The sequence below is a fragment of the Drosophila elegans genome, unplaced genomic scaffold (genome assembly GCF_018152505.1).
Source record: "Drosophila elegans isolate 14027-0461.03 unplaced genomic scaffold, ASM1815250v1 contig_349, whole genome shotgun sequence".
Classification (NCBI taxonomy): domain Eukaryota; kingdom Metazoa; phylum Arthropoda; class Insecta; order Diptera; family Drosophilidae; genus Drosophila; species Drosophila elegans.
The window spans coordinates 1,703,874-1,815,101 of record NW_024545729.1 but is presented as its reverse complement, the minus strand read 5'-3'; the positions used below and the strand labels follow the sequence as shown (position 1 = coordinate 1,815,101).

The window sequence follows — 111,228 nt, the reverse complement described above, 5'->3', positions numbered from 1 at the left end:
TACACCACAAAGGGAACATGGTTTTCTGACACCCCATCCCGAAACTCAACCTTAATAAATTTAGTAGAATTAGTAGAATTATCTTCTCTTGGGCTGTTTGACTCAACGTTTAAACAGCCAGTTTTCCGTGAAATGCTGGTATTCCTCCTTAAATGAAGTTGATATTAAAACGTTAAATTTAATATTATTTAAAAAACTTACTTCGCTTTAGCATGAGTTAATATGTGAGATTTTAAATTTGTGGATTGAGCAAACTTTTTGTTGCAGGCATCAAACGGACAAACAAATGGCCTATCTCCTGTGTGTATTCTTACATGTGTTCTGTAAATAAAATGATTAATAGCAATAAGTTTATGAGTGTATAAAATGGATTTATTTTATTTTATTTATTTCAAGCAATTCATTAACAATGACAGTAAGTAGGCAATGAAACTTTAGTTTTGGGCTCAGAAGAAGCCAAGGGATTCTTCATGCATTATTTAGTCAACGCAGAACTATTCTACGTATATGTGGCATATTGCGGGGTAATACAAAAAAATTTTAATTATATTGCACTTTGAGACATTTAAACCCAAAAGATAATCACAATACCATATTAGAAAGGCATTCAGATTGGATTGTAACAGCAGAAATTTCCGTTGTTACAGGCATAACTTTACTTCATGCGTGTACTTTTCTGTCCGTCCATTTCTACGCAAACTAATCTCCCAGTTTTAAAGCTGTCTTCCCAAACGTCTTCTTTGTATTGCAGGAACGGCCGGGATCGTACGACTGAATGTCAGACATATAGCCGTAGGAACAAACGTAAAAATAAAGAATATGAATTATACCATCATTGTTTATAAACATAAATGGGAGTTATGGGAGTCGTCCGATTTTGATGAAATTTAAACCATTACTATATGTCGATAAACTAAAAAAAAAATTAAAAAACAGCAAACTTATAATTTTTTTCATTTATTTTTCCGATTGATCCTATGGGAACGACTATATGCTATAGTCGTCCCATCCGGCTCGTTCCGACTTATGTACCACCTGCAATAGAAAGACAACTTTTGGGAAAGTTAAAAACTGAGCTTTAAGACTGAGAGACTAGATTGCGTAGAAACGGACGGACAGACGGACATGGCTAGATCGATTCACCTAGTGATGCTGATCAAGAATATTTATACTTTATAGGGTCGAAAATGTCTCCTTCTTACGACTTTTAAATAAGCACCAACTAGTTTGAAGAATATATATTCTTTATAGCAGGGGTCTCCAAACTCTGCTTATGGCTGAGCAAACACCAATACATTGGTGCGAAGAAAATCAGTATAATAAGCGATAACCTTGTTTTTGCAACCAGATTTTCTGAGCCTAAGTAAGTTTTTATCTAACTTTGATCAATCCGATCCCTACTCATGCAAAAAATTGGGTGATGCCCTTAATATTTAAATGTAAAGTTCAGACTTTATAATAAGTCAAAAAAAAAAAAAAAAACCGCTACAACAAAGATTTAAAGCTTTTTTCTACACAGGGCAATTAGGAACTATTATTATTCAGTGCAAAGATTACAACGCAATGAAGGAGACAGTTCCGACCCTAAGAAGTATTTATTATTGATCAGCAACATCCGCCCATCCATTGCAGGTAGTAGGTCTAGTAAAACGTAATCCATTATTTGAACAATAGATGACTTTAGTGATCTGTATCTCGCGATGTATAAGTCCGATTTAATTTTAGTAGGTTGCGTTAAAAAGTTGAGCATTCGTACTATAATAGCTTTTTAGAAGAGCTTTGAGAGCTCAAAAAATAAGAGACCGACAATTTTGCTTTGGCAAAAGCGAAAACGCAAGCCGGGAAGCTGAAAATGTAAATGGAGTATATGGCCCTAATACTGTAACTGCCAATCATGCACAATTCTGGTTTGGTCGATTTCGTTCTGGAAATTTTGAAGTTAAAGATGAGGCACGCTGCGGAAGGCCACTCGTCAAAAATGCATAACAAATTATGGAAATCGTTGAGTCTGACCGTCATTCTGAGTCTGACCGTCATTGCTCAAAAAACAGTTTGGAACCATTTAACAAAGGCTGGAACACAAAAAAGTTGGATGTATGGGTGCCACAAGAGCTATAAAAAAAAACCTTTTGGACCGAATTTCGATCTGCGAATCGCTGCTGAATCCCAACAAAACTGAGCGTTTTTGAAGAGGATTGTGCCTGGTGATGAAAAGTGGAAACTTACGACAACGTGAGGCGAAAACGGTCATGGTCGAAGATGGATGAGCCGGCCCAGGCGGCGGCTAAGCCAGGATTGACGGCCAGAAAGGTTTTGCTGTGTGTTTGGTGGGATTGGCAAGGAATTATCTACTATGAGCTGCTCCCCTATGGCAAACTTAATTCGATTCTGTACTGTCAACAATTGGACCGTCTGATAGAAGCAATTCCCCAGAAGCGCCCTACTTTAGCAAATAGGAAAGAAATTGTTTTCCATCAGGACAACGATAGACCACACAGCTTGGACGGGAGGTTCTTTTGCATACACCTTATAGCCAGGACATCACACCAAGTTACGTCCACCTTTTCCTATCAATGTCGACCGATTTGGAAAGCGTAAAATAAGCTACAAGGGAGAATTGTGAAAACCGACTGGCTCAGTTTTTTGGAAATAAGGACGAAGGATTTTATGAGGGGTATCATGAAATTACCATAAAAATGGCCATCGATTGTAGAATAAAATGGTGCTTATTTGAAATAAATCAGTTAATTCTAACCATAAAAAAAACTTGAAGTTCATGTACAAATAATGGATTTCTTTTACTTGACCTTATATATAAATCGTAGAGGACCATATCAAACGACAATATATATATTTTGAAATTGCTTTTCTGTTTGCAAAGGTTTAACGATATTTTTTCATAGACCTATAAAACGAAATAAAATTTTAATTTTTTTTTTTTAATCATTCTTTAAATTAAATTATTTGAGGTTTAGTAGTGATTGCATTTTTTTAATTATTTTATTATTTTTATTTCATTAAGATCAAACGACTTCATCACATAGAAAACGAAAAAAATGAACAAAAAACATTTAACTTTGCTGTTTTAAAATTCGGAAGTTTTTATACCCTTGCAGCTATTGCAAAAATTAATTAGTCCTTAAAAAATCTAAATTTCTATTTATATGCGTGTATGGTAAAAACATTGAAGCTATGATGGTTATCAATTTAATTATTCGATCGTTCGAATATGATATCGCTTTTTGATTTTAATAAAATTAAAACGTTATTTTAAAGTATTTAACCATTTCTATGTCCAACATTTTTTTGGAAAATACTAAAAAAAAAATTTTTTTGTTTCATTTTTTTAATATAACACTTTGATTGTTATATGAGCTATATGTTTAAGTCGACCGATTTTTATTAAATAAAACCGAAATTCTGATATATTAAACTATAAATATTTCTCGAAGACCCAAAAACAAAATTAAATAACAGCGCAGTTATTATTTTAATTTATTTTGCTAATTGTTCCTATGGGACCTATATGATATATATGACCTATATCCGATCCGGCTCGTTCCGCTTATATACTACTTTCAATAGGAAGACATATTTTGGGAAAGTTTCATGTAGATAGCTTTAAAACTGGGAGACTAGTTCGCGTAGAATCGACTCTCCAAGTGAGATAGATCAAGAATATATAAACTTTATAAACCCGGAAATGCCTCCTTCACTGCGTTGCAAACTTCTAACGGAAATTATGATAATATAATTATTTAATTGTTCCTATGACAGCTATATGATATGGTTTTCAGATTAAAATAAACCATTACCATATCCAAAATAAATTTAAAAAAAAATAATAAAATTTTGTTGTTAATATTCCAGTGGTATCCTTGGGAACTATATGATATGGTCTTCTGATTTAATATAATTTAAATCGTAATTTGAAAATTCATAAAAAATTCATATCACGAAAAACTAAAAAATAGTTTTAAAATGTTTGCTGAAGTCCACTTAGTAGTTCTTTTTTTAATCGGTTTATTTCGATTAGAAGCAAAACAGGAAGTGAAGCAAACTTCGAAGAGCTGAAGTTTATATACCCTTTTACTTATACCGAAAATGTAATGTACTTAGAATATATATTTAAAGGTTCATTAGAACCATTGACGTTAAACTTTATCATTTACCTTAAATTAAAATCCAGTGAAAATCGTTTCCCACATCCTTCGAACGTGCACTGAAATGGTTTTTCTCCTGTGTGAACCAACTGATGTCTTTTAAGTTTCGAGCTCTCTACGAAAGCTTTTCCACATTCTGCACAAACATGAACACGAGGACCGTGAGTGTGTAAATGTTTGCGCATTGCAGATGAATCTCTAAAATTTTTATGACAACCCTTATGTGGGCAAGCTATTTTTTTATCATTTGGATAGGCCACGGTGACTTCAGAGATATTAAAATTTAAATCCGCGCTACCAGTCGATCCTGCATTTAATAATAAAAGTTTTAATATATTTCGTATTTTACAATATTATTTAATTTTTAATTTTACAATATCTTATTGTTTTACCTGTATTGTCGTTGTATGGCAATTGTGGTGAGCAATCAGTTTGTTGCCTTTCATGTAAGCGAAGACCAAATGGCACTGAGCTAGTCGAAGTATGAAGATCGCCAGTATTGTCATTACTTAATATTCTATGATTATCAATTGTCATGGCGGCAGATTCATTTACCATATGTATACTTGTGGTATCAGAAATCATGATGGGATCATCGAAGCTCAAGTTTGATTTAGTCAAAATCTTATTGGAAAGATTATTTTCATAAGACAGAACAACTTTCTCTTTTGTTAACTGTTCTATGATTGGAACTGGGCTTATAGTTGGCTGCATTTCAAGTGCTTGTGATTCATGAGTAAATACCTCCTGTTGCAATATAGATTCAACCTGATCGAAGTCCTTGTTTTGTTGGGCCGAAACACGATCAAAATCGTCTTTACCCTTAAAAAATTCGGACTCGCCAACATTTTGGTCTGACCCCGAGTATTCATCATCGGAGATTCCGGACGCCCACATTGTCACACTAAACTCTCCTTCCATTGTTTTAATTTGAACAAGCTTTTGTTCCCACCGCCTTGATTTTCCAGTTGATGTTACTGTTGTTGTGTCTGAGGCTAGGAAAGGTGAACTGTCGGCAGTTTCCGACTCTTCAGTGGGGCTGCCATTATTAAGTAGACTATTTGACACATCCTTTGAAATTCCCTGATTTCCCACACAACCGCTGTTTTTATAACAATTTATATTCATTTGATATCCAATGTTGGCATTCTTTCTTCTAAAAATAAATAAATTTTTATTCATGTCTATAATAAAATACTTACTTACGTCTTAGAGGAAAATAAATTCTCAGATTCTTTTAATTGTAATTTTCCATGGACATTAGAATTGATTTCGTTATCACCCATTTTTGGTTCTGTCTGAATAACTGAATCACATACTTTACTTCTGTGCAAGTTCATGTGACTGCTAAGGGGTATAGCATCTGGAACAAGAACTATTTAAAAAAAGTAGTAATGAGTGCATAAATTTGTATTTCAAGAATTAAGCAAACTTCTGCAAGGCTAAGTAGGCTAGTATACATTAGGCGTTCGATTTTTATAGAGATAAAAAGGTATTTATACCTGCTACTCGTACAGTAAAAGGCAAAGACTCTATTACACTACGATGAGTAATGGTGAGAAAGAAAGAAAATGTATCTTTGCTGCTGCTTTAGTTTTCTTTTCGAGATAGTAATTCAGAACTAGGCTTTTAATTTATTTAAAATCAGAAAACGACTGTTTGGTGCAATACGTGGTTGATTTTAATTCCATTCTGAGTCATTAAATTAGTTCTACTGCAAAATTCATTTGTGAAATGAAAATACTCAGCTAATAAACTTCAAACTAAATATTCCCCCACATCACCATCTGTGGAACTGCATTGCCAACACTAGAACTTGAAAGATGGCTGCAGTACCCCCATCCACCCGCTAACATTCTTTTCGCTTTTTCTTTTACATCAGCGATTACTGCGGACCTATCTAAGGGGCAAAGGATACTGTTTTGCCGGAGTTTTAATACCCTTGAAGACTTTGCCGAAATTGCTAACTTGGAAAAGTAGCGAGAGTAACAAGAGCGTAATAATTATTTCTATGGAAGCTGTAAGATATATAGATGTCCGATCGGCAAGCGCTTATACCCTGATCAAAGAATGCTTAAATTAATAAGACTTGGAAAAATTGATGTCAATAGCTTTTCAAACTTAATCTGCGTACGACTAGCTTATAAACTGAGCTTGCAAAAGGTACTAAAACAGACAGAAAGATGGACAAACCTATATCGACTCCTCTACTGATCCTGATCAAGAATATATATACTTTATGGGATCGGAAACGTCTTCTTTACTGCGTTACAAACTCCTGAACAAAATTATAATACCCTCTCAAAGGTTATAAAAAATGATCCAGAGATAATACCGTTCAAGAAAAATTAAGCAATTAATCAAGCAATGTTAAATCGTCTCAGGGGTTTTGGAGGGAAGAGAAGGTTAGATGTAGTTGATGCGAAAGAATTAATGTGTCCTACGTTTTGGGGAATTAGTATGCGTACCAAAAGTTTCCGAAAAGACACACATTTTAAAGTTTGTTAGCGTCTTAAATTTCAGGCGATTTGATTGATGCTAGTAACTTACCATTGCTTATACTTTGCACACTTATTTTTTGAATGCCTTTTGGGTTGACTATATCATCCTCGTAGTGCTCATTTTGAAGAAGTATGCCATAACGTTCGTATGCCATATTTACAATGTTTTGATCCATTGAATGATTTAAGTTTACAGGTAGTATTAAAGCATTTCATGTGCAAGCATAAATGCACGCATGTGTTAGGTAATTTTGTTTTTTTTTTTAATTTCCCTGAGGGTTGAATTTGTTGAGGCTTACTTTTTGTTAGATCTGAAAGATGAGAATGTTGTTTTACATGTAATCAAGGCAGGGATTTTTACGATAATTACATACGCACATATGTATGTGCATATACAAAACAATTATTTTTACGTACATGTATGAAAAGCGGATTTTTACGCAAAACGAAACTCAACTTAAGAATATTTGTTATTTTCATTATAGAACAGAATAATCTTTAAAGGTAAGATACCAAACAATTGTTTAAGGAAAATGCACCATAATGCACAGATTTTAGTTTTGAATTGTATGAAGTATTTGTAATTGTCCAATAAATTTAATGTTTATCTAGTTTTTGTACTAAAAACAAAATAAAACCAAAAAAAATTTAGACAATTTTATAAAACCGATAACAGATGCCGTAAAATATCAATAATGGTATTCGGTTGTTTGGCATGGGTATTCAATTACTTCTTGGCTTATATACTAAACTTTGGTATACCGATAAAAAACGCAAGCAATATGACTAGTTCTCACACCACCTAACTCAAAGATATAGCGGAAGGTTATCTTGGGTATTCCCGAAACGTCTGAATCTCTGAATTGCACAAAATTCAGAAAGAATTATTAGAGGACGAACAGCTGACTTTCAGCAATTCAGAGGCTCAGACGTTTCGGGAATACCCAAATTGTTTTTTGCTGCATTTTCTTAAGCTAAATGCCTGTTTAGAATGGCGGCTTTTTCGCTTCAGCGACCAAATTCCGCTTTATAGCGTATTTCCACAGAGATCCATCCACCTTCCACCATTCGTTGAAGGGATGGTTCATAAGGTTTTGCCATTCCAAAAATTTCCCAGTTAGTCCGAAGTTAAAATTTGACGGACTTTGACGGACTAATTTATGCAATAGTTAGCCGATGTTTCTGCTGGGATTTTTGAAAAAAGTGGAATTCCTCTGGTTTCCACAGAGCACATCACCCTTCCGATATCAGCTGCATTTTCTTGAGCTAAATGCCTGTTTAGAATGGTGGCTTTTTTGCTTCAGCGACCAAATTCCGCCTTATAGCGTATTTCCACAGAGATCCATCCACCTTCCACCATCCGTTGAAGGGATGGTTCATAAGGTTTTGTCATTCCAAAAATTTCCCAGTTAGTCCGGAGTAAAAATTTGACGGACTTTGACGGACTAATTTATGCAATAGTTAGCCGATGTTTCTGCTGGGATTTTTGAAAAAAGTGGAATTCCTCTGGTTTCCACAGAGCACATCACCCTTCCGATATCAGCTTATCTGAACAGCTGTTGCTTTTGAAAACATAAAAAGATGACGAGCCACAGCTGTTCAGATCAGCTGAAATCGGTAGGTGGATGTGCTCTGTGGAAATCGGAGTTTCACATTTGGTGGAAATTCCAATCGTTTCCAACGGATGGACTGTGTGGAAAGAGGGCATTAGAGACGATAGGCCAACATCAGTGGTTAAATCAATAGCAGAGGAAAAGCTTTCCAATTGTGAACGTACAAATTGTATTTAGTTTTGCGTATATATTCATTTTCTTGTCGGGAAAATTTAACTTTGGGGTTCTCTTCTTCTTTTTAGGTATGTTTACATCTAGTAGGACGTTCAGCTGTTTTCGCATTAGCGGGTGCCTGTGTGAATGGGTCGCTTCAAATTTTTCGCAACAATTCTTTTAAGCGGCTGTGTGCAGACGCTTTAAAGCTGTTGTATAAAAATAATAATAAAACCTTTGATTGTATTTTTATATCAATTTGTAATTCAAAATAACAGTTTCATGTCAATAAAATTAATAGGCCGGTGAGTAGAAATTAGTATATATATGTAGATAACAGTTATAGATAGTTTTTCGCTAACAATGTTAAGTTTGTTTGGGAACAAATTTTAAAGGGCCGAAATGCGCTGAAATAGTAACAATAATTTTTTTTTTCGTTTCATTACACATTCTGCTGTAATTGCACCTTTTATATGGTAAGTGTCTTTGGATTAATGATCGAAAATTACAATAGCATTTGATTAAATTGAATTAAATATAATTCTAAGACACTTTGATGGAGCTAACTTTCCCTTTAAATCCAAAAATTTCACAGTTAGTCCGCCGGTAAAATTTGACGGACTTTGACTAATTTATGCGATAGTTAGCAACCCGCTTTCCACCCAACTGTGACTTATCAAAACAAAAGCATCGAATGTTGACCTGTAGACTTTGTTAATGTTTTGACAAGCCACAGCTGTTCAGATGGAAGTTGGATGTGCTCTGTGGAAATCGGAGTATTGCATTTGTTAAAATTCCAACCGTTTCTAACGGATGGTCTGGGCGGAAAAGGGGCATTCAACACAGTGACTTTTGACGAATGGGGGCTCTTTTGGAATAGCAGTTCGCTTGGATTAACTAGGCTATTATACCCTCTTTCCACACAGTCTATTCGTGGGAATATGTTGGCATTTTTGAGAACTGTGAAACTCCTATTCCCACAGAGTACATTCACCGCCCGCCATCCGATAACTGCTGTGACTCAACAAAACATAACACAGATTATTGAAGTCGGTTCTGCGATACTAAAATATTAAAATTTAACTACTATTTAGACTGATGTACGACGCAAAAAATTAGGTTGTAGCAGATTTGATTGGCAGTGATTTTAAAGGAGTTTAATGATGACGAAATAAAATTCTAAACATAAACAACTTAAGGCCTAGTGCCTTTTCACAAGCGGAAAAGCTATTCTTTCTAGAGTGCCCAATTTGGTAAATGTCGTCAACTCCAATAAATTAGCAAAATTGGAATCCTGATACGTTTGTCTTGCTCGCACTTTCGTAAAATCGCAAGAGCAATGAATGGGTCAACAACGAAGTGTATGACACTTTAGAAAAACAAGAATATAAAAATTTGTTGGAAAAGAAGATTGTAGCGAACTGATTTTGCTGGTTATCTGCTTGTCCCACCAAATTTATATAAACATGACAATCTATTGATCAGTGAAAAAGGCACAGGAAGATCTTTATTCGCCGATTTGACCCTGGCCTAGGTCTTGTTCTTTCGCCCTCTGCGCACGGCAATATCAAAGTCCGAAGTCTGCTGCTGTCCCGTTATTTCATTGCACACGGCCCTTCGCTGCTGCCTTATATCGCCGTCTCTCTCTGACTCTTCCTTGCTTTGTCTAGTGCTCAAAGCACCACTCAGTTTCGCCGTACTACCATTACTACGAGTGAATTCGCCGCGTAACTGGTAGTCCACTGCTTGCATACGTTTATTCTGCTTGCTTTTTAATTTGTGGGGAGTTATTCAACTGTTATACAATTTTATGAGAAACATGAAATTATGATTTACTTGCGTATATGTTTAAAATCATTGAAGCTATGATGATTAGCAGCTTAATTTTGAACTGAACAAAAAATTAAAAAACAGAAAAGTTATAATTTTATTCATTTATTTTTTCCAATGTTCCTATGGGAGCTATATGCTATAGTCGTCCGATTTTGATATAATTTAAACCGTAAATCGGAAATATTTAACCATTACTAAATGTCGAAGGACTAAACAAAAAATTTAAAAACAGCAAAGTTATAATTTTTTTCAATTATTTTTCCGATTGTTCCTATGGGAGCTATATGCTATAGTATAGGCTCGTTCCGACTTATATACTACCTGCAATAGAAAGACAACTTTTGGGAAAGTTTCATGCAGATAGCTTTAAAACTCAGAGACTAGTTTGCATATAAACGGACGGACAGACAGACGGACAGTCGGACGGACAGACGGACATGGCTAAATCGACTCTACTAGTGATGCTGATCAAGAATATATATTCTTTATATGGTCGGAGATGTCTCCTTCACTGCGTTGCAAACTTCTGACTGAAATTATAATACCCTCTGCAAGGGTATAAAAATTCAGAGAACACGTTAAAATTTATTTGCACTTGCTGTCACATTGTCTGTTTGTTTTAAATTGTGAACATATCGTGCAAAATTGTTGAATGCTTAATTTGTATTTTGCTGGCTTTTTGTGTCATAGTTTCCAAATTTTAATTACCTACCCTTTCTAGCCCCTAAGAAAGGGTAGGTAATTAAAAGTGGAATATTTGCTGGAAGTTAATATTCATATGATATCGTCCGATTTTAAAAAAACCAAATCCGTTTTTCTGAAATTGTACAAAATGGTTACATGAGCAAGTTATTAAAAACAATAAAAATATAACTTATTTTAAATTACATATTCGTTTAATCCTGGAATAAATATATATAAATTTTCTTGGATTAAATCCCACATTTGGGTTAAGATTGTAAGCTTACCAAGAAACTGGCTCTTAAATTTAATAAAACAAAGTAAAAATATTTTATAAAGTTTATTATACAAATGTGTTGGTATGTTCAAAAGTTAATATAATATCTATATTAAACTGGTTGCTCAACAATCTGTGACATCAAGCACGCCTTTAAAAGCCTGTGAAGTGATCTCGTAATCCTCAAATTCCTTCTTTTTTGGTCGGCTTGTTCGAAAATAGTTTTTTTGTACATTGATGTTATACTTATCTTTCGATAGGGTGGCATTTCTTTCCTTTAATAAAAATTATAAGGATTTTGTTATTTATAAATCGTATACATATAGTTGTAAACAAGAAATGAGTTCAAAACAAAATAAATACAAAAAATAGATAAAAAACCAAAAAAAAGGTCCTGGGGGTTGAATCATGTTTTTGGGATATACTGTCAAAGTTGATTTAATCAATTTTGACAGAAGGTAAATACCAGTTGGACCGGAAAAGTCTCATTTTTAAAGTTGCAAACTTTTGACTGAACAAATAATACCCTATGCAATATACCCTTTAAAATACAAATTAAATAATTACTTTTTCTTCAATGTCCTTAGATTCCCGGGTAACATTTTGATTGATGTATGTATAGTTACTACCGATAACAGAACTATGAGTTCTATGAAGTGCGGACTTTAGAGTTGCCGGTGGAAGTTTTAATGAATCGATCACTGGGATTCTCCACATTTTAAGATCATCATTCCATGAAGAGTTTTGCAAAATAGTATCCGGTGTCCTAGTTTAAAAATGTAATGTTATGTATTAATAGTTAACAAGTAAAATTTGCATTCATCGCATAAAAACGAAAATGCAGAGAAGGAGACTGCTTCATACACTGACGAGCTAAACTATAATAAATGGGCGCATTCCGAAGGACAACATGATCACTGATAGATTACTTACGATTGTTGTGCTGAACGCGTATGATATGATAACTACTTACGAGGCAAATGTTCATGATGGAAGAACATCACCAAAAAAGGAGTATAAAATAAGGGCGGAGTATCAAAAAAGGCACAATAAAAAGTACAAATAAGTGGCCCAACGAAACCAAGCACGAACTTGTTACGCGCTGGATATCAAGTTTGCGAGGAAAATACAAATAACATAATATAGAGACATTTATAAAAAAAACTAAAACTAAGTACAGTGCAATTATGTTAAAATTAATTGTTATGTTAAAATAATATATTGATTATTATAATTATTACAAAGAACATGAAAGGGTTCATGCAGGCAAAATTTTATGTACATCTTGGTAAGTTAAGAGGGTGGTAGTTGCGGGTTGTTCTAAAGGGTACATTGTAAGATAAGTGGCTTACCAATTCTATGGAGACAATATCACCTCTGACAAGATTGTGCATTAAAATAATTTTGTATTGGGGACTCTAAACGGGAGCGTAATAATCGAAAATAGGACGGACAAGGGAATAAAATAATAATTTAGTTGTATAAGTCGTCAAAGAAAAATAGAGATAGGTATATATGGTGGTGAAAATATCATAAAAGTTTCTTAACCATTGATGGTGTAAGTTGGATCTAACCATCGATATTATTAATAGTGGCAATCATAGATTGAAAACCCTAATTGCCTAACCCTAAAAATAAGTCTCAAAGCTGGAAACTTTAGGGTTTTAGATTAGTAATCTGAAGATAAACTGCGTTCAGAATCACTCAGCTCAGCTCAGCTCAGATTTTGAAGACCTGTGTTACAGTTGTTCTCTGGCAAATAAAATTGAAGTACAAAAGAGTGCATCAAAAAAATAAATTCACATAGACACATCCTAACAATTTTTCGTTGTTTTTACATCTATCCCTGCAATGTAAGACCATACGCAAATGGTTTGCTCGGTTTCATAGTTATCCGATTTTTTTAATAACTTTTAAGCTAATGTATAGGTTTTTTATTTATTTTAAGAGCATGCATATCTAAGATTTCTGTTGAGGAAGTGTAGTCATTACAGTAATGCTATAAAAAAAGCTCTTACCAGTTTCTGCTATGTTGTCGAAAAATCGGTTGAAATTTATAAAACAATTGTTGATAAAACTTTATATGACGTCCAAGAATTCGAATTTCTTCCAAGTAATCCTCTCTATCCAACTGGAACTCTGAATTTAAGTCGGCAACTTCCATTTCAAGCATTTTTATTTTGGTTTTGCATTTTCCGATGTGATCATTTTTTATGCTTATTTCCTGGGCAATAGTAGCATAATGTCCCTGCAAAAGGTCGCGGTCCTCACATTTGACTCTGCTTAAAGCGTGGGCAATTGCACTTAAGTGGCGCTGTGCTGCAAATCTGCGTGCATTGTGCTGTTCCATAAGTTTTAAGTCATCAACACGTTCACCGCCAATTAAAGAGCGTTTGATAAAGTCAATACGACTTCGTGCTTGCAGTTGTAGCTCTTCTTGTGATTTTACAGATGAAAGACTTGGCTTTGTTGATATGGAGTTCATTGTTTTGGAAAAAATGCCTGCACTTTGGTCTGATTTAATTATTTGAACATCTTTTATTGATTTTGAAGGTATAATATCTAGTTTTACCATGGGTAATTCGGCTGGTTTTTTTTTTTCATCCTTTTCAAAAATTATTTTTTGTTGAGTCTCTTCGAGCATCTTCTTTAAATGTACAATTTCATTTTGGTATTGGCGAAGCTTTGCATCTTTTGGATCTTCATTAATTTTAGGTTTGTTTGAAATTTTCTTTGCTCTACTTGCATAACGAAGTGTAGATATAGTTTCGTCATAATTTATGTGTGATGGCGAAATACAAGATATCATAAGAGTTTTTGTATTACCTCCTAAGGAATCCTTTATTAAAAATACATAATTGGTAAACATTTATTTATTATACCGTTGCAAAAATATTATAATTTCAGACAAAAGACTGCAACGCAGGGAAGGAGACATTTCCGAACTACAAAGTATATATATTCTTGATCAGCATCACTAGCGATGTCGATCTATCCATGTCCGTCTGTCCGTCCGTCCGTCCGACCGCCCGTCCGTCTTTCCGTTTTAACGCAAACTTTCCCAAATGTTGTGTTTTTATTGTAGATAGCATGTACGTCGGATCGAGTGGGATTGTAGCCTTAGAAACAATATGAAAAATAAAAGAACAACATTATATCCTATTTATTTTTCAGTCCATTTGAGATACTGTTATGATTTGCTGGCTTAGAATAACGAGTTTTCCTTTTCAAAATCGAACAACGAAATCATACAGTTGCCATAGGAACGATCGAAATATTTTGTTAAAAATCGACATAGCTTCATTTTTTTAAACATATACGTTTTATTTTGTAATAGCTGCAAGGATATATACACTTCAGTTTGCATAAGTATGCTTCCCTTTATTTTTTCTTTAATTACCTGAAGTAGACGTGTAAGTTTTGAGTCTCTAAATGGTACATGCTTTGCTTTACCATCAACCAAAGACGAAATTACGTGTCCCAGTGCAGAAAGTGATAAATTAATTTTAGACGCTTCTCTGAGCCGTTCACCTTGAGCGCCAGTCTTAAGTTGTCGTTCTGAACCAGCAAGGTCAACTAAGCATAATTTTCCCCGACGAATTCCTCCTAAGTCATTCTCCGTTACAGCACTATTAAAAAATGGAGATTGTTCCAAGGTGATAGTAAATATAGTGTGCGAGCGTGAGCTTTTTTCATTCATTAATGTCGCTGCAGTAACGCGGTTTTTATTGCCCAAGTTTAACCATTCAGAGCATTGGTTTGCACTAATAACAGAATGAGTAGTCAACGTTGGTACTGAGACACCGACTCCTGGTATTTCTTTAAGTGAATGATTTATCATGCTGGTACTCTCATTTGTATTGAGCAAGTCTCGTATATTTTCATTGTAAATTTCCAAATAGCTTACCAAAACCAAATATCTTACATTTGTTGCCATTGATATTCTTTCAAATATATGTTCGAAACATTTAGGAATTATTCCACTGCTCTTGATATTGTTCCAATTTCCGTCGCCCTTATAATCGAAAAAAAAGAAAAAATCAATTAGTTTTGGTAATTTAATATGTTGGCTTTATAAAATGGTACGTATTGGGATTTGGCATGCAGATTCCAGTGTTTCCTAAGAAGGACTCTAACACTCTAACGCCCAAAAATCGTGAAAGTATGTACTGTCACTCTGAGACATGTTAGAAGGTTGGGGTTGATTGTTACTGTCGACTTCCGCTCACGTAGTGACGAGGATTACAGCAAAGTGTGCGCAAGGAGACTACTATATATAGCCGCAATATTAAAAATCAGCAAAAATGATTCCGATCTTAAGAATTAAATGGCAATTAAAAGGGATTCCCTTTAAGTATTTGTGCATACTAAGACTTTTAGAAAGTCAATTGGTTCAGAAAAAAAGGGGGTGAAAGTGCAAAACTGGGATTGATGGGATTTTCCCTTCTTTTTGCTCTTTTAAGACTCACCCCAAACTGCTGCACAAAAAACTGGGAAAGACTACTACCCACGCCGGTAACCTATAGAGCGGTCTAAGGTGAATTTTAGGGAAAGTGGACACCTGCCACTGTTGCTCTCCGATCGACATTTCACCCCTGCCAGAACCTTCTTTTGCCGAGCTCTAGATGGCGCTAATAGTACCTCCAAGCCGATTCATAGATGGAGCCAAAAATACCCTTGCAGAGGGTATTATAATTTCAGTCAGAAGTTTGCAACGCAGTGAAGGAGACATCTCCGACCCTATAAAGTACATATATTCTTGATCAGCATCACTAGACGAGTCGATCTAGCCATGTCCGTCCGTCTGTCAGTCTGTCCGTCCGTTTCTACGCAAACTAGTCTCTTAGTTTTAAAGCTATCTGCATGAAATTTTCCCAAAAGTTGTCTTTCTATTGCAGGTAGTATATAAGTCGGAACGAGCCGGATCGGACGACTATAGCATATAGCTCCCATAGGAACAATCGAAAAAGTAAACAAAAAAAAATTATAACTTTGCTGTTTTTTATTTTTTTTTTTAGTTCTTCGACATATAGTAATAGTTAAATATTTCCGAATTACGGTTTAGATTTCATCAAAATCGGACGACTATATCATATATCTCCCATAGGAACAATCGCAAAAAAATATAAAAAAAATTATAACTTTGCTGTTTTTTAATTTTTTTTTTAGTTCTTCGACATATAGTAATAGTTAAATATTTCCGAATTACGGTTTAAATTTCATTAAAATTGGACGACCATATCATATAGCTCCCATAGGAACAATCGGAAAAAATACAAAAAAATTATAACTTTGCTGTTTTTTTATTTTTTTTTAGTTCTTCGACATATAGTAATGGTTAAATATTTCAGAATTACGGTTTAAATTTCATCAAAATCGGACGACTATATCATATAGCTCCCATAGAAATAATAAAAATATATAAAACAAATATCTAATAATTGAGCTGCAAATCATCATAGCTTCAATGTTTTTCAACATATACGCAAGTAAATCATAATTTTAATGTTTTAAAAAATATTTAATTTTGCAATAGCTGCAAGGGTATATAAACTTCGGCTTGCCGAAGTTTGCTTCCTTTCTTGTTTCCTCTCTTGTTAGAGCAATCGCAACATTGGTTAGCTTAGTAACGGGTGTATAAAAGTTAGGGTAATCGACTATAGCGTTTCCTCTAGCTTTGCGCTGAAACTGGTGGTAGCCCTTTAATAATATGCGTTAACTCTTAAACATTTATTTAGGAATATGTTTGACCATCCGCTTAGATCACTTCCGTAGGACTTAGTATTTTGTGGCTTCCGTTAATACGAGTCCTTTTTATACTTAATGTTTTAACACTATTACCTGCATTGTGTGTGTTTTTCCACACCCAGTCTGGCCGTAAGCAAAAATGGTTCCGTTATATCCCTCGATAGTACTCTCTACCAATGAATAGCACATTTCGTTATAAATATCTTCAGTTTTTGTGATCATATCATAGGCACTATCAAAAATGAACATTTTTTTAGGAACGAGGCGAGCCAAAGGATTTATGACAGAAACGACGTAATCATTAATTTCAACAATGTTCTGAAAATAAAAAAAATTTTATATTATTTAATTTATATTTTTAAAATATTTAATATTTAAAACATTTCTCAGTTACTCTTAAAAAATACGAAAAGGAATGGAAGGAATGCACCGATAGCACTAGATAGTTCCTTACTCTACAAAACGGCAGCACCAATGGCTAATATGATATATAAAAGTTAATTTTTATAAATCAATAATATTGTATGATGTATGCGTTCATATAAGGAGCAGTCCATTTATTACGTATTCATCGAAAGGGGGGACGGACCCAAATAAAAAAAACATCAGCATATACATTCTTCAATTTCAAAACCTTACTTCACATTTACTTTCATTTTCGCTTCGGTTCATCGGTCGACATCGAACTACAACTTTTATATTTTCACTCATTTTTCTTCGTTAGGAAAAACATGTCTAATGTACAAAAGAACAGGTACTAAACTAAAGCTACTCGAAGCTTCAATGGGGTCTTGTAAAGCTTTGAATTGGAAAAACAATTTTGGAGGTTGAATGTGCTTGAACAAATTGTTAATATTATATATGGCTCTTTGGTATCGACAGGATAAGAAATAAATCAGCTGATTGCTGGTTTGAGCATTGTTAAAAATCAACGAGATTCTTAAAATTGAACAAAGCAATTGTTAATTTCGCCGCAAACTCTTCCTATATTTCCTTCTCAAAGGTCCAACAGAGCTTGTAGGATCTACGGCATTTTATAACGACTTAAAGTTTTACAAGTGGGCCTCCACATTTCCGAAGCTCAGAATTTCATGAAAATATTGGGCTGTGTGGGCTCACAACATCAAATTAATAAGCGTCAGAAAAATTGGGCTTCTTATTTTTAAAAATACATGTTTTCAAATCGTTTCGCTGAAATTTCCAAAATAAACAAAACATTCGTGTAAACACAAAATTAAATTCTGGGCAAAAATAAACAGAATAAATTTTGGAATTCCCTTACAACTGAATTCCTGAATTGTTTCCTGTCCTTACAGCTACTGTTCCTAAATATTACTAGCTTTGTTTGTCTTGGCTTTAGCTTGAATTCGAAGAAAGTTACCAGAAATTCACAAAAAAGACGTACTAATATATTTAATAACAAGCTATGGACTGTTTAAACTTTTTTATTTGCATATATATGGTGATTGGAACCCTGGCTTTTCAGTAATTAAACACAAATTAAAACAGTCTCAATGTTGCTGAGATGCTGAAAGCCAGCTGAGTTTTTATGGAACAGATTACCGAGTTTGAGCAACTAAGACATTTTGGCGTTTAGGGAATACCCAAAATATACATTTTCTCAGCGTTCTTCAAAACTATCAATAGAAATCCATTACTGATCAGTGATAATTTTGCTGGACGCGGTCAAATCAAATCAAATTGGCAACTAAGTTCTCGGTGGCAAATCTATCATCGTGAGCATCGTCCACTTCTAATTACCATCCATTTGGCTAAGGATCCTTATACCCAAAACCGAAAGATTTTATTAAAATGTTATATTTGAAAAATAATGCAAACACATCAAAAGGCATAAGAGCCCTTTATCTTGTGGTGCCTTAAAGAAGGCTATACCATATTTGTGAAATGCTTACAATACTCAAGTAAAATTTGAAATGAATAATGTAGGCACTTCAAATAACCTATGTATAGTCGTACCAATGTATTTTTTATGCTGTTGCACAGTGTTATTGGATAAATAGGAAATAAAGCGAATTGACACAAGGAGAACTCTTTGCAATTAAGAAATATTTTAATTTAAAATACTTTAATTGACCTTATAGCCCGATCCCACAGCGGACATCCAAGCTTAACGGTTGGGGTTTTTGACAGATGTGAAGATCAACTATTCAAAAGGAGTCGTAAACAGTAACATTGGCATGAGTGGTCTTTAAACTATATAAAAAGATTTTTTTTGCTTTTATTTCATTAAATACAAGAAAGAAAGCAAACTTCGGCAAGCCGAAGTTAGTAAACCCTTGCAGCTATTGCAAGAATTAAATACTTTTGAAAACATTAAAATTATGATTTACTTGCGTATATGTTGAAAAACATTGAAGCTATGATGATTTGCAGCTCAATTATTAGATAGTTGTTTTATATATTTTTATTATTTCTATGGGAGCTATATGATATAGTCGTCCGATTTTCATGAAATTTAAACCGTAATTCTGAAATAATTAACCAATACTATATGTCGAAGAATTAAGAAAAAAATAAGAAACAGCTAAGTTATTAGGTGTACAAGTAGAAAACCGCCGTTTTTTTTTTCATAGTTTGAGGCTTTATTGCGTAAAAATAGCTTCATACTGATTATTCAAAATAGAGAGCTCCTGTGATGGATTCTTGTTGTGTCTGACAAGAATCTTCATCCAACAGAGTCTTCAAAGCTGCATCTTCAAACTTTTTCACGGGACCCGACCGATCCTTGTCTTCCACGTCATAATCACCATTTTTATACCCTTGCAGAGGGTATTATAATTTCAGTCAGAAGTTTGCAACGCAGTGAAGGAGACGTTTCCGACCCTATAAAGTATATATATTCTTGATCAGCATCACTAGTAGAGTCGATCTAGCCATGTCCGTCTGTCCGTCTGTCTGTCCGTCTGTCCGTCTGTCCGTCCGTCTGTCCGTCTGTCCGTCTGTCCGTCCGTTTATATGCAAACTAGTCTCTCAGTTTTAAAGCTATCTGCATGAAACTTTCCCAAAAGTTGTCTTTCTATTGCAGGTAGTATATAAGTCGGAACGAGCCGGATCGGACGACTATAGCATATAGCTCCCATAGGAACAATCGGAAAAAGAATTGAAAAAAAATTATAACTTTGCTGTTTTTTAATTTTTTGTTTAGTTCTTCGACATATAGCAATGGTTAAATAATTCAGAATTATGGTTTAAATTTCATCAAAATCGGACGACTATAGCATATAGCTCCCATAGGAACAATCGAAAAAATAATTGAAAAAAAATTATAACTTTGCTGTTTTTTAATTTTTTGTTTTGTTCTTCGACATAAAGCAATGGTTAAATATTTCAGAATTATGGTTAAAATTTCATCAAAATCGGACGACTATAGCATATAGCTCCCATAGGAACAATCGGAAAAATAATTGAAAAAAATTATAACTTTGCTGTTTTTTAATTTTTTTTTAGTTCTTCGACATATAGCAATGGTTAAATATTTCCGAATTATGGTTTAAATACGCAAGTAAATCATAATTTTAATATTTTCAAAAATATTTAATTCTTGCGATAGCTGCAAGGGTATATGAACTTCGGCTTGCCGAAGTTTGCTTTCTTTCTTGTTGAATTTCACGAACCATTCTCGGCACGTTCTTTCACTGATACACGACTCACTTTATGTTGCTACAAGCATTCGACGCGCTTCAACAGCAGATTTTTTCGAATGAAAAGCAAAATCTCCCGCAAATGGCGCTTATTCGATTCAAATTTCGACATCTTCGAGCATCAACAAAAAAATGGACAGTGAGAATAGACGAGCGAGATGATGTGGAGTTCGATCCGGCTCGTTCCGACTTATATACTACCTGCAATAGTAAGACAACTTTTGGGAAAGTTTCATGCAGATAGCTTTAAAACTGAGATACTAGTTTGCGTAGAAACGGACGGACAGACGGACGACAGACGGACGGACAGACGGACGGACAGACGGACATGGCTAGATCGACTCGTCTAGTGATGCTGATCAAGAATATATGTACTTTATAGGGTCGGAAATGTCTCCTTCACTGACTGAAATTATAATACCCTCAGCAAGGGTATATAAATGGAACTAAGGTTTTATAGCTTATCTGAACTTTTAAAAAAATGATTTTTGAAAGAAGTGAAACTCCGGTTTACACAGAACACGTCCACCTTCCACCTTCCGATTTCAGCTGATCTTAACAGCTGTAGCTCATCGAAACATAAGCAAAGATGGATGACCTGTTGACTTTGATTTTCTTATTTTTAAAATACATATGTTTAGGGCGTGACAACGAATAATAAGGTTAAAGTTGGCGATAATAGGGACTTCTTGGAAAAAAGCAAAAACTTTTATTATATAGTTTAAATACAATAAAATTTGAAGAACTGATTAATGTTATTATTTAATATTTTATATATGTTTTCAATCTACATTAACTATAAATTTATCCATGTCTTTACGATTTCAGAGATTAACCATCAAAGTTTTCATTTTTAATTTGTGTTGATTGGATTTGACTTTTAAGTCTTCCCCTTGAAAAAAGCTTTTTTAATAAAGGAATTTAAAGCTTTTAGATCTCAGTAAATATAAGCTTTAAGTTTAGTTCAGAAATTTCAACCTATTGCCTTTTTTTTAATAAATACGAGCTTGCTTGGATTACGGTGATTTTTACAACGTTTGGCAAACAGTTTTTCAATAAATTTTAAACATCCTATTTGGGTATTTAACTTATTTTTAAAATATTTTAATAATATTAAATTAAAAATATAGATATTTACAAAATAAATGTTATACATATAAACAACAAACAGGGAAGAGGCAATAAATTATTTACAGTTATCATTTGTAAGAACTCGCCCTTGTTACAATAAAGCTTTAAAAATGTCGCGAATATTTTTCTGCGCATGTCTTAATTTGTTCTGAAGAAAACAGTATATATAAGTACGAAAGTATATGCGATTCATTCATAAAATACTTATACAGTTTTCTTACCGTGTTAAAGTAACGACAAAACTTTACAAAATTGTAGTAAAGTATATTATTGTGTCAGGTTTTTTGAATTAATATTCCAAAACAACACCCAAAAATATTCACTTTTACGCATTGGTGATAGTTAGATTGGTCACCAAAAGGAGCTGGATTTAAAGGTAAAACCATTTTGTGTGCTTAAAATTTTGTAAAAAAGTCCGTACTTAAAAGATATATGACCAACACCTTAAATTATTTTGTATGTATCTGTTTTAGTTATTTTAAAAATACAGTGTTTTTCAGCAGGATGAGACCTCCTATTGACTCGTGGAGTTACTATAAAACGTGGCCTCCAAAGTTCATCTTTCCCAAAATGCGTAATTGCATAATTGGAAAATACCAAAAATGCCGGAAAAAGTAAATAATCATTTATGCGGAATCACGAGCATTTGCACATTTTTCAAGCTAATTGCACCATTAATAAGTTACTTACTGAGCACCTTACCTGCACTTTCAAATGCACATAAATAACTTTAAAAAATTGCAATAAAATTGTATGTAAACATTTGCTACAAATTATGTTCTTAAATTCGTTGTTTCCCGCATTAGGTAAATTTCGAATTATTAATAGTTTATGGGTAGAGAAAAATATAACATTTATTATAAAATAAAAAGTAGAAGTAAATTGAAACACTGTAACCAATGATAAGTTCTGGGAAACCGCTAGCCGGACTGTATCGATTTTCAAAAAATATAATCCTCTATTTTGTAACAGAATCTGTTATTTTTTTTGCATTTAATCATAATCAGTTTTTAATTATAAAGCATCTTGTGACATATAATGCTAAAGAAGAACTGAAAAATTATGTAGGCTTTTATAGAAGAACTAGAGCGCTGCATGAGTTCACTTGAAGTGACAAACAAGACATTTTTAAAACAAGAAAGGGAGAAAACTTCGGCAAGCCGAAGTTCAAATACTCTGGCAGCTATTGCAAAAATTAAATATTCTCGAAAACATTAAAATTATCATTAACTTGCGTATGCATATGCTTAAAAACATTGAAGCTATGATGATTTGCAGCTCAATTATTCGATAGTTCCTATGCCAGCCATATGATATCGTTTTATGATTTGAATAAAATTAAAAGCGTAATTCTGAACTGTCACATTCCACATCAGTTCAAGTTGCGGCTTAGATAAAGCTACAAAGTGCAAGCAAACGGAGCGCATCACTTAGGAGCAAAAGATTGGACTGCGCTAGGCATGCCGTACACTTGAGCGGGTGGCTCAATGAGCCAGAGTAGTTTCCCTACGCCACATGGCCCGAGGAGGATGAGAGAGTTTCGCAGTGATGAAAGATAAATACCACTGCGTCGAGTCGGACGGAGGTCACCTACTTTTCTGCATTTGCCCGTAACTCTGTACGGGGAAAGCAACCAGGTGGACACCTACGCGCTGTTCGAGGGGTCTTCCGCAATCATGATAGATGAAGAGCTCATTCGAAGCCTGGACCTGAAAAGGGAGAATCGGCAGCTCAATATTCAATGGTTTGGTGGCCGATGTACAGTAATGCGGCACTTGGGAATACCTATGCATAATAGGAGTTTTGGAGCAGGAGGACAATACGCAGCCGCCACAAAGCTTGGATGGGTGGTGTTTGAAAGTCCCACAGCAGTACAAATCTCTGCCAGCCGTGCTCTTCCGCTTTCGGGAAGGAGCAGTCGGGGTCTGCGCAGATATTAAGGAGATGTTTCATCAGGTGTTGATAGAGCCCCAGGACAGATGCGCATAGAGATTCCTGTGGAGGAACAGAATTGACCAGCCAGACCCAGACTTATATATAGTGATGGTTAGGACGTTTGGAGCAGCATGTTCACCGTGCTCAGCGGATCACGTTAAGACTGTGAATGCTTCAAGGTGCGCCCATACAGATCCGCGGTTCTGGCCCTTTTGTAGACGACGACGTATATGGCTTCTCAGACGAGGATTTAGCTATTGCTGTATCAACACGGATAAAAGAAATTCATGCTAATGCTGGTTTCGAGTTGTGCCGGTTTTTTTCCAGTTCGGAAAGCGTTGTCAAGGCTTTGAACCCACAAGGATCAAGCGAGAATGTTAAATAGACCGAAGCTAAGGAGAAGATATTGGGCATGTACTGGCAGCCGGCGACAGATGACACAGCAGTGTGATGACTGGGCGACGGATCCCCACCAAGAGAGAATTCCTGAGCCTCGTCATGTCAGCATTTGACCCGCTAGAATTCTTGAGCTGCTATTTGGTGACCGCCAAACTGTCAATGAAGGAAATTTGGCCGCGAGCACTTGAATAAGACGAGCCGCTCCCAGATGAGTTAGCCATAGCATTTGAAAGCTGGCAGCTGGAGATGAGCTACGTGAGCTACTTCGGCGTAGGACGCGGGCGTGTGTTACATTCGAGCCAATCGGCGTTTGCCGTGGTAGTTCAAAACGAAATGTGCCCCGATGAGGACGATGTCGATTCCACAACTGGAACTCCAGCTGTACTGGGAACCAGGCTGATGTCGCACAAACACGCACTGAGGGAGATGATTGTCGGTCACTACCATGGGAAAATGAAACACGAGAACCTAGACGGGACCATTAGAGGGATCCAGATGAAGTTTTGGAAAAGCAATTTGAGGAGACTTCTACAGAAGGTATTTCCCAATTGTCAAGTATGTAAACTTCGGAAAGTGCGACCGCCATTGATGGCTCCCTTGCCAGAGAACGGTTGGTCATTTAAATATACCGTTATGGACTACATTTCGACGTTACAAGTGACGAACGGAGAAATAGGTAGGAGATGACCTGCGATTTGTCAAAATATTCCTGCATCATCGCTATGAGGAATTTTATATGCCGTCGTGAACCGGATCAGATTGGTGGAAGAATTTCATCGGAGCCAATCGTGAAGCCAGAAAGTTCGATGAAGTCTTTGAGCCGGAGAGGATCCAGGGTAAGCTGTCGTCTAAAGGAATCGAGTGGATCTTCAACTGCCCGGCGAACCCCTACAGGAACGGATGATCCAATGCGTGAAGAAGGTCCTGGCGCAGACAGTGAAAGAGGTGTCGCCTAGGGTGCACGTAATGGAAAGCTTTCTCATCGAGGCGGAGACTATTGTTAATTCTCGTCCGCCGAACGACCTGCTGAGAGGAGTAGCAAATGTTCCAAGTGTTTCTTGCAAATAGCCCGGATGGTGAGAGACCAATTCTGGAAGCGTTGGGTACATGAGTACCTACCCACGCTTGTCCGCAGGTCGAGCCAATGCGTCGTGGGAATCTGGTCTACATATGCCATCAGGCCGAAAATTCTAAACACTTTCCAGGGTAGACTAATTATACATAATTTTACTCTTTTAGAATTTTTAGGTGACGAGAAATCTTTACAGTGAATCTTTTAAGATTACATTTTTAGATATCGGATCCTGGTTTCGCAAGATCGTAAAAATTGCACAGTTTTAACAAACTTGTTAACTTTTTTTTTTTTTTTGAGTTTGCATGATTATTGATAAAACAAATATTCTACCAAATTTATTACTTTCTTATTCATATTTTATTTAAATTCTTTCCAAAACGACAGAGACAACCACGTGTTTCAATACATATCAACCCGATGCAAGTAAAGACGATAACTTTGTTGGTGGTCACTCCGGAAGTCTAATATAACAACACGAAAATGCATTGCAGCCGCCTCTTGGTATGTATAAAAGCAAGAAATTCTATATTAATCTTTCAAGGCACGATAATTTATGGGGGCCGATACGATTTAATAACCTTAAGACATAACATACAAATTTTACTAATCAAAAAAAAATTACAAACTATTTATAAAGAATTTTGCTACCTAGAAAGCAAGAAAATCACACTTTCTACACATCTTTTAGTAAATAAAAGTTTAGAATTTCTTTTATCATTTCATTTGTTTGGTGTTTGTTTTTGTTTAAGACTAGTTCTTGTTCGTATTCAGATCGACGAACAGTTTCTCCAGCGAAAAAACTGTATTCTTCCAGTGTGACCGAAGTTTTAAAAATTTACCGGATTCGGGATGCTTCGGTCTTACTGTCAATCAGCTGGGCTTGCTGACAAACAGGCAAGAGCTATAATTTTATGTTTAAAAACATCGAGTCTATGACGATTTTTGGCGATATATGAAATCGTTTTCCGATTTTATCAAAACGAAAACCGTAATTCTGAAATTTTAAGCCAATGCTATATTCAGAAGAATTAAAAAATAAATTAAAAACAAGAAAATTAAAATTTTTTAAAATTTTTTTTTAATATTCCGATTGTTTCCATGTGTTATAGCAAAGATTATATAATACACAGATGCGACATCTCATACAAAGAAATGTTCTGATTTGTTTGAAGCTTGATGATGAGGGGAAGCGGAAGAGGGGAGAAATGTTTATAATTAGAATTCGTTTGTAGGCCTTACACTATACATGACCAAACGTTTTGCATGTGCATGTGTGTGCTTGCGCTTCTAACTTTTTCGTCAAATTACAGATTTCACTTCATTTCTTCATTTAATTTAATTTCATTTCATTTTTTCGGCCCGTCCGTGGTCCTGATGGTTAAGACAATGATTCAATATGTTTAATTTTGTTGAATCCCTAAGTTCAAAGGCGACCGAATTTTTGGCTAAGGTCAAATCGTAAGGTCATGCTTGAAGAACACTTTACAACAAGTAAATGATTGCATCAGTGAGTGTAATGTGTTGCTCCTTAAAACTAATAAATGGGCTAATGAAAATGGACTACTTCTGAACACAAAAAAAGTACATGTATATATATATATATATATATATATATATATATAAGCCATTCAGTACCTCTCAATTTCAACTTTCGACTATTGACAATAGCAATTAAATACGAAGAATTTGTACTTAACTTGGGCATTACTTTTAACAACACATTGTCTTGAAGTAAACATTTTTCTAAGGCAGTAACGTAGCTTCGAGGCGGTCCGTTGTTCGTCGGTCTGTCGCCGCACATTTCACACAGCCTGTGCTGATTTGCCCGAAAATGCAATTTCTTTACTAATTAATATGCCAAACCTTCTCTGGCAATGCGACTGTTGTGTTGTGAGTAACGATTCTCACTCTAAAATCGGAGAACAAATGGAAGAGATTCGGGAGCTAAGAAATCTATACATGGACTTAAGTTCAAAGTTTAATAATGATTTTCCCTTTCCTGCTATTGGCAATAATAATGTCAGTCAGCGGAAAAACATTGGTGAAAGCTGCAGCACCAGCTCCTTCTACTTCCATCAAAATGAATCACAAAAATAATCACAGGAACAAGGGGCGCATTGTTGGTTTAGCCCCTAGTTGTGATCAATTCGAAGTCCTACTAAGCAACAAATTTCTGCATATTGGCAAATTTGCAGTAAGCACCAAGCCAGAGGCGTAGTGCGAATTTGTTGCTAATAAGTTGTGCGTAAAAACTGACCGTATAATTTGCAAACCTTTAATTAAAAAAGATGCAGATATATCAGCATTGAAGTTCATCAATTTTAAGCTGGGAGTGGCTGAGCAATACTATCAATCTGGGTTTTGCGATGAATTTTGGCCAGAAGCAGTAAAAGTCAGCAGATTCATCCACACGAATAGACCAATGGTTGAGGAAACCATTTTTGCGTTACACACTGATCACACTCCTATTTCATCAGCACCCAATTCAGATCCAAAAAACCACCATCTACTGGTTTGTGGTCGCAACAACAAAGGCTGGACTTGCCTATTGCCTTTATTCTTCAAAATTTTTAAATTTCTTGAAAAGCGCAAAGCTCTATTCACCGACAAATATCCAACAACACCAGCAGGAGCTCTCGTTGCTCGTTTTCTTCGACCCTCGCCAAACATCGGGTTCCATTCCTATTACGGATTGCGTGCTCTTCCGAGACGCGCTCTATTATTTCCATGCGCTCACGACAGCTCCACAAAATTCTCGGCTTGAGCTTTTAAGGTCCGCTTTGAGCGAGGTTCTCCAAAGTCATTGTTTTAATGTCAATGCTCTTTGTCCGCTCTCCGGAGTCGAGCTCCTGCAATGATGCTACAACTACAACCCTATCTGGAATTTTTACTCCCGCTTCGTATAGCTTTTCTGGGTTTGATAAGACTCTGAAAGTGCGTTTGGGATCAGCTGATGGATGAACAACAACATCGCCCGCTTTTATCGCTACGTTCTCTTAAATGGTTGCTTTCAGTTTAGAGCCATCGCTCTTAAATTCTGGCTTCTCTTTTTTTCGAGAAATCTAAAATATTTTGCGAATGCAGCGCACTTAATTCTGAAGATAAGCAATGGATTAAAGTTACGTGGTTACGTCTATTGGTCTTCTTATTGAAGACACCCTTCTGGATCAAGTGACTGTTTCTGGTATTGGACCAGTAGATGCGCTACTAATTCTGGCGGTTTATATACCGCCAAAAAGTACCTATTCTCGTTACAAGGCCCATCTGGATAACGTGACCAATATCTATGATAATCTACTAGACCAACAACATCTCTGCGTTATTGGTGACTTTATCCTGTCATTCCTTGCTTGGGCGAGAAACCCTGACGCTCGTTCCTTACTGCCAAGTAACTTGCATCAGCCACATGAGGTTCTTTTTATCGACGATCTATTCAGTATGGGCTTAATACAAGTAAATAATGTATTCAATGATTTGTATAAGCTCTTCCATTTAATAATCAATCAAGTCTGATCTTAAACATAATTTGATCGTTTCATACTAATTATTATACGTCACACATTCCTTACTTTGCTAAGTTGTGTTTTGTGTTTGCATTTGAAAAAACACAACTTGGAAACGAACCTTTTGATGCATTCCTGTAAATGTTCTTTTATAGACTTAAAGTGTCTGAGTATTGTGTAATCATGGTAGCTAATGAAAAAATGATTTACGAAAACTATATTATTTCAGATAAAGTATATACAACTTGATGTATTGGTCATACTGGCAACCATTAGGATTGGAGATGCAAATTTTCTTGGGACCCGCAATCGGGAAAGAAATTTGAATAATAACAATGGAGTAAAAACTGAAGAGTCATCACATATCGTAAATTCCGGTGGTGTAAGAACAGTTGGGGAAGTGTTTGTACCAAAAACATTTTCACTGAACTCACAGGAGCCAACATGCGAACAGCTTCGCGCCATGTGGATGTAAGTTTATTACTATCTACAATTAAGAAAAAGATTTTATAAATTTAAATTGTTAACGCATTAAATAGATTTTCCAAAAGGCAATCCCGAGCTGCTGAAATCACTAATGAAATACCAACATATCGGGATCCCTTTACTTATAATGTTTGGGAGCCTCTTTTTTTGAACTCACGAATGCTGGGATCGTAAGTATTTTTTTCCTTTTAGGACCAAACTTGAAAAAAAAACTTCACAAAAATGGTTATGCTGAATGCAAATGTGGTCATGCTCAATCGGGACCTACCGAATTACCTTCATTAAGTCCGCAATAGGGTTGGTATTGTGTTTTTATTCCCTTGCAGAGGATATACTACAATAATTTCAGTCAGAAGTTGGCTTTTCAACAAATACAATATACCCTTTTACTTATGCATTTTTATCTAAAAAAATTGTAACTTCTTTAATTGTCAATTTTTTTTTTTAATTCTTTTGGATACTAAAATGGTTTAATAATTTAATTTTAATTTTTGTTCAAATTAAAAACGATATCATATAGCTGCCATAGGAACGATCGAATAAATAGGGCGAAAATCATTAAAGCTTCAATGGGTTTTAATGGGTACTCATTTAATTAGAAATTTAGATGTTTTAAAAATGTTTTATTTTTGTTATAGCTGCAAGGGTATAGAAATTTTGGCTTGCCGAAGTTTGTTTTCTTTCTTTTTATACCCTTGCAGAGGGTATTATAATTTCAGTCAGAAGTTTGCAACGCAGTGAAGGAGACATCTCCGACCCTATAAAGTATATATATTCTTGATCAGCATCACTAGGCGAGTCGATCTAGCCATGTCCGTCTGTCCGTCTGTCCGTCCGTTTATATGCAAACTAGTCTCTCAGTTTTAAAGCTATCTGCATGAAACTTTCCCAAAAGTTGTCTTTCTATTGCAGGTAGTATATAAGTCGGAACGAGCCGGATCGGACGACTATAGCATATAGCTCCCATAGGAACAATCGGAAAAATAAATGAAAAAAAATTATAACTTTGCTGTTTTTTAATTTTTTTGTTTAGTTCTTCGACATATAGCAATGGTTAAATATTTCAGAATTATGGTTTAAATTTCATCAAAATCGGACGACTATAGCATATAGCTCCCATAGGAACAATCGGAAAAATAATTGAAAAAAAATTATAACTTTGCTGTTTTTTAATTTTTTGTTTTGTTCTTCGACATAAAGCAATGGTTAAATATTTCAGAATTATGGTAAAAATTTCATCAAAATCGGACGACTATAGCATATAGCTCCCATAGGAACAATCGGAAAAATAAATGAAAAAAAATTATAACTTTTCTGTTTTTTAATTTTTTGTTTAGTTCTTCGACATTTAGTAATGGTTAAATATTTTCGATTTACGGTTTAAATTTCATCAAAGTCGGACGACTATATCATATAGCTCCCATAGGAACAATAAAAATATATAAAATAACTATCAAATAATTGAGCTGCAAATCATCATAGCTTCAATGTTTTTAAACTTATACGCAAGTAAATTATAATTTTAATGTTTTCAAAAATGTTTAATTCTTGCAATAGCTGCAAGGGTATATGAACTTCGGCTTGCCGAAGTTTGCTTTCTTTCTTGTTAATCTTAGTTTACATAACTTATTACTCCATTTTAGCTCTTAACATACATATATCTGAATCTTAATGTATTCGAAGTTTTCAGGAGGTGTTAGGGACGTCAATCTGAGTACCGGGGTGAAAAAGGTACGGACGTAAAATGTACGCCGGTTATTTGAGTACTAGGCGCTCAAAATAACACTTTATTTTCCTCCCTGCCTCTGTAACTGCTAGTCCACTTTCTTGCAATGTGTACTCTATATTCCTTCTTTTTCTCTTAAATGTTTAGACTAAGGATGGGCGCAAAGGAAAGAGCCAGATCTCCAGTTTTTGGCCGAGTTGTTAACCGAGAGCCAAATACGCCTCAACGTATTCCATTTGAACACCATCAGAGATTGGTTGAATTCGGATCAAGTGGTCCCGGTGCAAGTCAATCCCGATATTATGGTGCTGAAACGCGTCCACAAACCGGGGCTTCTTCTTCATCACGTAGGTCAAGTAAAAATCGATACATGGGAGTCCCAAATGGCACTAGAACTAATGCAAAAGAAAGCCAAAATGCAGTTGCCATACAAGGCAGTTTTCAAAAGCTCAAAGAACTTATATGGACTGAGAGAGCTAAGGAGTTAACAGAGCAACGTAGAGACGAGGAATTGGAAGCTCGTGCGGCTGCACTAAAAGAAATTGCTAACGGAAGAAAGTAAGCCTACAGTTAAATTAATATAAGCATTTTAAACTAAAATACTTTGAATCAACAGCATACTAGGTTATAATCCTCAGGCCGGCAGCTCAACTGATTCTTTATTAATGGATGAAAATCGAAGCCCTGACGGAAACAGTTACCAGTACAGTGACTTAAATCATATGTCAATTTTTAATGATCAAAACTTTGAAAGCGATAAAACTAATAAAAATGGACATAGGACTGGTAGCAAAGCAAGCACACGACGCATCGGCAGTTCTCCTTCTTACAATAAAAAAGAAAGTCAAGCAAATAAAGAAGTAAAAAGCTTATTTCCAGGATCTAAAGGCATTGGTCCAGGGAACAGATCAGGACGCATTAAAATTCCCGCAACTGAGCTATATTCAAGCGATTCCACCGAAAGGGATCTTTCCGTTATTGGTATTCCAAGAACATACCCAATACGAAAATCGCATTTTAGAGAGCGAAATCGATCCCTTCTAAAAGAGGTAAAAATTATTATTTTATTAGTTATTGTAAGTAATTTTATTTATAAGCCAAAAATTAGTTTAATAATATATAGATAGATATATATAGATATCAACAGAAGCCTATTTTAATTATATTTTAGAAAGATGAATTCACCAACAACTTGAAGTGTTTGCTAGGTTCATAGGAAATTGGCCATTTCAAAACTGCTATATTAGAACTTGTGTGCTAGTACGATCTGATAGGGGCTAGATAAAATTTCACTTTTGTTTTATTGCCTAGTTTGGGGCTCTATCTAGCTATCACTATGTCTCGAGGTATATTTAAATAAATTGAAAAGCAGCGAAGAAAAAGTTTAATCAAGATAACGGACAGAGGGGCAGGCAGGCTACTTGTGATGATGATCAAGAACATAAGTACATATGTTCTTTTAAGGGTCGAAAATGTCTCATCCACTGCGTTGCAAATTTTTGATTAAAATTAAAGTAGCCTCTGCAGGAGTATAAAAACTGAGATGTTTATTCATGAAGAATTTTTCTTTCACATGATGATTTTTTGTATTTTATTTATTTACACCGGTGTTGCTATTATTGTATGATGCACTTTAATACCTTTGCAGAGGGTTTTATATCTTTACTTAAATGTTTGCAATGCAGTGAAGGAAATATTTCCGATCATATAAAGCAGGGGTGCTCACGCCTATGCACATGGAGCAAAATTGTTTTTGAAAATGCACATGCATATGGAGAAGTGAGGGCCGGCACATTGGTAGAATGCTGGGAACATTTTGGTAGAATTAGAATCTGCACACCAAATCCAAAATCTCAAGCTTTTATTGTTTCCGAGATCTCAACGTTCATACAGACTCTACGAGTAACGGGTATAAAAATAATTGGTGTCGTGAATTTTTAAAGTTTAGGTTTAATTTAATTTTGAGTGCAGTTAAACCTCCCCGTTATCTTCAAAGATATATCTTCACTGAGTTACAAAGTTCTGACCAAAATTACAAGACTTGTTTTAATGGTATATATAATAAAAACGAACCTTATCATTTTTTCCACATTAAAGCCTCAAGCCAATGATCATTTTCACCGCATTCTGAGAGGATTAACATGGCCTTTTAAAACAACTTCTCAAAAATTGGAACAAAATAAATTTACATCTTCTGGAAATGAGTTAAGCCACCGACTGGATACACTTGGACATTACAGAAAGCCGAAAGATGATAGTTACTATACACCCTTAGAGAGTTACGATCAATCAAAGGAACAAACACCAGAAATTAAAGATTTTGAGATGGTATTATACGACTACGACAACTATTGAAGAATCTGCGGTACCTTCTTAATCAACATTTAATTGTGAAAAAAATTTTATTTAAATTGAAAATCATCTAGTAATATTAAATCAAATTGTAAATACATTTGAATATTATTCAAAGAGTAAAGAAATTATTATCACTTTTATATAGACATTTTAGAAACTTATAAATTTACGACGAATTTAAAGGTCTTGCTTTTGGTTCTAACTCGGTTTTAAAAGTCCAATAAATTTTTTCTTGATAAACTTCTTATTAACACTGTGCCAAATATTTAAAGAAATTAAAAAGCATTACACATGAATTGTTAAACGTCTAGTCAAGTCAAGTCTAGTTATTCGTGTCTCTTTCTAAAATTTTAAAATTGCCCCGAATAGTAGAAAAGTTTTTCTTAACAATAATCTTAGAGGAGCCCATCAAACTAAATAACAACAGGGTTGTACAGGGTTTTACAACATGTCTAAATGTCTAGAACCAAAACCATTATCAAATGAAAGTTGCTTTTGAAATATAAATTTGTTAAAATCGAATTATTAAAACGTAAATATTTATTTGAGTAGAATTAATTATTAGGGGCATTTTATTAATTCCGGTTAACCGTTTAAAATTTTTTTAAACTTTTAAAAGACACCTTATAATAACTTGAACAGACCTGCACATTTTGGATAAGTTTTTTTGAAAAGTGCAAGATGACAGTCGCTTAGTGCAAAAACTGTATTCATAAAAATATGTATATTTTTCGAGAGGTAACATATTTATGTACTTAGTAATGTTACGTTTGGAATTCCAATAACAAAATGCTTCCAACTAATAACAATCAATTGCAAATAAGATATGAAGGGCTTGTTCAGTCAATACAATTTCAAAAATCACGTTATAAAATTGTTTAAATACTTAAGAATTCCAATTTCACGGAAGTACCTACATACAAATTATAAAAAACTAAAGTTTACTAATCATTAACTGGAAACATATCACGATCTTTAAGTAGACATTAATTTTCGGATGCATATTAATACTAAATAAACATTAATCAAATCTGTAGCCAATACTGGGTCTAATCAAAATCTTCTGGCTTTGGTCAACCAATTTTAAAACCTCAAGCTTAAAGAATAAACTGATATCATTATTTCTGGGAATTTTGTGACATTCCACAAAAAAAAAATAAATGTATCACTAACCTGCTCAACATCTAAGTAAACCGACGAATGCAATACAATCAGCATTAAACTATTCAAACCAACGCAAAATTAAATCATTCCATAAAGTATTGTTTTTCTTGAGTACGGCATTCTGCGTATTATATGTTATATATAATATATGTTATACAAACATATTATACACAATTTTTAAAACCGTGCCAACAATCCTTAATAATAATTTAGAGTAACACTTATATAACTCCAACGTCTATTACTTGGAAATCGCTGCAAATATGATGCTTATTATTATATTTATTCAATCAAAGTTTTAAATGTCGATTTTAGTTTTTCAGTGTGGTTTAAGCTAGTCAACTGAAACAAAAATCTAATGTATGCAAAGATGCATGTAAAATTTAACATATCGAATTATTATATAACTTTAATAAATATGTGAACTGTATTGGCATATTATTAACTATTGACATGTATATATTATAGTAACAAATACGTGTATGTACGACGACGTATGGTAAGATATGTTACGTCTGGAATTTTCTGAAACGCAAATCAAGTATTTTTATTGCAAACTTATTCAACTTCAAATTTGCTATAATTTAAGTGTATTAATTAAAGAATGTCTGCGTCTACCAGCACAACTTGTCAGAGATTAGCAATCAAGGGCACAATTTGTTGGTCAATATAAATATATACAAATATAAAAAAATGTTTTGTTACCACTTTCAGAGAAATTGTGCACATTCAAGCAACTGTGTTTAATTAAAGTTAAATTCGATTTTTAAAAATGTTAACTTAATAATTTTCTGATACAGTTCGACCCCCTGAATTAGGAAATGATAATTCGAAAGTTTTCTACTAATTACCATTTTTGAGATATTTGAAAAGTTTGGAAATAATACTTCAAATGTTTTATTGTTAGCATGTACATATGCTCAAATGAATGAAGGATCGCTTGCATTGGTTTACCAGAAGACGGCAAATTCAAAACGATATGCAACTCTACAAGCGCCATGATTTCTGATAACAAAAAAATATCATCGACAAGGATTATTGTGTGCTGGTAAACGCATGCAATATTTAAATATCAATTGTACTGTTCTTGTAGCGCTTGTATTGAATACAGAAACACAGAAAATATAGTTGTAAGTTCCGAGACAATAACTTAGAGTTTTATAGCCTAAAAATATACAACACTGACAATAAAATACTTTACAAAAACAAAGTGTTAAAGACTAATGTAAGTAAGCTATTAAAAATCATTAAAAAGTCCTGAAGTTGTCTACGCATGGTTGGTGTTGATTAAATCGAAATCGAAATATTAATATACAACTAATTAAGGAAAAAGTTTATTGTAAAATATGGTGTACATTATAAATTGTAACAAAATAAAATAACATATATTATATTGTAACTCATGGCAACTCCTGTTTTCCTGTGACCATTTTTAATAACAGGAAACAATTACCCTATCCCACAGAGAACATCCAAGCGGATTGGTATTTTTGAGAAACGTAAATCTCGTGTTCCCAGTAAAATTACAAATATAATTTGAATAGCATAAAAGATCGACAGACAAAACCACAAAATGCAATGAATATATTTTCTTGATCAGTATCACTAGGAGAGTCCATCTAGCCATGTCCGTCTGTCCGTTTCTAAGCAAACTAGACTCTCAGTTGTATAGATATCTGCAAAAAACGAGCCGGATTTAACGTCTTTATCATATAGCTCCCACAAAAACAATCGGAAAAGAATTGTAACTTCGCTGGTCACCACCAATGGCCAATCGGCGGCAGAGGTATGTCCTCTGATTATAAAATCATAGTTCGATTTTGAAAATTTGTTTCTACCGATAGATATGACCGAGACACACACTCAGAGAGGAAATAAACCACTATATATTATATATTGACAAAAAAAAACAGAGCACACGTATATGTTTTTTTTTTAACCAGACTCTGCTATTTTGATTATCGATTTCAAAACAACTATGGCCAAGAAATGTTTACAGGTAAATTAAAAGGGTGGTAGCCTACTATTGCTTTTTTATTTTCAGGATATAATATATTGTCAAATTATGTTTTTATACCCTAGCAGAGGGTATTATAATTTCAGACAGAAGTTTGCAACGCAGGGAGTGAGACCTTTTCGACCCTAAAAAGTATACACATTCTTGATCATGTACGTCTGTCCGTCCGTCTGTCCGTCCGTCTGTCCGTCCGTTTCTACGCAAACTAGTCTCTCAGTTACATTTCATCAAAATCGGACGACTCTTTAATATAATATCACTATGGACGACAGTACATGCAGTGACGACGCGCACGAAGAGCGTGTGCATAGGAGACTACTATTATATAGCCGCAGAATTGAAAATCTGATTTGATGGTCCGATCCTGACGAGCAATACACCAATCGAAAGGTATCGCTAAATGATACCAATATTTTAGAAAAATTGATTGGTTGAGGACTTACACTTTTTTAACACACTTTAATATTTATACAAAAGGTATTCAAAAATACTTTGTTTTGGTATATTTAAGAACACAAAAAGTTTTTTACATCGTTTCTCAATTTCAACAAATTTTAAGCACTTGTTTTAGAATTCTGGAATAACTTTTTTTGTGTTGGGCAGGTCGTTATAAAAAAAATTTGTTCCACGACTCTGTCGTCACTCTGAAATATAAAACCCCTGTGTAGGCAAATACCTGGTTTAATAGTTCGAAAGTTTTGATTAAAATCGAGAAACGATGTTATATAGCTTCCATAGGAATGATCGAGTAATTGAAGTGATAATCATCAAAGCTTCAATGGTTTTTAATGGGTACTCACATAATTCGAAATTAAGATGTGTAATTTTTGCAATAGCTGCAAGGGCATATCAACTTAAGCTTGCGGAAGTTTTCTTCCTTTCTTGTTACTCTGGATTTAATTTAATTTAATTTAATTTTTGAAATAACAAAAAGCATTTATTTTTCCTATTATTTTTATTAATGCGTATCAGTTTAATTAAAATAATTATAATGTACGCCCACATTTGGCACACTCATATTGTTCGGGACGTATGTTTGTCCAGGAGAGCATTTTAAGCAGTTCCGTTTTCGTGGTCTATGCTTTGATTTTGAACCATGGCAGTGCATTGCAAAACGAAGCTCCTGAGCCATTTCTGAGCACAGTGATTGATTTTCGGTATTCAAATTTTTTCTGGAGTTCCAGCAAAACTCGAATATGGCTACAACAACAGCAAGTGCAAGTCCACAGAGAAGAACAACAAATACGCCACCTTAAATTGAACGTATAACTTAATTTTATATTAAAATCTTATGAAAAAATCTTACCAATATTTTCTACTCCAAGTGCATTGGCTTTTGACTCCTTGCTTTTATCATCTCTGTTGCAAACGTCGCCCGTATTTTTCCACCATTTATCATACAGTATTTGAATAATGCCTTTTTCTTGTAGCTCCAAAATGGCAAGTGAAATTTTATCTCTCCAAGGAGAGCCCTTAGGTGTCGCGATACCGTAGCCCTTAGAATCCAGCAAGCCTCCAATTTGAGTTAGATTGCAATCACGTTGAACAGCATAGTCCAGCATGGTAGATTCCATTAAAAATGCGTAACTTCCTTCCATTACTCGTTTAATTCCATCTTCGTATGTCTTAACAAAAACAGCAGCTTTACGATTTTCCATATACCGCCACATTTTTTGATATATACCAATTTTAGAGTCCTAAAATCAAAATAACACGTTTTAGTAATATTCCTTCTTTACGTTATTGAGTAGTTTTGATAACATGCTTAACCGGCTTTGCTTACTAAATTTAAAAAAAAATCAAAATGTGATTATAATTTCATTAATAAACAAGAAAGAAAGCAAACTTCGGCAAGCCGAAGTTCATACCCTTGCAGCTATTGCAAGATTTAAACATTTTTGAAAACATTAAAATTATGATTTACTTGCGTATATGTTAAAAAATATTGAAGCTATGATGATTTGCAGCTCAATTATTTGATAGTAATTTCATATATTTTTATTATTTCTATGGGAGCTATATGATATAGTCGTCAGATTTTGATAAAATTTAAACCATAGTTCTGAAATATTTAACCATTGCTATATGTCGAAGAACTAAACAAAAAATTAAAAAACAGCAAAGTTATAATTTTTTTTCAATTATTTTTCCGATTGTTCCTATGGGAGCTATATGCTATAGTCGTCCAATCCGGCTCGTTCCGACTTATATACTACCTGCAATAGAAAGACAACTTTTGAAAAAGTTTCATGCAGATAGCTTTAAAACTGAGAGACTAGTTTGCATATAAACGGACGGACAGACAGACGGACATGGCTAGATCGACTCTACTAGTGACGCTGATCAAGAATATATATACTTTATAGGGTCGGAAACTTCACCTTCACTGCGTTGCAAACTTCTGACTGAAATTTTAATACCCTCTGCAAGGGTATAATAAAAGTTTTAATAAAAACATAAGGTGGTAGGGGGTGTTGTAAAGTTTTCTTTCTGTTGCAGGTTAACGTAACGAACCGGGTCGGACGACTATAGCATATAGCTCCCATAGCAACAATCGAAAATATAATTTAAAAAAAAATATAACTTTGCTATACCCTTTGAGAGATTATTATAAGTTCAGTCAGAAGTTTGCAACGCTGTACATTTACTTATTTTCTATTTTTGTACAATAAATACAAGATAAGTTTTTGTCAATAATATCTTAAATATTTTAATTTAACTATATTTACCCTAAAAAATGTCATTGTAGATCCACCTTCCAAAGTTCCATATGATATTTCGGTTTGCTCTGCCAAGTCAGAAGCGCTTTCAATAGGTGATATCATCCGTTCGACAGTTAAAAAAGCAGCTAAGTTGGCAGTGTACGATGATATAATTATTAGGCAAAAAAAGAACCAGCATCCACCAACAATACGCGTTGAGGTAGCCTAAAAAGAAAATTACGTTTTTAGCTTCATAACAATTCTTAGGTACAACCAATTATCGTTTTGATTTTAAAAATTTTAATTATTTGATCACTTTTAATTTAGCAAAAATGGGAACAGTTGCGTTTTAAACAAAATTGTCTAGTGATTCAAGTTAATCGACATTTAAGTCACCGTCGTCGTTTGCCTCGTCTTAGAACTGTCGTCTTTGGCCTTTTGCTTTCAATTCACTTGCTCGTCCCTTGGCGCGGGCTCTCGTCGTCACTCGTCGTCACTCGTCGTCACTCGTCGTCACTCGTTGTCATTCGTCGTCATTCGTCGTCATTCGTCGTCACTCGTCGTCACTCGTCGTCACTCGTCGTCACTCGTTGTCATTCGTCGTCATTCGTCGTCACTCGTCGTCACTCGTCACTCATCGTCGTTCTCGTATTCTTCTTATGACTTCCTGATATCTCTTTGAACTTGCAAACTGTTTAAATCTTATATTCTGTGCAGCTGCTGATATACACTCGTTGCAAATAGAATGCGTACACACACACATTCCCACATTCGACCACCCAGCGTAAGTATTCGTCTCTAATGCCTAGTTGTCGGAATTGACTGAAATATTGTTGTTGGTAGGCCACGGCTTCACATACTCTGCACAACTTGAAGATATACCAGGACCGTCGGAAATGCCTAGTTAATGAACATCATATGAATTATTCGACTTTACTTCTGTGATTTGGAATGGACCCAAAAACTTTGGTTTGCGCTCTTTTGATAGCAACCAAGTCGCCTTGCTTGTATACAGTTGCTTTCTTGCGACGTATGTAGATTGTATGATTTCTTGTTTTCGTTTTGCAGCTTTAAGATGAGTTACTTCGATTTTTTGCGCAGATCGTCACGTCCATCTCTAAAAGATTCTAATGTTACCTTCTCAAGCAAGTTCGAATGGTGTGGTATCGATACTTCTGGAGAACGTAGAATTTATGGCCTGCTGGACTTTACCGACGTGTTGAAACCATTTCATCGGATTGACAACACTGACTTTAGCCAAAACTGAGGTGATTATAGCGTCCAACCGTTCTACTTGGCCATTGACTGTTGTCCTCGCAGTATTTCAGGAAGTCTTGAGATGTAAGGGCTGCACCTCTATCAGAAACGATAAGTGAGGGGTTGCCAAACATCGTGCTTTGCTGTCGCAGTTTTACTATGATGTCTTTTGCTGAGGTTGACTTGGTGGGGTTTAATGGCTAAAACGGGCTTATAATCCTTGCTCGTATACCATCACCCAACGGCTGATCCTTTTGTTTAGATCCTTCTTCTGCATTGTTTTGTTAAATGCGTCGCAGTGTGAAAAAATTTGAAAAAATCTGCCTAAAAGATTGACTCGAAACTTAGAAACGGGTTCTACAACGGCTAGTTCAAAGCTAGGGTATTCTCTTTGCGCCGGAGATGTTTTTCTGCTCATAAAGTAAACAGCGTGCAGATGGCCATCTTCAGGAGACTTTTGCATCAGGAATGCTCCTGCACGTCTTGGTTAAAGATTCTTAAAACTGGACTTTCTGTTAAAATTTTCGTCAAGGTATCGATAGCAGCTTGCTCATGTATTCCTATTTCGATTTTTGAATTCTTCTTGGTCAAATCTGAGAGAGGTTTCGCTATCCTGGCTTAATTTGGTATGAATTTAAGAAAGTAGCCTAAGAATCTTTGAAGTTGCTTCAGAGTCTGAGGATTTTAAAACTTAAGAACTAACTAAATTACATATTTTTAAAGATGCAAGTTCTTGCAATATTGAATAAAAAGTCCAAAATCTAGTGAAAAGAGATGAATACTTAGCTGATCGAAATGCTTCTGAAGTCATTGAAATTGATTAAAATGTCATTTAAAAAATATAATTTAGCGAGATTTCTTACTTATTTCCAAATTATCTACAAAAACTTTAAAAAATCAAGAATTTTTTTGTCAATTTTTTTTGCTTAAGAATTACTTTTGGGTACCCTCCGGAAACGAAGTGATTCCTTTAAAAATAAGTTCTTTGATCCATTAACTACCAAAATCATCCGCCGATTTCGTACGGTTTTGCTTTAGTTTTCGAGAACCGCTGTTTTAAGTGTGAGCTTAATTTAAAGGAGAGGCAGTTTTAGAATCTACTGCAGCACACTGGTGGATTCAATGCCATCACGACTGAATACCAAGGGTTACCATAAAAAATTCAACAAACATTTTTCAGACTTATATGTCATTAATAGCCTGAATGTTTTTAGAAAAAATACTGGAAAATACCGATATCTAACGATATTTCGTTAAACATCTGGTCTTTATTTGCAATGATGATGACGCAAAAAAAAATACTGAAAACAAGAAGGGAACCAAACTTCGGCAAGCCGAAGTTTATATACGCTTGCAGCTTTTGCCAAAATTAAATATTCTTTAAAATATCTGAACTTCGATTTATTTGCGTGTATAATTCGAAGTTTAGATGTCTTTTGCAATATCTACAAAGGCTTATAAGCCCCGGCTTGCCGAAGTTTGTTTCTTTACTTTTTTTTTATGGCAATAAGAATTTTAACACAGCTATCAATATTTTCACACTTTTTCCACTTATTTAATAGAATATATTGTTGATCGTACCCTAGGATATAAATCAGAACCTTGTTGCATAAGCGCGCCAATGGCAAACCAAAAACTATTTTTTAAAGTGAAATTGTTTTGTATTCGAACTAAATCCACTGTATTATCATCCGATGCATCTTCATCAACATCATTTGAAGGTGGAAAAGGTAAACCATGTCCACATAAAGTATCATCGTGTTCAATATAATTATTGGATTTGCTTATTTTGTGGTCTGTGTTTAAATATACTTCTTCATCATGTTCTGATATTCTTTTTCTGTGTATTAATTCCAACTGTTCATCAAAGCAATTTTCTTTTTGTATTTCGCGCAATATATGGTCACAAGCCATTGAACAAGGTGGCTTTGAATTAACCCATTCGATCGGCGATAATCGAGCGACAATCCAAATGCAAATTGATACAAAAATATATCCGAATGCTATATAAAACCAAATTTCAATAGCAAGTGGTGATAAGAACGCAAAAAATTTCGTTTGAGCTCGATCTGAAATCTGAAATACAACAAAAATCAATAAAATCTTTTGGTAATAACAAAAATAACATACATACGAATAAATAAACCTTAAATTAATGACTCTTTAAATGCTTGTGATTATGTATACCTTGGGATTAAGTCCAGATCCTTGGCGTAAGAATGTTCCTGTTATAAACCAAAAACTGTTCGATACGGAAAACTGATTTTCCACTATATCCGTTTCCTTGTAGCATGGATGAGGGTTTTTCCACTCATATGGAGAAAATCGAGCCATCACAAATAGCGCGAAGGATACTAATATATAAGCAGCTAGCACATAAAGCCATATCTCGATTGCCAAAGGGTTCATAAAGGAGAACAGTCGTGTGGGCTGACTTGTCGGAACCTATTAAATTTGGCCACATATGTGAAGGGATTTTTTAAATTTATATCTACAGTTTAACAAATTGCGCAACACATAGAAAACTGAAGTAAATACAAATATTATACAAAATACAAGGTTTACCTTAAATAAGATTCCAATGCCCAAATTCATAAAGGGTTTGGTAAAATCAATAACACTCTCCCGCGCGTAGTTAATTGTCATTGAGGCTACAGCAAGATCGGCTCGCTAAGAAGTATTTTTTTTTGATAATATAATATATTTGTGACTATATTAATGTTGAAGTATTTTAACTTGCCCTTTCCATTAGTTCCTGCACAATTCCATTCCATGAATTAGTTTCTGGTATGTAAACACCGTACATATTATCGGGAACTAATTCAATTTTGTATTGAAATCCAACTTGTTGAGCGATCGCTTTAAGAAGATCAATACAAAATCCTTCAAATCGAATATTTCCTGTAAGATTTGCATCGTCTTTGACCATTACATATGGGCGCTCCTAAAAAATTACGGATGACGGTTAAGTAATCAAACAATGGTACAGCTTTCAGAAAACAAACCAATTTTATATACATATACATATAAACAAGAAAGAAAGCAAACTTCGGCTTGCAGCTGTTGCAAAAACTAAACATTCTTTAAAACATCTAAATTTCGATTTATTTGTGTATATGTTTAAAAAAATTTTTAGTAATGATATCGTTTTCCGATTTGAATAAATTTAAAAGCGTAATTCAGAATTAATAGCCTATTACTATATCCAAAAGAAAAAAGGAAACAAGAAAGGAAGCAACCTTCAGCAAGACGAAGTTCATATATCCTTGCAGCTATTGCAAAAATTAAATATTAATGAAAACATTAAAATCATGATTTACTTGCGTGTATGTCTAAAAGCATTGAAGCTATGATAATTTGCAGCTCAATTATGGTAGCTATACGATATCGTTTTCCGATTTTAAAAGAATTGAAAACGTATTTCTGAACTGTCAAATTATTAATAAGTCAAAAAAAAAACTTTTAAACAAAATTACTAAATAAAATAGGTACGTTTCCATGGAAGCTATAGTTATATTCGTCCGATTTTGATGAAATTTTAACCGTAATTCTAAAATATTTAACCTTTACTATTTGTTGAAGAACTAACAAAATAAATTTAAAAACAGCAAAGGTCATGGCTAGATCGACTCTCTTAGGCTGATCAAGAATATATTTACTTTATAGGGTCGAAAAGGTCTCCTTCGTTGCAAACTTCTGACTGAAATTATAATACCCTCAGCAAGAGTATGAAGAAATTATATAAAACAAAAATATCGTCAAAACTCTACATACAGAAGACGCAGTTTCAAAATGCATACTAGAGTCGTTCGATCAAGTCCGCCCAGATTTATTACTACCTTCAATGGAGTGAAGTTTTTGGATTTCATACAGATAGCTTTAAAACTGACAGACAAGTTTGTGTAGAAACGGACTTGGTTAGATCGACTTCCCTAGTGATGCTGATCTAAAACATGAATACTTTATAGGGTTGGAAATGTTTCCTTCACTGCGTTGCAAACTTTTGATTGAGATAATATTACCGTCTGCCAGGGTGTAAGAACACACATTGAATACACATTACACATAGCACCTGCTAAATAAATAAACCATTTTTTAAACTAACCTCTCTTGTCATGACGACCAACGTTATATTTGCTATGTTTGAATCATAAAAAGCCGTTGGGTCAGATATGTTAACACCACCGTCGGGCTGCCAGTATCCAACTTTTTGTATATTTTCTTGCTTCAATTTCAGAATGTCAAGTTTAAACTTGTTTCGGCGACCTTCCACAAAGTTAACATTCCCGGTCAAGCCGTCTGTAATGGCCTGAAATGCAAAATAGATTTTTATTGTAAATATTTAAAATACTATATATATTTATATATATGTAAGTAGTGTTGCTTATCACTTAGAAAGGTGATTTCTTACCTTACCAATGAACCATAGAGCCACCGACCACATTTTTTGCCAAAACCCATTTTTTAAAAGTCGGTAAATATTTTTTTTTATCGCAATGGATAGGAATAACCCTATTCTTAAATGTTGCAAACACAAAATTTTAACAGGGAGCATAACTGTTAAGCTATCAGCTGTTAAAGTCAGCTGTTGGTGCAACTCGAAGCGAGTTCCAAACTTAACCTAAAAAATAATTAAAGAAACCAATTCAAGTGCAATTTTTTGGCATGCAGTCCAACAATAGCGGTTTGTATATTGTGTTTGTAAACGTGAATTGTAGATATTGATTGTGGTGTTCCTGTAATCTTGTGAAAGGTATAACCCCAAGCTAAAAGCTTGTAGTGATTTGTTATTTTTAAATACAACAAGTCCAGCTGACTGACAGTAGGACCGTAAGAACAAAACTTCGGTCACACTAGTCAGAATAAACTCTACACTGGCGTAACTGTTCGTCGATCTGATTTCTAGTAAAAAATGCCATAAAGGTTACTTACTGAATTTATATGGTTGTACAACGAAATACCGTCATCCCAGGTTCGGTCGGAGGTGCAGGAGAGGTTTTTAATAGAAAAATTTGGACGATTATCTAAACTTAAAAAGTGTAATCCATACGCAAACGCGTATACTGAATCAAACATTAAAGCAGATTCTGTCTAAAAAAATGCCAAAAATTAAAACGTTTTGTTTCTAAAATATTCATTATCCCTTTACCTGTATGTAAGGCATTCCATTTACATTTTCCAATCCATTGTGTTGAAGTTTTTGCATTTGGTCTATAACTTCAAGATATCTTTTGCTATCGACATCAACCAATCGAAACGCAGTTATGTTTACGCTGTTGTATCTGAAATCCTCTAAGTCATACGTTTCCAAGTCCTGATAACAAAATTATTTTGTTATTACTTAAGGCGAAAGCAAAAGACTATTAAGCATCGGCAAGCCGAAGATATTATACCCATGCATCTACAACTTAAATTGAATATCCTATATGAATCCGAAACTGTGAAATAATAATATATATTTGAGTATATGGGTGTATGTTTAAAAGTAACGAATAAAGAATTTTTTCACTTCTTTTCGCATTAAAATTATCCGATTCGGTTCGTTCAGTTTTATAGCCTACCGACATAAAAATAAAACTTTTGTGAAAGTTTAATCCAAATTTATTGCTTTAGGCTAGTTTATAAACCCTTAAAGCTATAACAAACATTAATTTAAAATGGTAATTCCTTTTCCGTTCCTGCTATTCGTATTATTAATAATGTTAGTCAGCGCAAAAAATAATAAAAACTTTCCCAAAGTTGTATTTCTATTACAGGTAGTACAAAAGTCGGAATGAGCCGGGTCGAACGACTATGTCATATAGCTCCCATGGAAACAATAAAAATATTATTAAATTATTATTATTATTATTATTATTATTATTATTATTATTATTATTATTATTATTATTATTATTATTATTATTATTATTATTATTATTATTATTATTATTATTATTATTATTATTATAATTTAACTTTTTTATTTTGTAATTTATTTTTGAAATTCTTTTTGGTTAATTAATAATTTGACAGTTCAAAATTACGCTTTTAATTTTATTAAAAATGGAAAACGATATCATGTAGCTGTCATAGGAACTAACAAATAATTGAGTTGCAAATCATCACAGCTTTAAGTAAATCATAATATTTAATTTATTTAATATTTGCGATAGCTGCAAGGGTATATGAACTTCGGCTTGCCAAAGTGTGCTTCTTCCTTTCTTGTTTTTTTTTTAATCGCGTTGACAAATATATAGTATAAGAAAATTCTGTTTATCTTACAACTAAGGTAAGCCAATTTGACCCACTCAGATAATTACATAAAACTAAACTTAAGTATACAATAATTTAATTTTAAAACACTTTAATGTATTTGAGTACTTACAAATGTTGTAAACATATAGTGGTATCGGTGATCATTCATTTGCAGTTGTAAAATCTAAAAAAGTTCAAACAAAATTGGGTTTTGGTATAACGATACATTATTATGTAGGTTTATTATGTAGCTTAAATGACATAATCAGAAAAAAATAGTAAAAATGTCCTTTTTTTATTGTTGAACATAAAAACACTAATCGAAAAAATCCAGAATTTATATGATTAATTTGTGGATCGTTCTTTTAAGTTTTAGAGAAAAAGATTTTTTTTAACCGTACTATGAAATTTTCCTTTAGGTTCACTCGCACGATGCTTTTAGAGATTTGTCTAAGTGGTTTGAGAAAGCAACCTTTGGTCAGCCAAAGCTTAAGTACCCTTGCAGCTATTACAAAAATTGATTTTTTGCTAAAATGTCGTTGTCCGAATTAAGAAAAAGTATAGTAAGACGAAATTTATAAGTATAAATTTAAAAACAACAAACTTCTAATCTTTTATACCTATTTTTTTGATTGATCTTATGGGTCATATACGACTTGCAATGAAAACAGGCTTTTGGGAATGTTTTATCAAGGTAAATATGTCTAGACCGACGACTGTCCTAGCAAAGCTGATATTTAAAGGGTCGGATTTGTCTCCTTCATTGCGATGCAAACTTTTAACTGATACTGTTACACCCTCTGCAAGGATATAAAAATAATTAAACCTAAACAAAAATACCAAAAAAAAAACCGTGAACGCCACAGCCGATGGAGCTGGTATAGTGAGAAAAAATTTACCAAAAATCAACTTAAATCAAAAAATCATCTTACGGATCTAAAAAAAGTTTTTATGTGTAATGGATTTGTGTCCACTATTATTTTGTAAATTTCCTTTTGGCGGATTGCTCGCAAAACTTGACGATAGGACTCCGGACTGGCTTGCCTTATATACATTTCCGCTTTCGTCTCAGTTGATGAGTGCATCAAATTAAAAAGTCCTAAAAAGAAGTGTAACAAAATGTGAGCAAGAAAATTTATATTTAATGACGAGATTAAATCAATTAACTGTCGTGTAACGTACAAGAAAGTACTCTTTCTTCGGAAAAAATGTAATTGATTCACTAGACCCTTTTTTTGCTTCCATTATTCCGATGAATTATGATGCATCGAAGTAAATTTAAAACAATTGAAAAACAGCAAAGTTGTTTTTTTTCATATAATTCTCCGATAAGTTATCTTTCTGTTGCAGAAAGAAAACAAGTAAACTTCGATCGTTATAGCTACATAAAATCGTTTGAAATTATTTTTTTATTCCGATTGTTTCCATGGGAGCTTATAGCATAAAGCGGCCGATCCTAATGAATTTTAAATTGTAATTCTGAAATATTAAACCAATGCTATATTTCGAAAACCTAGAAAAAAAATTAAAAACAGCAAAGTTATAATTTTTGTTTATTTATTTTTTCGATTGTTCCTATAGGACCTATATGATATAGTCGTTCGATCCGGCTCGTTCCGCCTTATATACTACCTGCGATAGAAAGACAACTTTGGGAAAGTTTCATGCAGATAGCTTTAAAACTGAGGGACTAGTTTTCGTAGAAACGGACGGACATTGGAACAATCGATGAAATAAATGAAAAAAATTAGCTGTTTTTAATTTTCTTTTTTAGTTCTTCAACATATAGTAATGGTTAAAGATTTCAGAATTACGGTTTAAATTCCATAAAAATCGAACGACTTTATTATATATAATTTGCAAAACGTAAAAAAAACACCACATCTTCAAGTAAAAGCATTAAGTATTTGTGTATCGCTGGTTAAATGATATTTACCATAGTCTTCTTCATAAATAATGGCAACCTTTGTCCAGTTCAAGTAGACCATTATATCTCTATAGGCTAGAGTTAAGAGAGTGTGTGATGGATACAAGTTGATGGAAAATTCCTTGGAATTATATTCAAGATCAATTCGAACTTCAATGTGGGGTATATCATAAGCTTCGCAAATAGATTGTACATGGCCAGCAAGAAGGGTGTCTGTTGGGCCGAATATGGCTTGTACTCCTGCTTCCAACTGCCGGCAAACCTTTTTGGTGGTGCGAAACGAGTCATCTCGAGGAACATACTCAATATCGTACACAAGTTGTGTATTGGGAAGAAGAGTTTTTTCCTTGTTAATGCGGTAAATCGCGTATTTAAATGCGGATTCGATACTGCTTTCACGCTCATCTTCGGTAAATATAGCACCTATTAAAATGCACTGTGATAAGTTCAAGTCGGAGTAATTTCATTATTCACTTAAAGCTTACCTACGCGTATTACGGGGGGCAACGCATTCACAATTATGACTATTGAAAATATTATGTATGAGAGACATACTCTGTTAAGGGTATATCGATCTATTATGTTTTCCCTTATTATGGTTTCCCTTTTTTTTCGTATCTAATAAGCATACAAATAAAAAATTGAATAAAAGGGCCGAAATCTGCCTTACCATTATTTGGTATGGTATATGTTGTTACATTACATTCCGACACCCTTGTTTTAGCATTTATAAAGTGTAGGCACAAATGTTGTTGTTAAACACATTAAATGTAAACATTTAAAAGTAAGTGCTATGAACTTTTTCATTGAATCATTAATAGCACTTCTTGGCTTCATAAAGCTTAAAGCTCTATAAGCTTTTACGGGGTTGGTTTTGCTGCGTTTTCGTATTCCTGTTGGTTTTCAAATAAAAGTTGTTATCGAGCTGATATCTAAACAAATTTCATACATTAACTTTTGCCATTATGAAAAGTCTTTAAATTTATTATGCCAAAGAAAAAGCAGGTGACCCGACTTATCCGGGAGAAAATCACTTGGCTCAGAATGCGAACTAGTAATTTTGGATTTTTAGATTAACAATTGTTTATTCACATGACTAGATATAAGCATAGCGAACAGTTGAACAACATGATTTGTAAAATATAGCAGAAAATCAATTTATAATAGCATGGTAACATTGCTAACTAAATCATTAATAATTAAACAAGGGAAGAAAACTTAAAAAAAAAAAGCAGATAGCACTAAAACTGAAGTTTGCGTAGAAACGGACGGACAGAAGGATAGACGGAAGGACGTACGAACGAACTGACGGACAGAGTCCCATTCGGACACACGGCCAAGGCCAGATCGACTCTTCTTGTGAAGAGAGCTGGACGACCTACAACTTGCGCGAAAAGCACTCATATTGATGGGGAAATCCACCAGAAATTAATGGATCGGGTGATCACCACAGGTCATCATAGGCCAACATCAGTGGATAAATCATTAGCAGAGGAAGAACTTTCCATGTGCGAATGTTAAAATTGTATTTTGTTTTTCGTTTATATCCATTATGTTGGCGGCAACTTGGATTTTTTTCTTCTTCTTTTTTTTTAGGTTTGTTTACTTGTAGTAAACCGATCAGCTTATTTTCGTCCAAGTTGGCAAACACCTTGGTCGCATTATGGATGTCCTGTTGATCTTTAAAGAGCTGAGTAAACTCACTTAAATTCATTATTTTTAATAAATTTCTTTTGGATTTGCCAAAATTCAAAAGTAAACAAATCCAGATCAGCTGTTCGTGTCACATGTCGGAGTAGCATTAGCTAAATGCTAATGGGCCAATGAAACCAGGCGCATTTAAAAAGTCCTCTAATGAGTCAATGGATTCAGGCTAATAGTTATAATTTGATAGTTCAGAATTGCGGTTTTAATTTAATTCAAATCGGAAAACAATACTGAAAAGATATTTAATAAAATTTCTAAAAAGTAATGCTATTAAATAAACAATTCATTCATTGACGGATTCATTGAACCTAGAGACAGAGACAACTATATGAAAACTGCTTGAGATTTTGTTGGTAATAAGTTCACGGTCACACTGCCTTTTTAAGGTTAAATTCAAACTATTCAGTTGTTACCTTTAAATGGTAATAAATAATTTGTATACATTTAAGACTCGTTTTATTATTCCGTTTTGTCGTCAACTCCAACGAATGAGCAATATTGACTGGTATTTTATCGAATGGTATTTTTTTACCCAATTTTACCCAGAGAGCAAACAGTAGTTTTCTGGTACAGATGGACCCCTGATTTATAGCCGGATGCCATTGCGGCGTTGTAACGTTATTTCCACAGAGGTTTATCCACCTTCCACCATCCGTTGAAGGGACGGTCCATAAGGTTTTGCCGTTCCAAAAACTTCCCAGTTAGTCCGCCGTTAAAATTTGACGGACTTTGAAGGACTAATTTATGCGATAGTTACCCGATGTTTCTGCGGTGCAACCCTCTTTCCACGCAGTCCATCCCTGAAAAACCGTTGGGATTTTTGAAAAAATTAAACTCCGGTTTCCACAGAGCACATCCACATTTCACTTTCCGATTTCAGCTGATCTTAACAGCTGTAGTTCATCAAAACATAAATACAGATGATTGGCTTGTTGACTTTGTTTACGTTTTGACAAGCCACAGCTGTTCAGATCAGCTGAAATCGGAAGGTGGAAGGTGGATGTGCTTTGTGGAATTCGCAGTTTCACATTAGATGAAAATTCCAACCGTTTCCGATGGATGGACTGTGTGGAAAGAGGGCATTTTTAAATGTGCCTGATTCCATTGGCACATTAGCATTAAGCTAATGCTACTCCGACATGGAAGTGGCACGAACAGCTGATCTGGGTTTGTTTACTTTTAAATTTGGAAATCCAAAAGAAATTAATTAAAAATAATAAATATGAGTGAGTTTACTCAACTCCTTAATGCTCAGCTGATGCTCTTGTTTGATGGGTTTGCAAAGGAGGCCACCACAGTTTATAAAAATGCCAAGGATCCCCGTATATGTGAGAGTTATTAAATGCCAGAGATACAGCAGTAATGCATTGGATTTCTACGAGCAGAATTTGCAGCGTGCGTTCTAGTTTTTAGTCATTTTTATACAAAATAAATTTAATATTCGAAAGAAATCAAAAATTGCGCCACCTTACATATATAAAACAGCTGTTGTAGTGGTGGCACGAACAAAATATCGTTATACATCGCTATTTACCGGTATTTTTTCTAGTGTTATCGCATTTATTTTAATGCGGCACTTAGCCTTTTAGGATTTCCTAAATGCGTTTCAATGCTCCAATGGAATTCGGCTATTAAAAAATTAAAAATCTGAGATTTTTTGGGCTGCTATCGGCATAGTGCCATTTGCAGATGTAAGCAAAGACAACAGGGTCGAAAAATACAATTTTCTCCACCAGAAAATTCCGTTTGAAATAAAAATATAACTAAAATTCTATCAAAATAAAATATTAATTTTGGCTTTTAAAAATAAACCTTAAATGCAAACAAAAATATCGGCAAAAATTAAGTGAAAAGACATTAATTAATGTCAATTATGTCTTATGAAAAAATTGTGTTGAATTTTAAACTTATTTGACACATGCCTCCTTTTCTAATTTAATAAAAAAACATTATTAAAAATAATTGTATTATTATAACACGACTTTCTAATATTTTCATTTATTTTTTCGATTAATTATTATAAAATACTTGGGAAGTCATTTTAAGACCAGTCCGCAAACAAAAAACTGCTAAACGGTTCCAGCTTGACTGCGTAGCCCTGAGAATGTTGGTATTTTTTAGTCCGATTTAGGCAAAAATCTTTTCTACAAACGTATCTCAAAATGTCGGATAAACATTACCAGGATAGAAAGAACTTTAATTAAATCTAAAATAGCGTTTCTATACGTTACAATAAGCATTTTTACTGTGAAGAAGTAAGAAACAAAGTAAAGAAACTTACTATTGATTTTTCCTGACTTGCTAGTGTCAACAACGAATATATTTTATTGACTTAAAAAACATAATCTGGGAATTGTATAATTGTTTTTACGGCATCTGTTAGATTGTGTATCAAATAGAGCGCTTTATAAGAATCGGTATTGCAATTCATAAACAAAAGAAACGAATACTGATTCAATCCATTGCAGAATGTGTATCTCATGGATACAAACACATTAATCCTATACTATTTACATACGTACATATGTATTTTGTATGTACACACTGAAGATTTTTACATACATATGTATATGTATGTACAAAATCATATCCAAACATGCAGTTTAACTAAAATTGTAAAACGAGCAAAGTTTAACGACTTGTACAGAACACAATTAGCATTTTACTCTAAAATGAAACTATACTTCTTGCACTTGCAAAGGGTATTATAATTTAAGTCAGAAGTTATAAAAACTTTTCCGACCGCAAAAAGCTTAAATGTGAATGTGAATTTTTGTTTTTGATCAGCAATAACCAACAACGATCTTGTCGATCATTTTTTACGCAAATAGTCATTAAGTTTAGAAACATATTTCACACATCATCCAAAACTTTATCGGCCTACACAGGAACTCCAAATCGAACTTTTTTAAGTTCTACGAACCATTTGTACTTTTTTATATGTAGTAATAAGTTGCTCCTGATTAAAAGTATTTTCAAAATTCGAGTTATTTTAGGAGATTTAGCCGATTTTGTGACATGGCTTCCGAACAATTAGAATTGTTTCGTAAACTTTAAACGCGTTTTCTCGAAACTTATTTTTTATTGGTGGTTGACATGATATCTCAAGTTCTACTGAACAGATTCCTTTGAAATTTTGAATATATTTAGTTTTTACAACTCTCGGACTTCAAAAAATTTTGAATATAAGTATTTTTAAAATATTTGAAAAGGTCACTACAAGGGTTGAAATCATGTCAATGTCGTCGAATTTATGGTGATTTTTTCTTTTTTTATATTCTTGAAATGTTAATTAAAAACATTTAAAAAACGGATACTAGAAATGTTTTTCGTTTGTCTTTATCTTACCTGAAAAATGCGAAAAATGCAGCCTCTAGCCCAGAGTACCCTCTTAAGAGCCGTTCCAATGCGATGATTTCGACTGAAGCGTCTCCAGACATAATCGATATCCAAAATTTTAAGTCATGATTAGAAAACAACTTTAAAAATATTTGGGAGTCCATATACTATCGACAATGTTGGGGTTACCTAGATAATTATACCTAGGTACAAACTTAAACCTACCTGGGTTAAAAAGTGTGTACCGATTACCTTACACGGTTATTAGAGTTATAAGTTTCAGAGTTCTCGACGTTCATACGGACGAACAAACAAACATGGCTAGATCGACACGGCTTTTGATCCTGATCAAGAATATATATACTTTATAGGGTTACTTTGTGTGTGCCGACTGCGGTTTGATACTGTTTTAAACTCTTATAAAAACAAATTTATTTTGCAGGAAAAATATAATATTTGGCTCCAGTTTTTGAAGAGTTTCATCGTTAACCATGATTGTACAAAACCAACTAGGTTGCATTTACCTTATGGTAATGTTGTTTTCAATGCTGGCTGCTGGAGTTGTAACATCAAGTGAAAATGAGGATGAATATTTAACACAAAAAGGTATTGTATGCTTCTTTTTTTATAATAACCACTCACACATAATATAGTTTAAAGTTACATTACATTTTATTATTGGGAAATAAACAGGCCGAGATTTTTTTTCTGAACTTAATTCTGTGATATTTTTTAATTTTTCAGACATTATATTAGAAAAGTCATATCATGGGTTGATTCGTGAAAATGAAACTCTGGTGGAAATAACTCCTTTGATTAAGGTGGATGAGGAGAAAATTTGTAACTTTCATATTCTCAAAAAGCCATATCATGAGATTCCGTTTGAGGTAAGTTTTGGCTGTGATTAAACTCCTTAAACTAAACGCTATTTATATTTTAGATTGAATTGTCTAATAACCTAGGCATTTTAAAAGCACGCCGGACATTGAATTGCGAAAAACGAAAGAGCTATCACTTCGAAATCGTTGCTATATACTGCGATGGAACACCTTCAAATACAGCAAATGTTCATATTACTGTGATCGACATAAATGAGTATGCCCCAACATTTTTGGAACCGTCTTACGTAACTGAAGTAGACGAGGGTCGACTTTATAACGAGATCTTAAGAGTCGAAGCTTCCGACAAGGACTGCACTCCCCTTTTTGGCGATGTTTGCAAATATGAGATACTGAACAATGATGAACCCTTTTCAATAGATAACGAAGGTTCAATCAAAAACACTGAACCACTTTCCCATAAGGCATCACATAACCACATCCTATCCGTCGTTGCATATGATTGTGCAATGAAAGAGTCTGCCGCTATAATGGTTAGCATCAAAGTGCGTCGCGTGTGTGAAACGAAGTTTTTAGGCATGCCAGAACGCATTGATTATACCGTATGTACCATCGACGTAATAATAATAACACAAATATGTTAATATAATCATTGTTTTTAGTCCGGTAGCACTGAAAGCGTACAATTGTTTCCTAATGCCCACCTGGATTTGTGTGATATTTCTTGCAAGAATGGAGGCCTGGCTATTCATGCATCCATAGCGCTAAAGGTAAGCCCTTTATAAATATAAGGGTTTTGGTGGGAACATTTATTAAGGAAGAGTTATTTTATTGGTTTAACTTATTTAAATTACCCTTGCTGGGTAACCCGAGTATTCCTAATTGCAAAGCGCTGTAGCCACATAAATCGAAACTTTGAAACGTTTAGGGGCAAACGTGGCCACTTTAGTAACAAAACGCAATCAAAATTGTAATTTTTTAAAAAGCCCTTATAAAAACAAACGGGATAGGAAGACAATTTTGCCAACCCGTAGATTATTTACATTTGCCATTTTACCGAAAATTGTGAAAACTTAGAATGTCAATGGGGTTATGACACTACATTGTTTGACTGTGCGAGCAGGACTGACATTTCCAATGAGCAATAAATTAAATAATTAACATAACCGATACAAAAATACTTGCATGGTTTCGGTATAAAAACACCGTTCGATAATATACTAAATGAGCAAGGGGCAAAATTGTATTTAAAAAATAAAATAGCTAAAAATACAATTATTGCCGGTCTTAAATGCAAATTAAAAATGAAAACACTGCTGAGTTGGAAGCCGGAAAATGTAATAACGTATAATAAATATTTTTCAGCATTTAAAAAACTGCAAACATTTACACGTTAAAATTAATGGCAGAAAACATTTTAGCTACAAGGTTTGAATTTAACGTTTAAAAGCAACGTGTAAAAGCTCTTTCCGCGGTTCACAGAATTCGTCAATAAATGGAGCAAATATTTAGTGTATGGAAAAGAACTGTTTGGGTTCAAAAAAGTTTTTTTTAATGAATGTGCATTGAGAGCATTGAACAGTGTTGCGCCGGCAAAGCGTCGGTGCTCTGCCGACACACACTTAAAAAGAATTTAAAAAAAAATTAAAATAGAGAAATTACAATTTTGTTTCGTTTTTTTTACTCTGATTGTTTCTATGGGTGCTATATGAAATAGTCGTCTGATTTTTATCAAATTTTAGCCGTAAGTCCAAAATAAAAACCATCACTAAACATCGAAGAACTATAACAAAAATTTATTTTAAATGCGGCAATTGTCTGTGAAAATAAATGCGCATTAGTCTAAATGCGTTTTTATGCGCCAATGGAATCAGTCTATAGCTTTTGAAGCAACTTCATATATAAAAAGTTAATTAATTAATAAAGTACAACTTAAATTGTTGTCGAACATGTAAGATTTTCGGTAACGGTTATTCTGGTTGCATTATATTTACGTTTCGGTTCCGGTTAGGCAAAAACATATTATATCGGTTTCGGTTAAGAAAAACGACTAAGAAACCGATTGGATACCCTGTTACGAAGTCGATCTAGCCATGTCAGTGTTTCCGTTCGTCTGGCCGATTCAACGCCTGAACATGAACATGAACATTATTTTTCAATTGATTTGAATGTACTTCGTTGCATAGTAATGGTTTCTTACTTCAGAAATACGGTTTTTAAATCGGAAAACAATGTCATACAGCTGCCATTGGAACAATCGAATAATTTATTGATTCACTGTTATTAAACATGAAGGCAACCAAAGTATTATTATTAGTATTTTTTATAGAATATTTATAAACTTCTTTTCTTTGTATGAAATGCCCTATCAATGTATTGTATCATCTTTTAGCCTCATCCAGTTAGCCTTTATATCTTGTCTCTTGTGCAGTAAAGTATTTATTTAGCTTTTTTTTATATACCTTTTCAGACAAAACACATTTCATTTGGATGCGACCGGGACATAACAAATTGCACTTCAAGCCAAAAAATGAAGGACCTTTTACCGCATGGTGCAGAGTGGACTAAAGAACTAAGTTATGACGAAGGTTCGGAACCTATATTTCATTTTGATGGTTCCACTGGAGTAGTGGTTCCTAACACTGTCATTGATCACTACGATTTTTCAACACGTGCCTTTAGCATTCTTACAATGTTTCGGCATAGCAGTCAAGGTGTGGCTAATAAACATGTTAAGGAGCATATTGTTTGCAGTGCTGACGACCACAAAATGAACCGCCACCATATGGCATTGTTTGTTCGCAATTGTCGGCTTATTCTCTTGCTAAGAAAAAATTTTAACGAAGGGGATTTAAATATATTTAGTCCTGCTGAATGGCGTTGGAAAATACCTGAGGTTTGCGACAACGAATGGCATCATTATGTTTTGAACGTAGAAGACCCGGCAAAGGTTAGCTTATTCATTGACGGCGTTCGTTTTGAGAACTCCATTGAGGATCATCATAGCAACCCGGAGGTAATTGACGATTGGCCCTTACACGCTGCCCATGGAGTTAATACCTCTTTAGCTATTGGAGCTTGCTACCAAAGTTTGGAAAACCGATTGAAACATGGCTTTAATGGTGACATTTCTGAGGTTAAAGTCGCCCTCAATGGTATTTTGACTAGTGAAGATATTAAATGTGGAACCACCTGTGCTGAGCACTTGTTATCACCTAAGCCAATAAAGAACAAAAATTCCGACTCTTTAAACGCCCAGATTCAGGCAAACATTCAAATGAGCGAAATCTATATTGAAGGCCAAACAAAACATGATGTTGAACAGTTGATGCGCAAAATTCAGTACATCAATATTAAACATAACCCCACAGTAGGACGCCGTAACATTGAAGTGCGAACAACTCTGACTTGTGGAAATGAAAGTTCACTTCGCTTGCCGCCAATTGAGACCTATATTATGGTTAACGAACCGATCGCTCCACTCGGCATAGATAATGGTGTGGGTTCGGCGTCGGTAAATGAAAATATGAATGCATCTTTAGAAGTTAATATTAAAAAATTCAAACCAATATTGCAGCTGGAGACTTCTGACCAAGACCCACAAATGGATTCCACCAAAATATCAATATCAGGTACGTAAAGTGCAAATAAAATAAGCATATCCCAACAGGGAAAATCAAAAATTGCCGTTGCGAGCTCAGTTTAAAAGTTAAAAACTTATTAAACTTATGCAATCGTCCTTTAAAATGTGTACACAGATTACATTTGAAAACGCTGATCGGTCGTCTATATCCCATAGCTTTTATATTATGTCCTATAGCTAAAGTTAAAGCCATTTACGTAAAACTCTTCGAATCTATTTATTCGGGTACACTTATGGGCGATAGGACGTCTAAGTCCTACATCTGCAATAGGAACCATAATTTCGAATTTGCTGAATTATGGAATTTCGTATTCTTAGCTATACCGCGGAAGCCTTAGCTGATGGAACATATGTTCCTATGGGTCTTTTTCTTAGGAGCCCGAAATAATAATACATACCTTATATATAATATACGATTTTATTGTTTCTTACACTATAATCATTTGTTTCCAGGAACTTCGAATAAGTTGGTTTCGTATCAAGAGATTAAATTGGGCGTACACATACTGGACAAAATTTACATCGATTCGCTTTCCAAGAATAGTGGAAAAGTCGAAAGGAAAAATCATTTGGACTCCTGTAGCGTTGTTGTGTTTCCCTCTTTGAATCCGGATCATGAAGACATTCAAATAGATGGTGACGAGTCATTATCATCTACCATGGATATTAAGACAAATATAAATAAAGATGGAGTTGAAATGATAGGAAAGGACACCATTCAAAACTATTTGAATGTGTTGCGGTCTCTTGTCTACAGTAACAAAAAACCGGCATACTATTTGAATCGAGTATTTAAGCTTTCTTGTGCTCAGCTTAGCTCTCAGTACAAAAGCGCGGAATATACACTCACACTTACTGTGTTGCATCCTAAACAGACGTTGTTTAAGTCTACAAATCTACCATCTTCGTCGGCTTTATCTAACGCAAATGCTCTTGGCAATACCAACACTGAAACAACTTATCACCAAAAAAGTGGTTCGATAAGTGACAATGACAATCAGGCAACTGGTGGGTGTTCGCTACAGACGTGATATGACCCATATACAAAATTTATTTAATGTTTATCTTTTTCTTCAGATTCTAAGATATATTCATATTCTTTGCTGCACACAAACGATGTGCAGGAACCGAAATCTCACATTCATTCGTTCGTACACAAAGGTAAATTCAAATTGCTAATGGAATAAAGAAAAACACCATATTTCAAACTGGTAATTTTATATTAATTACGAAAATATTTTTAGCTGAAGGATCACACCTTACAATGCTTATAATTCTTGTAAGTGTTTTTTTGGCCGTTTTGCTTTGTGGCGTTTCGATTGCACGTTTGAAAAACAACCAAAAATATAGCGAGCGCCACCAACCATGTCCAAAAGTAAGTATAACATATATATACACACAAACAATAATTACAACGTTGAAGCAAGAAAAAAAGTATTAAAAAACTTGGGCTATAATATCAAAATTCAACAAAGCATAATATAAATAATTGAGAGACTTAGGGCCGGTTTCTTTTATTTTTGTTGTCTCAAGGGAGCACCCTAATAACATAAAAACATAACTAACGATTAACATTTATTTTTTTATTTTTAGATTGTTGATGATGGCTTAGTTTGGGATGATTCAGCTTTGACTATAACTATAAATCCAATGCAAACAGATGGTGCATCTGAGGATAGTTCAGAATCAGAAAATTCTGACTCTGAAGACGAAGAAGGTACAGTAACTTGTTTTATTTTGTTGTTTCTATGTTGTGTAATGTTGGTTCTTTTTTATCAGCTTTAAAGGACGGATTCGCTCACATCAATCAACTTGAATGGGATAACACCAATATTTTTCAACAGTGAATTACATATTGTATTAAATTATTTCTTAAAACTGGAACTAAAATATGTAAATGTGCTTTTAAAATATAAACTACTAAATCAACAATTATCCGAAAGTTAAATCAGTTCAAATGAGAGTCTGCATATATGCATGCACACAAAATTGTAAGGACCCGCATTTATACATGATTTTTCCACAAATGTTTATGTTGCAATTGTACGATTGTAAAAACTAAGTCAGTGGCCGTGCGCAATACACCATATGTATGTACATGTACTATTAGCGCGAACACAAATTATAGTTAAGGTATAGTACAATTATTATATAACCAGCGTCGCTAGATCCCTAATAAAAGCATATACGCATACAAATATATATATATATATATATATATATATATATATATATAAATTTATATATATAAGACCTATTTAATTTATTGTTTGTCAACCATCATTTAAGAATGTAACATGCACTTGTCTAACAATCTTCAACCGCATTCTTTCGCTAATGCATAGAAGGAGGTTTCTCCGTCCCCATAATTTAAGCTTAATATTTAATTACTGAGTATTCCAAATGGAATCGAAATAGCCAAATCAATTGAGTTATTTAATAAAAAAGAATTTGTTATGGATTTATTATTTTAAAACTTTAAAGCTTAGATTAAGAAACATATCGAAAAGTGTAAGAATTTTATTTTTTAAATCGACCATACAAGCTCTAAATTTGTGAACAAATGTACAATTAAATACATATGTTTTATTTGTTTAGTTGAAACTAATTTTATTTAAAAATAAGATATTTAGATAAATTCTGCTTTTTGTGGATAGAGTAATGGGCAATGCAAACAGAAAGGAATAAAGGATGCTTATTTGGGTCAAACAAAAAATATTTACGGGTATTAAAAGGTATATATTCTTGAATGAAATCACCAAGGGAGTTTATCGAACCATGTCCGTCTTTCTACGTAAACTAGTCTCTCAGTTTTAATACTGAATAGTATTTATAAAAAAAATCTTAGTAACGTGTGATCCGACTGATTGGAATAGGCACTTGCCACACAAACGGAAATTTGAGTTTTGAAATAAATTTCTTTACCATCAGTATATATCAGACGTCGAGAGCGGGCCAAGACATAACCCAAAGTCTTTTTGGAGGTTTGTATAATCTAAGACAAACGTTTCTTCAAAAGTTCACTTTTCATTCTGAAATAGAAACTTTAACTCTGTTTGCCTCTTTTTATACCCTTGCAGAGGGTATTATAAATTCCATTTTCTCCCTTTTCGGAGCATGAACTTACCTCTAGCTAGGATTCGAGATACCTACCCTACCTCCCTAATGGTGGTAGCTTCTTTCTCAGATTTGGCGCCAGTTAGAAGATCATCTACATAGAAGTCACGAATAAGAATCTCAGCTCCAAGTGGAAAAGATGCCTGCTCATCTATTGAAAATTAATGCATGGCCCTTACCGCTAAATACGTAGCGTGAACACTCAGAGAATAGCCGGATGAGGTGGCCGCCGATCCATCGAAAACGACGCCAAGCTTTGTGGTAGAGCTATCTTCTTTTATGACACAATGATGAGGCAAAAAATATCGACACGAAATGGTATCAACGGCAGGAACCAGAGAGTCATGTGTCCCAGATCAATATACAAGTACTTCTTTATAAACGACGCGTATTGAGCCTTTACAGCTGGGCGATGCTCAAGCTTTATCTCGAGAGACCAGAATCTACGACGCGCTTGCTCGTAGGAATCTCCCAATAAAGCCAGGGTAAACTTGGCAGGGAGCCTAATACAATAATCACCTGCTGGTAAGCAAGTGACAGGTTTGACAAAATGCGTCCACAATCTAACTCTTCTTTGGAAACTCGAATTATTGGCTCATTGCAGCTTTCAACTTCTCAAAATCGCCAAAGATTATCATCCAGCCGATCCAATTTCTTTTCTTTACTGGCCACAGATACTGAATTAGTCGTGACTAGGGAAGAACCTTTCTGAATTAAAGGTAATCCGGGCAGTTTTCTTCAGATTGTCACTGCTTTTTTACGGCTTTGCTGAGTCGAAATCTCCTTAAAAATTACACAAGCAAGAACAAAAAGCAAAAATAAAGAAATAATAAATAAAAAAAATTAAATAAATTAGTTCAATAAAAATCTATTATATGTAATTTTTTACTAGGAATTCTTTGAGGATTCCTGAGGGAACTCCAGTGGAATTTCTGCGTTTTTTCATAGAATTTCCAAGGAATTCCCCAGGAACGTGTGAGGATTTTGACAAGGATTTTCGGTAGGATTCCTTCAATTTTCTTAAAGAATTCCCCAGGAGTTCCTAAGGAATACCTAGGGACTTCCAACAAAATTGTCGGAGAGAATTCCTAGGGATTTTCAAAAGAATTCCTGGAGAATTCCTCGGGAGCTCCTTGGGAATGGCCTACAATTTAAAATTCCCGAGGGATTCCGGGGGGAATATCCCAGGGGATAATATCCCAGCTTTATGCTGTAAACAATAGAGAATAACACTCATTCATTACTTGATTTTTTTTTTTGTTCATGATGTCTCAAATATTAAACATTAAGACCAGAATTCAGCACCTACCTTTTCTGGGCACGATATTTATTTCTTTACGTATGGAATAACTCTTAACTACACTACTTGGACCACATCTCAGCATTCTCACTTTCTTTGATCTATGTTTTGCTAATCATATTAAATATCATTTCGATCTTTTTGGATTCTTTTATCATTTTATTAAGATACACACATATTTATTTCTAAATACATTTAAATTTGGTTTGTGCTTTCTTATTATAAACTGTTATCTATTTCTAGTCTAAGCCTAAATACATAGCTTTACGAATCCAGATCCAGTTCAAAAGTCCAGTTCTGAAGTCTACTAGAGTATTTTAAATCAGTATACAAGCTTACAAATAGTTTGGAAAATGGTAACGTGCCATACATAATTTTACTTGTTTAAAATACACCTTGTGAGGATTCTGTCACAGTATAATATTACAATTTTTTGGATGTATAGATTATATTACCAAGCCCAAAAGAATTAGGATTTGTGCTGATTTAGTCTGTTCACACATAAGTATGTAGTTAGAGGCCAACAGACATTTATGTTTTCTTTAAAAAAAAATTAAATCAATTAACTGTAATAATTAACTGCGTCGAAAATAAATGCTGATGAAGTTTAATTCAAAAAAACCTGATAACAAACTAAATTAACGCAACTGCTTTTACAAAAAAATAAAATTTGCTAACAGAAATTGGATAAATCTGCACTCACAAAATAATGACAACAAATATTAATGAAAAATATGCATTAAAAAAATTAAAATCACTGTAAATTTTTGTTTTAATAATAATTTATAGACTAAGCATTTAACAACAAGCAAATAAACTAAAATCGAAAATCAACTGATTTAACATCTGAATCTTGAATGGAATACAAATTTTTTACTTTGATATTTTATTTTAATTATATTTTTTATCTAGTTAATGTGTATAAATACTTTTAAATATTATTATTATGATTTTTCAACATTTTCTTGCTGTACAAGGAAGAATCGGTTCCTAATCGGATCCAAAACATCTAAACTGAAATAAAATCGTGGTGCGAAACTGGTATCTGAACCGGAAGAGATTGGTTTTCGGTTTTAAATTTTTACTAAAGTTAACTTGCAATTGAAGGCGATAAAGACATTACGTTTAAGCGCTGTACTAGCTTGTAAAATTTGGTCTGCACAAAAATGGCTGTTGGCCTGTGTAGTTCGTTCATCCATTTAAGCATTCACAGTTTTCTATTTTTATTAAATCAGCAAAATATTGCAAAATCTTGAAAGTAATTATTAATCATAATTTAAAACATGAATTTTCAATTTTTCCAACAACTAAAGTAATGAATTACACAAGAAAATAAATAAATTGCAGCTTGGAATAGAGATGTAAGATTAAAAAGTATTATAATTTAATACAGCTCGTGTATTACGCGCTGTATGAACTATCTTTACTGTGCAACATTTAATTGTTTAGGTAGTGTGCACCTAATTATGTTTTCGGAAGTACTCTGAATTCCGTGCTGCACTGTAGTTGATGTGTACTTGTTTAAGAACATTTAAACTCGGTGCCTCTACAAGCTTAATTGATAGTATATGTAAGAGGTTTTTAATTATATACATTTTTACATGAAATCTTAAGTTTTTTACGCTCGAACAAAATAAACGGGAATAAATATATCAAAAGTTTTTTAAACTTTTCTTTTAATATTTTTGGTTGATTATCGCATTATGGACATTTTGGTTTCGTATGTTTGTGAGTAGTCTTTACGACCACAAGTTATCTAAAATATTGTTGTAAGCCTCCTAAACTTATAACTTAAATTCATTTATAAATGCAAGTTTGTATAAAAAGTTGTGTCATTCACTAAATCCGTTAAATTAAACGATTAATTTTATAGGGTCGAGATTTGGTTTCGCGTATGTATGTATTTATGCTAATGTGTACCTTTAGCTTGTACATTTTTACGTATTTACGAATGTGTGTTTAAATGTACTTAGTATTGCAAGTACCCGTTCTTATTGTTAAACGGAAAGCAAAGAACGCAGTTTATAAATGTACTTTAATTTCTTGTTATAAATGTAAAATAAAACTTGCATTTTTCGTATTTTAAACTTGGTATTTTCCGATTCGATTGGTGGTTTTTGTAAAAAAGTTTGTACAACAAAAAGAAAAACTTTAAAATACAGTAACAAATAATGCAAAACCTTTTAAAAATGTTAACATTAATGTTTAAAGAATACACAAACCCAATGTTTAAAGACCTTTTTAATTATGCAGCCCATATAATTAATGTTACACAATTATACTCGATACTCGTAGGGTAAAAGGGTATATTGGATACGTTGAAAAGTGTGTGACAGGTAGAAGAAAGCGTTTCCGGCCATATAAAGTAAATATATTCTTGATCAGAAACAATAGTCGAGTTAGTCTCTCTGTCCGACAGTCCGTCCGTCTGCATGAACGTCGAGATCTCGGAAACTATACAAGCTAGAGATTTGGGATTTGCCATGCAGGTTCGAATAATTCCTACCCAAAACAAGTATGTTTAAAATGTTTAAAATCAAGCTATTATTTTAGAAGTTATTGGCCATTTAAGTTTTGCTATGACGTCACTATATAATTGAAAAACGGAGTGGAGTGGTAAAATGGGCGCCATGACTTTTTTTTTTAAATTGGAGAACAAATAATAGTAGATGAAATGTTTCTTTTAATTATTTAAATAGCCCAATTTATTTTACCTTTAATACTATTTAAACCGAAATTACAATACACAGAGAACTATACATTCAAAGAGAAAATATAATATATTCCATTGAATACATTTTTTAGAGGACTGGAGAAATTGTATAAAAATCTGATTTTTCAACTTTGACGTCATATTCCAAAGACTTGGATAATAATGATAATAACTCCAATTATATGGGCTGCAGTATAAAAAATGCCGTCAGACATCCGATTTTCGTATTAATTAGCTTTACCGCGGATCCCTTAGCAAAGGGAACATACGTTTATTTGGGGATTTTACTCAGGAGCACCCAATTATTATGGAAAAGTACAATTGTGGAAATTTGAAAAAGTTCAATTTGGTGTTTCTGTGTAAATTAGTGAATGCTTCTTATATACTTCATAGCTGCTTAGGCAAAAAATCTTTCCGGGGCATTAGTGCTCTACCGATTGATTGGTTGATTGGCACTACTGTCCACCTTCTTAAGATTAATTTTTAAAATTAAACAAGAAAAATGTCCGAGGACTCGGATTTTGTGCACGCACTTCCACTTCCAGGTGAAGCAGCCGAAGCAAGAGAGTTCGCTCGTGTTGCAGCTAAAGGAGAACGCAGGTCTTGTGTTAATGCCGACTGAGTTTGCCCGCCCTCGTAGTAGTAGGATGAATCTACAATAAATATAATAAATTTGTTTTAGGTGTTAGCCAAAAGAACATACTTGGCAGGCAAAAGCGAACAAATACGGCAAATATTTTTAAAACATAAAAGTTTTAAAGACTTTTATTTCATTCAATTAGCAACTTGAGGACATATACATTAGTTCATTTTTAATAAAGCTTTAAAGATTTTCTGAACATAATTTGTTTAAATAAAATATGTACCATATTATAGAAATACGTTTTTTTTTTTCAAATTTATTTTGCCATTTTTTTTTTTTAAGTTTTGAAACTCTTTTAATTTTAACATAACAAAATAAAACTAGTAGTAGCCCAGTCCCACAGAGCCCATCCAAAAGAAACGGTTTGCATTTTTAATGGTGTTGCACCATCTATCAAGTGTTACAGGGGCGTATGCAGAATCTTTTGAGGGGGTCTTTACTTCTATCAAACTCTTTTAGAAGTGCTTTTGTCGTTTTTTTTATTATTTTAATACTATGGATAAGTGGCTAAATTGTTTATCTGCACATTTAAGCAATGGCTTATATCTACTCTGTATTCAAATTGCTGCCTGGGGGAGCGTTAACATCCCAAGCTCCCACTACTTCTTCGACTACGCCTCTGGTTCAGAGTTGCACCGAAAAAACTTCGGCTAAATATCGGGTAGAAACGTGTATGTAACCTATGGACGACCTCAGGGCAGTGTTTGGGTCTATTGCTATTCATCGCTTTTTATAAATGGTATTAGCTACTATTTTTATTCTAAAAGCCTTATATTTGTGGGGCCTGCGCAATCTGCTTCTTCTTAACATTAACTAATGCTACTTCGTGAGTTACAGTAAATGTATTTACAATTTCAATACTAGGTGTCATATTGGCGGCCAGTTCGTGTAAAGTCTACAGGAAGCCTTAGACCTTTGGATTATATTTGATTCAAAATTAAACCTTTTTGCTCACCTCGACTATATGATCCCCATAGCGCACGGTATGCTTTGTTCTGTAAAGCGGAACTCAGCGTCGTTTAGTGATCCCTACACCAGACAATCCTTATACCTATCATTTTTGCGCTCTAAAATTAAGCAAGCCTCCTTTATATGGAATCCAAGAGCCGTCGTCCATGCAAACAGGATTGAAAGGTTGCAAAAAAAGTGTTTGAAATTTGATTTTAACCCCTTGGGACTCCTAGACTCACGGGGTGCACATCTTCCTTTATTCATTAACCGACGTTCAAAAGATAAAACATTTACGAATCTAACAATCTATTAGCCTCATCAATCCGCGGGTAATTTTGTTAGCAATTTATTCAAACTTTTTCGAGGTCCAGCATCTATGTAAGGTAACCTATTCTTATAACATGTATGGGAAAGTTGAGGAATGTTCTATTTCTGGCACACTTGAAATTTATTGTTGTTTGCTCAACCATGAGCGGCGCTTGGATACCTATTCTATCGCTGATTTAATATCGCGGACAGTCGTTTTAAAGTAAAAGAGGGGAGTCAATTAGAACAAATTTCCAACTAAATACCCTCACTGGCAAAATATAAAAAAGTTATTCATGGGTCAGTTATCATGTTTTACTTACTTATCAAGCCGCCGCTAGCTCCGTAGCCATAGGATCCATATGCACCACCATATTGTGTATAGGCGGGGTTATAGGCGTAATCTGTGCTGGGCACAACCGAGCTACAACCTGCAAGAAAGTTACAATTTTTAGAGGTTTTTTTACTGAATAAAATTCAACTAAAGGTCAAGATAAAAATTAAAATACGTAAATGAATAAATTATAATTTAAGAAATTAAACTGAAGACATCTAACTAACTAAAATGTGAAATAAATGGGAAACATGTATCATATTCTTTTTTCTGCATATTGCTCCAATTGAAACCATAATGTTGAAAAGTTTCACACTTTCCTGCTAGGTATTAAGAGTTCAACTTATTTGAACATTTATTTAAGTACATATACATAACCGAAAGTAGAATTAAATTGTTATACCTTGGGCTAACACAACATTTTTTTGCCATGTATTTATGTATTTCTATCCATACAAGTTTTAACCAAACAGGATTGCTGTGCACCCCCACAAACATTTTTGTTTTAAATATTACGAAGAAGTTTTTTTAATTAGTGTAGATTAATGCGTAAATAATAAATAGCAATATTTGACCTAAAGAAGCAAAGTTATATTTTGGTTCCCTAAGCTCAAATATACTTTTTTTACTATACTGTTATATACTACTTAACCACAATTTCTAAAAAAGAGCAAAGCTTCCCGTACATTTTGGAGTTTTTTCCGGCCAGAGGTCCAGCAGAATGCATTGTGGACCTGCAACCAAGATTTGCTACGCTTGTTCCTGTTTTCAGTAACGAAATATTGTTTAATATCAGTATTTTCCGGTATTTTTTTTCTAAAAACTTTTGCCTCAATAGCATTATGAATGTCCTGCTGAGCACTAAAGCTTTCCGAAAACTGTAATATATTCAGGATTTTGAGGTATTTCAAAAGTCAAGCAATTTTATCGAATATGGTTGCGAAGCGTATAACAGTCATAGTAGTAACACTATAAGTAGTATAGTAGTAACAATATAAGCAAAGCATATGAACGATGTGACTTACTTTGCGTAATTTCATTTATTTTGCTTAGAAATATTAAAATTATATTATTGATAAATGATAACCATTTACAATTCCGAAACGAACCGACAATACTAAACAATATTGTAAGTCCTAAATTCGTTGATAAAAATGTTGCTTCTACAATTCTTCTAGTTTATTTTTATCAATTGGATTTTGGAATTGGAAGTTTGGAACTAAGAAACTCTTATGCTAGAATCGTTATATAATAATAGTTATAGTTTATAATGTTTACCGACTACAATCTTTTAAGATTTGATTGTATTCAAGTTCGGTTTTAAGAATCCCAACACCGGCTTTGTGCAATAAATCAAAGTGCAAAAATGAGAATGTCGGTGGAAACTTTTCTCAGTGCAGTGTGCGCAATCATTTTCAACTTGCCTGCGGAGTAGTGACTAAAACTTGGCAGCACTGTGGATGTTGAGTAAAGGCCTACATTATTACGAAGATTGGATTCAACGTCTGATCGATCGTCGGACGGGTTAACACTGAGTGACGGGTTTCCTCCGTTCGACTGCAGGAGGATTAGGGAAGACGTGTGCGTAATTGTGTTTAAGGGAGCCCGTCTATTGCCTCTAATCAACTGCTCTTCGGTTACATGATTAAGGTGCGGTAAAGAAATATGTTCACTGGCTTCCAAACTGGAATTGTGTTTATCAGCTTCTTTGTTTTCCGCTTTCCTGCATCCATCACTGGTGGCCTGGGACTCCTTAACACGGTTACTATTGCTTTCCGAGTGGTCTTGGTGAATCCTAATCGGGCAAAGGTTAGCCGAATCAGCGCCTTCTTGGACAGCAATGATTCCTGGTCCCACTGGCGGGGCGGAGCCGTTTTCCAAGCTGGTCATTGTTGAGTAGTTGCCGTCAAACGTAAGAGCTGGTATATTCGCAATGAAATTAAAAGTATGACAGGCTAAGTTCTTAATGCTCAAATATGAAAGGGCACTGCCAGAGATTATTTAGCTGACTATCGTTTACAATTGCGTTATTTAGTATAAAAAAAATGTTGCATGAGTTTTAGGTTACAGAAGTAAATTCGTTTTGAACACTAATTAACGTGACGTAACCCAACGGCGAGTTTTGTAAATCTAGTAATCGGGAAATATTGGAATTCAGACTGGATTACAATATCGCCGCTTTAAATTATCAGTTCCAATCTGAATTACTTGTAATGGAAAATGTGGTCAAGGGTTGTATTGCCTTTCAACATAAAAAAATAAGAAAATAATGTTTAAATAAATTATGGCTAGTTTGTCTAGTTTGGTAGTCAAGTCTGTCTGACCGCCGGTCTGTTTGATTAAACTTTGCAAAAATATTTCTTTCTGTTGCAGGTAGCTTATAAGACGGAACGGACCGGATTGGCCAAAGATATCATAATGCTCCCAAAGGAACGATCGGGAAAACAACGGAAAACAATTCAAATGTAACTCGCCAGCTTGCAGCAACAAAATGGCATGTAAATGGATCGGGAATATTTTGTAGTCGACATCGTATTATTGTAGTACATTTTGCTGAGTTTATGGGTTTTTCCGTCCATGTTTTGATCCGTCAAATACTATGCTCTGCAAACTCCAACCTCAAAAGATTAAATTACTTATTCTTTACGCCGGTGCCTGGCGTACGTTCACCCAGAGAAATCTGGCAACGCTTTGCAATTTTCTGGTATTTTTTTCGTCGATCTAAGTACCAGAGTGGAAAAAGCACAGACGAAAAGCGTTATTTGCCTCTCGCTCCTTATATATGTATAGTATATAAACATATGCTTGCCGATGTTTGTTTTCTTGTTTTCCTTGACATAAGTCGAAGTGTGAAACTTTACAGGCCTAAACAAATATATTTCAGGAAAAAATTTAAAAATCGTTTCCGACATTAATAATATAAATAATCTCATTTAAAAAAAAGCTTCCAGGGCGCAGGCAGATTGTTCCCGAGATTACAACGAAACATTTTGGTATTTAAATAATAAAATTCGATAAAAACAAAATAAATAATATTAAAGGAATCGTCTATTTGAAACACGTGGGCTTATGAACGTGTTCCAACTCGAATGGTTGACGTTCTAGTTTTCTTACCTGTGTAAAAGGGAGCGATAGTCTGTTCCTGTACTGAATTTGCATTAAGCTTCATTTCATGCATGCTTATAGGGACTAAGGGTGTAAGCGAACTGCCTCCTACATCGGTAAAGATTACAAAGGAAAACAATACAAACGAAAATAAAGAGGAATTCAATTTTAACAACAAAATATAATACTCAAAACAAGTAATAAAACTAAAAACTATAACTTATAGTTTTTTGTAGAAGGAAAAATGCTTACCAATTGATGGTCCGATTGTCGGTGTATAAAGTGAGCCTTGAGTTTGCGAAATCGTCGCAATACTATCGTACAACATAGACGTATCACTACCAGTGGGTGTCGGACCAGATCCTGATATTGAGTTTGTTGAAAAGCCGTTTGAAGCCTCATAGTAGGAGGCTGCGCAGTTTCCGGTACCTGTTGTCAAATTGCCAAGCTCGGCAAGAAGCTTGTGCTCATCCTTAATACACCATTTACCTGACCAAATCTTAAAATATATAAATGTAAAGAAGTCGTTATATAGTACATACAGCTATAATGTTGGTTAGCACCTCGATATACATATTTCAAATCTGATTTTTAACAAGTAACTCGCAAAAAGCCGGATTCCCTTGGCGCATTAAAACGCATTTCCATTCAATTCTTTTTTAAATTAAAAAGAAAGTCAGTTCAGTTGTTTAAAGTTGTTTTGGTCTCCGAATTAACAAAATGTCATTTCGAGGACGGGTCTAATGTTTTATATTAACATACTAGGCAATCGTCTACGCAACGGATCCTTTCTTTTAACGATAATACTGTTGCCAGTTATTTTTAGGATCAAATTGAAATTTAGTAGTACATCACTAAGATATTTGTTGTTTAAAAATATGCAAGGAACACCATTTTACAGTTACAAGTGGCGGATACCCCTTAACTCAATGATTTTTGATTACTAGGCTTTAGTTTTATTAGTTTCCGAACGAAAAATAAAGAATTTTTTTTACTTAATTTTTGCAACCCCTTATCAGTTGCTTTAAATATGGTTAGAAAAGTATTTAGTTAAATTTAAAAGTGTTTTTGTTCTTATTACCACTAAATTTAATGAACATTTGTGCAAAACGTGTTTTGTTGGGACCGTTATCATCGCCGTCGGCAGCTCTGGTTCTCAACACTTCTAGTGAAAAGTAAACAACACTGCCTGCAGAAGTTTCCAGCATTGTTTAAAAAGCTGATTATAATTACAAATATTTTAAAATTTGTATTTTTGGCCGCTAATCCTTGGAGCTTTGATTTTATGCTTTAAAATAATATGCCATTGTTGTCATTAGCTGAGGGACACCAGCGGGTCGATTATGTTGAAGGGAAATCCGAAAATGTTATCAATTTCATATCCGAGTGAAAACTAGTCGGCAAGATTTTTTAACTTAATCAGTGTACACAAGGAGGAAACCACAATTCGTGTGCTCTATTAGTCAGCTAACGAATTTTAAAACAGGCTTGCCGGCAAATTATAAAAAAAGAAAATTATACAGTACTACCTCAAAATTTGTACGCGCTCCTAGTACTCATGTATGTATGCACACGTACAGACTCGAATGACCTCTTTCCTTACTGCATATATATTATATATAGCCGCTTAATAGAGTTGTAGCAAAAATGTTGAAGCGAGCCATTCCCACCGGCACACTCTGATGCAAAAACAGCTGAAGGGCTTACGAGCAGTAAACAAAGTTAAAAAGAAGAAGAAAACACAAAATTGAATTTTGCCGTCAATCAAATAGATTTCAACGCAAAACTAAATTCAATTTTGACATTCGCCAGTGGAAAGTTATTACTCAGCTAATGATTTGTCCACTAATGTTAATGGATGACATCATGGTGGTCACTCCTCGATCCATTTATTCTTGCTGGACTTCCCAGTATAAAGGTTTTTCGTGCTCCTAGTAGATCTTCCCTCCCTAATCTTTTACCTAATAAAATTGACATTTGTTCATTTAACAACATTATGTGGCATTGCCCGCAAAACCACTAAATGCATCTCCCTTTTCAAAATTTTCAAAAGTGCCAAGAAAAAATGACATAAAATTTTTTTAATTTTTGTTGTTATTTCAGGACATATTTCGGCATCATTAATTGCAACAACGAGCTCGAGTGACTTTTTCCCGTCTCCTTCTAACACATCTACTTCTTGTGGAAGAAAAAGCAGCTGATGCGGAATTTGGCCGCTGTTGCAGAAAGGCCGTCAGTGTGAATAGTTTTTAATATCCTAATGCATTAAGCATTTAGCTATTGCTACTCCGACTTGTAAATGGCACGAACAGCTTGGTAGAGCTGCGAAAAAAAGGATTCTCTGTGCACCGATCCTTTTCGATCTTTTAATAAAAAAATCGATTCAATCATAATAATCATAAAAATGTTTTCGTTTGTTTTTGTAATATTTAAAAAAAATTACCAAAATTCAGGGTTCTAGACCAGAATACCCCTTTGAATGCTATAAGTAAAAATCAAAATTTTGTAGAAATATGCACTTTGACGCACTTTTTCCCCATCTCTTTCCGCCTGTACAAAACCTATGGAAAAAAAACTGCGTCTAGCCACAGACGCAATTTAGCAACCCAAGTGTAACTAGGCCTTTATACTGTTTTGCCTCCTGCTGCTGTATATACTCCAGATATAGGCCTTCGGTTACCACTGATTTAGAGCTCCGAGTTATTTTGGGACATTAAAGTACGGATGGAAAATAAGTCTACCTATTAAATTTAAAGTGTAATATTCTTTTGGTTATGATAATCAACGACGGACTTTTTTGGACAACACAAAACTGGCAACGAAACTCTTTAAAATCACGTAATCACTTCCAGTAAAGGCACAAAGAAAGGTTTTACTTTTAAATAAGCCGTAAGCACATTTGTACAAACAGTTAAAGGCGCCGCGACGGTTACTTATTATTGCATAAGTCAAAGTTTAAACCAAATTGAGCACTCACATTTGGGTAAAGTTGATCGCTGCTGTACCCCATACGTTGACGTTTTACATCTTCTTCGGAATGAATATTTGTGTCACGGTTCTCATCTAAAAAATAAATTGGAAAAACATTAATCAGTTAATTTTGTTAATACATATTACTGTTTGGACATAATATTTCCTTTTCGTTTTGTGTTTTTCTAGCAATGTCAATGTCACGTGCCGCCTAAGTGCTTTTGTGAGTTAATAGTCACTTTGCCGTTGGCGGCAGTAATGCAAATACATGTACATAGACACCCTTTTAAGTTTTTCTTCTTTTGTTATAATAGATTAAAAGCAACTTCAAGGAGTTAACCCCTTGCACGATACTGATTTAATAATCAAATATTTTGATAGGTTTTTTAAGCTTCCGGTCAAATTGATACTTATATAATCAATTAATAAGTACTATAGTCGAAACATAGTATAACCCCAGCTCTTACTTCATTATCTTTAGCCTATAAGTATTTTTGCTTCTCCTTCTGTAACAGACTAGTTAAGGATACTGTTTTGTATAATAACTGAAGATTAGATTACTTGTAATTTATTTGAAGTTGATGCTGAAGAAACCTAAAATGTTTTTGGTTGACAAATTTGGCCACATGGGCACAGATATAAGTCTATCGGTCACTCGGCAACCACCCCTTTGGTCTCATTTCATGGCACTCTTACTGCATCGATCTGCTTTATTTGAACAAATTTGCCACAAGTGAACAGCAGTTAAGTCCCAAAGGGACACGAATAGCAGTTTTAGGGAAGCTTGAAAAAAGCAATGAGTCGATTTGTGATTTTTATATGGCTTTTTATTACCCATGCGATGACAATACTTTGCAGTTCTTTTGAGATCAGATAACCTTTATATATATTTAATGTCATCAGGATAATGGCATCCAGCTTTCAAACATGAAGTAAAAGAACTCGTTAAGTGTCGTGCTGTACATTAATACCATAACTAATGTTTCGTGGTCTAACAACGACTCAATTGCTGTTGGTCATTGTTAAAATACCCAACGTATTTTGGAATACCTGATATGAACAGCTTGGAGTTATTATCAACTTCAATCTAAGATGTGGGTGAGTCTGCTCCACCAACCGCTACAGTCAATTTAGATAATATCTATTCGCCGCGCTCGTCATGCAGTACAAAATACCTAATGTATGTAAATGAAACCACAATCATTTTTGATTTTATTTCATCTCATCTGTTTCTTGATTGGCTTTTAGATAAGTAATCTTTTTTTGTACATAATGAGTTCGCTATAAAGAAAGACGTAAGATCTGGCTTTTTGAAAAAAAAGTCCTATTATTTAGTTAAAACAATTATTTCTCGCTTTGAAAAGTTCTCCAAAAAACTCGGTTTATTCTGCATGGACGGAGAAAAGCTGGGCCGTTTCCTAAAATGGTTGGAAAACTTACCATGAGCTTCGATTCTTTTGCGTTTACAATTGGGATCCGAATTGTTATTGTTGTTGACGCTACTGCTGTTATTGTTGTTGTGAGAATGGTGTCCATGCTGTATCCCTAAGATTCCATTTATGCTATATCCAGTCGTTCGTTGTTCAGTCGTTGGGTTGATGTTTCCATTGCTGGTATCATTGCCGGTCACGTTAACTTGGCCAACCGGCACTTGGACAGAATCAGATCCTGACGTCGCTATTGATGCGTGCGCAATCGCCGTCGCAGAAGCGTTGATGTTAGCGGAGTGAGCACTGCTACTGCTGGTTCCGCCACTCGGTGCCTGTGGCTGCTCCCCGTTTGTCCCTGTGCTGCTATCAAGGCTTTCTGTTGCAATGTGTCCCCCACCAAGACTCTGTGGCACATGGTGCTGCTGGTGATGATGGACGTGTTTGGCTTTCTCCGCGGCCTTGTTCCTTACAATTCTGAAAGTCAAGCATTTCGAATCTTAGTAAAAATATGTGTAGATATGATTTTCATTTACATAAATTTATTTATAGCAAGTGGATATCGAATAATCGTACTCCACATAGTAGATCCCATTCGCTTTCGGTTAAATAGGTCAATGTTCAAGGAAATACGTTATGTTTTTTATTATTTTGATTAGCACTTTCAAGGGAGTCATTAGCCATGGATACTTCGCTAATCGGACTATTCAGTTGTAAAAAAAAAAACATAAAGTAGTCGATCCGTCATTTTTACGCAAACTAGTCTCTCAGCTCTGAAACTACATATATGGATTGAAATTTCCCAAAACTCTTCTTTAAAAAAAAACAATTCAAAGCTTCGCTGTTTTTAAATTTATTAAAATCGGGCAACTATGTCATTTAGCTGCTAAGCTGCATTGTTTTTAAATGAAAATCAAAAATTTAGGAAGAATGTTTAAAAATGTCCTGAGAAAAAAAGGTTAGAAAAAATGTTTTAGATTGAACAGTCCCCTTAATTGCTCGCCGAACAAGTTTATGTATTTAATTCCCTTCCTTTGGTTTTGTTAAGTCGCAGACTTATCCACAACTAGACACATCCATATAATACCGACAGGAGTAACGCAAAATACGGTTCTTATTCTTAACTTGCGATATATTTGAGAAAGGCTTACAACATATATTTATAGGCATAAACATACTGAAATCTAAAATATATACATTTTTAAATAAAACGTCACCGATCTTTTATTATATAAAGAAATAGTTAACTGCCTAGAGTCATCCTAATTACGATGTTATTACATTTAACAGAATACCTTTTAGATTGTTAGGCGTATGGTTCGCCTCCCAATGCTACAAGGGGTTGGAACGACTTTGACTTCAGTCTGCCCAAAACATGCCCTGATGACAACAGTCTCAGTTTTTCCATTTTTTCCAGTATCATTTTGGAAACGGGATGAGCAATTGGATATTTGGACAGTGCACACAATTGAGACATATGTTCGGGATGCTAGAAAAGAACATCCCGCTGCAGGCTCTGAGTACATATGTAGATGTAGATACATTTGGCTGTATTCGAGCGGAGGGCTGAAAACTAAAATTGGTTGAGTGCTATGAAAGTCACTTTATTAAGTGTCAGTCTCACGGGAATCAGTGTATGGGGAGTCCTGCCACCGTTATAGGCACAATTTTGATTCGATTGAATCACCACCCTAATCATCGCTCAAGTGCCATCACATCACACATTGTCGTATTCGCATTATGTTGTTGTCCTTGCTGATTATACCAGGACTTACCCCGTCCGCCGCGACTTTTACATTATCATCGGTCACATGTCAGCTTTGGCGTTGGCGTTGCGTTGCGTTGGCGTTGCGTTGCGTTGGTTAAGTATTGCAGGCGGAGTGGTAATACGAATCGAATTGATTATGAATGGTTGCACGTGGCGGGTGCGGTTGAAAACTCTAATTCTAATTTCATTTTTTTGCCTATAAGCTTGCTGTAAATGGGAAAGGGAAGTGTGGTTGGTAAAAAAAATTAGCTTTCCAATGACATCTAATAGAGCCGGGAGCACCTGATATTCTTCAATTGCTACGTTAAATATTTCTGAACACTTTACTTCATTATAATCACCGATTTTTTTAACTTGTTCCCAGACATTTGCAGCCGACGGAAACTAAACAACAAACTGGGCACAAAAGGAACAATCGAAGAAATGATAATTTTGCTTTTTCTAAATTTATTTTATTTATAATAACGGTTTTAATTGTATTTAATATTATCGAAACACGACATAGGTGCCAAGGGAACGTTTGAAATAGCTAGGGAAAAATTGGTTTAGCCTACGCGCATAAAAATCTAGCCGTAGTTGTTTTATAGTGAAGGAGACATGCCGACCCTTTAAAGGTTATATATTCTTGACTAGTTTCTCAGTTATAAAGCTTTCTGCACGAAACTTTTCCAAAACTTGCTTCTTGTTGGAGGAACGATCCGGATCGGACGACTATAGCATATAGGTCCCACCGGAGCAATCAAAAAAATATGTGAAATTAATTTTTAAAATTAAGTTCTCTATTTTTTTGACAAAGTAATAATTTGATAGCTCAAAAATTATGCTTTTAATTTTATTCAAATCGGATAATGATATCATATAGCTGCCACAGAAACGATCAAATAATTGAGCTGACAATCATCATAGCTTCAATGTTTTTGACCATATACGCATATAAATAAAATAGGAACAGGAATTAAAAGCGAATCAAATATCGGTTTCGGTTACTTTTACGCTTACAACCCATATAACTAATTCGATTACGGTTTCGGTTTGCGGGAACCGGTATTGAACCGGTTAAAAAAATATTTCTAACATAATAACTAAATGTTATTGCAAGAAATTAATGATTAAAGCGAATAGGGTTTTGACGAAGTTTCTAGAAGCTTTAAATTATTTTACTTCTATTGATTTACTTAAGAACGCTTAGCAACTTCATACAAAAAAAAATATTAACTATTAAATATAAATGCAACTATTAACACTTTTTTCACACTAAGTACAACTTAAATTTTTGATTTTGCCGAACGTGCCATATTTTCGGTAGGCATTTGTATTTGGCAATTTTTGTATGAATGAACAAAATATTTTCTTTCGTTTTTCTTCCTTTATTTTCAATTGTGAAAAAAAATCCTCTTAAACAAAAGCATTGGCAGGTTCTGACACATAAAATAGTTAAGACGTTTTACGACTTATGTATTTGTTATTCTGTTATTCTGAATCCTATATATTTCGGTTACGGTTCCAGTTAGGAACATATTATATCGGTTCCGATTACGATTACGGATACGATTTTGATCCTAATTAGTTGTCGTCCGTTATGACTGGGCTATTGAAAAAACTATAACGCACAGTTCTGACAATTCATTCATGACAATTCCGTTTCGTTTAAAATGACCATTGTGAGTGGTAATAACAAAATTGTTGGCCACTAGTCAACAAGCACTATTACAGAAAGCTTGTTCATCCAGGTATTTTGCCTTCACAGGTATTTTTTATTTCAGCGTGGCGAATGGGAACATTTAAAATGTGTATTTATTTGGTCGTATGTTTATTCGTTTTTCGTCACAAAATTTGATATCAGATATTTTATATATTAAAGGTACGATGATCACCACTTTTTACCTCGTTAAGAGGTGTTTTTGTTTGATATCAGAAGTTTTTGTTTGAAATATAGTCAAATTACCCCAATATTGTAGCCATAGTTAAAAAAAAAATTTTCACAATTTTAACGCAAAAACTTAATATTGGCTATAATTTCATAAATATTTTACATGAAGAAATTATGTGAGGAAGAGGTAAATATCCCTTAAAATACTTTTTCAACGATTACAGTCTAAGTCGTATGGAAGTAGTGTTTTAGCCGTTTTCCCGCTAAACTAGCGTGTTTTCCAGAAAGTGGAAGTTTGCAAACTTCTGACTGCAATTATAAAACCCTCTGCAAGGGTATAAAAATCCATGAGTAGATGAGTAGTTATGATATTTGATATACATTGGCAGAGGGAATTAAAATTTCAGTCAACAGTTTGCAAAGCAATAGTGTATTTATATTCTAAAATAGCAACACTAGGAAAGACGATCTAGCCACATCCGTCTGTCCGATTCTCTGTTACACTATTAAAATTGTGTCTATAAATGCCATGTTGTGATCTTTTGATCTAGAAAGTATATAAAACGTATTACAAGAGTAGGGTAATAACATAAAATAATTGTTAATTAATAATATTTCAAAATACACACTTTCAAATAAAAATATTTATTGGAGGGACGACGACCCAAAATCGTTGAAACAATTTTGAGGGTGGGTTCTTAGCAACAGGGGTCTATGCTAAATAAAACAGGTTGTGACAATATAAAAGCAGATATAATTAGAGCTTTAAGGTTTATGCAGCCACTTTTCGGTGGCAACTTTGAATGCTACCAACATAAATTATGGTCAGAAAGGAAATGCGTAAATAAAAGCAATGTGGGGCAGCTTCGACATCGGAACTGCCACGTGGCCTGGGCAAGATTCTGCGATGATGTTGTCGGCAATAAAGCCACACCGGATGGTAGAGAGGAAAGTGGCTTTTGTTGTGGTCGTGTGTCAAGCATTGTGCCACAATTATGAACGCTAAAAACTACTTAGATATTTTTATTAGATGAAAGGTTCGCCAAAATATAAAGTCACAGAACAGCATGATGTTGGGTTCTGTTCCATCAGAGTTTAGCTTCCGAGGAAACGGATACGGATGTTAACAGCATGACAGCAAACAAACTTCGAACACTAACAGAGCGCGTTACGGATGTGCGTATATCCGTTCTAGTCCACGCTTGAGTTTGGGTATTGGGCTCTATTGGCACTCCAACAATCCTATGAGCTTTTTCTTACCGATTTATCGAAGAAACACTGGGAACATTGTCCTGGGAGCAAATAGCTTCTGCCAACAGCCGATCCCGTATTTCCCACGCGAACATTGTGGGGTTTTCGCGCTTATAGTTGGCTATTGCATCTACTACCGGCGGGGTGGCTACCTTTGGCTTGGAACCGCCAATAACACCGGCCTTAAAGCTACCAGTCTCATAATATCTGAAAATAAAACATCGGAAATCTTTGTTACTAAAAATCAAACAGAATGACAAAGTCAAGTTATCCTACTTATATAGTTGAGCATTGCGAATACTTTTACAGCAATAAAAATTTTAGTTTTTACTTTACAAACTGCCTTTTTATACTCTTGCAGAAAGTATTATAATTTCAGTCAAAGAAGACATTTTTTACCCTACAAAGTATATACATTCCTGATCAGCATCCCTAGAAGAGTCGATCTAGTCATGTCCTTCTGTCCCTCCGATTTTACGCAAACTGGTTTTATTGCTTTCTGAATAAACTATCACAAAAGTTTTCTTTCCAATGCATGTAGTATAAAAGTCGAAACGGGGTGGATCGGAAGACTATAACACATTGCTCCATAGGAACGATTGAAAACTCATCGAAAATCGACAAGGTTTATTTTGTTCGGTTGCTGCTCCATACCGCTGATTTAAGCGACGAAAAAATTGCAGAGGGTATTATATATATACCCTTGCAGAGGAAATTCTTATTTCAGTCAGAAGTTTGCAACGCAGTGAAGGAGACGTTTCCGACCCTATAAAGTATATATATTCTTGATCAGCATCACTAGTAGAGTCGATCTAGCCATGTCCGTCTGTCCGTTTATATGCAAACTAGTCTCTCAGTTTTGAAGCTATCTGCATGAAACTTTCCCAAAAGTTGTCTTTCTATTGCAGGTAGTATATAAGTCGGAACGAGCCGGATCGGACGACTATAGCATATAGCTCCCATAGGAACAATCGGAAAAATAAATGAAAAAATTATAACTTTTCTGTTTTTTAATTTTTTGTTTAGTCCTTCGACATTTAGTAATGGTTAAATATTTCCGATTTACGGTTTAAATTATATCAAAATCGGACGACTATAGCATATAGCTCCCATAGGAACAATCGGAAAAATAAATGAAAAAAATTATAATTTTGCTGTTTTTTAATTTTTTGTTTAGTCCTTCGACACTTAGTAATGGTTAAATATTTTCGATTTACGGTTTAAATTATATCAAAATCGGACGACTATAGCATATAGCTCCCATAGGAACATTCGGAAAAATAAATGAAAAAAAATTATAACTTTACTGTTTTTTAATTTTTTGTTTAGTTCTTCGACGTTTAGCAATGGTTAAATATTTCAGAATTATGGTTTAAATTTTATCAAAATCGGACGTCTATATCATATAGCTCCCATAGAAATAATAAAAATATATAAAATTACTATCAAATAATTGATCTGCAAATCATCATAGCTTCAATGTTTTTAAACATATACGCAAGTAAATCATAATTTTAATGTTTTCAAAAATGTTTAATTCTTGCAATAGCTGCAAGGGTATATGAACTTCGGCTTGCCGAAGTTTGCTTTCTTTCTTGTTGTAGGTAAAGTTTAGTTTGCGCCGTAGTGAAGGAGACATTTTCACCCAATAAAGTACTTATTTCTTGACCAGCATCATTAGCCATGTTCGTCTGACCGTCCGTCTGTCCGTTTCTAAGCAAACTAGTCTCTCATTTCTAAAGCTGTCCTGATTAAACTTTCCCCAAAGGTGTTTTTCTGATGCAGACAGTAGATAAGTTGGATCGAGCGGGATTGGACGACTATGTCATATAGCTCCCTTGAAAATCAAGAGGAAAAATGTGAAAAATTTTAGCTTCGCTGTTTTTTAATTTATTTAAAAGTATTTAGATATACCGTGATGGTTTATTATTATCAAAGATATCATATAGCTGCCGTAACAACGATCATAGCTAATAGCTTCACTATTTTAAACGCAAGCGTTTACAGCCTTTTGTTAAACTAATGGGTATCTTGTAGTCGAGGAACACGAGTAAAGCTTCCCTCTTGTTATTCTTTTGTGTGTGTACACTTCTAAAAATATTTCCTTTTAAATTCCTAATTACCTTGATAGTATCTTAGACACACAACCATGACTCACGCGTAACTGGCGTGATATGTCACATGGGCGGACACCATTGTGCGCGAGCTCCACAATTCGCTGACGAACGACATCGGGCAGTGGGCGCCCGTTAACGAACACGCCTCCTAGTTGATTTACGCCTCCATGACCTGTTTAATGAAAAAAGCCAATTATTTTAGATTTGAAGCCTTTATCTGTTTTAGCATACTTTCGAATCATACACCCAACGAAAAATGAATGAGTGTAAACATAATTAGTCTAGCTTAAGATGCTAATAACCCTATTATCAACAAGTTTGCAACGCAGTGAAGCACACATTTCCAACCCATTCTTGATCTGAATCACTAGAGGAGTCGATCTAGCCACGTCCGACCGTTCATCCGTTATACGCAATCTAGTCTCTGCATGAAAAAAGTTGTCTTTCTATTGCAATTAGTACATAAGCCGGATCGGACGACTACAGCAAATATCTCCCATAGGAACAAACGGAAAAATAAATGAAAAAATTATAGCTTTGCTGTTTTTTAATTTATTTTTTAGTTCTTCGACATATAGTAATAATAGTAACATAATAATAGTAATTATTTCAGAATTACGGGTTAAATTTCATCAAAATCGGACGACTATAACACAAAGCTCCCATAGATACAATAAAAATGTTTAAAAACAAGAAAGAAAGCAAACTTCGGCAAGCCGAAGTTCATATACCCTTGCAGCTATTGCATGAATTAAATACTTTTGAAAACATTTAAATTATGATTTACTTGAGTATATACTGAAAAACAGTGAAGCTATGATGATTTGCAGCTCAATTATTAGATAGTTATTTTATATACTTTTATTAGTTCTATGGGAGCTATATGATATAGACGTCCGATTTTGATAAAATTTAAACCATAATTCTGAAATAATTAAACATTGCCATATGTCGAAGAACTAAACAAAAAATTAAAAAACAGAAAAGTTATAATTTTTTTCATTTATTTTTCCGATTGTTCTATGGGAGCTATATGCTATAGTCGTCCGATTTTGATGAAATTTTAACCATAATTCTGAAATATTTAACCATTGCTATATGTCGAAGAACTAAACAAAAAATTAAAAAACAGCAAAGTTATAATTTTTTTTCCTTTATTTTTCCGATTGTTCCTATGGGAGCTATATGCTATAGTCGTCCGATTTTGATGAAATTTAAACCGTAAATCGGAAATATTTAACCATTACTAAATGTCGAAGAACTAAACAAAAAATTAAAAAACAGCAAAGTTATAATTTTTTTTGCATTTATTTTTCCGATTGTTCCTATGGGAGCTATATGCTATAGTCGTCCGATCCGGCTCGTTCCGACTTATATACTAACTGCAATAGAAAGACAGCTTTTGGGAAAGTTTCATGCAGATAGCTTTAAAACTGAGAGACTAGTTTGCATATAAACGGACGGACAGACGGACAGACGGACGGACGGACGGACAGACGGACATGGCTAGATCGACTCGCCTAGTGATGCTGATCAAGAATATATATACTTTATAGGGTCGGAGATGTCTCCTTCACTGCGTTGCAAACTTCTGACTGAAATTATAATACCCTCTGCAAGGGTATAAAAATTTAACATTTCTAATATGTAATTTTTTTTTTAAATTCTTTTTGACTTATTAATAATGTGAGAGTTCAGAATTACGCTTTTAGTTTTATTAAAATCGAAAAAGGATATTATATAGCTGCCTTAGGAACTATCGAATAATTGATCTGCAAATCATCATAGCTTCAATGTTTTTAAACATTAACGCAAGTAAATCATAATTTTAATGTTATCAAGAATGTTTAATTTTTGCAATAGCTGCAAGGGTATATGAGCTTCGGCTTGCCGAACATAAGTTCAGAAATTACCAAAATTATAGCACCCATTTATTTGGTGACACTCTGAGGACATTCAAAGAGACCGCGCTACATGTTATAATTAAAAACAAAAGAACTAATGACTAACATGCTGAGAAGAAAAGAGCACTTGTCACTTGTTACACTTCATTTACAATTCATCACTGCGAGATTCTCGATTATTTCAGTAATTTGTACTTACAGTACTCACTGTTCTTCTTTACTTGGCATTCTTGTTTTTGATTTAAGTATGTTTCTGGGAATTACTGTTTCGGCTTTTTTTTGTTTTGGTGTCCTGAAATGACTCTTTCAGTGTTTGTTTTTTTGTTTTGGGGTACGTTTTTAAGAATTGGTTTTTTATATTTCCAATTGTGCCTATGGGAGCTGAACGACCAGTCGTCCATATTTTCATATTTTTTGTTTCTCTGAATATTCCAATGGGAGCCATATAATATTGTCGTCCAAATTTAATAAAATTCAAACAGAAATTCTAAAACCATTAATATACAAAAAACATCTAAGTTATAATTTTAATACTGGCCCCTTCCTTTCGGGGCCCTGGGTCGCCGCCCCGCCTGCCCATGCTAGCTATCTATTTTCCAAATCGATCATTTATTTTAGAACAGGGGTGCTCACGGATATGCACATAGAGCACAATTATTTTTGTTAACTCACATTCTTATGGAGATGTGAGGGACGGCACATTAGGAAAGCTTGCTAGGCACATTTTGCTATACACTAATGATTTTTCGCAACAACAATTACGTTGTTTTTTTTTGGGTTGACTAAGTCAAATGAAATTTGTTTTTGTCTTTACCTCGGCTCTACCATGAATTCTTTAACTGTGTTCGTGATCTTTTTTAAATGCACTGCCATAAGGCAGTTTTGAGCACCCCTGTTTTAGAAGTTATGGGCAATTATGTATTGCTTGAACGTCACTGCTTTTTGAAAATCGGAGCTCGTGCCTGGAGAGCAGCGGAGATCACACATATGTACATTGACAAGCTCGCCCTTCATTTCTGTGAGTAATTTTCACGGCGAGTCTTCTCAACGTATGTGTGACGACAACGGTTTTGTACCATTCGTGTCGTTAGATAGTCAGTGTTGCCAACTTTTCATTGAAAAAAAGATACTAACTTTGACAGGATAGAAGGAGAACATATTCAAGAAAAAATCTAGAAAAACGAGAATTTTCTGAGCTTTTCAGTCAGAAGTTTGCAACGCTGATCAAGAATATATATACTTTATCGGAAACGTCTCCTTCATTGCGTTGCAAACTTCTGACTGAAATTATAATACCCTCGCAAGGGTATACAAATTAACTTTTTTATTTTGTATTTTTTTTTTAAATCTTTTTGACCTATTAATAGTTTGACATTTTTAATGCTATTTTCAGGTAGATACTTTAGTTGCTTTTTACTAAAAAACAAGTTAGTCTGTTTCTTTATATACGGAATACTGTTAGGCGTTTTATTTTAGTAAATAAACTTGCGTTTTTGCCATCGGAAACCTTGATTAACTTTAACACAGAGTTAGGTATCAAGTTAGAGAAGTTATTGGAAATCATAAAAAAAAATTAATGCCTATACTAAAAAAACGAGAAAATTTAACTATTAAAGAAATAAAAATGGAATTTCCGGTGCCCGCTGTTTTCGAATTTTTCTATCAATTGGTTATAAAAGAAGCCAGATTTGACGGGAAAAAAGCGAAACAGGCAACACTGGATAGGGTTGCTGCTAGCTGGGGTGGGGGTGCTGCTCACTCTTAGCTTGAAGTGTTTTACTGTTCGGCAGACAACGCCACCTAAAACCGAAATGTTTTGTGGGGACATATTTATTTTGCAGGGCCTCGAGGGAACTCGACTATAGCGTTCCCAAAAATTATACCCTTGCAGATTGTATATATATATATATATATATATATATATATATATAAATTTTTGCTCAGCATCACTAGCAAAATCAACCTAGCCGTGTCCGTATTTCCGCACATCTGTCCGTTTCTACGCAAATTGTTCTCTCAGTTTTAAAGCTTTCTGCATGAAACTTTCCCAAAAGTTGTCTTCCTATTGCAGGTATTATATAAGTCGGAACGAGCCGGATCAGACGCCCATATCATATTGCTCTCATAGGAACAACCAAGAAAAATAGTGAAAAAATAATAGCTTTGCTGTTTTTTAAATTATTTGTTTTTACTTTAATATATAGTAATGGTTTATTATTTTACAATTACGGTTTAAATTCAATATAAATCGGAGGACTGTATCATATAGCTCCCATGGGAACTATCGGAATAGTAAAAAAAATATATGAAAAAAATTGTACCTTCTCTAATTTTCATATTGTAATTTTTTTGGACATAGTAATGGTTTAATAATTCAGAATTATGCTTTTAATTTTAACAAAATCGATGTCATATAGCTGACATAGTGATGATGTTATAATTGAGCTGAAAATCATCATAGCTTCAATGTTTTTAGACATAAACGCATATAATTCGAAATTTATATGTCTAAAAGAATATTTAATTTTTGAAACATCTGCATTTATCTGTTTTTCCGATTGTCCTTTGTGACTAACATATTCCTATATGATTAAGTCGACTGGTCCGGTTTGTTCCGACTTATATTCTACCTGCAATAGAAACACGACTTTTGAGAAAATTGAGACAGACTAGTTTTCGTAAAAACGGTAGGACGGGCAGACGGCTAGATTACTCTCCTAGGGCTGCTAATCAAGAATATATATACTTTATAGGGTCGGGAATGTCTCCTTCGCTGTGGTGCAAACTTTTGACTGATATTATAAATCCTTTTACAATGGCATACAAATTAAAATTGTATTTATTTCTTTGCCGGAATTTTTGGCATATAAAAATTACTTAACACTTTTATACTACTTTCTACTTGCTTCGATACTAATGTATTTTTATAATGTCAAGCTCGCATAAACATTTTAATAGAAAACGATTAAAAATATTCTATATTTTTCTGCTTCTATATTTGTACTAACGGAAAATCACCCTTTTTAATGTTACCTGGGTTTAGCAGTTTTCATAAAAATTGACGGATTATTCTAATGGCATCTATATGATACTGCAGTTATTAAAAAATTAAAAACGAGATTGTGAAATAAAAAAATGACAATTTATATATATTTAAATTGATTTGAAATTTGTTTTTCAATATTTTTATGACAGATATAGAATATACTGCATGCATTAGAAATTAACGGATGGACAGACGGACATGAAAATATTAATTCAGCCAATGAATACCAAACATTTTAATAGTAAACGACCTGAACAAATCTTTGATTTAATATAATTATACCCTTGCAGAGGGTATTATAATTTCAGTCAGAAGTTTGCAACGCAGTGAAGGAGACGTTTCCGACCCTATAAAGTATATATATTCTTGATCAGCATCACTAGTAGAGTCGATCTAGCCATGTCCGTCTGTCCGTCCGTCTGTCCGTCTGTCCGTCCGTCTGTCCGTCTGTCCGTCTGTCCGTCCGTTTATATGCAAACTAGTCTCTCAGTTTTAAAGCTATCTGCATGAAACTTTCCCAAAAGTTGTCTTTCTATTGCAGGTAGTATATAAGTCGGAACGAGCCGGATCGGACGACTATAGCATATAGCTCCCATAGGAACAATCGGAAAAATAAATGAAAAAAAATTATAACTTTGCTGTTTTTTAATTTTTTGTTTAGTTCTTCGACATTTAGTAATGGTTAAATATTTCCGATTTACGGTTTAAATTTCATCAAAATCGGTCGACTATAGCATATAGCTCCCATAGGAACAATCGGAAAAATAAATGAAAACAAGAAAGAAAGCAAACTTCGGCAAGCCGAAGTTCATATACCCTTGCAGCTATTGCAAGAATTAAACATTTTTGAAAACATTAAAATTATGATTTACTTTCGTATATGTTTAAAAACATTGAAGCTATGATGATTTGCAGCTCAATTATTTGATAGTTATTTTATATATTTTTATTATTTCTGAGGGAGCTATATGATATAGACGTCCGATTTTGATAAAATTTAAACCATAATTCTGAAATATTTAACCATTGCTATATGTCGAAGAACTACACAAAAAATTAAAAAACAGAAAAGTTATAATTTTTTTCATTTATTTTTCCGATTGTTCCTATGAGAGCTATATGATATAGTCGTCCGACTTTGATGAAATTTAAACCGTAAATCGGAAATATTTAACCATTACTAAATGTCGAAGAACTAAACAAAAAAATAAAAAACAGAAAAGTTATAATTTTTTTTCATTTATTTTTCCGATTGTTCCTATGGGAGCTATATTATATAGTCGTCCGACTTTGATGAAATTTAAACTGTAAATCGGAAATATGTAACTATTACTAAATGTCGAAGAACTAAACAAAAAATTGAAAAACAGCAAAGTTATAATTTTTTTCATTTATTTTTCCGATTGTTCCTATGGGAGCTATATGCTATAGTCGTCCGATTTTGATGAAATTTAAACCGTAAATCGGAAATGTTTAACCATTACTAAATGTCGAAGAACTAAACAAAAAATTAAAAAACAGCAAAGTTATAATTTTTTTTCATTTATTTTTCCGATTGTTCCTATGGGAGCTATATGCTATAGTCGTCCGATCCGGCTCGTTCCGACTTATATACTACCTGCAATAGAAAGACAACTTTTGGGAAAGTTTCATGCAGATAGCTTTAAAACTGAGAGACTAGTTTGCATATAAACGGACGGACAGACGGACAGACTGACAGACGGACAGACGGACGGACAGACGGACGGACAGACGGACATGGCTAGATCGACTCGCCTAGTGATGCTGATCAAGAATATATATACTTTATAGGGTCGGAGATGTCTCCTTCACTGCGTTGCAAACTTCTGACTGAAATTATAATACCCTCTGCAAGGGTATAAAAAATTATAACTTTGCTGTTTTTTAATTTTTTGTTTAGTTCTTCGAGACATAGTAATGATTAAACATTTCAGAATTATGTTTAAAATTTCATCAAAATCGGACGACTATAGCATATAGCTCCCATAGGAACAATCGGAAAAATAAATGAAAAAAATTATAACTTTTCTGTTTTTTAATTTTTTGTTTAGTTCTTCGACATAAAGCAATGTTTAATTATTTCAGAATTATGGTTTAAATTTTATCAAAATCAGACGTCTATAGCATATAGCTCCCATAGAAATAATAAAAATATATAAAATAACTATCTAATAATTGAGCTGCAAATCATCATAGTTTCAATGTTTTTCAGCATATACTCAAGTAAATCATAATTTAAATGTTTTCAAAAGTATTTAATTCATGCAATAGCTGCAAGGGTATATGAACTTCGGCTTGCCGAAGTTTGCTTTCTTTCTTGTTTTAATTGAGAAAAATCGAGCAGCTGAACTTGAAAAACTGCGTTTTTACACACTTTCTTGGTTGAGGCCTTTTATGTTGCACACACTCGGCAGGATATCGGCTGCAGTTAAACTGTTAACAAAAGACTATTGTTTGGTGCTCAATTGTCATCTATGAAGTGCCTATTGACTTTCAATATCAGAATGCTATTGTTTCACATACTAGGTACCTATAAATCAAGTTCTTGAACAATATATAATTAATTTGAAGCATTAAATAATTGAAATGTTTGATTGCAGTTCTTCGCTGTTTATGCTTGTTTTGATTAGAAGAGTACTGTGCTAAGAACCAGCATTGCTTAAATTTTTGGTTTAGTATTTCCGGTATTTGCGACATATATGTATATAATATTGCTGTTTGGGTAGGGAGGTATTAAATTCTTATTTTAATAGATAGGAAAACCTCTAAAATCTCTCTCAGTTTTGGAGTTACTTGAATAATGGTAATAATGGTAAACTTATTTCAACGGAATAGGAAATCCGTCTCAGTTTTGGAGTTACTTTAAAAATAAACCATTAGCCCATTAGATGGCATATTTACTATTTCAATGTTAAAAGTCTTCATTTACGCAGCTATTTAATTGACAGATGCTAGACATATTTCAACGACTTAGGAAATTTGCAAGTAGGTCCAAAATATTTATTTTTATTTGCTTGTATATATCAATAATTGATCTGAATGCTACATAATTATATTAGTAACATAAATGTATAGAAAAATAAAAATTTCACCGCACCAAAATGCTTTAAAAAAGTCTGTTTTTCTTGTGCAGTTATATATAAAAATATAATTAATATTATCTCCTGCTGCAATGGTATTTAAGATTTGTATCCATTTTTGTAAGTTAGAATACAATACAGAAAGACTTGTCGAAATGACTGTTTTTTTTTGATTTGTTATTAATCACCTCGCCTTTATGCTGATAATGTATACATTTTACTGTCAAGATAAAATAGCTCCACTGGAAGCCCTAATTGTGCAGCTTTCCTCTTTGGTCTATTAATCAGATTAAGATTATCAAGAAGTGTTTACACATTATAAGTATGGTATAGGGGATTACATGTATAATATTCCATCATATTCTGGTTGTAGCGATAGGCTGTAGATAGGTCCATTTTACAGAAGATTAGCCAACGTGTGAATTAGTTGTATTATTTCCCTTTTTGGGATTCGAATCAGATGTTGGGCACAATCACTTTATTTTATTCACTTTAAGCACCATTTTATTAAAATATGGCTGAAGGGTGAGCTTTAACTGTAAGCGTGACATTCGAATCGCACCGCAACCGCAAACCGTAACGGTAAACCGAACCTGTAATCGATGCCGATACCGCTAGTCCTCCGATTGCAACAACGAAGTTCTGATTGACGTTCTGGAAAAGCACTGGCCATGGGCTGGCGGCTGGCGGCTGGCTGCTGGCTGCTGGCTGCTGGAGATGAAGTTTGATTTTCGCTTGCCTACTTCTTTGCATAAGTAAAGTGTACCGAGCACACGCGACGCGGTGTCTTGTTCTGTCGGCCTGGCCTTTTTTTCGACCGTTGACATTATTTTTTCTTCTTTTATTTAAAAGTGTGTTTTCTCTTTCGTTTTGTGTACCGTAAAATATTGCTAACCATTTTTTCCGGACTGTTTGCCGCCAGCCGCAGAGATTCTGCGCACGGTTTCCTTATTCTTATCTACTTCTGCTATTTCTGCTTATCCCTATCTCTACTCAGTGTGGGAAGGCGCGGGCGATTGCATGTCCTTGGCCATACGTGGTCCTTTTTACGCTTACAACGCCACCGCGCCGCCCACCCGCATCGGTTGGCGTTGCCTCTGGGAAGCCGTTCTCATCTTACTGCAGCCAGCCAATAAAGACAGACCAGAGCCGAGGGACAGCCAAAGGCGTAGCAGTAGCATCGCAGCAGACGACAATGTTGGGTGTCTGTGCTTATCGTGGCCAATCCCGCTGCTCAGGGCTGTGGCAGCATATGGGCGGATGCGGATGCGGATGCAGAGGTGTTTATTTTTAGGCATTGCTTTGCGGCTTTGTCAGACAGAAGGAGACTTATCACCATCTGTACCACGAACGGATTTTGGTATTGGTTTTAAAAACAAAAATACGAATACACAAAAAAGACTGTAGAACGTCAAACTTCTATTACTCCTGCGATTTAAATAATTACCATCAGAGCATATTTTAAAGGGTACACGTGCATCGACTCTGACTTGGACTATTTTACACGGAAAGATTGGAGCATGGGAGGGGCGGCCTGACCCCCCGCAATCCACCAATGGCCGCAAAGAAGGCCAGGCATCAGTGTGCAGGTCCACCAATCACAGCACACCTTCCTGCCAACCACCCAAGTGTTGCCCTGCGTATTTGCGACATCTCTTTCACACACTTGATTGATTCGGCTGCCGTTGCTTCGCACTAGCATGTCGGTACTTTCTCATTGGAATTTAATAAGTGTTTTCGTGTTCAACAAAATAAAATAAGACTAATATTTTTCATAACGTGAATACGTTTGTACATATTATCTTTTTTTGCAATAGTTAATTTATAATAATGAAACTAGGGTAAAATAATTAATTTTTATACATAGCTATTATACCTTCTATCGAATAAACTAGTTTTTAAAGTTTTTTCACATATGCAAAATATTCACGGTAAATTATTTTCACAAAGTAAATTAAATTAGGCTGTTAACTTTTACTTTTTTCGCTTTTTAAAAAACATTGAAATTTCATAGAACTATATATATATATTAAAACTACCCCTTGTTATTGAGCAATGTTTGTCCGTCCTGTTCAACGTCAAGATCTGGAAATAGCAGATTCTAGTTATGCTAACGCAGCGCAAGTTCATTTCGAAATTGGGCCTCGCCCACTCTAACGCCTACAAATCACGAAACTGAGACGCCAGTTGTTGGGCAATATGTTTATCTCGGTCCCGTTTATCGAGAAACCTAAGCATAGTCCAAATCGAACCATTATCTTTTTGTATATTCGAAAATACTACCACTTTAACAGCTGGTTTCTATATGCAAGTATGGTTTTTGACTTCTTTCGAATATAAAATCTATTTTGGATGAAAAATACTGAAAACAAGAGCACAACGCATTACTGCTGGATCTCTGGCAGGAATAAACTCACACATATATGGGGATCCTTGCCCTTTTTTAAAAACTGTGCTGGTCTCCTTTGCAATCCCGTCAAACAACACCATCAGCTACCCTTCCTTGTCGTCCAAGTTGGCAAATGCCTTGATAGCATTATGGATGTCCTTCTGAGCATTAAAGACTTCCGTAAACTCGCTCATATTCATGATTTTTAATTAATGTCGTTTTGATTTGCGAATATTCAAAAGTAAACAAACCCAGGTTAACTTTCGGAGTACCATTAGCTAAATGCCTAATGGAATCAGTCAAATTTAAAAAGTCCACTAATTCGGCAATGGAATCAGGCTATTATTTCGAAAAGACTCCGAAAAAATATAGTGGCGGTGTTTTAATTTTTGGTTTATCTTTGGAAGATACATTATATATTAAGTTTCCGTATGGTATTACTCCACAAACATTCTGCGGTCACAATGACAGTCTTAGAAAGTGTAGCGGTAAGTAACTTTAATATTTATTTGTCGAACTTATCAACTGATGATGATAGTGATAATGATCATTTATATCGCTTTGTTCCAATAGACAATTTTTTATAAACTGAACAAATATAAAAAAATTAATCCATTAATAATATAAATAAAATATATTTTTGTTTTGTTTGTTTCTTCTTTACATCTGCACCATCAAAAGTTTAAAAAACTTTTTTTTTTTTTTATATTTAAAATGCTTTATGATAACACCAAACGGCTTTTCAGTGTATGCATTATTATATGTTTTGCGAATGTCTTTTATGAGTATGTGAAGATGCAGCATACTTTTGGGCTTCAGTGGCCTGCATAAAACATTCAAAACTGTCCCACCTTCAAATTAAGTCCATACTTATTTCATACCCAAATTAAGTTAATACGATTTTCGAAAACCAAAGCAAAATCGCGCGAAATCGGCGGGTGATTTTGGTAGTTAATGGATCAAAAACTTATTTTTATAGGAATCACTTAATTTCCAGAGGGTACCCGAAAGTAATTCTAAATATTTTATAAATAAGTAAGAAATTCAGCTAAATTACATGTTTTACTTGACATTTTAATCAATTTCAACGACTTCACATGAAAATTGATCAGCTAAGTATTCCCAATTTTTTTTTATTTTTTACTTAATTTTGCGTGATATCGAATCTTTAAAAATATGTCAAAAAAAATTATTTCAGTGAAATTCTTTGAAATGTTGGCATAAATAAGCTTAAAGTATATAGGCCCCATACTTTATTTATTAATTTTGTCAAAAAAAAGGACTTTCAACCAAAACTCGGGCTTGCTGGCCCAGTGTACATTGGAAAGATCGGGAAAATAATTGACTGAAATTATAATACCCCCTGGAAGGAAATAAAAACATGAAGTTGAACCCGAATACACTTTTACAAAGTATAATATAATTTCAGTCAATAGTTTGCAATGCAGTGAAGGACTCATATCCGATTTAATTAGGTATAGATCCGTCCGCCTGTCCGTCTCTCCATCCGTCAGTCTGGACATTAATTTACATCTTCCTAGCAATGATTATTGATTTTATAGGCATGTAGCCATGCTTCATTTACAGAAAAATTCCATATTAACCATATTAACTAGTTGCGATAACTTACAAAATCATATATATGTCACATCTCAAAAATTCCCGTCTTACGCCCAAGCAAATAATGAAGAAAATTCTACTTTTACTATGTCACCCTTGGGACATTTAACGCTGATTAACTTTTATGTATATGTAGGTCACTTATTTAACAATAAAAAGTAGTTAGTCACAGATTATTTAAAGTAAGATATAAAATATTTATATAGTTCCGCATCATCCAAAATTCACGAATGTTTTCTTATTTCTAAGGTTTTACTAGTTTATTCCAATAATAATAAAAAAAAAACCCCTCACACTTATTTTTAATGTCAGATGTGGCGCCCAAGCCCCTGTAATTGCCCTTACGTAGGTACATCATAAGTGTAAAAATATATATAAATGTCATGGTCTTTAAATAATCGGCTTTTTTACCTTTAATAATGTACATAACTTCTAGGGCATGAATAATTTTGGTGTCTGGTGATTGCTTTATTTCTTATTTAATATAATTAAAACAAAGTATGGCTGGTTTTAACTAGCAAAAAAGGCAATCGCATAAGAGACACAGCTGTTACTTTTCAGGGAAAGCAAAGATTCCATTGGGTCACCTTTTATTCCCAATTGTGTATTCAACTGCTGTAATGGATCCCTTATATTTTTACTATTTGCCTGGTTCAAAGCCACCCTCCTAACAATTCATTCAGGCTCATTTTGACAAATGGATGTTAACTTATGTTTTGTGATTTTTTAATTATATGGCTTAATAACCATTAAAAGAAGAACAAATGGGAAGAGTTCCGAAATTTTCATACTTAACCTATTAACTATGTATTAATTCCTTAAAATGTAGGTGGCCCAATGAGTCCTATCTTTCAAGCTTTAATTGCTACATAGTTTATAAATATACGGTGCTGACAGTATAATTGAGTTTAAAGTATGCAAGTATATGTCTCAGAATTTACTTTTCTTTGTGTCTGTAGACTAAAGAATTCGTTAAAAATTCCAATTAGTTTTCTTACAACGGACCATAAAATATATGTTTTGGACCAAGAACACATCAGAACATCTTTTTTAGTTAGTGAGTTCCTGTGCCTTGCAGAGAGTTATAAAAGGAACCGGATGTAATTCCTAAGTTACCGGAAGACACTTGGATTTGTGGTTTCAATGTATGTTTAATTTACGTAGTAATGACAATGTAACTTATTTTCTCCTATGCTTGTGGTTATGGAATCGGAACGGAGTTGCTAAGCCGACGTCTTTTTATAAAGTCCGATAATGTGAACGTTGTAATGCACACCGCGTTGTGTATGAAGGTGCTTCAATCTAAATGTGAATCAGAACTTGAGGTTGTTCCGATCGTCACCTAAGTGAGAGCAGCGCCCAGTCTCCAATGACCATCCCCGTTGACCAAACCAAATAAACAAAAAAAACAAAAAGAACTCTGTCATAGCCAGGAAACAGCTTTGTGGTCAGAGTAAATTTTTCCAATTAGGCACCAAGTTACTTGAGACAATTCTTACAAAGCCACAGAAAATTGATCGGATGGCGGTCACTTAGCATTGTGAGAGAATGTTACCTAAGCAAAAGTCAGTGCGAATGGCAACGTGGGAGATGGGTAAGAGTACAATTTGGTCACACGGTCAGGCTACTCAAAAATATATGCTGCACTCAAAAAATAAACAGTTCTCAGCAGTCTCGATTTCACTATCCGTGCTCAATAGTAGGCCAAGAGCGATATTACTAAATCGAGAAGACGTTTTCTCAGATTGAGAATGGCTTTTGAGAGTGAGTAGTCTCGATTTGCGAATAAGTCTTCTCGGCTTAAAGAACGAGTAAGTTCTTGTTTCCAAGAGTAAATCATGCTTGACTCTAGTCGAGTAAGTTCTTGTTTGGACTATCAAAAGTAAAGCGTTCTCTTTTTTTTATTTTTCAGTAAACTCCAATCTTAATCTTATTTGCCAATTACTAGAAGTATTTAAATTTTTTTTTTTTTTGGTTCTATATACATTTTATTAAAGTTATACAATAAATAATTCATTTGTAATTTCAAGAAATCCTTTTTTTAATAGCCGGATTCCATTAGCGCATTAAAACGCGTTTAGCCTTATGCGCATTTATTTACACAGGGAATCCCAAACGGCTAAAATAAATGCGATAAATAAATGCGATAGAAAAAATACCGGAAAATACCGATGTTTAACGATATTTTGTTCGTCCCACCACTACAACAGCTCTTTTCTTTGTGCAAGGTTGGCGCAATTTTTGATTTCTTTCGAATACAAAAGCTATTTTGTATAAAAATGACTAAAAAGAAGAGCGCGCACTGCAAACTGGTCAAACAACACCATCAGTTTCTCTTCCTTGTCGTCCAAGTTGGCAAATGCCTTGATAGCATTATGGATGTCTTGCTGAGCATTAAAGAGTTGAGTAAACTTACTCATACTCATAATTTAAATTAATTTAATTAATTTCGTTTTGATTTGCAAAAATTCAAAAGTAAGCAATCCCAGATCGAAGTAGCATTAGCCAATGCAGGCACATTTAAAAAGTCCACTTGTGCGGCAAAGGAATCAGGCTTTAAAACACACATGCAATTCCATTTTTCCTTTTACTAAGGCGTGTGTCAGAAAGGTATTTAAATATTCGACACATGTTATTTTTAAACACATAGATATGTAATATAAATAGATAAATAAAATAAAATAGATAAATAAATAAAATTCAAATTACACTTGCTTAAGTTGATGAAAACAATATATATATTGTATGTATATTTATACCCTTGCAGAGGGTATTATAATTTCAGTCAGAAGTTTTCAACGCAGTGAAGGAGACATCTCCGACCCTATAAAGTATATATATTCTTGATCAGCATCACTAGGCGAGTCGATCTAGCCATGTCCGTCTGTCCGTCCGTCTGTCCGTCCGTCTGTCCGTCCGTTTATATGCAAACTAGTCTCTCAGTTTTAAAGCTATCTGCATGAAACTTTCCCAAAAGCTGTCTTTCTATTGCAGGTAGTATATAAGTCGGAACGAGCCGGATCGGACGACTATAGCATATAGCTCCCATAGGAACAATCGGAAAAATAAATGAAAAAAAATTATAACTTTGCTGTTTTTTAATTTTTTGTTTAGTAATGGTTAAATATTTCCGATTTACGGTTTAAATTTCATCAAAATCGGACGACTATAGCATATAGCTCCCATAGGAACAATCGGAAAAATAAATGAAAAAAAATTATAACTTTGCTGTTTTTTAATTTTTCGTTTAGTTCTTCGACATTTAGTAATGGTTAAATATTTCCGATTTACGTTTTAAATTTCATCAAAATAGGACGACTATAGCATATAGCTCCCATAGGAACAATCGGAAAAATAAATGAAAAAAAATTATAACTTTTCTGTTTTTTAATTTTTTGTTTAGTTCTTCGACATATGGCAATGTTTAATTATTATTATTATTATTATTAGTTCTTCAACATTTAGTAATGGTTAAATATTTCCGATTTACGTTTTAAATTTCATCAAAATCGGACGACTATAGCATATAGCTACCATAGGAACAATCGGAGAAATAAATGAAAAAAAATTATAACTTTTCTGTTTTTTAATTTTTTGTTTAGTTCTTCGACATATGGCAATGTTTAATTATTTCAGAATTATGGTTTAAATTTTATCAAAATCGGACGTCTATATCATATAGCTCCCATAGAACTAATAAAAATATATAAAATAACTATCTAATAATTGAGCTGCAAATCATCATAGCTTCACTGTTTTTCAGTATATACTCAAGTAAATCATAATTTAAATGTTTTCAAAAGTATTTAATTCATGCAATAGCTGCAAGGGTATATGAACTTCGGCTTGCCGAAGTTTGCTTTCTTTCTTGTAGTTAATTGTATTAGTTATATGTTATGATTTTCATCTCATAAAATATTTGTTACTTCCTGTGCAAGTACAGCTGGGCACTTATTTTATTAAATTCCATCAGAAGACTTAACATAACCTAGCGCCGAGGGTACAAATTTTAAAGGGTTTTGACGAAGCCCGATATATGTTTCGGAACTTTTTAAAAAATTTGATAAAAAAGGTCTCTGCCATTTTCTACCTCCCAAGCTTTCTTAACTTATTTCTAATCGATTTCAAGATCTTATCTTCTCTATAAGCCACATAACAACTATCGAAAAAGATACTGAAATCGAGCAGATTTGCTCTTATCTTGCTAAGTGTATGCAGTTGTAAAATACTTCACTTACCATCTCCAGAAATACTGCCTTGCGAACTATGCGAGTCGTCTGAAAAGATTAATTAAGCATAATTTGCATTTAAATATAGGCTTAGTTCTAAGCACGTATACAAATGTGGTACCTGCCCCGTTTTGCACATCGTTCATGGCTGTCATCCATTCGACGCCTTGGGCTTGTGACAAAAAATTGTTACCAGATGGCGGCGTAGTGGTGTCTGAAATGTTGCCCAATATCCTGCTCGAATATTCGTCAAACTTGTTTGCTAAAGATTGGATATATAAAGAGAAAAATGGTATTAGTATTTTACTCATGACCCAAACTCTTTCCAAATTCAAAAACAATAAGGAACGCTATAGTCGAGTTCCCGACTATTAAGTACCCGAATTTCAAACAAAACAATCTGAGTTTAGGTGGCGCCTCCTGTCGGACTGCATAGCCAATACTCGAAGCTAAGAGCGTGCAGCACCTACCTACTTCGGCTTCCTAAAGTTACCTTCTTTTTTTATACCCGTTACTCGTAGAGTGAAAGGGTATATTGTATTTGTTAAAAAGCATGTAACAGGTAGAAGGAAGCTTTTCCGACCCCATAAAGTATATATATTCTTGATCAGGATCAATAGCCGAGTCGATCTAGCCATGTCTGTCTGTCACGTCGCTCTGAGGCATGTTAGACCGTAGGTGTTGTACTCTGTGCGTGTGTTTCGGTCAAATCTATCGGTAGACACCGCGCCTCTGCCGCCGCTATGCCGCTGCTCTGCCGTTGCTTGCCGGTAATCGCTGCAGTAGAGAGACAAAACGAAAGAACTGTAAGCGGGGGGTAGGGGTACTGCACGCACTATGCAGTTCGACAGATGGCGCCACCTAAACCAATTTACTTTTTAAAAGGCTTAGCATGAACAAAACTCCTTTTAATTGCTTTATCAATCGGTTTTCAATATTGCAAAAGAGCTGGATCGGACGACAATATCATATTGCTCACATAGAAAAACTAGAATAAAACAAATTAAACTTCCTTGTTTCACTTATTAAGAAATCGTATAACATTAGAACCGAAATATAGTTGCTTAATAGAATATTTTAATTTTGTAATATATGCAAGGGTGTATAATCTTCCGATTGCCGAAGATAGCTTCTTTTCTTTTTTTAAGTTTATCGCAATACCTCACTAGATGTATAAACAGATAATTAAGTGCATGGACCTTCAATATACTGATATGACTCTTACATGTATAAAAATTCGCATACGAAAATCGTGGAGCATTCCAATCAGGAGACATGTGAAATTTCCTTATACCAAAAATTCCGTGACTTGATGGAAACACCTTTTCATTTAATTTCATACTTCTCGAACATGGGTTCGAGAAGAATAGGTTTTTGCGACTACTGGTCGCACTGAAAAAATCTTGGGAGGGGAAATAAAAGGTTTCCAATCGCGTCCCAAGTGCATTGCTCTTGTGAGCTTGTTTACTATCCCCATCTCCTCTGCCAGAAAATGCTATTGTTCTCTAGTTTCAGACGTTTGCAACTTGGATTAACATCCTTTTCTTTGCCGGTCAACATTTTTCCACTAGAAATGTAAATAGAATGAAAATGTAATCTTTTGTTTAACTCTTCCTACACGTTAATGTAAACGTGAGCGAATCAATCGACTTGTTTTATGTGTCATTATGTGTTTAATAATAGTGATTTAAGCGTATAATTCAGTCGTGTACCTAAACTTATATTCATACCCTTGGAGAGGGTATTAAAATTTCAGTCAACAGTTTGCAACGCAGTGAAGTACATATATTATATCACTAGAAAAATCAATCTAGCCATGTCCGTTTCTCGATTTATGGTAATGGTTTATTATTTCAGAAATACGGTATTAATTTTATTAACATCGGACAATGATCGAATAGTTCGGCGGAAAACCATCATACATTCACTGTTTTTTAGCATGAAGGCAAACAAATCAAAATATAGTTGTTTTAAATATTATTTAATTTTTGCAATAACTACGAGGGTCTACAAATATTGGCTTGCCGAAGGAAAGGAAGCATCCTTTCTTGGTTTAGTTGCATTATATACTTATGCTACCCGCAATAAAACTGATTGTCTGGCTGATTACCTTTTGACTTGTCTTCCATTTGTGGTGAGGTATACACGTTACTTCCGGCATGATGTTGATGATCATGCTGATTTTGATTGGGGTTGATAGCAATGCTCAGGCTATCACCTTGAGGAGTGCTTTGCAAAGTGTGCAATGTCGGTGAAACGGCCTGATGCTGTTGATGTAATAGGTGATGGTGCTGCAAATGCTGGTGATCGTGCTCATGCTGTCCTGTGTTTGTATTCTGTGATTGTTCTTGGGTACTGTGAAGAATCTGCGGCTGGTGTATAGTTCGGTGTTGAAGTTGATGTGAGAGTGTACCGAGCCCATGGCTTAGATGTGACGATGTCTGCATATCCATTATGAGCATCAGTGCCTTAAAAACATGAATGAAACTGGAATATAGAAACAATTTAAGTTTGTTGGAATTTTAAGAACAACACGAGAGGAAGCAAACCTCGGCAAGCCGAAGCTCAAATACCCTTGCAGCTATTGCAAAAATTAAATATTCTTGAAAAGATTAAAATTAGGATTTACTTGCGTATTTGTTTAAAAACATTGAACTTATGATGATTTGCAGCTCAATAATTCGATAGTTCCTATGGCAGCTATATGATATAGTTTTCCGATTTTAATAAAATTTAAAGCGTAATTCTGAACTGTCAAATGAATAGTAAATCAAACAAAAAATTTAAAAATAATTACAAAATAAAAAAGTTATTTAAAAAAAAAAAATGTTTACTTTTATTGTTCCTATGGAAGCTTTAAGTTATAGTCGTCCGATTTTGATCAATAACCGTAACTCTGAAATATTTAACCATTACCATATGTCGAAGAACTAAAAAAAAATTAAAAAACAACAAAGTTATAATTTTGTTATTTATTTATTTAAACGGACGGACAGACGGACATGGCTATATCGACTCTCCTAGTGATGCTGATCAAGAATATATATTCGTTACATATTCTTTCTGACTGAAATTATAATACCCTCTGCAAGGGTATAAAAAGAGTAGTTATAAAAATAAAACTAGAACGTTAAAGTCGAAAGCTCCGACCTCACCACGAAATCATACCAGCAAAAAAATGAAACAAAAATGTTATGTGGCGCAAGCGAGTAAGTTATAATATATCAAATATAGATCTTTGATATTAGAAAAATGTTCTGTATATATCGGAAAGGTGTGCTAGGAAGGTATAGTGTAACTCAGTACCAAAAAAAAACATAAATAAGAGTGCTGGGATGCCCAAAAACCTTTGAGTCGTTTGACATGTATTCTATTTTTATGCAAACATACATTTCTACAGGACCTTAATATGCACGACAGAAGGCGATTGCGTTTCCCGCTCGTTTAATTGTGGCACGTCGTCGGCGCCAGTTTCCCTGCCCTGCAAGGTGCTCGGGCTGCCCGCCAACTAAAGGCTGATCCCGCGCAAACGTGTTTGCTAGCACTCATTCACCTGTTGTTAATTGACCTTTTTGGGACTATTACTCCCCTAAGGGTCACTGTAGTTGAAGGATCGAGCCAGCCAACTGTATAGGTATAGAAGTGCACAGCGTACGCTAAAGTATGAGTTCGTCTAGGCCATCTGTTTTCCTTGCATTTTTATTTCTTAAAGATAGAAATATTTCTACCCATTGCCACTCTCGTATTTTTGTGTGAAAATAATATGACTTGAAGTAACATTACAGTTTTTAGTATTTGTACAAATAATGTTTTAACCAAGCATGAAAACAGTAGTTTTTATCTTATGAAAATACCAACCAAATCAAGTCTTGAAGGAACTTTTGAAATTTTTGTATATTTTTATGAAGTGGGGCAGATATAAAAATCAACATTTATTTAAGGTATAAATTTTTAAAATATTAAAAAAATACATTTTATAAAAAAAGTATTTGCTTATATTTAAATTTACAAAATCCTTCAGATATTGGAAATGTAACTTTTCTATTTTTTCCAACACAAGGTTCAGATAAACAAGGATTTTAAGTTATTTTCTTCAATTTCTTTAAAAAAATGTACTACTGTAATATACAAATTTGTACTTAATTTTTTTTATTTATTAACAGCTTTAAAATTTTTTTAAAAAAAAACTAAAACAATATCAAAAGTTTCTTAAGCCCAATTCGATTCATTGGTAACTAAAGCTTTCTAATGCCATAATGGTATGTTTTCGAGCACCTCTACTATTATTATGACCGCAACTGTACGTATTTTTTAGTCACAAAAAACACAAGCCATGAAAAAATTATTACACGATTTTCGCTTACTTCTGAGTTTTTGATTCTAGGTTTTGGGTCGTTTTTCCCATCTTACCATCTTATTCCTTTTTTAACTCATTCTCTATATTTTGAGAAATACGAAGCGACGAAAAATAAAGAATTCGTCTGCCACAGGGATGAAAGCATATAGATTATTACACCTGTCTTTTTACACTTCTCTTGTACTTTTAATAAATACATATGAAAACTACTCGGACATCTAAATATTGTAATAAATTCAAATAAAAACTACTACGAAATATATAAGTACAATATACAAACAACATATTTAAAAGAAAATCAATTTAAAATTTGGTACTTGGGGTTTTACGACTCTACAGCGGATTAAAGACCTCTATTTTGAAATACACCTATGTGCACAGTTCCAAGTACGTAAAATTGCGATATCTTTGGTACAATAAAACAAAAGTCACGGTCGGTTATGGTGGTCCTGCTACGAGGTCATTGGGGTTTTCACACTTTGTTCTTTTCAATACCAACTCACTTTCAGGTAATGCTACCCATACTACACACAATTCAACAAAATTAAAAGTGGGAAAATTAATCGTATTTTCACACACTCCAGCCAAATAATGGCTTTGGCGAGTCAGAAAACTTAGCTTAGGCAGTCTATAAAAACAGAGAAAATAAGCAGCTCAAGGTCAGGAGCGTGGGTAAATGTAAGTTGTGCGGCTAAACACTGAAGCCATGAGTACGGTTAAGAGCAGATATCGGAAAAGCAAAATAAATGTAAAATTTAATTTCTGTTTGATAATTTAATACTCTCTTCACTTATGACTTATGTTATGACATATCATCTATGGGGTATGATATGCATATTTTACTTACTCAAATTTGTATTTAAATTCTTTTGTGTCCAGGCAAGATATTTCTTCAATTGAATATTATTATACACTTACGAAACAACACTTTTTTGGAAACCGAATTCAAAATTACATTAGTAGTTCCGATGGGTACACTCACAGTATCACTCAAACTATAAACTTTTGCCAATCAATGATACGATACTTGGCAGCTATAAAGTACAGCGCGTCCCACCTGTTGGCTGCGAGTCCAAGAAACAACGCGAGTTTCAGGTGGATCTTGAAACGTACGCCAAGAGATCTCGAGCGAAACTAAATTGTTGAATGGCAATGGACGACGGAAGTCGTTCTTACATCGCTCAAACTCGAGCGACCGCTTTCCTGAGTGTGTTTCTGCTGGCTTATGTATTTGTTGAGCCGCGCTCAAAACTTGGACCAAGACGGCTTTACGGTTGGTCGGTTTCATTCGCGCTCAAACTGGCTGTTGACTAATCGGGAGACATAGCGAGTTGGTCGGACGCCAAAGCTGGTCTCGAAATATGATCACCGCACCGAACGAGTGATAGAGAGGGAGAGAGGCCATGATTCATCGAGAACGAAGGAGAAGAAGTGATCATATATTGCCGTTTTCGCTTTGTACGATCTTTATGCTCAGCGTGTTAGAGTATTTCTGTATTTACTAGTACGCTTGACTATAAACATGTGTGTATGTGTCAACGTATTTATGAACCAGCGTTATGCCTATGTAGTTCGGGCATACAAAATTACTCCAAAATCAGGCAAAACCTTTCTCCAAATACATATAGTCATTTATGTTATATATACATGCATATAACCACAAAAAAAGCTAGCTTTGCATGTAAAAGCAGGAATACCCTTGCAGATCTATTTCAACAGCAGTCCTACAACATAATGCTAGGGGTTTGATTGAAGCAAGTGTGTTTTTTTTTTTAATTTTATTGATTGTACTACAATTTTATGTCGGTACGACCGGTATTTGGCATTAATAAATAGCTGCTATAGACATTTTTGGTCTAACCATAGGAAAAATTAGCGTTATTCAATGTTTCAAAAGTACATTTTATATAAGCACATAAGTGAATCTTTCTTTTTTTCTTAAGTTCTGCCCTAAGTTTTTGTGGCGGATTAATTCGACTTTATCTGTCTTGTCTTTGAGTTAGAAGACACGTCGTACATTCTGTTTAATATAAGAACTAAATAAATCCATCTGAAAGTTAAAAAAAAATTAGTTAAATGCCTTTTCGGAACTTGCAGGTTTAGAGTTTTGTAGTCGTTGAAAAGTATTTAACAGGTAAAAGGAAGGGTTTCCTTATATTTAGACCCTTAATCAGGATCAAAAGATGGGCGATTTAGCTATGCCCGTATTGTATAATAGCCAAAGATTTGGTATTTAACATTTAAAGACGTGGGTAGGGCTATGGTATATGTTCATTCGGTTTATATCTATACTCACACAAATATTTTTCAAATTGTTATAGAAGTTATTACTATCGCTTCTTAAAATTAAGTTTTCGCTATAATTTTTTATGTATATATACTTTTTTAAACTTAGATTAAGAAATAGCCCTTTAAAATACAATTTTACCCATTTTAATATAGCACGTTTGACCCGTTTTTCCGCTAAACTAGAGGGTTTCCCAAAAAGTGGTAGAACAAAAGTTTTTCAGCTCGACTGCTTAGTACAGAAACAAAACAAACAAACAGAGGGAGAAAAGCTGTTATTTAAATATGCCGTCCATTTTCAAATCTCTACCATTTTTATATCTCGAAGTACATTAAAAAAAGATATTTTGAATTCACTTATAAAGGTGACTAAAAGTATGCTGTGAATAGTTCGTTGTCTTTCGTACCTTATACATAAGAATTCCTTATTCCAAATATGTTGTTGCATTCTTGATGAAAAACTCGACTTCAGGGTTTTTTTTGGAGGTATTGTGTATAACATTTGTAATAAATTATGTTGAACGGAAGCAAAGTTCGTTCTCGTGAAGAATCAACCCCCTATTTTACTGACTCGGTCGTATGGTGTTTAACATTGAGTGACCTGCATTCTACAGGTTGACAAGATAGACGAAATGCCTATATACAACATTTTATATAAGTTTGTATGAATGAACGTTTTTTGTAAAACCATAATAATATTGTCACTTATTAGAAGTACAGTTGGACTTTCTTAAGATATAAAATGTTTTGAGCAGTGAATCAAGCCGAACCGTCTGTTTCAACAACGATTTCAGATTTATAAGACAACATAGAACAAGTTTTTAGCTTTGTTGTTGGTTTTAGCATTTGCAAAGTGTAATTTTGAGCAAGAAAAAAAGTAAAATAGCACTTGCAGTTATTACAAACATGAAATATTCTTTAAAACGGCTAAATTTCAATTTTTCTGCGTATATGAATGTAAAACAATGAAGCTGTAACGATTTTTCGCTGAATTTCGATTGTTCCTATGGAAGCTATATGATCTAGTCGTCTGATGCGCCCCGTCCCGACATAAGGGGTTGAGTACAAGTAAATTTAGAGACGGTTAAAATTTGATCATTAGATTTGCTTGCTAACCGTCTGACCAGTAGCTTAGCAGCATACAATTCCTCACTTTAAGTTATATACAGTTAGAAATCCGAAAAAAACTAATTTTTGCAGAATTTCGGTATACAAATCGGTCATTACAGGACATTAATCGTAGTTCTAACATTTTTTACACATTTTCAATACACATATAACCAAGTAATCTCGAAACTCCTATTTTTAAGTTTTGCTTAAAAAAAAAACATTCACTTAATTTAGCCAAAATGTCATTTTTTTAATACCTTTCCAACGCAGAACGATTTATATTTTTGAAATTACCCTAAGATTCCCTACGATGTTAACCGCGAATGCACCCTTTCATTGGCCTTTAAGTCCCTAACCCCCGCTTAAAGAAGTTTCCCTTTCCTAACAGAGGACTCCAGATTTGTAAGGTTCGGTACCAAGAAAAAGTTAAATGGGTATCACTGAAAGTTGGCCTATCGCAGGTTGCTATTAAAGCGAAAACGACGCGTGCCAAGCAATCTTCGACTACCGTTGCAAACTACACGGAAGGGAGGGAAGAGATCACTCAACCGTCTCAAAATCTAGAGCTTAGTGCTGTTGGTGTAAGAAACTAGAAACTTTTAAAACTGAAGAAAAGGCCTTCGATATGGTTATATGCATAACAATACAACTTTAATATTTCTTGTTTACAAATTTGAAACCATTTTTTCATAAAAGTGTACTGTCTTGCTCATTATAAAAAAATTGTGCATTACCAATCAGGCAAACTGTCTGGATAGTACAGCTGATTTGATCAGAAAACTGTTTTACAGAGTTGCCACGGTTTTATAAAGCACTCATCCCCTACCTTTATCCGAACTAAGAAAACTCCTTGCCACTGACGATGCCCGCGCTTTATATATGGAACACCTGTTAAACCGGACCGAAGTGGTGGTATTGCTGGATATAAAAAACCTACCCTCCGATCGGGTTCCTTGTTAATTTCGTTCTTTCGTCTTATATGTAATGTGGTTAAAATGTGCGTTAATACCAAAGCTGGCATGAACACTCTCGCGAAAAGTTCAATGATCTCGAAAGTAGTTTATCAAATAAACATTTGATATCTACAAGTGTAATTATATTAAAGTTTATAATCAATACAAAAAAATTAAACCTAAAAATCTTTTGCCCCTCCCTATAAATATTTAAAAAACATTTTTTTTAACTTTCCCAATGCGAGGTGCTTGGTTATTGCTTTTAAGAAACTGGAAACAAACATTTCTATGTCTGTGGGTAAGTATTATTTGAGCGCATGGTTATGTGTATATATGTACAAACATTTTTTTGTAGAATTGCGCTTGATAGCTTTTGATATGAACAATCGGTATTCATATGCTTTTGGTATGAAATTCGGTATTTCAATCGTGGCTCGTGGCTTTTCACGGTCTGCAAGCCAACCGAGACAGCTTTTCCGCCGTTTCTTTTGGTTGTTGTTGACTGCTAACTTTAGGTACTGGTACTGCCTTTGTTGTTTCAGTTATGTTATATACAGCTTGTTTATACTACTAACTTTATTTGTTGGTATACCCTTGCAGAGGGTAATAGAATTTTTACATAAGCTTGTAATATATTAAAGAAGTCCCTTAATGTATGTTCTTTTTTAATGTGTTCAAGTTATTTTTTGATCTTTATACTTCGATGTCGCAAAATTGTTTGAAAGGTAACTGCCTACTTTAATCAAATAATTAATTGTTTATCAGGTAAATTTAGAGAAGGTTAAAAATTGATCATTAGATTTGACCAAGTAGCTTAGCATACAATTCCTCACTTTAAGTTAAATGCACAGGAGAACAAAATTGTGAAACCAGTAAAAAGTTGCTGTTTAATTTTAAAGGTTTTTTTGCTCCCAATACAAAAAGTATTGAAAGGTTGAATGTTAAAAAAAAAATAGTAATAGTATGTATAGTAAAAAAGTATATTGTAATTGTAGAAAAGTATCTAACAGGTAAAAGGACGCGTTTTCGACTTTATAAAGTATATATATGTTTTTGGTCAGGATCAATAGCCGAGTCGATCTAGTCATGTCCATCGGTCTGCCCTTCTGTCCGTCCGTAAGAACGTCAAGATCTCGGAAACTATTAAAGCTAGAGATTTGGAATTTGAAATGCAGTTTCTAGTAAATTCGCAAGTTTATTTTAAAACGGGACCACGCACACTCTAACGCCAACAAATCGTATGAGTCTGTAATGTCCCCTCGAGTCAAGTTAGACCTTAGAGAGACAGAACGATAGAACTGGAAGCGCGGGGATTGGACTGCAGCTCTTATCGATTTTTTGAGGCGATTTTTTTTATATATGGCGAGATTTTTATGAAACATAAAAATTATTTTCAATATTTAAAAAAAAAAGAGTTTCTAAGAAATACCCTTAACCCTTGGTGGTGAGCGGGCTGGTACCTATTTTTACATCTGTTGCTTTATATTATATTAATTTTTTATTTGCTCGTCCTCTTTAACCCGCTCTCTGTAATTGGAATGAAATGAAAGGAAATACGATAAATTTGATAAGGTTCCGCCACACTGGAATCACATTCAACTTTGTAAAAAACCCGTTAAAGAATTCAAACAGAAAATTATGCAATAAAATAACTTTTGCTTACTAGTCTCTATAAAACGAAAAACAGATTATTTCAAAAAACAAGAAAGGAAGCAAACTTCGGCAAGCCGAAGTTCATATACCCTTGCAGCTATTGCGAAAATTAAATATTTTTTAAAACATTAAAATTATGATTTACATGCGTATATGTCCAAAAACATTGAAGCTATGATGATTTGCAGCTCAATTATTATATAGTTATTTTATATATTTTTATTATTTCTATAGGAGCCATATGATAAACTCGTCCCATTTTGATGAAATTTAAACCGTAATTCCGTCGAAGAACTAATAGAAAAATGTTAAAACAGCAAAGTTATATTTTTTTTTGTATTTTTTTCCGATTGTTCCTATGGGAGCTATATGATATAGTCGTCCGATTTTGATGAAATTTAAACCGTAAATCGGAAATATTTAACCATTACTAAATGTCGAAGAACTAAACAAAAAATTAAAAAACAACAAAGTTATAATTTTTTTTTATTTATTTTTTCGATTGGTCCTATGGGAGCTATATGCTATAGTCGTCCGATTCGGCTCGTTCCGACCTATATACTACCTGCAATAGAAAGACAACTTTTGGGGAAGTTTCATGCAGATAACTTTAAAACTGAGAGACTAGTTTGCGTAGAAACGGACGGACAGACGGACATGGATAGATCGACTAGCTAGTGATGCTGATCAAGAATATATATACTTTATAGGGTCGGAGATGTCTCCTTCACTGCGTTGCAAACTTCTGACTGAAATTATAATACCCTACCCTCTGCAAGGGTATAAATATAAACATATAAATACTTAGTAGAGATTTCCCCCTGCGCAAAAATTTGGGGTCTGTGTGGCGCCATCTGTCTAACTACATTGCCTACACTCGAAGCTAACAGTTCTTTCATTCTGTCTCTCTACATCGACCCTGTCTAATGAGTATAATATCTTTTAATGGCAGCAAAAAATTAAATATTCTTCAAAGCATTAAAATTATGATTTACTTGCTATGATTATTTGCAGCTCAATTATTCGATAGTTCCTATGGCAGTCAAAGAACTAAAAAAAATTAAAACAAGAAAGCAAGCAAACTTCGGCAAGCCGAAGTTCATATACCCTTGCAGCTATTTCAAAAACTAAATACTCTTGAAAACGTTAAAATTATGATTTACTTGCGTGTATGTTTAAAAACATTGAAGCTATAATGATTTGCAGCTTAAATATGCGATAGTTCCTATGGCGGCTATACGATTGGAGCTATATGCTATAGTCATCCGATTTTGATGAAATTTAAGCCGTAATTCTGAAATATCTAAACATTACTATATCTCGAAGAACTAGAAAAAAAATTAAAAAACACCAAAGTTATAATTTTTTGTTATTTATTTTTATGATTGTTCCTATGGGAGCTATATGCTATAGTCGTCCGATTTTGACGAAATTTAAACCGTAATTCTGAAATATTTAACAATTACTATTTTTCGAAGAACTAACAAAAAAATTAAAAAACACCAAAGTTATAATTTTTTTAAATTTATTTTTCCGATTGTTCCTATGGGAGCTATATGCTATAGTCGTTCGATCCGGCTCGTTCCGACCTATATACTACCTGCAATAGAAAGACAACTTTTGGGAAAGTTTCATGCAGATAGCTTAAAAACTGAGAGACTAGTTTGCGTAGAAACGGACGGACAGACGGACAGACGGACATAGCTAGATCGACTAGCTAGTGATGCTGATCAAGAATATATATACTTTATAGGGTCGGAGATGTCTCCTTCACTGCGTTGCAAACTTCTGACCGAAATTATAATACCCTCTGCAAGGGTATAAATATAAACATATAAATACTTAGTAGAGATTTCCCCCTGCGCAAAAATTTGGGGTCTGTGTGGCGCCATCTGTCGAACTACATTGCCTACACTCGAAGCTAACAGTTCTTTCATTCTGTCTCTCTACATCGACCCTGTCTAATGAGTATAATATCTTTTAATGGCAGCAAAAAATTAAATGTTCTTCAAAGCATTAATATTATGATTTACCTGCTATGATTATTTGCAGCTCAATTATTCGATAGTTCCTATGGCAGTCAAAGAACTAAAAAAAAATTAAAAACAGCAAACTTCAAAACCGCATAACTTCTAAAATATTAGCTATATTTTGAAAAAAGATAAGACCAAAACACACACAGAGTCCAACACCTACGGTCTAACATGTTTAAGAGCGACGTGAAAGCCGTGTTAAGTGTTTTGCGATTTGTGGGCGTTAGAGTAGGCGTGACTCCGTTTTGAATTTGCGCTGCGTAGGAAAAGCTAGAATCTGCATGTCAAATCCCAAATCTATAGGTTTTGTAGTTTCCGAGATCTCGACGTTTATATAGACAGTCATTTTGTGCCTTTATTATTTGAACAAAATTAAAATTAAATTACAATTTTTAATAAATTTTTAACTTGTTTAGTCGTTAGTAGACCAAAAATCATTTCTTTTATTAAAGTATACCAATATAATGGCAAGGAGGTGTCCATATATTACGTGAACATTGAAAAAACCGAAGAACTCAGTTCTGACCCCTGATAAAATTTTTTTTTTGTCCATATTACCCTTGCTTATTTTTTTACTTTACAAAGCTCCAATAAGAATTTTT

The 111,228-nt window shown here is 34.2% G+C and overlaps 6 protein-coding genes across 20 annotated transcripts in view; 2 read left to right on the top strand and 4 right to left on the bottom strand.

Moving 5' to 3' along the window:
• The window catches only part of LOC108148387 (polycomb protein PHO), a 7,602-nt gene extending 251 nt beyond the window's left edge, over nucleotides 1-7,351 (bottom strand). The window contains exons 1-7 of the mRNA XM_017275414.2: nucleotides 7,082-7,351; nucleotides 6,714-6,975; nucleotides 5,370-5,538; nucleotides 4,556-5,319; nucleotides 4,173-4,470; nucleotides 202-321; nucleotides 1-147 (exon numbers count right to left, since the gene is read on the bottom strand). The exon at nucleotides 1-147 is cut by the window's left edge and continues 251 nt beyond it. Of these exons, the coding sequence (XP_017130903.1) occupies nucleotides 1-147; nucleotides 202-321; nucleotides 4,173-4,470; nucleotides 4,556-5,319; nucleotides 5,370-5,538; nucleotides 6,714-6,840 (1,625 nt within the window). The 5' untranslated portion in view covers nucleotides 6,841-6,975; nucleotides 7,082-7,351. The remainder of the gene's footprint in view (nucleotides 148-201; nucleotides 322-4,172; nucleotides 4,471-4,555; nucleotides 5,320-5,369; nucleotides 5,539-6,713; nucleotides 6,976-7,081) is intronic.
• A 3,954-nt stretch (nucleotides 7,352-11,305) lies between these two features.
• On the bottom strand, nucleotides 11,306-17,704 carry LOC108148211 (kinesin-like protein KIF17). 3 transcript variants are annotated; one of them, XM_017275120.2, is made up of 6 exons: nucleotides 17,609-17,704; nucleotides 17,063-17,287; nucleotides 14,622-15,236; nucleotides 13,240-14,060; nucleotides 11,789-11,987; nucleotides 11,306-11,496 (listed from the first exon to the last, which is right to left on the bottom strand). In XM_017275120.2, the coding sequence occupies exons 1-6, from the start codon at nucleotides 17,678-17,680 to the stop codon at nucleotides 11,347-11,349; spliced, it is 2,082 nt and encodes a 693-aa protein (XP_017130609.2). In that variant the 5' UTR covers nucleotides 17,681-17,704; the 3' UTR covers nucleotides 11,306-11,346. The 3 variants fall into 3 exon arrangements, with proteins under 3 accessions (XP_017130609.2, XP_041564598.1, XP_041564599.1); XM_041708665.1 differs by lacking the exons at nucleotides 11,306-11,496; nucleotides 11,789-11,987; nucleotides 13,240-14,060 and having other exon boundaries at nucleotides 14,759-14,850; nucleotides 15,147-15,236; XM_041708664.1 differs by lacking the exons at nucleotides 11,789-11,987; nucleotides 13,240-14,060; nucleotides 14,622-15,236.
• A 4,136-nt stretch (nucleotides 17,705-21,840) lies between these two features.
• LOC108148347 lies at nucleotides 21,841-31,930 on the top strand. The gene is given in 7 exon segments (XM_017275362.2): nucleotides 21,841-22,376; nucleotides 25,556-25,672; nucleotides 28,904-29,145; nucleotides 29,214-29,330; nucleotides 31,034-31,444; nucleotides 31,503-31,878; nucleotides 31,880-31,930. Coding segments are annotated over 6 exon segments (1,218 nt in total). The 5' UTR covers nucleotides 21,841-22,376; nucleotides 25,556-25,651.
• A 5,428-nt stretch (nucleotides 31,931-37,358) lies between these two features.
• On the bottom strand, nucleotides 37,359-49,433 carry LOC108148371 (glutamate receptor ionotropic, kainate 2). 4 transcript variants are annotated; one of them, XM_041708636.1, is made up of 15 exons: nucleotides 49,216-49,432; nucleotides 49,031-49,163; nucleotides 48,555-48,968; nucleotides 47,551-47,717; nucleotides 46,749-46,802; nucleotides 45,531-45,695; nucleotides 45,314-45,472; nucleotides 44,487-44,690; nucleotides 43,122-43,325; nucleotides 42,947-43,051; nucleotides 42,569-42,826; nucleotides 41,963-42,457; nucleotides 39,152-39,349; nucleotides 37,729-38,119; nucleotides 37,359-37,673 (listed from the first exon to the last, which is right to left on the bottom strand). In XM_041708636.1, exons 1-15 carry the CDS (start codon nucleotides 49,216-49,218, stop codon nucleotides 37,396-37,398), a joined length of 3,228 nt encoding a protein of 1,075 aa, XP_041564570.1. In that variant the 5' UTR covers nucleotides 49,219-49,432; the 3' UTR covers nucleotides 37,359-37,395. The 4 variants fall into 4 exon arrangements, with proteins under 4 accessions (XP_041564570.1, XP_041564571.1, XP_017130884.2 ...); XM_041708637.1 differs by lacking the exon at nucleotides 46,749-46,802 and having other exon boundaries at nucleotides 49,216-49,433; XM_017275395.2 differs by lacking the exon at nucleotides 41,963-42,457 and having other exon boundaries at nucleotides 49,216-49,425.
• A 2,941-nt stretch (nucleotides 49,434-52,374) lies between these two features.
• On the top strand, nucleotides 52,375-60,670 carry LOC108148306 (calsyntenin-1). Of its 2 annotated transcripts, XM_017275291.2 has the most exons (12): nucleotides 52,375-52,507; nucleotides 54,034-54,197; nucleotides 54,336-54,478; nucleotides 54,532-55,032; nucleotides 55,093-55,200; nucleotides 56,901-57,944; nucleotides 58,008-58,062; nucleotides 58,527-59,081; nucleotides 59,151-59,234; nucleotides 59,318-59,448; nucleotides 59,667-59,790; nucleotides 59,853-60,670. In XM_017275291.2, exons 2-12 carry the CDS (start codon nucleotides 54,083-54,085, stop codon nucleotides 59,918-59,920), a joined length of 2,928 nt encoding a protein of 975 aa, XP_017130780.1. In that variant the 5' UTR covers nucleotides 52,375-52,507; nucleotides 54,034-54,082; the 3' UTR covers nucleotides 59,921-60,670. The 2 variants fall into 2 exon arrangements, with proteins under 2 accessions (XP_017130780.1, XP_017130779.1); XM_017275290.2 differs by having other exon boundaries at nucleotides 56,901-58,062.
• Nucleotides 60,671-60,693: 23 nt separating this feature from the next.
• LOC108148200 (paired box protein Pax-5) lies at nucleotides 60,694-103,705 on the bottom strand. 9 transcript variants are annotated; one of them, XM_041708600.1, is made up of 13 exons: nucleotides 103,439-103,705; nucleotides 100,345-100,721; nucleotides 98,356-98,496; nucleotides 98,244-98,282; nucleotides 81,952-82,117; nucleotides 79,838-80,035; nucleotides 74,953-75,416; nucleotides 73,520-73,605; nucleotides 70,795-71,041; nucleotides 70,552-70,650; nucleotides 68,862-69,356; nucleotides 67,427-67,534; nucleotides 60,694-65,856 (listed from the first exon to the last, which is right to left on the bottom strand). In XM_041708600.1, exons 2-13 carry the CDS (start codon nucleotides 100,694-100,696, stop codon nucleotides 65,693-65,695), a joined length of 2,559 nt encoding a protein of 852 aa, XP_041564534.1. In that variant the 5' UTR covers nucleotides 100,697-100,721; nucleotides 103,439-103,705; the 3' UTR covers nucleotides 60,694-65,692. The 9 variants fall into 9 exon arrangements, with proteins under 9 accessions (XP_041564534.1, XP_041564535.1, XP_041564536.1 ...); XM_041708601.1 differs by having other exon boundaries at nucleotides 100,345-100,702; XM_041708602.1 differs by having other exon boundaries at nucleotides 100,345-100,702; nucleotides 103,510-103,705.
• Nucleotides 103,706-111,228: the final 7,523 nt, after the last annotated feature.

Excerpts from the sequence above, each read along its gene's own strand:
- LOC108148211 (XM_017275120.2), bottom strand. The coding sequence starts at position 17,680 with ATGAGTGAAAATATAAAAGTTGTAGTTCGATGTCGACCGATGAACCGA. Across the intron at positions 17,288-17,608 it reads AAAATGAAAGTAAATGTGAA|AACATTGTTGAAATTAATGA; the intron begins GTAAGGTTTTGA and ends TTTTATTTTCAG. Across the intron at positions 11,497-11,788 it reads CTAAGGACATTGAAGAAAAA|GAAAGAAATGCCACCCTATC; the intron begins GTAATTATTTAA and ends TTTTTATTAAAG.
- LOC108148371 (XM_041708636.1), bottom strand. Across the intron at positions 42,458-42,568 it reads GATCTGGACTTAATCCCAAG|ATTTCAGATCGAGCTCAAAC; the intron begins GTATACATAATC and ends GTTGTATTTCAG. Across the intron at positions 38,120-39,151 it reads CTACAATGACATTTTTTAGG|GACTCTAAAATTGGTATATA; the intron begins GTAAATATAGTT and ends TTTTGATTTTAG.
- LOC108148306 (XM_017275290.2), top strand. The coding sequence starts at position 54,083 with ATGATTGTACAAAACCAACTAGGTTGCATTTACCTTATGGTAATGTTG. Across the intron at positions 54,198-54,335 it reads TGAATATTTAACACAAAAAG|ACATTATATTAGAAAAGTCA; the intron begins GTATTGTATGCT and ends TTAATTTTTCAG. Across the intron at positions 59,235-59,317 it reads TCATTCGTTCGTACACAAAG|CTGAAGGATCACACCTTACA; the intron begins GTAAATTCAAAT and ends AAATATTTTTAG.
- LOC108148200 (XM_041708600.1), bottom strand. The coding sequence starts at position 100,696 with ATGCTCATAATGGATATGCAGACATCGTCACATCTAAGCCATGGGCTC. Across the intron at positions 98,497-100,344 it reads AATGGAAGACAAGTCAAAAG|CAAACAAGTTTGACGAATAT; the intron begins GTAATCAGCCAG and ends TCCAATCTTTAG. Across the intron at positions 71,042-73,519 it reads GCGATCAACTTTACCCAAAT|ATTTGGTCAGGTAAATGGTG; the intron begins GTGAGTGCTCAA and ends ATATATTTTAAG.